This window comes from Hyperolius riggenbachi, chromosome 5 (genome assembly GCF_040937935.1).
Source record: "Hyperolius riggenbachi isolate aHypRig1 chromosome 5, aHypRig1.pri, whole genome shotgun sequence".
Lineage (NCBI taxonomy): Eukaryota > Metazoa > Chordata > Amphibia > Anura > Hyperoliidae > Hyperolius > Hyperolius riggenbachi.
Window position 1 is genome coordinate 112,543,696 of NC_090650.1, and position 144,179 is coordinate 112,687,874.

At 44.7% G+C, this 144,179-nt stretch overlaps 1 long non-coding RNA gene across 1 annotated transcript; it reads left to right on the forward strand.

The window, feature by feature from the left end:
* The first annotated feature begins 3,424 nt into the window (after nt 1-3,424).
* Nucleotides 3,425-47,693, forward strand: LOC137519713 (uncharacterized). The gene is made up of 3 exons (XR_011021090.1): nt 3,425-3,514; nt 26,021-26,194; nt 47,239-47,693. It is a non-coding gene; the product is annotated as an uncharacterized lncRNA (long non-coding RNA).
* Nucleotides 47,694-144,179: the final 96,486 nt, after the last annotated feature.

Below are 144,179 nucleotides of genomic sequence, written 5' to 3' on the forward strand. Positions count from 1 at the left end.
GTAAGCCAACACGATCCTTTAAGGTGTCGAAGGAATAAAGTTTTCCAGTAAATGGGTCTAGTAGTAGGTCCCTAATAAACTTGATGTTTTTAATGTTCTATATAGATGATTTTGGAATGTTCATCCCTGGCTGAATGCTGGATTGCCAAAAATAGGCAAAAAGCTCGAGGCAGATGAGAACAGGGCCGGGCCGAGGCATAGGCTGGAGAGGCTCCAGCCTCAGGGCGCAGTGTAAGAGGGGGCGCAGAATTCATTCAGCTGTCATTCCTAATTGTGTTTGAAGCAGAAATAAATAAGAAAAGGGGATATATGGCAGTGACTGCAAGCCAGATAACTAGATGTTAAGGTGTTGGGGAGGTTGTGGGCCCTGTGGCGCCTCTTAGTCTAATAGCAATCAGTGTGTGATGGCTGGGGTGGCAGGGATGGAGGGGCGCACTTTGGTGTCTCAGCCTTGGGTGCTGGAGGACCTTGTCCCGGCTCTGGATGAGAACATTGTGAAACGTTTAGACAGAGACTTCCATAAACAGAGATTTGAAGTAATGGAAGACAGTACACCTAAATCAGGTCGTTTTCCTTCCCTCGTACTACCCGAACCCCATAGTAAAGCACTTGGGTGATATGATTTAATCATATGAAATTCTATTTGGGCCCATCTTGCATGAGGTCCCAGCTCCCACCAGGTCACCAATTGCCTGACCTGGCTGGCTATATAGTAATTAATTATATATATTTGGCACTGACAGTCCCCCCTTATGCCTCTGTAATGTTAAGATTGATCTGGCAACTTGTGGAGAATGACCATGCCAAATAAAGTGGAACATTGCCCTCTGTATTGATAACAAATAGGATTTTGGGATCCAGAATGGGATGACTGAAAATACATAGATCAATTTAGGAAGAGAATTCATTTTATAGGCTGCCATTCTGCCAAACCATGAAATATGGTAGATTTCCCATTTTTTTTAATCAGATATTATGCGAGCTATAATAGGTGCCATGATAGATGGTATATATCCCTAAATATTTTAATTTTTGGGTCTGCCATCTATATGAAAAAGATGACTTTAAGCTTATCATCATGGATTCTGGTAAATGAAATGGCAAAATTTCTGACTTGGAGTCGTTGATCTTATATCCCAAAACCTTTCCATATCTAGAGAGCATGCAAATTTGGAATAGAAATGACAGGATTTGTCATAGATATTAGTACATCATCCGCAAAGAGCGATATTTTGAAGGTTGAGTTACCAATAGTAAGTCCCAAGATATCCAGGTTGTCCCTTATTCTTGAAGCCAGAAGCTCAATAGATAAAGCAAATAAAAGTGGAGATAAGGGACAACCCTGTCTGGTACCGTTAGAAATTGAATAATAATCATGTGGATTTGTGTAGGAGATTTTTAGAGCTACTTTTGGGTTTGTATAGAGTTTTTGAATAACTGAAAGGTAGGTTCCAGTAATACCCATTGCTTCAAGAGTTTGCAACATAAAAGACCAGTTAAGCCTATTGAAAGCTTTTTCAGCATCTAAACTTAAAAGCAATGAGGGAATTTTTTTTGCGTTTATATAGTCAACCAAATCTATTGCTTTCTTATGTTATCCCCTGCATATCTTTCTGTTATGAATCCCACCTGATCTGCATTAGTTAAGTATGGCATCATGGGCGACAATCTGTTAGCTAAGACTTTTGTAAATATTTTCAGATCCGTATTTAAAAGTGAAATGGGTCTGTAATTAGTTACTTCCAATGGATCTTTTTCTGGTTTCGGAATCAAGACCATATTTGATTGTAGCATTGTGGGGGTAAAATAGAGTTGTCATTTTAGGAACTAGCCTGCTTCTAAATTTCTTATAATAAGCTATGGTATACCAATCCGGTCCTGGTGCCTTGTGTGATTTTAGAGATTTAAGTATTTCAAATATTTCTATCTTCACTACTTACATCTTGGTTTAAGATTTCCAGCTGGGATGGGGATACCCTAGATAGTTTAGTGGCCTGTAGGTAGGAATATGGAAGATATATCTTGTCGTTTAGGTATCTTATGTGGCGTGTCTTTATTTAGATTATAAATTGAGGAAAAATAATCCTTAAATATGCTAGCTATATGTCTTAGATCATATTGTACAGAACCTCTCTTATCTTTTAAGGCAAATACTGCATTCCGGGATTTCATGTCACAAAGTTTTTTTAGCTAAAATTGTATGTGCTTTATTTCCTTTTTCATAAAATAACTGCTTAGTGAACAGGAGGGATTTCTCTACCCAAGCATATTGTAGGTCTGATAGATCTTTACGGGTGGATTCCAATTCCAGGAGCACCTGCTTGGTAGGATGTTTTTTGTGCTGTTCTTCTAGCTTAGTTTGAAATCGACTTTTTAAGTTATTACTGTTGCATTGTCTCTGCTCAATGACACATTCATTTAAGTATCCCAGAGCTAAAATGTATTAACTATTGACCCTTTTTTTCTCTTTCCTGCTATTAGAAGCTATTTACTGACAGGAAAAAGTTGTATTGCTGTAATTCCTTAAGCAATAGTCTGCCCCGTCAGAAACTGTCACTTGTATACCTCATGTTTAACTCTTTCAGACAAAGAAAAAAAAAAAAAGAAACACAGCATAGTTATTTGTGTGTTTGGCACTGTACATATACTTGTCTATCTCATCATTTCACATGTCCCCTCGGATGTCCTTTAAAGGGATACTGTAGGGGGGTCAGGGGAAAATGAGTTGAACTTACCCGGGGCTTCTAACGGTCCCCCGCAGACATCCTGTGTTGGCGCAGCCACTTACCGATGCTCCGGCCCCGCCTCCGGTTCAGTTCTGGAATTTCAGACTTTAAAGTCTGAAAACCACTGCGCCTGCGTTGCCGTGTCCTCGATCCCGCTGATGTCATCAAGAACGCACAGCGCAGGCCCAGTATGGTCTGTGTCTGTGCAGTACACTCCTGGTGACATCAGCGGGAGCGAGGACACGGGCGTGCAAGCGCAGTGGTTTTCTGACTTTAAAGTCAGAAATTCCAGAAGTGAACTGGAGGCGGGGCCGGAGCATCGGTGAGTGGCTGCGCCAACACAGGATGTCTTCGGGGGACCATTAGAAGCCCCGGGTAAGTTCAGCTCATTTTCCCCCGACCCCCCCTACAGTATCCCTTTAAGGTCAGTGTTGGCACACATGGATCTTGGGATTTTCAAGTACAAACATTTTATATGAGTATTGTATTATTATTATTATTATTATTATTATTATTATGCAGCACTGCTTTAATTACTGTCCTAGCCCAGCTTAAAGCAAACCTGAACTGAAAAAAAAAACAACTACAGCAATTACATAATTGATTTTATGTGTACTACTAATGGTAAACAGAATATTAGTAACATAGAACAGGGTCTCATATTTTATTTTATTTAATTATTTATTTTTTCAGTTTTAGATCTGAATTTTGAAGACCAAATTCTAAACAGCAGCCACCTATGACAGTCTGATGTAAATCTGCTTCCTTCTGCTGCAAAACAAACAAAAGTAATTACCTGGAAACTTTTCAGCACTAAAACCTTATCACCATTGTTTCCTTTGCCAGATACAAATATTTTACCTATTGTTTACTTTTTAGGACCTTTGGCTAAATTACATTTTCTGTCTGACTGCCTCTTTTGTATAGATAACAGAACGATTTTTTAACACTTGCTGTAAAGGTGGAAAACAGAACAATTTCTTAGTAGAACTGATACTATATGTACCTATGTTTATCTCATCATTTCACATGTATCTTAAGGTATCCTTTAACCTCCTTAGCGGTAACCCGCTGAGCTCTGGGTAAGCCGCCGTGGAGTACTGCTCAGGCTCCGCAGGGCCGATTTGCATTTTTTTTTATACACACAGCTAGCACTTTGCTAGCTGCGTGTAACCTCCGATCGCCGCCGCTCTGCGCCGATTTGCCGCTACACGCTGCATTAGAGGGTGCCCCCCCCCCCCAGACCCCGTGCGCTGCCTGGCCAATCAGTGCCAGGCAGCGCTGAGGGGTGGTTGGGGATTCCCTCTGACGTCACGATGGCGACAGGGGAAGCCCTAAAGGAAATCTCGTTCAGAACGAGATTTCCTGATGGGCCTGATAGCTGGAGGCGATCGGAGGTCGTCGGGGATGCCGCTGCTCAGCCGCTATCATGTAGCACTAGACTAGCAACATAATTAAAAAAAAATGTAAAAAACAGTGCTGCGCTGCCTCCCTGGCGGATTTAATTGATCGCCAGGGAGGTTAAAGACAAACACTTATATTGCGCTTTTCTCAAAGCGCCAGAGCTGCAGCAGTAGCAGTAGTAGGGAGACTTGCCTAAGGTCTCCTGCTGAATAGATGCTGGCTTACTGAACAGGCAGAGCCGAGATTCGAACCCAGGTCTCCCGTGTCAAAGGCAAATCCCTTAACCATTACACTATCCAGGCACTGCACACTATCCAGCCACTGCTTAAGTCCCCTGGCTAGGGAAGTTTCATTTGTGCATAAGTATTCATTTGAACACTGCTCTCTTTTACCACTGTGTAATAACAGCCCTTTTTTATATATATAATGTAAATTTAAATTAATGTGGTATCAGTTACTAGCATTTATGAAAAAAAGCATAAATGTATAATTTAACTATATATATATAATGGCAGACCGCACTCCAGCAGCTCTGGATGTATGTTTTGTTTTTCAGGAACATAAAGAAATTATTTGCATATCTACCCACTGGTCAGTGTCTGAGATGGAAAATCATTTGATGGTCAGTGTCATGATCTAACATTGGATTATTTTTTTCTTATATTCCAGTCACTTCCAGCCAATGTATCCAACCGGGCGGGGAATGCTGCAAATGGTTTCTGTGTGTTAAACCCAATCAATGTGTATATATTCTTTCTGTGCTCTCCTACCTACCAATCAGCATTTGTCTGGAATAAAACACACAATTGTGCATTACCACTATTCACTTGTTGGCATCTTCAGACCCAAACCATGCCTGTAATGATAAGTTTTGCACATGTTTCCACTCTATTTACCCTAACTCCATTTCCCTAGTGAAATGTTTACATCTTGTCAGGAAAATGCCTTTTAAGCTACTGGTAAGAGTAATACTTTTTATCTTATAATTTTGACAGTACTTAACCTCCCTGCCGTTATAAAAAATTGCTGCACACGGCAGGGAGGGTGTTTTTTGGCATTATTTTTTTTTTTTTAGCATGTAGCTAGCCTAGCGCTAGCTACATGCTTCCCCCCTCCCTGCGGCGTTCCCCCGATCGCCGCCGGCGCATATACCCATCCGGAAATCCCGTTCTGAACGGGATTTCCAGGAGGATGTCACCGACGTCATCGACGTTGTGACGTCAGAGGGAGTCCCGAACCACCCCTCGACGCTGCCTGGCACTGATTGGCCAGGCAGCGCACGGGTCTCGGGGGGGGCACCCTCTGATGCGGCGGGTTGCGGCGAATCGGCGCGGAGCAGCGGCGATCGTAAGTTACACGCAGCTAGCAAAGTGCTAGCTGCGTGTAACAAAAAAAAATTATGCAAATCGGCCCAGCAGGGCCTGAGGAATCCTCCGCGGCAGGTTACCCCGAGCTGAGCTCGGGATAACCGGCAGGGAGGTTAAAGAGACAATGAATTGAAAAATGACATAATGAATGGTATGTGTAGTATGGATAATTACTAGAACATTAGTAGCAGAGAAAATATTATCACATTTTTATTTTCAGTTATATAGTTTTGTTGTTTTTTTTTTTGCTTGTTTTTTTGTTTTTTGTATAACATTGCATCATTCTCTAATATTTGCAGTTTACACACTACTCAGCATTCTAAATGATTTTACAGAGCAGGCCAGTGAACTTTTAAACTGTCCTCTGTAGAGATAATAAGCTTCAGAAGACAAAGTTCTCTGCAACTTTGAAAGTCGTGGAGCTCAATGGCTCTTTTGCATAGATAACAACTAGAGTTTCTTAACTCCTCCTGTACTGGAAACAATATCAGACTTATGTCTCTGCTCCTAATGTTTTATTACTTAGCTGTACTACACATACAAATCAGTATGTCATAATTTATTTTTGCTTCAGTGTCTCTTTAACTAATTATTGGTACTTTTTTCGATTACAGAGTGATGAAAAGTTATTTTAATCAGAAGATGAAAAATTATCTCTTAGGAGATAATGGCTTTAATTCATCCAAATCTGTTAGATTAAAAATAAACAAAAAAAATAAACAAAGAGGTTGGGAAAATACCGCATTTGGTATTTTTAGACCTTTTTTGCTAATTCATCAATATTTTTATAGGTGCGGTAGAAGTTCGGTATTTTACTAAAGGCCATAGATAAAGCCTGTTCAGTTACAGGCAGCAGAAAAGTCTCTGTTGTTACATGTTGTTCTCCATGCAGAGACAGCATTACAATAGTAAGAGGCATCCCGACATCCCTTTAGATGTGCATGTTTGTTATACTGTTTGTTTCACTGCCTCTGCTCACTCTGAATATGTCTATTAGTCTTTCTTAACATTTTATTTAATTTCCACAGCTTCAACTAACTTCCAGCAGACTTTAAACATGCCCTGCTTAGGTGATGTCCCCACTAATTCCTCTGCATCTTCAAACAGGAACCTAATGTGTTAAACTACCGAAGGGCTTCAGGGGAAAAAAAAAACCTGTTTTATTCTGTGTTCTCTCTACTCGCTGCCTGGGAGGTAGAAAAGTTTGTCCTTCCTGAGAAGCCTGCGGGTCCTATAAATAGGACTTGCAGGAGATAGGGGCTGTTTCTATTGGCTCCTGTCAATCATTGGGATATCCACACAGAAGGCATTGGAAGCTGGTTTCTGACAGAGGAGAGCCCCCACCTCTGTGGCCACCCCAGCTCGGTTGCCATTGCCCACCCCCTAATAGGGGACCATTGGGCGGCAGGAACACAGCTGTGGGTGGCCACAGAGCTGAGTGGTGGTCATATACCAATGAGATTAGGGTCAATTAACATGAGACTGAACTCGTAAATATCTCTTGTTCTTCCCTATCAATGTAATGACTGTATGCCATTGATTGAGTGCCAGATTTTTTCCAAACCAGTAGTAGAAGTAAATGTATGACTGTTCTCAAGGTCTTTCAGCCATGCTTTTTTAATATCTATTGATTTGTTTATTTAGCCTTTTGTTGATGTGTTTGTGTGTGTGTGATGCAGCGTTATTAGACATACTGCACATGTAAATGATGTGAGAACATGGGCAACACAAGTTATAGGAGAAGTAAGGCAATTGTCTTCCCCTAAAATTGGCCCTAAACTAATGTGCACACACTACACCATAAATACATAATAATAATATAAGCCAGCATGCCACATATTTATTTTCTACTTTTACTGTACCTTAAAAATGAGTGTGCACTACTTATAGAGACATGTATTGTTACTGGACACACCTGCTTCAGCATTGGTACAGGACCAATGTATGGAGCCTTCTGCCATACTATAAAAACACAGAGGGTGATAGTTAAACAGATTCTAGCTATGTTTGTATTCTAACTATCCTCTCTTTCAGTATGTGCCTACATTATGCTGTATTGTTCTAAGTGCTTTTACAGCGACTGTTACATTTTACAGCCAGAACTCATAAAATTAAATGTAAAAAAAAGTAACTTTTTAAATATTGTTGGAAATTTTGCTTCAAAATGTATTTTACATGATGCTTTCAGTAAACCCTTTCTGCTGTGTTAATTTCATGGTCGGGCTATGAATTTCATGGTCACGCTATGAATATTAAAAGAAGTTTTGCAAAACGGCAGTTTGCATTGCTAAGATATCATGCAGAAAGTGCCTGCACTGGTTTTTCTGCCAGTTTCTGCACCTGTCTTGTGGCTTTTATGTCACTGCTGCAATGCTGATCATGTACTATAATTTAATTGTAAATCCTCCTATAGTCAGGTCTGATGGCTAGAAGGCCATAACAAGTTAATGTTTACTATGGTCAATAACAGATCTGTGTTTCTTGTGACTGGTGTATGATGACTTTGTCAGCAGCAATTTATGTTCCCGAATGAAGGCATTTCGGCAGCATGCTGTTAGATTGCTTTTTCCATGATTATAATGTATTCCTGGCAGCTGAACATTAGAGACTCTACATGTTTTTTCTTAATAGGGTTTCAAAATCGTCCACTGGTATATCCGATAACAGTTTACTTTATATAAGAAGCAAGCAGATGAAATTAAGAGATACGGTAAACTAGCAGAGACAGGGTTCTGCTGTCTAACAATATTTACACAAAGCTTCCATTGTTGCCATATGAAAATAATCGTAGATTGCACCAAGACAAAAAGAGTAAACATTTTTAAGAGAGCATGGGGAAAAGTCACCTACAGACATGATACGCTGATGTTTTTGTTCAGCGGGAGGGAGAAGGAGTGGCCATAATTGCCGATATTGGAAGCTTGGGATGGACATCTGCTGAACAAAAGTTTTTGCAGACATTGCATCGGCAAGTTGGGGGGGGGGGGATTACTGATGATGCTCTGAATCCCCCCTCAGACCAGGGCCGGTGCAGTGTCTGGGGACAGGCACAAGTTGAGATGCCAGAATAGGTGCAGGCATCCTGCAGCTCACAGCATCGTGCTGCTGATGGTGCCCCATCCTCTTTCTTTCCCTACTGCAGTTCAATTTGGATGTGGCAGCAGCATGTGTACAGAGCATGGTGCAGCTCTGGGGAAATGACAGGGCACAGAGCCAGATATGAGCATAGCCCTGTGACCCTACTGTGTGCTAGTAAAGGATGTGGGACCTAACAAAATAATTCCTCTTCATTACCGATGTTGACTGTTCTTTTTGTTATCTGTATCCAAATTGCTCCCGATCGATCCCTTGTCGATCGGGAGCAGATTGGACATGTTGGAAATAATAGCATAGCTCCTCAGTTATTTTGTTGTCCATTCTGATTTAATCTGCGGTTGACTAGAACCACTTTAAGGAAGATTTTTGATGATAAACACCCTAAGCTGTGAAACAATGCACATTGATCTAAGAGCATAGGCAAATGCATTGCTAATACATTCTTATTACAATGTCAACCCGAAAAAACAAGATATGGCCCTTTAAAAAAAACCGGAAGGTTTAGAGGATAAAAACCAAGGGAAAAAATATATACTAAACCTGGTGCATCCATGGTGAAGCAGCATCTTGTGAATTATGCCTCCTTTGAACCTCATGCCTCCTTGCTCCTCTTGCATCGCCTGTGTCCTCCTCTGTCGCCTTGTGTTCTCCTGTGTCCCCTATGCATCCGCCTCTGTCCTCCTTGTGTCCTCCTCTATGCCCCGTTGTGTCTCCCTTGTGTCCTCCTCTATGTCCATTTTTGTCCTCCATTTGTCCCCGTGTCCTCCACTGCATGGGCACAGTACAAGGAGTCCCCAACATTGCAGCAGGTTGGAGGTTCGTATTGGCAGGTGTTCACAAGCCATGATCTCCCTGCATTTGGACTATAAGACGCAGTGACTTTTTCCCCACTACTGGGGGAGAAAAAGTGAGTCTTATAGTCCAAAAAATACAGTATATGGGGGATGCCATCTTAATTACCTTTAAAAACTTGCTACTTGCATGTTGTTGTGCTGACCCTGCCACTAATTATTTTTAAATATTGACTAAGCATGCTAATTAGTTGTAGTCACAATATTTTGCCCCTCTCTGGCTGCATGCTTGTTGCTGCTGTGTGACATGGTCAGCAGGTTTGCTAGCCAACTAAAATATAAAAATGATAAAATTGGTAGCCGCTGTATCCTAGACAATATTAGGAAAAACACATAAAATTTTCAAAAATATTTTCAAAATAATAATTAGTACTGTATTACAAATACCACATGTACGTTATCATACTTACACAGGGAGTCAACAAGTTCACTGCTTGCAGAGTATAATTCCTGTAAAGTGAATCAATCATTGTTCACAGGACAAAACTCAACAAAGCGGATCAGTTGAAAGCTATAGTGAACCATAATCTGTGTCACTCCATTCTGAACAAAATGACCAGCTGTCAAAAATACCCCAAACTAAGTAAGTACATAGATCGTTACCGTCAATTATGAGAGACATCAAAATAGAGTGCTTAGCAAAGAGTTCTGACACTGACATATGTCACCTAAAGAATAGAAAAATACATTTCAAATAAATGGTAGTATAAATAAATGTGCAGTAAGACAAGACACAGAACATTTCTATTGCGTTTTTTTCTTGGTGGGCTCAAAGCACTTCAGGGCTGCAGCCACTTAAGTCATGCTTCATGGGTGACCAGAATCATCAGGGAGCCTTGCCCAAAGACTCCTTTCTGTTTTAGATACCGGCTTGAGCTAGGATTCCAGCTGTGGTCAAAGGCTCAAACCCCACATCAAAGGCAACTGCTTCAGGGCCATTTTACACTTAATGTGTTATGCGTTAGTTCGCATTTTTATATGTTTCTTCCATAGCAGTACATTGAGAAAAAAACTTTCAGTTAAAACGTGTATAGTGGAAAACGAGCCATAGGGAAACATGGGCATTACTTTGAAAATCAGTTTTCTTACAGCTATAACTGAGAGCAACTGATTGAAGGACCACAATCGCGAAAAAAAGTAGGCAGTTAAAATCTGACAGAACCAGCCAGTTTTGGTCCAGTCCATCTCCTCATGGGGGATTCTCAGAGTATTCTTTGTTTTCAACAGCATTTCCTGAACAGCAGTTGTAAAATCTAACTGAAATAGTTAAAAAAAATAGTGTGCAAGTGAGTAGGGAGGCTGGCATCTTACTATTTTGGCAGTTAAACTGCTTCTCAGGAAATGGTGTTGAAAACACAGAAAACCCTGAGAGTCCCCCATGAGGAGATGGACTAGCCCAAAACCAGTCGGTGCTGTCAGATTTTAACTGCCTATTTTTTGTGATAGTCGTCTTTTACGTCGAAAAGGGCAAACAGGGCCCTTTTACACTTAATGCGTTGAAATGCATTAGAACAAGTTGGTATGCTTTTTTTTTTCTCCATAGCAGTGAATTGTGAAAAAAACCTTTTAGTTAAAACACTTATAGTGGGAACTGTGCCATAGGAAGATATGGACATTACTTTGAAAATCAGTTGTCCTTCAGTTATAACTGAGAGCAAATGATTAAGTCTAAAAGGACCCTTACCAGTAAGCTGTCCAGCTGACCCTCGCTATCCATCTGATAAAAGCAGAACTGTTGTTAAATGAGATATCAAGAAAGTAACAGTAGTTATAAAATAATAATTATAAGTGAACTCTATACAACAACAACTGCTCCTGGAAATTATTTTCCATGCTACACCAGCATCTCCAGAATAATTCTAACATCAAGAAGTTGTGCTGAATCAAATTTATTGAAGAGGGTTATCTCCAGAAAAGTTTGTATAGAATGGCATTGAGGGTCGATACACAGTGTGGAAAAATGTCCAACATTATGAAGCTTCACATCTTTCTCAAAGTTGCCTGGTTGTCCCAGTTTTCTGCCATCTGGCACCCAGTATATTTGTGCAAGAGTGTACAGGATGTACAATTTTACCATGAAAATAGCTACTTTAGTGCATTGACTCAAAGTGCCAGCCAGACAGTTGTGCTGAAATATGTAAAGAGTGAATAATGTACAACGCTATGGCGTAACTCTGTTTTTTTTTTTAAATTGGAAATCTTTGTACAATATTGCCGTATGTTTAATTTGAGCAACAAATGAAAATTTTGGGAAAAAATTATAATTTTGCAATGGATACAGATTATAATAATTAGCCGATCTCAACAACACATTTTAGAGCATTTAATGCATCTGTTCTTATATAATAACGTAAATAAGTCTAATCATCCACATATGGGTAATGGAGTAGGGGTGATAGCCAACAACCCATTATGCAACAATTATTTATTTAAAAGAAAAAAAATAACTCTATTCCTCCATGTCAGAAATTGCAAACTGTACTCCAAATTTAGAAAATTGCTGTAAATACTTTATTAGAATAGTAAATTGCAGGACAATTAAAACCAAACAAGGTAGAGAATCAAACAATGTGCTCAAGGTGCTCAATAGATATATGCATATATTTAGCATTATAAAGTCTTAGAACACAGCTTAATGCAGTATGCGACACCCCCACCTCCACCTACAAAATTAGCATGTGGATGCTCTATGGATCCAAACCTCTAAATCCCCCATGTGGCTGGTAAAACACCCACTTTCACCAATACCATCTCAATACTCAGAGTAGCGCAGCAAAGCAAAGTAATATGTACCTGCTCCAGCAATGCAGTATCTCTTCTGGTCTTCCTGGAAATCACACACTCTAAGCTGCATACCTCCTTTTCCTGATCATGTGATATGCCATAGGAGCCTGAAGTATGCAGCATAGCGCGTGTGGCTGTCAGAAAGACCAGAGGAGACCTGAAGCAGTGCTGGAGCAGGAAATATTAAACTGCTCCACTGAGCTGCTCTGCAGAATGGGGAAGAAAAGCTGCCCCCACAGTCACTATTGTTACGCCACTTAGTTTGTCACTGTTCAATAGTTGTTGAATTCTGATAAAAAAAATTTCTCACTTAGACTATGTTTAAGTTTTTGGCCCCTTACTTCATTAAGTTTGATACCCCTGGTCTAGACTATCTCTGATAAAAAGCCAGAGTTCTCTGCAAATGATAACTGTGTTACTGGAAGCTTCTAAAACTCCTGTTGTAAACATGATATATCAGAATCTTCTCAGGTCACATAGAATAACATAATTCCATAAAACAAAATAGTACAACGGTTACAGTCACTATTAACCAGTGTTTAAAGTAATTTTATTTAATCATCAACACATGGTAGAAACAATGATGTCAGTTGTGCTTAAAGAGAACCTGAACTGAAAATAAAAAAGTCAAAATAACCATACACAGGTCATACCTACCTCCTGTGTAGTCTACTCCTCAATCTCTTTCTTCTCTCCTGTGTCCCATTTGTCCCCTGTGATTAATGGATTTCTCCGTCCTCCATTTTAAAAATGGCCATTACCCCCTAACAGCTTCCTGGTCAGCACCCTGTTAAACTGTAATTTCGCCCACTTGAGCCATATAACTGACAGCAACTGGTATATTTCAGTTCTGACAAAATATTGTCAGAACTGGAAGGGATCACTGTAAGAAGAAAATGGTGAGCTTCTGAGAGGAACTGACGGTGAGGTTAGTATGTAATATTCATTTGCAGCTACGTCATGTGATTATTTTAAATAATTTTACTCGTTTCAGGTTCCCTTTAAATAAACAACCCACTCTTGGAACATGCAAGAAAATGATTATTTTCTCCAGGGTTACATTGAATGCATTAAGGACAATTTCACCTCCTGTTAATATGTGTGTTTTAGATTTGGTGGCTTTCAGATAGAATCCAGAATGACCAGTGTTTGCAGGCCTGGATCGGATATGTTTATTTTGGAGGCTAACACGTCAGTACATTATGCCACAGCATGCTAGAGGAACATTAGCTGCAACCTCCTCTGACTGATCTGGGTCATTGGCCCCAATCGTGAACTGTAAATAGTTTAGCGGCCAAGAAGTGCAATACAAAAGCAAAAAGATCCCAATGGTGGACTTGGAAGAACATATAAAATAATAACAGTTAAAAAAATCTTAATTTGTTCCTCTGTCACACCTCCTCTGCAATAAATCAACCAATGTAACAGAATTGCAATAATTAGGAGAGGCGTTAACCAGCCAAATGTCTTCATAAAATATGGAATAAATGTATCTCAAAGTATAACTCCACATTTGTTTAAACAAAATCACATCAATACCCCCAAAGCTTTTCAAAATTGTTATTGCTGAAAAATACCTTTTTATTTCACTCTGCAGATGCAGCTCTAAAGCTGACAGAAATTAAGATTTCTTAGTAGCTATGGTAATAGTACACTGGTGATAACTTCCTGGCATGGATATAGCCACCTGAAATATGTTTTTTTGGTATGCATCATTGCTGCACAAAGCAGGAATTAACATTTTTACACCTGCAAGTACCATCCTTGGATTTCTCTTGCCAACATATGATGTATCTTTTGTTCTAAGAGAATAGCATTATGCCTTCCTATCTTTTGTACAACTGGAAATCATTGACTCCTTACATCAGACTCCCAATTTCTGTGCTCTTGGCTGATGGTGTAATGGTTAAGGGCTCTGCCTCTGACACAGGAGACCAGGGTTCGAATCTCGGCTCTGCCTGTTCAGTAAGCCAGCACTAATTCAGTAGGAGACTTTTGGCAAGTCTCCCTTACACTGCTACTGCCAATAGAGCGCGCCCTAGTGGCTGCTGCTCTGCTCTGGCGCTTTGAGTCCGCAAGGAGAAAAGCTCAATATAAATGTTATTTGTCTTGTCTTGTGCTCTTAAGCCACATACACACACTCAACAGCGGTCTTTTATGTTGGGCATACATTGATACAATTATGCGCTGGATCGAGCCAGCGGCTCGATGCCGGCGCATCCCCGCTCGTCCCCGCCGGCGCTCCTCATTAGCCGCTCGATTCCCCGCTATTGTCCGCCGGTGGGGATCGAGCAGGAAATCTATCCGGCAGGTCATCGGACCTTATCAATCGAGCCATCAGGCTCGATTGATAAGGCTGCAGAACTCCCTTGTATGCCCAGCATAAGGCTCTCACAACTTATCTTGTTAAACACCTAAAAAAAATCTCTTGCTATTGTTCAAGCAGCTGATAAGACCGATAAGAGGCCAATCCAAATGTTGAATTGACTTCTTATCAGCCTTATCAGCTGCTTGAACAATAGCAAGAGATTTTTTTAGGTGTTTCACAAGAAAAGTTGTGAGAGCCTAAAAGACCGCTGTTGAGTGTGTGTATGGGGTTTCACAGGGACAGAAGCAAGGCCGCGCAAACATATTCGGCAGGCCGAATATGTTCAGTGGGTCCCAGTGCTGGATTGATGGGGATGAGAAGGATTGGGGAAGCCTCTGGATTATCATCAGAGTACTATCAGCTTTTCTTCCTACAAATTCCTTGTCCATTATGACAGACAGACAGACACAGAAAACTTATGTTGTGCTCTTCTCCTGACAGTCTCAAAGCACTAGAGCAGTGTTAGGGAGTCTTGCTCCAGGTCTCCTACTGAATAGGTGCAGCCTACTGAGCAGGAAGAGCCAAGATTCAAACCCTGGTCTCCTGTGACAGAGGCAGAAACCTTAACCAGTACCCTATCCAACCATTATGAGACCATCACTAAGCAAATAGAGGTGCATTCATCAGATATAAGAGGTACAATGGAAAGCATTTTATTAGTACAGATCATTTTATTGAAAAATAGAATAGTTAACATGGATCCATGTTGTCTGCCCGAGCAAGAAGTTGGGTGTTGTTTTATTGACTGCAATACTGGTTTAAAAGATGAATTCCACAGAGGCATAGCCCCGATACCTGCATGGAACAAAGGCAGCAGGACTTAGATTTATTAGTGGTTTGCCTGCAAGAAAACAAAGCATCTGTCAGGCTGGCAAAACTATATCATGATAAGATATATCAGGCTAGCAAAATAAATAGAATTGTTTCTATAGCCTGAAGAATATATCCAGGTTAGTAGTTTATACAAAACTGAAAAAATAAAAATTTTCCCATATAGAATTTGATAGATAACTACTGGGTTGAATTATCACAATGGTAAATGAGAGCTAGATCAGTTTCCCCTGGCTAATTGGGGGAATTCACTGAAATCGGCATTCTCTAAGTAAATATTGACTTGTAAAGGGAAAATACATGAATGCATGTAGAATCCAGGAATTAGTTCACTTACTTACCTTACCCAAGAAGACATTGTCAATTCAATTAATTAAGTTAATTACCTTGAGAATTGCCTTAAAGTCTAACATGTACATCCAAAATTAAACCAAATTACAATGTACTTATTGTTCTCATTGACTGCAAAGCGTTCCTTAGGGCTTCAAATATAGCAGAGCACCACCCTGCAGCATATAACGGTTATGGGTGGAGGTCAATGCTTGTACTGATCTCTACACAATGTGCGTTGTGCTGTTGTAAAACATCTGTACACAAAATTGCTAGTTTCTGGGGCTTGGATATCTTCTAGGCACTTCTGCCACTCTTTTCATTTTTCTTCTAGTCTGATGGTGTAGCCAAAAGTTCAGTGGTCTTTTTCTTCATTTCTACGGCAACATTATTGTGTTTGATCTATTCTAGAAAGTAAACTTCCCTATTACCCTTTTCCTGCATGCCTTATTTTTTACGCATGGTGGTAAGTAACATTTTTTGGATGTTCTGGGAAAATTCCAAGGTTTTCTGCTTTCAGGCCTCATTCACACCTAAAAACGCAAACACAAGAGTTCCGCGTTTTTGTGCGCTGTTTTTTCACCCTTTTTTCTAAGCGCTTTGCCAGAGCGGTTTTGAGATTCACTCCCTGACGCAAGTCAGGAAGTGAGCTCTTTGACCCGGAAAAGAATAAATACATTGTATTTATTCTAAAAACCACGAACGCAATTGCCGCATAAAGCGGTTTTGTGAGCTTTTAGCGCTCTTCCTATACCTTCTATTATACGAAAATCGCCCCAAAAATGGTACAGGCACCGCTTTGCTGACCGCACAGCACACGAACCGCACTGATTTGAACCTTCTCATAGAGATTGATTGCACAAGCATTTTGTGGGTGATTTTAAAAATCGCCTGTGCTTGAAAAAAGGCTGAAAACTCCCCTAGTGTCAACGAGCCCTCAGTGTCATATTTATGTGAAAAAGCATTTTTTACCAGGTTCTGTCTAGTCACCTGTTACTAGAAGTGAATTACTAAGAGTCAGAACTGACACCTTGCAGTGAAATTTGCGATGAAATTTGCTTAAAGCATACCTGAACTGAGAGAACAAAATGATGCAACGCATTTCACAGTTATAGTCCTGCTATACCTGTGAAATGCGTTGTGACATTTTGTGGAGTACACCAATAAATGTATGTCTGTTATAATTGTCAGTTTTTGTGTCTGTTTATAGGAGGTAAGTCCACCACTGCCTTCCAAGCATTTTTAACTATTTTAGCCTATTTTATTCTTCTGAAGCCTCTGTTTACAACATAATACATTTGGAGGTATACATAGAGATGGGCATAGCAGTGTACATTGGGGGGTATATGGGATCATCCGTTGAGAGGGTTAAGTTTAAATAAATATATATAATTTGGTAGTTGATTGTTAAGTAGTAGATTAAAGTTATAAGTGGGTTATACATTTAATATATTTTTGGATCTAAGCATTCTAGAAAGCTTAAGCGCTACTTTTTTTTCCTTCTTGTTACAGATTCTACAGATAAATTCTTGGTGGTTTTGCTAGCAATCCATCTCCTGTGAACAAAAGTTATTAGATAGATTATTTAGCTGAATTGTGATTAATAAAACTTTAATAGGGTATACTGGATTCGTCTGAGTAGAAACAAAGGTATTGCCGTGGGCATGTACTGGCAACATATACACATTCTTTATCTACACTTATGCATGTGATTAGAGGCAAGTCAAGTGGAAAAAGTATTAGAAATGTTTATAGATTTGAGGATTTTAATTAGTTTTTCCTTTCTGCATATAACAAAGAATTTAATCAAAACCAAGTGGGTAAGAAGAGTATAGCGTGCCTCCATTTTTTTTCAAAGTTCTTTTAGCAATATAACTTTAGCATCACCAGTATAATTAGTAATGAGCGGAGATATGCAATATGACTCCTTTTCTAGTGTTGATTTGACCTGATACATGATTGAATGTGTTTGTAACGGAATACGCTTGTCTACCCAGGAGATATATATATATATATATATATATATATATATATATATATATATATATATACATATATATATATTGCCCATAATTATTCATACCCCTGGCAAATTTTCACTTAACGTATTCAACCAGCAAGTAATTTTTTGATGGGACATGAGATAGGTGTCTTCCAAAAGATAATAAGACAATGTAAGAGAGGCATTATTGTGGGGGAAAAAAATTCTCAGCTTTTATTTACATTTGAGCAAAAAGTGTTCAGTCCAAAATTATTCATGCCCTTCACAAACTGTCAGTCTGTGGGAAAATCCAAAGTTCTATACCATTCCTAATAGTCCAAACTGTTCTAAAGCATCCTAATTACCCTGATTAATTAAGATCAGTCAGAGACAGGCAGCTGCTGAGAACTTTCTCACACATAGGGTTAACAGATGTACAGTGAGTGAATTCCCCCCGCCCCTCATGGTTCACTCCGCTGTCAGATTTCAACAGAATCACCATCAGATAAGAGTGAAAGTACTTTTAAACAATAAACAAAAGAGATAAGCAAGTGAAATGTATACATTATTATTCACCAGCACTTCAGGAACTCTCTCAATCCCATGTTATGAAAACATGCTAATCGATAGTGTTCCTTTAATGTGATCACATTTGTCCAAAGCTTGTGTTTTGGTTTAAACTATATTAGGTCCCATTTAGGTCCCACAGCGGTCACTCTTTGTATATTTCCATTAACAATATTAACACATGCAATATCAACCCTTGTATGAGTGTCTAGTGATTCAATTAGAGTCAGGCCCCTTTTACACTTGCAAGTTAAACCTGCATTTTGCTACCCTATTTTACTGCAAGGGGCCACAAAAGCAATGAATGTCTATGGAGACATTTACACCTATTACAGGCCGTTGCCTTCTGCCTGAAGTATCTGATATGACACGAAGGCTGCAGCCCCGCTTAGTGCCCTTTGCTTAGGGTATTCGAAGTCTATGGGCATCACCGGAGTGCCACGGCATGCATGCGTGGACCGACAGGAATCTCAGTGATGTACTTCCTTCCCAGCAGGGAGGACGTCACTGAACGAGGGCGGCGCTATGCATATGACACTGTACTGTAGGGGTGTGTATGAAAAAAAGGGCGCCAGGAAAAATAGAGATAGCGAATATGGATAGCAAATTGGCGCCAGTGGATAACATAATCTCAGTAACGATAAATATTGTTAACAATATTGGTTAATGATGAATACCGTTTTAAAACAGACAGGAGTTGACAACGAAAATATATTAACGTTAAAAATCGTAACATAATTCAACAATACATCTTAACCCAACTCTACCCTCACACAGAACCCTCCCCTGGTGGTGCCTAAAACTAACCACTCCCCTGGTGGTGCCTAACCCTAACCACCCCCCCAGTTGCGCTTTTCCCTAACCAACCCCCCTGGTGGTGCCTAACACTAATCCCCCCGGTGTTGCCTAACCCTAACCACCCCTTGGGTGGTGCCTAACCCTAACCACTCCCCTTGCAGAAACACCCTTTTACACATGAAAACGATAATATATTTGATAACTTAAAATGTGTACATACAGTACAAATGAAATAATATGACAAAACTATAACGTTGCAAGCTTGTAAAACAATAACATACTTAAAAAATGTAAAGGTTCTAATGTTGTTACCGATATTTATCGGACGCCCTTTTTTCTGCTTTTTTCGCCGTATTAACGATAATTGGATTAGAGTCTATGGCGGCGCCCTTTTCATCCACTAGCCGATGGTGCCTTTTTTTTCCTGCTTCTGCGATAAAGTCATATGATTGTCATTTTTTTGTGTTGCAGTGGGATGCGGCAGGAGCATAGCATCACAACACAACACAAAAATCAAGTGTAAAACTGGACTAAATGTTATTAAAATAAATGTATAATACGATTTAAAATATAAATATGTTTATAATAAATATAAAAATAATTCATAGCAAGTTGTCATTTGGTCTTTTTGTTAGGGTTTAAGTCAGAGTTACCTACTGAGTCTGGTAGGCATGTTTTGGGGAGGCATTGACAACTAAACTTTATACTAAATCATAGCAAAAAGTATCTTTTTATTTTTTAAACATTTTTTATAAATGTTTTTGTGAACTGGGAGAGATATATCCAACAGTAAACTACAGAGGTATTTTAAGTCTCTTGTAGTGTTATACATAATCCCAAATATCAGAATTTGCTAGACAGCTTTCTTGCGGCAGGTTTTTATGTCTTTATGTCACATCATTTCAAACATTACTGAAATTTTCTTTTTAAAGTAGGTGATATATATATATATATATATATATATATATATATATATAATTTTTTTTTTATTTTGCTGGGTGTAGAAATCCAGTAGACCTGTGGCTCTGGTTAAATGTACTATCCTACAGAGAGTATCCCACTGACTTTCATAAAGTGTTTATATTAACCACTTTGTCCTCCTTGACGTATAAAAACGTCAAGGAGGACGGGCGCGCTTCCGCGGCCGATCGCGCGCGTGCACGCGCACTCCTGGTCGCGGATTTGGTAGCCCAGGAATCAATGTATCGGTCTATGGTACCCGATCACTGATTCCTCTCCCCCGCTCCCCCGCTGAAAAAGTGACAGCTTCTCTCGGAAGCTACGCTTTTTCTGAAGCTATGTCCCTCTAAGCGTTAGGTAAACAAAATCAAGATTGCCATCTTGTGGCCAAAAAGTAAAACTACAAGTAAAAGTAAAAAAAACATTACAATACACAAATATTTCCCCAAATAAAACACTATTTTTATCCCACCCTCAAAAATGCCCACATAAAATGTTTAATTAAAAAAAAACAAAAAAAAATTACTATAAAAAAAAAACACATAAATATTTACCTAAGGGTCTAAACTTTTTAAATATCTATGTAAAGATGAAATATTTCTCTCTATTTTTTTTTATAAGCTTGTAAATAGTGATAGATGCAAAACGGAAAAAATGCTCTTTTATTTCCAAATAAAATATTGTCGCGATACATTGTGATAGGGACATAATTTAAATGGTGAAATAACCGTGACAAATGGGCAAATACAATACGTGGGTTTTAATTATGGAGGCATGTATTATTTTAAAACGATAATGGCTGAAAAACGGACAAATAATGAATTTTCTCATTTTTTTTCTTATTCTTACTGTTAAAATGCATTTACAGTAAGGTAGCTCTTAGCAAAATGTACCCCCCAAAGAAAGCCTAATTGGTGGCGGAAAAAACAAGATATAGATCAGTTCATTGTGATAAGTAGTAATAAAGTTATAGGCGCATGAATGGGAGGTGAACATTGCTCGGATGCATAAAGTGAAAACGACTGAGAGCTTAAAGAGACTCCGTAACAAAAATTACATCCTGTTTTTTATCATCCTACAAGTTCCAAAAGCTATTCTAATGTGCCCTGGCTTACTGCAGCACGTTTTACTATCACCATCTCTGTAATAAATCAACTTATCTCTCTCTTGTCAGACTTGTCAGCCTGTGTCTGGAAGGCTGCCAAGTTCTTCAGTGTTGTGGTTCTGTGATGCATCTCCCTATCCAGGCCCCTCTCTGCACACTGCCTGTGTATTATTTAGATTAGGACAGCTTCTCTCTTCTCTCTTATCTTTTACAAGCTGGATAAATCCTCCTCTGAGCTGGCTGGGCTTTCACATACAGAGGAATTACATACAGGCAGAGCTGTCTGCACTCTGCAGGAAGAAACAGCCTGACACTTCAGTGGAAGATAGCTGCAGGGGGAAAGAAACACACAAATGATCTCTTGAGATTCAAAAGGAAGGCTGTATACAGCCTGCTTGTGTATGGATTTTCTATGTGTGGACATACTGTACATCAACCTACTTCCTGTTTTGGTGGCCATTTTGTTTGTTTATAAACAAACTTTTTAAAACTGTTTTTAACCACTTTTAATGCGGCGGGGAGCGGCGAAATTGTGACAGAGGGTAATAGGAGATGTCCCCTAACGCACTGGTATGTTTACTTTTGTGCGATTTTAACAATACAGAAGTGGTTAAATAACACACTGGAGAAACTGGGGAAGCTGTTCAGTTAGCGAGAAACACTGACTAGTCCGATACCCCAAACCACGTAGACCAGGGGTCCCCAACCTTTTTTGGCCCGGGGAGCGCTTTCCTGTCCATATACTTGTCCACGGACCGTGGGGTTTTGGGGGGGAAGGGATGTGGTGTTCAAAAACAACCTCCCACAGGCATAGATGTTCCACCAGTATTAGGTAGCCCCCTCCCCAGTTTAGATGGTTAGATTTGCCCCCAGTGTTATGTAGTAACCTCCCAAGTATTGATAGCTAAATGTAGCCCGAGTGTTCTGTAGCCCCCCTCCCCAGTTAGCTAGATGTATCCCCAGTGTTCTGTGTCCTCCCTCCCAGGTTAGGTAGCTAGATGTGCCCCCAGTTATCTGTAGCCCCCCACCCAGGTTAGACAGCTAGATGTGCCCCCAGTGTTCTGTAGCCCCCCCCCCCCCCCCCAGGTTAGGCAGCTAGATGTGCTCCAAGTGTTATGTATCCCCCCTCCCAGGTTAGGCAGCTAGATGTGCCCCCAGCGTTATGTATCCCCCCTCTCATGTTAGGCAGCTAGATGTGCCCCTCGCGTTCTGGAGCCCCCCACCCAGGTTAGGCAGCTAGATGTGCCCCCCCCAAAGTCAGCCTTACCACTGCGGGTCTGGCATCTTCTATTTCCTTTCAGTTGAGCAGCATGCAGCAGAGAGTTTTAAAGCATAGACCTGTTCAGAGGAAGCACAACTGATGTTGTAATGAGAACAGCGCCACTAACTGACAGTCTTATGCATGCTGCTGTGCTGGAAGAAAAAAAAAGAGAGAGAAGAGGCTAGACCCGCGGCCTAGCACAAAACAGCTCACGGACCAGCAGTGGGCCGCAGACCAGGGGTTGGGGACCCCTGATGTAGACAGTTCTAGGGCATCATTTTCACTAGATGATTGTATGAATTTTTCTGTATGCAAAACATAAAAACATAAGATCTGACAAACAACTGTAAAAGCAAAAAAAAAAAGCTTAACTTGACTTCACTATTACTTATCTTGACCAATTTTTGTTTTTTGATTTGTGTGCTGTTTGTCTCAGTAGAAGTTGTTTTTCTGTAAAGGTTATTTTGCTTATTTTTTGGAACAACATTTGGCCTTAAAGTGAACCTTAAGTCTAAAAAAAAATGAGTTTTACTCACCTGGGACTTCCCTCAGCCCCCTGCAGCTGATCGGTGCCCTCGCCGTGTCTCTCCGATCCTCCCGTCCCCGCCGGCGGCTACTTCCGGTTTCGCCGTCAGAACCCGACAGGCTGGGAATGCGAGTGATTCTTCGTGTTCCCAGCCACAACATCGCCCCCTATACTGCTATTGCGGCAAGGAAGGCCGCATTAGCAGCATAGGGGGAGATATTGTGGCTGGGAACGCGAAGAATCACTCGTGTTTCCAACCTGTCGGGTCCTAACAGCGAAACCGGAAGTAGCCGCCGGCGGGGAAGGGAGGATCGGAGAGACACGGCGAGGGCTCCGATCAGCTGTAGGGGGCTGAGGGAAGCCCCAGGTGAGTAAAACTCATTTTTTTTGTTGCCTTAAGTGCCTCTTTAAAGGGATACTGTAGGGGGGTCAGAGGAAAATGAGTTGAAGTTAACCGGGACTTCTAATGGTCCCCCGCAGGCATCCTGTGTCTGTGCAGCCAATCACCGATGCTCCGGCTCCGCCTGCGGTTCACTTCTGGAATTTCAGACTTTAAAGTCTGAAAACCACTGCGCCTGCGTTGCCGTGTCCTTGCTTCCCCTGGTGTCACCAGGAGCACACGGCACAGGCACAGACCATACTGTGCCTTCGCAGTACGCTCCTGGTGCCATCAGCGGGAGTGAGGACACGGCAACGCAGGCGCAGTGGTTTTCAGACTTTAACTTGTTTACATCCCGCATACAGTATAATCACGTCATTGCAAGTGGCTCGTGAAAGCCACATGACGTGATTATAAGTTGCTGTCATTTAATGAGCACAGCGGGCGTGCTAGCACGCTCCTGGGCTCATTAACCCCCCTCCCCCTAACTACACTACACTGGCATCCCTTCCCGGGTCTCCGATCCTCCCACCCCCCGCCTGATCCTCTGTGATAACCCCCTTCCCCCTCCATGCTGCGATCGGGCAGCATGGAGGATTACAATGTATCAATCTTTACCTGACCTTGTTCCAGCGCCGATCGCGATCCTCTCCCTGTAGTCCCGCTGTCAGCCTCACTATGCTGAGTGAACCGGGTCCCGGCTTGATGATGTCATCAAGCCGGGACCCGATCCGGTCAGCATAGTGAAGCTGCCAGCGGTACTGCAGGGAGGAGATCGTGATCGCTAGTGGAACAAGGTCAGGTGAGAGATTCTTACTTGTAATGCTTCCCTGCGCCTAGCTCTGCAGAGGGGGTGGAGGGGGCACCTGGCATTTGGGGAAATAAAATATCTTAAAGGGCCAACACCTGGCTATCCATGGGGGGGGGGATACAAATTAAAAGGGGCACAGCTGACTATAAATGGGGGAGGGGGAAGCATAAAGGGCACACACCTGGCTATGAAAGGGGGGAGGGGGGTAATAATAAACACACATCTGGCTAACTATGGGGGGGGGAGATAAACAGGCACGTCTGGTTTACTGAAGGGGGGGGGGTTTACAGAGGCACATCTGGGGCTGGGGAAGGGTAACGGGGCACATCTGGCCAAGTATGGGGGAGGGGGGGTATAAAGGAGCACATCTTGCTAACTAGGGTGCGGGGAGAATTAAAAAGTGTCACAACAATTAAAGAAAAATACAAAGCCGCAAAATGGAAAAAAATGCACCTTTATTTCCAAATAATATATTGTCGCCGTTCATTGTACTAGGATCATACTTTAAACCCTGTAATAACCAGGACAGACGGGCAGATCAAATTTGTAGGTTTAATCTATAGTACCACTTATTATTTTCAAATTATAATTGCTGAAAACTGAGAAATAATTCCTTTTTTCATTTTTTCCCTATTATTACCATTAAAATCTGTTCAAAATTAAATAATTCTAAGCAAAATGTACCACCCAAAAAAAGCCTAATTGGTGGCGAAAAAAACAAGGTATAGATCATATATGTGTGATAAGTAGTGATAAAGTTATTGGCTAATGAATGGGAAGAGTGTGAAATGTAGAAAACTGTTCTGGTTTTTTAGGGGGAAAACCCCAGGGACGCGAAGTGGTTAAAGTCTGAAATTCCAGAAGTGAACCAGAGGCGGGGCCAGAGCATTAGGGAGTGGCTGCGCAGGCACAGGATACCTGTGGGGGACCATTAGAAGCCTCGGGTAACTTCAACTCATTTTGCCCCGGCCCCCTACATTGTCCCTTTTAAGGATCATATGAGCAAGATCATAGTGGAGCGTGACTTAAAGTTTTTAAAGACACATGATACTTTTTTCGATTGTATTGATATATATATACTTTTATGTGCATTTCAATTATTCAGGCCAATCTTATTTATTATTATACACACTAATAGAGTTTTTGCAGCCAGGGATCACAGAATGATTTAGTATGTAAGGAGTCTGACTATCAAATTTTACCTTTATATAAGTTATTATTAATCATGTTTATATTTGGAAAAAAAATGTATGTATAATTAGCATGTGATTGTGAGCACTCTTTATATGCTTATTTATAGACTATGTTTCATTAACCAGAAGAAGCGAGTGAATCCCAAGAAACACATTGTTTGTTTTGGTGTCCAATAAATTAATTCTTGAACCTCCATATTGAGATAAGATTTTTCTTTTCTATTACCATTGCTACTGTCAGCTGACACTCACACTGGAGCACCTCCTCCCACCCTTTTAGAGCGAGGATGCCACTAGTGTTAGTTTAGGGGTACGGTAGTGGTGTTGGGTTGAGGGCAGTTCCAAAATAGTCTTAAAGAGGAACTTTACTGAGTATAACTAAATGAATGAAATTATTTTTTTAGCCTAGACTAAGCATCACTAGGAGGGTGGGGATACACACCACTACACAGCAATATAAAGATATAGAAAGTGTTTTTGATGCTTAAACCAGGATCAATAACATATAAATGGATCTCCTGAATAATGTATTACATGTTACTATATGTTGGTACAGCTCCTGTTTAAATATTTTCATTTATTGCTTTAAGAAATTTAACATCACTAGAAATGCAGTACCAGTAGACGACAGACTGATATGTGCAGTATTTTAATTGCCAAATAATATTCCATTTTTATCCAGGCAACAAAATGATTTAGACAGCCCAAACATACAGTGCAGCCAGCCTAAGCACTTCTGTGGTCTCATGTGCCACCCTTTGGAGCAACACACAGAAGATGTTCTCATCTTGGAAAACCACAACTGCTGGAGGGGCCCAAAAATGTATTAAACAATTCAAAACTATTTAAAAAGAAGGTAAGTGATACATTACCTATCAAAGCAGGTAACTTCGGCGCTCTGCGCCATCATAGCAGCAATACTATGATGCGCGCCCCAAGCAAGAATAATTATTGGATCCAACAATCACCAGACCTCAAATTACACCTTCCTCTAAATTGTCCACAACTTGGAGAGAGATTAGTATTTACCACCGCTGGGGAATTTAGCAGCAGCAGATAGAGCCATCATTCTGCTCACCCTGTACCCAGCTACCGTCGGCCGTACCATATGTGCGCATACAGACTGTATGTTGGCTCACTGCAATATACAGTACATTTTTTATGAATTTTAATATGATTTTGCTTAATACCATATCGCATGTGGCCTATTATATTATTCTGCGATACAATATGGACAGTATGCTTTAAAATTAGTATGTTATCCGAGCTTTACTTTTTACTTTTAAAGGCACTTTACTAACCCAAGAAAGAGGCCCAGAGCTGTGAAAAACTGTCTTTTTTGCAACAATTGAAAAAAGTCTGAATAACTGACCAATTGATTCATGTGAAAATAAGCCAACACCAGCCCTGGCGGGCGAGGCAAGTGTCTACCTGGGGTCCAGTATAGGGGGGGCACACTGCAGGGGGGGGCAAGGACCCTATTGCAGAGCTTCAGCACAGCGGCGGGTGCAGGTTACACTGAGAACTCACCTCTTCCAGGCTCTGTCTCCAGCACCGCTGATTCGTACCCCTTAGTAAACAATTTTTTACAAATAGTTACATTTAAAGCACACACATGCACATGCTGTGACAAATTCGTTTAATAAAAAAATGTCACATGGAAGAAATAATTTCTGTGTATTTGTCTTAAAGCCACGTGGCCAGGCTAAGAACAGTTTTTATCTCAACACCATTACAGTACATTGTTATTAATGATGTGAGAGGCCACTGCTCTTTCAAAAATAATTGGCTAGGTGCATGATGCGTTGAGACGTTCTCTTTATAAAAGTTCCAGAATTCTAATTTGCTCTCAGATAAGGTTCACGGGTCTGACCAGCTTGAGGAGCTCCTTTGCTCCAGACAGCTAACAGTCAAGACAGTTAAAGCCAAGCCCATGAAATGCATCGTCCTGTTTAGTATCCAATAAAAATTGTCTTTCATACCATATGCCCTTAGCTGAGCTTTTCACAATCTTGACACATTTTGAACATACAATTTCTTTATTTTTATTTTTTTTTGGGGGGGGGGGGGGCACTTATGTTTGCAAGGGTTTGCACGTAAAAAAAAATACAATGATAGGTTCATTGGCAAACTGACTCCAGACTTTGGTAATAGGAAATAGTGGATGAACAGTGTGGTCACTCTGAGGTGAGTCCGGGTAACCAGCTTCATGGTGCGTATCACTCTGGTTTATGGGATCAGCATGAGCTACTTCTGTACAAGTCATGCTGACCTGCTTAACAACTCTGTGATATGGTGAACGACTACCAACAGAAAACCATACAGTGCTAATGCCGCCAGGAACAAGCTTTCAGCACGCTACAAAATTAAATTGCATCAAAGATCAAAAAAACTTTTCTGACTGCTTTCCCCGAGTCATCACTTGAGTTTCTTGATCTCCGATGCTTTTGTCAAAAATGGATAGCTCATGCAATGGAATATAAGTAGCCTGCCATCTGCCATCTTCCTAGGTCCTTAAAGTGAACCAGAGACGAAGCACCCTTGTGTATTTTACCATAGAAATCAGTGGGAACATTAGAGAAAACATTTACCATGCTCTCTGTTCCATCCTCACTGCTAAAAGTGTCTGTTATCTAGCTGAGATAAGAATCCCGGACTGAGCATTGAGTCTGGCTTTGCTATAATGACTCAGCTATAATGATTCCTGAGCAAAGCCAGCAGGGGGCAGGCTTGGACTTGAAGACAGCAAAGAACACAGTCTTAGCTATAATTATTCTGTAGCAAAGCCAGACCGACTGCTTAGTCGGGATTCTTATCTTAGAGGTGATAACAGGCAAATTAAACAGAGAACAATGTAACAAAGAGCAGATTAGGTGTTTACTGTCATGTTCCCACTGATTTATAAGGTAAAATACATGAGGTTGCTTCATCTCTGGTTCTCTTTAAGCTCAAAGAACAAGATTGGTCTGCATTTATTAAAGATTCAATATAGCCCATGGTGTCATTTCAATCTTTAAATTGCCATGGAAAAAGGACACAGAGTGCTGATGATATTGAAGTAGCAATGTTATAACTACGACTATAAAAATTAACATAGCCATTGCCTTTTTCCTCTCTTCCTCTTTTTTTCTAGAAGCAAAATGATCTCATTTTTGTAGACTGTAAAATGTAATAAAAAGTTTGCTGCTCTTCTTTTTTCTAAGGGCAAGGGAAGAAAAAAAACAGCCAACTAGTTCACTTTAATTTGTAACTTTTGTAACAGTTAATATATACTTTGTTCCATATCGGCACAAAGTCACGCTCTTTTAATGCTGTACATGCACAGGTACATTTACAGATCTAATTGTCTATTTCCACTGCATTGTATTTCAAAACAGTTTTCAAATAAGTTTTCTTTTTCCATTCTCACAGTGTCAAAGGCTAACCAGTAACGTAGTGTATAAGGATTGGAAATTGAGTTATTTTTCAGACTGGTGGTATATATATCTGCTTATCTCAGAGTAAAGAAAAAAGATAAAACATAACAAATCTTATGGAGTATAAATATATCTCTGATCTCATACATACAAATTTACTTTGCTTAGCTTTACACACCATTCTGAAACCAATATAAATGGTCACATTTGTAAAGGTCTTTACTCTGTAATGACATTTTCATTTGGCAGCAAAAGAAATAGAAAGATTATTTTCAATACTGGCTCTGAAAATTAGCAGTTTGGTGGTGTTTTGTACAGAGAAACAGAGTACTATGTGTATGGTGAAACTAGCTATCTGGGTCATTTGTTATGCCTACATCTATTTAACAAGGACTGAGAAGAACATATATTGAATTATTGTTCAAAGTAGTCATGTAGTTCCCTACCCCTATCCCCAAAAACATAATAGCAAACTATAGGGTTGATGTTTTTTGCTGATATCATCACTTTCTCAAGACAAGCTGACCACATGATTTGCCTGAGCTTGAAAATCCATAGGACCTACTTGTATGTGGGTCCTCAATGCCTGTTTCAGAAAATCAGCAGTTTTCTGACAGATGAACAAAGGGCTGTGTGTATGGTAAACCTGGCTATCCAGGTATCAATTTGCTCTGTATTATGCACTTGTAGTTTAGCCTATACTTATTGACCAGGTGCTGAAAATATTATTGATGTAGAAACTTTACATTTTTGTTCAAAGTAGTCGTTCCCAAATGCAACAAAAGAAATGTGAGAAGACAGTGACATGTGTGCTGAACATTGTGCAATTTTTTTCATGGGGGGCTGGGGGGAGCATTTAATGCAGTTTTTAAGCCAACATTGTGGGACCAATCTTACTGACACTGGTTCATTTTTCAATCTACCAAGCACAGAGGCATAGGTAGGGTTTTCAGCACCCGGGGACAAAGACAGTTTTTGTGCCCTCCCCCTTCAAAAAAATGAGTGTGAACACGCAGAATGTGGACATGGTCATGGGTGGAGCCAAATATACAAATGCTGTTTATATAGCTGGATGTGCCTCCCTTCTCCAGTTTAGATAGCCAGATGAACCCCCATCTACATAGCCAGATGCAACAGCAGAAGACTCACTGGCTCCAACATTTTAGTGATGCCATCATCTGTCCTCTGCAGCGTGCACAGCATCCTCTCCTTGGTAACAGAAAAGAGATGATGTCATCTCCGGAACGTCAGAGCCAGTCAGTCTTAATGTTTACTCACTCCACTGCAGAGGTAGGGAGAGAAGCAGTGGCACTTCAGGTGGCCAGCAAGCCGCCTCTCACACATGTGGGGCAGCCGCGCTGAGTGCCATCACAGTGCTGTGTCTGGAGACATATGTCCCCCCTTGCCCACCCTTAGCTACACCCCTGCCCAAGCAGCAAAATTGAAAGTTCATACCACTAATTTGCTCTGTCTGGCTAATACCCCCATTTTGCTCCATAAAATGCACCTGACCATAAGATGCATCTAAGTTTAGAGTAACAAAGACAGGAAAAACATTTTACACCAGGTGCGTGTTGCTTTTTCTGAAGCGTTAGGGTCGGCGTCATGCTTCTCCCTCAACACATTTATAGTGATCCCACAGTGGGCCCAGCAGAGTGTAATGTCTGCAGAGCAAAGTAACTTGTCTGGCTGACGCACTCCTTCCTGTCTGTGACTTCTCTCTTCATCCTTGCTGGCACCAGTTCAATAACCCGTCAGAATGTTCGTGAGTATGCACATGCTGCTGGGTCACAGAACAAATGGGGAGGGGAGGAGACAGCTTGGGGAAAGGTAAAAGACCCTTGAAGCAGCCTTCCTGAAAAATTACTTACCATGTCATGTATTTAAAATGCATACAAGCTTCAGAGAAGAGATATAAGGAATATAATGGGACTCCAAAACCCACAGAGCATGAGGAGAGGGGATTTGAAACGGTACTCATTGTTTAATAATAATTATCATCATATTCAATTTTGTAGAGCACAAAGCAGACGCAGAAGGTACAGGGAGGGACTCTCAGCGCTGTAAGATTCTAAGAGATGACAGCCAGTAAGTGTAAACAGTAGCAGGCATGACTGGCCACTTTACATTCCTTACTCTTGCCCTCATGACCACCACAGCTGCCCTTTCCTACTTTGTTATTTTTATTTATTTATTTTGCTGTTGATCCAAGAAATTTAGCTTGCAATGCAACAGTTAGTGTATATATTAACTAGAGAAGATCAATTTTCTTTTAACAGTTATCATACTAATATTAACCACCTGAGCGGTCTGGACGAGCTCAGCTCGTCCAACACCGCCGGAGGCTGCCGCTCAGGCCCTGCTGGGCCGATTTACATCAAATAAAAAGCAGCACACGCAGCCGGCACTTTGCCAGCCGCGTGTGCTGCCTGATCGCCGCCGCTCTGCGGCGATCCGCCGCGAGCAGCGGCGAAAGAGGGTCCCCCCAGCCGCCTGAGCCCAGCGTAGCCGGAACAAAAAGTTCCGGCCAGCGCTAAGGGCTGGATCGGAGGCGGCTGACGTCAGGACGTCGGCTGACGTCGATGACGTCACTCCGCTCGTCGCTATGGCGACGATATAAGCAAAACAAGGAAGGCCGCTCATTGCGGCCTTCCTTGTTTATTCTGGGCGCCGGAGGCGATCGGAAGATCGCCTCCGGAGCGCCCTCTAGTGGGCTTTCATGCAGCCAACTTTCAGTTGGCTGCATGAAATAGTTTTTTTTTTATTTAAAAAAAACCCTCCCGCAGCCACCCTGGCGATTTAATCAGAACGCCAGGGTGGTTAAAACCTTCATTAAAAACCTGTTCACCTCATCGAGCACGAGTATCTATGCCCCTGTATTTACACAAATATAAACAAATACAAACACTTGGTTCTGTTTCTATTTTTAGAACACACTAACTCTGTATCTCCATCTTGTGGCCAAAAAGTAAAACCACCTCCAAATACCCTATTATACACCTTCCCATAGAAAAATCAAATACATTTTCCTTATTTTTAAAAACCCTTTGAGGTGAAGTGGTTAAAGGGATCCTGAGCTGTGAATAAAAATAAAATTTTGACTTACCTGGGGCTTCCTCCAGCCCCCATAGCCTGCAAGGTTCGCTGGCATCCTCCTGGTCCCTCCTGTGGTCCTGGTCCCGGCTCTGGTAATCCGGCGACTTTGGCTGAAGTTGCAAAAGTGCACATCCGCTGCACATCATCACGCCGGCCAGCATAAGACTCCTGCGCATGCACCATTCTTTAAGACTGAACCACGCATGCGCAGGACTCTTATGCCGGCTGGTGTGATGATGTGCAATGTGCGTGGCGGGGATGCGCACGGGTGATTTCAGCTGAAGTTGTCGGATTACCGGAGTCAGAACCAGCACCACGGAAGGAACCAGGAAGACGCCGGGGGACCTCGCAGGCTATGGGGGGCTGGAGGAAGCCCCAGGTAAGTCCAAATTTAGTTTTTATTCACAGCTCAGGGTCCCTTTAATAGACTCATCTTGTGTTTGCAAAATATTATTGGACTTATTTTCACTTGAAAGCACACATTTTTAGGTATTTTTTTTAAGTGGGGTTATATTCTCAAAACTAAAATTGAAGTTAGTTACATAAAAGAACATTTGAAAGCAATTCCACACCTTCCAGGTGTAAACAAATGTATACTTTCACTGCAGAGAGCTGTTTAAGATAGCTTATCTCTGGCTAATGGCAACAGGCAGAGAGTGTATTTTGCCTTTGAGACAGAAATAAGCTATCTTGAACTTCTGTCTGCAGTGAAAGTATACATGTTTACACACAGAGAATGTCTGGGATTGCTTTCAATTGTTCTGTTACATAACTAAGAGTACTTACTGAAATTTTGGTTTTGGGAGTATAATACCACTTTAAAGCGGAGCTGAAAATAGTAAAAAAAAGAGAGTCTCACTTACCTGGGGCTTCTGACAGCCCCTTGCAGCTGTCCTGTCCCGTGCCAGCGCTCCACGATCCTCCGTTCTCCCTCTGCCAGCTAGTTTCACTTCGGTCAAGTCGATGGGCTACGGCGCCTGCGCAGCCCAGCCACACGTAGCCTTGTTCGCGTTCCTGTCCGCAATTGCATCCTGCGCATGTCGATATTGTGGACGGGAACACTAATGAAGCTACGCGTGGCCAGGGCTGTGCAGGTGCAGTGGCCCGTCGGAGAAACGGAAACTAGCTGCAGATGGCTGAACGGAGGATTGTGGACGACCGGCATGGCACAGGACGGCTGCAAGGGGTTGGCAGAAGCCCAAGGTAAGTGAAACTCTTTGTTGTGTTTTGCTTTTTACTTCAGTTCAGCTTCAAGGATTTAAAATGTATTTTTAGATGAAGCATAATCATCTCTTTGAAAACGTTTATTGTATCAGAGTCTGAATATCATGGTCCCACCCTATATTAAATAATTGAACCATGGAAGACTGTAAAACAGGTTTGGACATTACTATCCTTTGAGCAGCATAGTTTTAACAGAAAATAATAATACTAATACAACAAGCAGCATTAGCCAGGTTCCATTCTCTGTTATATAATCATTTTCTGAACACTATAGGGTAATCTACTGAAAACAACAACTTTGCTTTTCGTTTTGTGCTGAAACAATTGCTCATTCAATAAGATGGGAAGACAATTCATATTCTGCTCTAATCTTTTGTATTGGCTCATTCTCCTGACTGATCAATAACTAATACTATTTACTTATATTGTGGTGTGGGTTTTCTCCACACGGATAGCTTTGCTAATAATAACACCGTTCCTTGATAATAGGCATCCTCATTTATCAGTGTCAGCAAGAAGAGGAGTCTGCTTTTCTCATAACGAATTCTCTATTACATGTTCAGACCAGCAATGCTCAAAAGAAATATGTTGTTGCACATGCAGTTCCATTCTATGGTGTGCTGGGGTAGCTGGAATTCGGAGGATTTTAAGGATATACTTACAGAACCCTGTAATAAAATAAAGAAGTATCGTAGTTGGGAAAATGCACATTGGGGTGGGGAGAATGCAGAGAGAGCACAAAAGAGCAAACAGTATGTAACTCACTATCTGTGACTGGAAGAGACATGCCATTTGGCTTCCTCTTTAGCATCCTGGTTTCCATAACTGCATCACGTGACCTGCTGCAATGGCAGGTTTAAAGCGGTATCGTCACCATAAAAATAAAATTTCAACAGCAACTGGTCGGAGTGTATTAAGTGATAAAGATGCTAAGCCTGCATTCAAAACTTTCAAAACGTTTTCTGCTGTTATGATTTGGAGTTATCACATACTTAAGGAACACTGGCCCTTTAGTAGTCGTTGCCAAAGAATTGCATGCTGGGGGTTCTTTTTATCTATAATCTATTCCTCCTCTTCCCTTTATTTCCCTGCCAGCTGCTTATCTGAAACCTAATCCCCTACTCACTTGTGTTTACAAGCAAGGCTGAGGTGACTCAGCGATTGGAGGAGAAAAGAAAAAAAGTAAAGGGCAGAGATGACATCACGAGTTAGCCTTAACTGTGGGCAAAAGACATGGCCCCCACCAGGAACAGAATTCTCGTCATTTACTATATAACATTCACTGAAATCAAAACATGGACAGTATAATACATGTGTTATGTAAGTAGATCAAGTATTTATCTACTTATGTATTTGTTTTTTTCCCTGGCATAGTATGGCTGATCCTACTGCTTTAAAGGACATATGAGATGAAAATAAACTGATGAGAAAAACAATTGTATCTATCCTCTTTCTCCTAATAATGACTTTTTTAGATATCCCACAGTTTTAATTTATATTTCAATCTAGTTTTTAAGGTTTTACTGTTTCATTGTCTCTGCTCAATGACACCTTCATTGAAGTATGTCAGAGCTCAAATCTATGAATAATTGACCCTTTTTATCGCTTTCCTGCTCCAGGAAGCCATTTACAGGAAAGTATTCTATGGCTGTAATTACTTATCAGTGAGAGTTATGCTATAGTCTGACCCAGTCTGACCTGGTCCCGACCCAGACAGAAACTGTCACTTGCATACCTAATGTTTAACTCTTTCAGGCAGAGAAAGAAAAAAAGAAAGAAACACAGCCTAGTTATTTGTGTGCTCGGCACTCTACATATATATGTGTATCTTATGATGTCACATGTCTCCTTGGTTGTCCTTTAAGTAATGACTGACACCACAGCTATTGGTGTCCAGGAAGAGGAACACAGATCACGTGTGTCTCTGCTGGCTACAGTTACTTATGTACCGATGCAATCACCATAATGGGTGGCTTTGGCTGCCTCCACTCGGGACACCTATGGCTACCTATACTGCAGGGGTAATCTGGCTACATATACTTGGGTGGGGGGGGGGTTATCAGGGTACCTGTACTAGAGGGACTACTTCTGGTTACCTATACTGTGGGCATCACCTGGCTACCTATACTGGGGGGAAATCTAACTACCTGTACTGGGGGGAAATCAGGCTAACTATACTGGGGCTACATCTGGCTTCTATACTGGGGGGCTACAGTTAGCCACCTATACTACATGGGTCATCTGACTACCTATACTGGGAGGATACCTCTGGCTACCTATACTGTGGGGGCTACAGCTGGCTACCTATACTGCATGGGTCATATGACTACCACTACTGGGGGTACATCTAGCTACGTATACTGTGAGGATTTATGGATACCTATCCTAAGGGGGTTGCACTGGCTATCTAATATGGGGGCTATTCTGTCTATCTATACTGGGTGCAGATTGCATCATGCTACTTAATTCTGGAGGCTCCTCTGGTTACCTATACTAAGCAAGGCTGCATCTGGCTACCTAGTGCTGGGGGCTCCTCTGGCTACTGATGCGGTGGGTTCTGTCTGGCTACCTATATAGGGGTGATAAATATAGCTACCTACTATGGGGGTGGTCCTCTGGCTCCCTACACAGGGTGTCCCATCTGGTTACTCATACTGAGGGATACCTCTGGCTACCAAATACTGGGTGCTACATCTGGCTAACTTATACTGGAGTCTACCTCTTGCTACTCATACTCTCGGTTACCTAATGCTGGAAGGCACCTCTAACTACTGCATTCCAACAGTGTGCCCAAGTCTACTGGGGGGGGGGGGAGTTACACCCTCACCCTGGGTGCTATTTATGAAGCAGGTTATTTTGGCACTCGACACTCAGTGTTGAACGCCAAAGATAGGTGCCACTATGCGCATCCCAAGCAAGGATAATGCCGGTGTCCAGCGATATTATTTAACACCACCAGCAGCAGGGTGAAATCAAACGCACATGCTATTAAAACTAGAAACTGCCCTGCGATTCAGTAACATGAAAGGAACAGTGGATGTGATGAAACCATGAACAGTTTCCAGAGGGAAGGATTGTATGTTTATTTTCACGTTGGACCACAAACTCTCCAACTAAAACCCGTATCTGTCTTTCACCTTTGGAACAAATGGACTAATCTGCCATTTTTTAAAGAACCAATCTATAGTTGAAAAACTGACATTATCAGAATAAGTCAGTATATAATAAGTTGATAGCCAAAATGAAAGGACAGCAGTCTATAAAATAACTAATGTTTAGCCTTGGACACACAAAAGGCCGAACGTTGTAACCAGGGTAGCTGATGGAGGATTCCAATTCCTGAATATCCGAATACTGAATGGAGTGAAACAAATCTCACCACGCTAAGTTCTAGAAGGATAATTTACAATTTCATATGTTGAAGCAGTTCCAGGTCATTTCCTGCCTAATGAGAAATGTAAGCCTTCTTGAAAACAAGAGATAACTATTAAAAACTAAATCTAGTTGATGCCGTTTAAAGAATGGTATAAACGTCTCTAAAGACAAAGCCTCTGAAACTGAAACAAATTACCAATAAGTATAAGGGCTCTTTCACATCAGAGCTTGCGTTGGAGAACGCTCAAAGCATACGTTTTGTTGTATGCGTTTTAATGCGTTTTGATATGCGTTGCACTGCAGTGAGTGTGCGTTTTTAATCCGTTTTCAATCCGTTACTGCACATAGAAAAACGCAGGTAATTTTTTTTTCTTTTAGTTTTCAACTTTCTACATTGTTCCTCTGTTGCATTCTGGGACTGATTGCCTGCGTTAACGGATTAAAAACGAAAAACTGCGCCTGGGTGCAGTGTAACGCAACGCACAAAAAGGCTGCGTTATATGTGAAAGCTAAAATGAAAGTCTATGGACTTTCATTTCACCTTGGGTAACGCAAACTTTACCCTTTGCGTTGAAACGCAGAAAATCTGCCCTAATGTGAAAGAGCCCTTAGTGTTTCCTACACCAGTGGACATGGCTACTATTCCAGCCATTATCCATGCAATCAGAAAGGTTGGCGAACAGTTAACTTTTTCACCTGAGTTTTCTTAGGTGATATTTCCGCAACTTGTCGAAAAATGCATTTTGAACCAACAGCAAGCAAAATAATTTTGATAGTTCTTTTCGCCTACTTTTTGGTACTTCATTTGTAAAGTGCTTATTTTAATAACAAGATGAAAAACTATCTCTTAGAAGAAAACTCAGGAAAAAAAATGAATTGTATATGGCCCCAAAAGAGATAGCTGAATAAGGCAGAATTTTGTACTGTCTCATATCATACCTAAAAGTAAGTAAGGAGATTCCCTAAAGGACCATACTAGCATACACATGACTCCTGCAGGGACAAGCAGAATACAGAATAGTCAGTTTAGACCCTACATATTCCGGCTTGCAGATGCAATATGCATCTGCTATGCCGTTAAATTTGTCGAGAGACACTTATGCAACCAGTTATGAGTCAGATGATACCTGGTTTGGGAGCACACACACTCTTTGTTTCTCTTGTACAACATGCTTGATTAAACTTGTCTGAGGTGTGGCAACCAATAAAGACCACCTCTGTCGATAATCCAGCACGCAAAAAGCAGCCCCTGACTGCACCTGGCCAGCGATCCCCCTGGTGTATAGGCCGATAGCTTTGAGCTCCCCACTCACCATTGGCACTTCCCCCTGCATTGCTACAGACCACGTTGTTTGCCTGTAAGCTAACTATGCATCTGTACAGTCTCGACCCAGTGATGTCGCCCAAGGGATCGGGTCCGGATCCCTATTGAGAGATAACCATCTAGCCTGCGCACGGATCTATAGCAATAGTGCTTTGGATTTTTTAGACTGAGGCGCCAGATGTAATCCGGACACTTTGCTGTTGTGTACTCCTGTCATTTATTGCCTGATGAAGCGGGCTTGGGCCTGCGAAACGCGTTGCGATTAACCCCTGGAGTGTACCAATAAATTTACCTTGTCTTGAATGCACAGCTTGTTGTGTCTGCTTGAAGAAGGTAAGTCCACCACTTCCTCCTAAGCCATTTTAAACATTTTAAGTACTGTTTTTATCCTTTTGAAGCCTCTGTTCTCCTTTGCAATACGTTTAATATCCACCCCTGGTGGAGGGGGATACCCCTTTCTTTTTCACGTCTACAGAGAGCGACTTCTTATTCCTGAGTGAGGACAGGACAATCTCCTCACCTGCTTATACAGTGGTTGCCTGGAGGTAACCCTGGATTGTGAGTATTATTCAATACTAATACACCTAATACTAGTAAACTCATAAGATCTCTTTCCATCTGATATGCCAAATCTCCTGTGACTGGTAAACTGTTAGAGACAAGTGTCATACCAGTTCAACTCTAGATAAATAGCTAGATAGATAGCTAGATAGATACTGTAGATAGCTAGATAGATACTGTAGATAGATAGATAGATAGATAGATAGATAGATAGATAGATAGATAGATAGATAGATAGATAGATAGATAGATAGATAGATAGATAGATTTATCAGTTATGTCATATCCAAAAAGGCTTATTTAGAAACTTTTATGCTGTTAAAATCCTAAACCAAGTAGAGTTAATAATGTACAGCTTTGGTCTTATTAACTTGTTTATTAGTTTATATGAAAGGTAGAAATATTTCTCAAAAAGAGAAAATTCTATTTCTATCTGAAACACATTGCAGCTCTTAAATGAAAGGAAATTGGAAAGAGGAAGAAATAAACCATTTTTATTACTCAGAGAATCAATCTGTTTGAACAAATGATCCTCCAATTGGGGAAATGAGATGTAATTAATATGGATAGGCTTGAAGCATAATCATATGAAACGTGCAATATACTGCTAGAAGTAATGAGACATAGGGGAGAAAGGGGATTCGCCAGTAAAACCTGTTTCCAAAGAAATAAGGATGTCTGTTCTTGACTGTTTGTAATCGTATAGCTATGACGCAAATTTTACTGCATTGGCTTCAATTCACAACAGCTGATTGAACCTTTAGTTAAATGTCAATTCATAAAGACTATTACCGCATAGCGAGCTAAAATTACTGAGTAGTGAAGTAAACTACCGACTTGTGAGGTAAATACCGCTACACATGTCAGTAAATGTCACTTCATAAAGATTAGAGCATGTGGTAAAGCCCAGTAACATGTTCAGTATTTACCTACAGCTTTGATGTGTCGGAAACTAGCTTTAGCATGCGATAGCACATGACTGACTGCAGCAGAGAGCCAATAGGAACAGTCTCCCCCCCTGCAAGTCCCTCTAAAAGGATCCAATATGTTCTCAGGAGGGATGAGTTTCTCTACACCCACAGACAGTAGATGAGTGACTGGCACAAAGGAGATTTCCCCTGCAGCTCTTTAGACAAGTAACCCTTTAGGTTCTTGTTTCAAGATGCCCAGGTGCTGAAATCATCTAAACATGGTCGTGTCTTATGGTTCTTGGAAGTTTACCTAAACACAGGCTATTAAATTAGATATTATCAAACTGCCCAAACTGCTGGCCAAGTTTGCAGATGTGAGCTAGCTGAAAGCAAAAGTATCTGTCTAGTCTCCAGAGGAAATGGTATCCCAGATAATGGCCTCAAATTGACACAGCTCAAAAAACATGTCCGATTCAGCAGACTCATTAAGTAAAGCAGTCAATGTTAGTAGCAATTGAAGCAGCAGAAGACAAGCAACAGATATGCAGGTGTTTGGCAATTGGCAAAGTCAGTCTCACTATAGTTCAGCAGCAAACATTATTTGCAAATGTGTTGCAGATGTCTGTAATAGTGGCACAAATAAGTCTCACCAGAGTCCAGCAGACTGCAAGATGGATTGCAGGATTAGCGCTGCATCAGCCGAAGTGGATATGCAGAGCACCTGTAGGAACGATCCAAATTAGGCAGCAGCGATGGTGCAGATGGTTCAAAGTCCATGCACTGAGCCGGGGACACGGGGAAATGCAGTTGTGGCCCAGGTAGACAACAAGCGCTGCATGCCAGGCTGTATGGTGCAAGCCCTTTTACATTCCCGTGCCATGCTGGTGTAGTAGGGCGGCGTGGCGTCCCTTGACAAAGCGGCTCCCAGCAGTTTCACCGGCTTCTTCAGCAATTAAAGTCGCCTTCTTCATTGACTACATTGCTTTGCATGTTATTAGTACTTTTCAACAGCATATTGGGAAATTCCAGGAGAGTATAATTGGATGATCCCTCTCATCCATAGTTACAATTAATATATAACTTCAATGGTTTTTTTTCTCAACCTCCACCCCCCTTTCAGTTGGGGTCCCCCAAGACTCTGTTCTGCGCCCCCTGCAGTTCTCAATTTATACCACCTCCATCGGCAAACTTACCGTATCTCCTATCTGGGCTTCAACTGTCACCTATATGCAGATGACACTCAGATTTACCTCCATACCAGGGACCTCTCCACCACCACCATGGAGAAGGTATCCCCCTGCCTCTCGTCTATCTCATCCTGGATGTCTTCCAGGTTCCGAAAGTTAAACCTGGATAAGACTGAACTCCTAATCTCCCCGCCCTGTGCAGTCTCACCCCCCTCAGACATCTATGTCACTGTCAACAGCACAATCATCTGCCCAACCACAGAAACCCGCTGCCTGGGCATCACCCTGGATTCAGCCCTCTCCTTCACCCCACACATCCAAACTATTGCTAGGGCCTGCAATTTCCATTTACACAACATCTCTAAGATCCGGCCTTTCCTGACCCTAGACACTGCCAAACGTCTTGTCCATGCCCTCATCATCTCCCGCCTAGACTACTGCAACACCTTCCCGTCAGGCCTTCCTCAAAACCACATTGCCCCCTCCAATTCATCGTGAATGCAGCAGCCAGACTAAGCTACTTCTCCCACCGCTCTTTCTCCACGACTCCCCTATGCAAATCCCTTCACTGGCTTTCAATTCGCTTCAGAATTCAAAGTCCTATGCTTAGCCTACAAATCTATACACAAGTCCTGCCCAACCTACATCTCTGACCTGGTCAGTAGATGCACACCTGACCGCCCACTTTGCTCCTCCAACAACTTTCTCCTAACCACCGCATGCATCTCGCACTCCCATGCATGACTACAGAACTTCACTAGAGCTGGCCCCATCCTGTGGAACTCTCTCCCACTGCCCATCAGGCTTGCCACCGCCTTCAACACCTTCAAAAAAACACTCAAAGCTCACTTCTTCAAGGAGGCCTACCTCACCACGACGCTGCCCTTACTCTCTCTGCCGAGAACTTCTTGATGCAGCCCCCCTCTTTTTGCGTTACTACTCCTCCCTCTAAATTGTAAGACTTTGTCAGGGCCCTCTCCCCTTGTGCATCATACTTGATTGTATGTCCTACCCAGAATATGTGAACCTGTATTATTAGCACTACCACTCCAGTGTATGATCTGGCATTGTATTACTACCAGTATTGTGTTGTGCATCTTACTGCTTATCACCTGCATTGTTGTATCTATTGTCTATTACCTGTATTGTGTAGAGATGGCTCGAATCTCTGATTTTAGGTGCGCAAACCTCGAACGCGAACTTCCACAAAAGTTTTGGTTTGAGCGCAATAGACTTCAATGGGGAGACGGACTTTGAAAATAACAAACATTTATGCTGGCCACAAAAGTGATGGAAAAGATGTTTCAAGGGGTCTAACACCTGGAGGGGGGCATGGCGAAGTGGGATGCACGCCAAAAGTCCCGGGGAAAAATCTGGATTTGACACACAGCAGCGTTTTAAGGGCAGAAATCACTATGCATGCTAAATTGGAGGCCTAAAGTGCTTTAAAACATCTTGCATGTGTATACATCAATCAGGGAGTGTAATTAGAGTACTGCTTCACACTGATAGACCAAACTCACTGTGTAACACACCGCAAGCAGCTGTTTGTGTAGTGGCGGCCGCGCTGGACTGGTGCACACCATGGAGAGAGAGCAGGCGATGGCGATTTTCAAGCCCGTATGGTTGCCGGGCTGTGGTAGCTCAATGATAGAACAACAGTGAACAGATACAATTTGGTCTGTCCACAATGAAGCAACAACCTTATTATCTTGGGTGTGCCACCCCCCAAGACACTCATATAGCCGGCGGTCATTGCTTCATTGTGATACACAAGCCCTTCACCGCGGCAAGGTAACGATCACGAAGGGGAATGACACATGTACATGCCTTTTGTTTTGTTGTTGCAGCTGCAGTGCAGCCACAAAAATTAGGCAGGCATGTACACGCTCCAGAAAAAAATTGTTATTGGTTTTGTTAGCGGCCGCTTCTAGCAGCGGCCTTAACAATTTAGGAATCTGCCTGGAGTCCTGGACCCTGTTGGTGGTGGCGGAGAAGGCAGTCAAGAGGCCTGCAGGCAGAGATGCTGTGTGGGGACCGACTTAGTCTTGGGGCAGGCAGTCACACAGCGTGCAGGCAGAGATGCTGTGTGTGTGAGGACTGACTTAGTCTTTGGGCAGGCAATAGCCTCATTCATTCGGGATCCATGCCTCATTCATTTTAATAAAGGTGAGGTACTGAATACTTTTTTTCTCACTTCTCTTCTCACTGACAATGCCTCCAGCTGTGCTGAACGTCCTTTCTGACAGGACACTTGAGGCAGGGCAAGACAGAAGTTGGATGGCAAATTGTGACAGCTCTGGCCACGGGTCAAGCCTGTGCACCCAGTAGTCTAGGGGTTTATAACTGCTCAGATTGTCGATGGTTCTTTCTCTTCCTTGTTAAAGAAAGGGTACGGCGGGGGAATAAGGGTTCGATTTCGGTCCGGAGTGGGAGCCTGAGAAACGGCTACCACCACACATCCAAGGAAGGCAGCAGGCACGGCACGCAAGTCCCGACTTGGGGAGGTAGTGACGAAAAATAACAATACAGGACTCTTTCGAGGCCCTATATAATGATGAGTACACTTAAAATACTTTAACGGGAATCTGTTATGGAGGGCAAGTCTGCCATTAATTCAACTGTGTGGTGAACTCTCTTTGGTACTTTCTGCATCATGGTGACCATGGGTAATGGCCGGGGAATCAGGGTTCGATTCCGGTCCGGAGTGGGAGCCTGAGAAACGGCTGCCACCACACATCCAAGCCAAGGAAGGACCCAATGTGCTGTATAAGTAATGTACCTGCCCTGACCATGCTTTGCAGACCAGGCATCTGTTGTCAGATGGACCCTCGACCCAACGCTGTGCGCCAGAGATGGAACCACTTTCCTTTAACGCGAATATGTTATGGAGGGCAGATCTGCCATCCATTGAAGTGAAAGGCATGCACTGACTCCCAGGTATAATACATTGTGCAGTGACCGATGCAGTGAAAGGTATTCAGTGACTGCTGGTATAACAATGTGCACATTATCACACAGGTGCAGTGAACAGGTATGCAGTGACTGGTATATAAAACTGCATGCTGTCACGCAGGGGCAGTTAACAGGTATGCAGTGACTGGTATCAATACAATGTGCAGCTGTCCCACACACAGGTACCGTGAACAGGTATGCAGTGACTGGTATATAATATAACATTGCGTGCTGTCACGCAGGTGCAGTGAACAGGTATGCAGTGACTGGTATCAATACAATGTGCAGCTGTCACACACACAGGTACCATGAACAGGTATGCAGTGACTGGTATATAATACTGCTTGCTGTCACGCAGGTGCAGTGAACATGAACAGGTATGCAGTGACTGGTATTACAAATGTGCAGCTGTCACACACACAGGTACCGTGAACAGGTGCAGTGACTGGTATATAACACTGCATGCTGCTGTCACGCAGGTGCAGTAAACATGAACAGGTATGCAGTGACTGGTATTGGTAGTGGCTGGATAGTGTAATGGTTAAGGGCTCTGCCTCTGACACAGGCGACCTGGGTTCGAATCTCGGCTCTGCCTGTTCAGTAAGCCAACACCTATTCAGTAGGAGACCTTGGGCAAGACACTGCTACTGCCTATAGAGCGCGTGCTAGTGGCTGCTGCTCTGGCGCTTTGAGTCCGCCAGGAGAAAAGCGCGATATAAATGTTCTGTGTTTGTTTGTATTACAAATGTGCAGCTGTCACACACACAGGTACCATGAACAGGTGCAGTGACTGGTATATAACACTGCATGCTGCTGTCACGCAGGTGCAGTAAACATGAACAGGTATGCAGTGACTGGTATTACAAATATGCAGCTGTCCCACACAGGTGCAGTGAAAAGGTAGTCACTGAATGTGCTGGGCCTTGCACAGTAGAGCAGTTAGCAAGGGCCAGCTGCCTGCGACTGACAGGGCTGTATATGCAAGTGTCAGTGGGCCACACAAGAAAAAAAACACATCAAGAGAACATTAGCTCTCAAAAGAGCTGTTTTGGGGTGCTTTTTAGCAATAAGTATCAGCAAGGAGCAAGCTAACAAGCCTAACGAGAGCCTAACTAAGCTTTCTCTATGTATACAGCAGGTTCCTCTCCCTTCTCTAATTACTGTAGCCACACCAAGTGAGATAATGGCTGACGCAGCTGCCTTATATAAGGGGGGGGGGCTCCAGGAGGGAGTGTAGCCTGATTCGCTGCCCTGTGTATGCTGACTGTGATGTAGTGGGTCAAAGTTGAGCCTAATGATGCAGTATAGGGGGCAGGTTGAACTCGCATATAGTTCGCAGTTCACCGCGAACAAGAACCAGCGATGTTCGCTCAAATCGGTTTGCGGTTGAATCGTTCGAGCCATCTCTAGTATTGTGCTGTGGGTCACCCCTGTTATCATTGTCTGTAATCCTATGCATTGTACAGCACTGCAAAATATGTTGGCTCTATATAAATTAAATATATAATAATAACTTGATGGTCACTGCTTGGTTTAAAGTGAATGTTTACCGGTAAAAAAAAGAAAAAGTCAGATACTCACCTAAGGAGAGGGAAGGCTCGGTCCTAATGAGCCTTCCCTCTCCTCTCCCGGTGCCCGGTCCCACGCAGGATCCCCCGTGGCAGTATTCGACCAGTTCGGTCAAATACTGCCACTTCCACATGCCGAAGGGAGCTTTCGGAAGCCTTCGGGAGCACTCGGGCTCCCGATGACGCGGCCGCTCCATACTACGCATGCGCGAGCGCCCTCTATGACGCGCTCGCGCGTACGTAGTATGGAGCGGCCCGTCTTCGGAAGCCCGAGTGCTCCCGAAGACCTCCGAAGTCCCTGCGGCGGCGGACGCGAACGGGGGAGCCAGCGCAGCACCGAGGGCACCGGGAGAGGAGAGGGAAGGCTCATTAGGACCGAGCTTCCCTCTCCTTAGCTGAGTATCTGGCTTTTTCTTTTTTTTACCGGTACCCATTGGCTTTAAGTGGCATTCTCTTAGGTCATACATATAGAGAACATATCCATCATGAAGATTTACGTTTAAATGATCCTGGAATACAGAATTGTTTTGATATATCAGATACATTTGAGGTTAGGTACACTGAATAATTATTTTACAAGAACCTGCATAAAGCTATGGAAAAATAGCAATACTCGCTGAATACAGATACATTTCTAATGCAGCCTCACTGTATACACTCCAATGCTTCTAATTGTATAGTGCACCATAAGCAGTGTCCAGATGGAGAACAATGTGGCAATGAATGAACCTAATTATTTCTGTTCCCAAGATACTGCTGAGTTTGCCATCCAGAAAATGTTAAAAATCTTACAGCCCCTCTTATATGCATGTATGGTCACTCAGCATGTCAATGTTCAGACAGTACGTAATATTAAAAGTAAGTAAAATAAATCAGCTTAATCATTGGTTATACGTTAGTTTCTTATACATGGTAAAACTTGATCAATGACTGTACTGCATCTGCCTATAAACAATAAAACTATCTGTAAAGGCTTAAAGCCGATCCGAGATGAAAAACTAACTATAACAAGTAACTTGTCTTTATATCTTATCTAAAGTTTAGATAGTTTACACAGCAAATCTAGCTGCAAACAGCTTCAACAGAATATGATTATTTCTTCCTGTGATACAATGACAGCAGCCATGTTGTTTGTAAACGTTACACATAGGCAAGCTGATCTGCCTCTCCAGCAATCAGCCTGTGAAAACCTAATTCCCCCTCCTCCTCCCTCCTCCCCTCTGCCTCTGAAATCTCTGGCTAGTAACACCTCCCCCTCCTCCTGCACTGCCTGAGCTCCCATAAGCCCTCGCTACTGTCTCAAAATGCCAAGGCACTCTGAAAAGCTGTGGGCGAGGCTTCATTCGTTTATAGGGAATTAGAGTATAAAAACAAAAAAGTATTTGGCTTGAGGAATGCCCTATAAACAATATGAAAGGAACACAATTATGCAATGAGTAAAAGTTTACCTCGGATCCACTTTAAAGGACAACTGTAGTGAGAAGAATATGGAGGCTGTCATATTTATTTCCTTTTGTCTGGACAAGTTTGTTTTTTTATGGTTATTTTTTATTCTAATTTTTTTTTTTGGGGGGGGCGGGGGGACTAATATCATCTACTTTCTTTTCTCCTGTATATCTCCTGTTCAGATTCAATTTTTTTATCATTTTTGGAGACTGTTGGGTCTTCACTATTCATACTTCATCTATGGTCAAGATGTGGGTCTTGACTATAGATGACATTTGTAGAGCATATTGGGGTATCGGACATGAAGATAGACTGCTGTTCATCTGGGGATCCTTGCAGGTTAATTTTGAGTTTAGTTGAGCTTTAATTAGACATATAGAACATGGCAGAAATAGGTTTGGGTCAAAGCATTATGTTACAGAACAAATAATTACATATCTTTCACAGAGGCTGCAAAGAAATGTGAGCCTCCTACAGTATATGCATACGTTTAATTAACTTTTAATTTGAATAATAAAAGTTTCTCAATCAATGACCCTAACCCTCAGCACCTGCAAATTGTTGTCTGAACCAGAGGCTCTGCCTCTGCCACATCTCAGAAACCTGTATTATCCAGTGCGTTAGATAAATAACTAGGATATAGATCAGGGTATTTGTTATTGCTGAGTGATCTGTCAATATTATAGCGTTTCCTCCCCTTTACTTCAGCAAGCACCTAATGTTTTCAATTTCAAAATACTCCCATGGAAAGCCAATTAGCCTAGCGATGTTTGCTTCAACCTTTGATATTTTGCTGTGAACAATTGATTACAATGTGTGTTTTTTTTTCCTCCCCAGTGAAAAATGGATTGGGATTTACCTCTCAGAGAAAATCGGAATAGAATTAGAAAAGTGCTTTTCATTGCCTCATTGCTTCCTACCCCAAGGGCGAAAACTATTACTAGGCAAGCAAGATGCAATAAATCTGTCCTCGTTAAAAGGAACGTGAAAGATATTCTGGAACATCATATAATATCAGCACTCTGATTGCCCCACAACACGAAGTCTACAGAGCAAATGTGACAAATCAAGCTTGCTACTTTGCTTTGAAATCCAATCAATCCAGCAGCATTTTATGGCTAAATTAGTAAAATACAATAAGACCTTAGCATGATCATCCCCGTGGAACGCACCATTCCTGTTTAATTTAGTTTTACTTGGGGCCAGCTACTCTACACATCTTTACTGTATTTGACAATCCCATTAGATGATGTATTTACATTATTCATCCACATGAGGTTTGTGATCTTAACCAAATGAACCGTGTTTAGTAAAATCCACTGTGCCTGGAAATCAAAGCGGAATTTGTGTTTAATTATTTCATTGCTAAAGGTGTGCGCAGTGCAGTCAATTCTCCAAAGGAGATGTTAAGGCTTGAAAGAATATTCGGATTTTTAACATATGTAAATAGAAAAAGCCCCCAGCAGGTTTGTGAATTTTTGAACTGTCATGTTTATATACCTGTAATCACTCCTCATATTAAATTTCCATCATCTGCTGCACAGCTGGTAATATTCAGAATGATGTTATGGGAGCAGTCTGTGTAAGATCAGCGTACCTGAGGCTCTATAGAGAGAGAGATGGCGAGGCCCCATGCTACACTGGTGCTGCGAATAACACGCCACTGCAAAAAGACAGCGTAAAGTTTATTGTCATGCCGAATGCCTTAAAGAGAGACTGAAGCCTCTTTAAAGGACAACTGAAGAGAGAGGTATATGGAGGCTGCCATGTTTATTTCCTTTTAAGCAATACCAGTTGCCTGGCAGCCCTGCTGATCCTCTGCTTCCAATACTATTAGCCATAGCCCCTGAACAAGCATGCAGCAGATCAGGTGTTTCTGACTTTAAAGTCAGATCTGACAAGACTAGCTGCATGCTTGTTTCTGGTGTTATTCAGATACTACTGAAGAGAAATAGACCAGCAGGGCTGCCAGGCAACTGGTATTGATTAAACGGACATAAATATGGCAGCCTCTGTATACCTTTTACTTCATTTCCCCTTTAAAAATCAGTTTTTACCTCTTATTGATGTTAAGGATCTATGCCAGACCTAAAACGCCGCTATCCTGCGGTCGAACGAGGGTTTTATCACCCTCAAATCCCCGGGGCAAAAAAATGGGGAGCATTTCCTGGTAAAGGCAGAGCTTTCTGCAGTAGCTCTGCCTCTCCTTGCATCAATCGCCGCCTCTCCCCGCCCCTCTCAGTCTTCCTTCAATGAGAGGGGCGGGGGAGAGGTGGAGATCCGCGGCAGATTGACGAAAATTGAGGCAGAGCTACAGCGGCATAGATCCTTAACATCAATAAGAGGTAAAAATTGATTTTTAAAGAGGCTTCAGAGTCTCTTTAAATCAGACAGCCCTCCCCAGCATATCAAAGAAATGATGTAATTATCAGAATGTATGCAAGCTTAACCTCCAGTATGTGAATCACCAGATCCTCTCACTCAAAGGTCAGTATCCGCTTGTGGAATGCTTGCCAGGCCCTCGCCTCTCTGGCCAGACTGGTTCCCCCTACTGGGAATCCTCCTCTAGTTGTCATCACATCCGTTGCTGCAGTCAGTAACAAGGATTGAGAGCACACTACTGGTTGTTATTGGTTATGTCTTATTTTATGCAAACATATTGGTGGTTCATTATCTTATTGTTGATTAATTATCCATATTATAGTTTGAGCACCTAATAACTTACAAATACAGAATTACATTTCAAAACTTTAATTTTTTGAAATGTAAAAATCTATAGTTTGGGGCTTTTAAGTGAACGCTGTCATCAGGCAGACTCTGTGTACACAGCTGCAGCATCTCTGTCTTCTTACTTCCTCCTCCATAGAGAGAAAGCACTGGCAATATCATGCATCACATGGGGACATGGCCAGCTTCGATCTCCACTGGACACACCTACCTAGTAACCACTGAAAGGCAATAGAAAGGTGGTCAGTTAATTGGAGGAGGGGCTTTGGCAGGCAATTGATCCTGCCCCATCATTATGTCACATGTGTCATTTCCAAGGTGGGCCAATGGACTTCAGGAAATCAAGAGGTGAGGACACCAGTGTTAAGGAGCAGCAAACTGCTTGTGGTGCAGACACTGTGGCCACTGTCCATTTGCAGCATAAAGTTTAGATTTTTACCCCCCAAAAAACAGTGTCTTTTATTTTAAATGCTTTCTATTACTAACTGCATTTCTAGGATATACTGTACAAGTATTATTATAAAGTACATGTACTAGGGCTATAAGGGATGGCATGGGTTTATCTTCACTGGTGCCTGTAGTACTTCAATGTTAAATAATATGTATTTATCAATTAGAAACTAGTCTTAAAGAGAAGCTGTGCCCAAGAACTGAACTAGCTGATACCCCCTTTTCATGAGAAATCTATTCCTTTTCACAACCGTATCATCAGGGGGAACTATATGGCTGATATTGTGGTGAAAACCCTCCCACAGGAAACTGTGAGGACCATGGTCCTGGTAGTTTCCTGTCTGTGAACCTTGTTGCATTGTGGGAAATCATTGTTTACAGCTGTTTCCAACTGCCACAAAAGCAAGCAGCAGCTACTTCCACTGACATCACCTGCCAGCAGTAAAAATGTCACCATGTGATAAATGTCAGAATGTAAATCAGGGAGTGGAAAGATTTTACAATGGGCAAACACTGACTAAATCATTTATACATAATTATTGTAAAAATTAAGTACTTTTTTATTACATTTTTACTGGAGTTCCTCTTTAAGTCATCAAAGGGAGGGATAAGGAGTAATAATCACATGAGAGATCGCAACAGTCAAGCTGAACTGAGCTACATTAGACTTTTTGCTGTTTGCTATAGTTAAATTTAACTGCACTAATGAAGTGGTTGTAGTTCATTAAACACTTATGTTGCAAGATATAACTGTGGATTCCCATTTATGGATTCACTACTGGATCACATTAAGTAATTTGTGTTAGAAAAATGTCCACAATTACAGACTTTGCCATGCTAAAGGTCCCCACCTTTCACTTGGTCCTCTGCAGTTTATTACAAGCCTGAATAAGAGTTTGCACAAAATAGTCTTGCTATGAAGCCCCTAAAAGGTCCTGGTGCATGCGATTACCTTCAAAAGTCACATAATTACCTTCAAAAGTCCACCTGGGTGCAATGTAAGTGTCACATGATCTGCGATCGGTATAAACGCAATTTTTCAGAAATGTCCGCAAGGCTTTTATATTGCTAAGCAAGACGCATCACATCATGAAGACCAAGGTGCTCTCCAAACAATTTAGGGATAAAGTTGCTGTAAAATACAAGTCTGGGTTGGGTTATAAAAAAATATCCAAAAGTTTTGAATATTTCCCAGAGCGCCATCAAATCCATCATCTTCAAATGGAAAGGACATGGTATCACAACAAACCTGCCAAGAGAGAGGCGCCCACCAAAACTCACAGACCAGACAGGGAGGGCGTTAATCAGACTGGCAGCATAGAGGTCAAAGGTAATTCTGCAGGAGTTGCAGAGTTCCAAACCAGAGACTGGAGTATCTGTCTAAAGGACCATTATAAACTATACACTCTATAGAGCTGAGCTTTATGGAAGAGTGGTCAGAAGAAGCCATTGCTTGGCATTAGAGATGGCCCGAACGGTTCGCCTGCAAACGGTTCCCGGCGAACTTCCGGGGTTCGCGATCGCGGAGAACCGCAAACTTTACCGGAAGTTCGATTCGCCCCCATAGCACACCATTAGGGTCAACTTTGACCCTCTACATCACAGTCAGCAGGCACATTGTAGCCAATCAGGCTACACTCCCTCCTGGAGCCACTCCCCCCTTATAAAAGGCAGGCAGCGTCAGGCTTTTCGCTCACTCATGTGCCTGCATTAATTAGAGAAGGGAAAGCTGGCGCTGCTGTAGACTCTCATAGGAAAAGCTTAGTTAGGCTCTTGTAGGCTTCTTAGCTTGTTCCTTGCTGAGGCTCTTGTAGGCTTCTTAGCTTGCTCCTTGCTGATTCTTATTGCTAAAAAAGCCCCCCTCAACAGCTCTTTTGAGAGCTAATCTTGTTCTTGTGATCTATTTTTTGTGTGTGTGTCCCACTGGCACTTGTGTTGCATAGACAGCCTTGGTAATTCCTACTGTGTGTGTCACTGCCAGCCAGGCCCAGCACATTCAGTGACTATCTGTGTGTGTGACAGGTGCACTTTGTAATACCCATCACTGCATATACCTACCTAACTGTTGTTCACAGTGCACCCACCTACCGGCGTGAGTGCACACAGTGTCACTGTGGCTGTCCGGTACCTGTCTGTGTGTGACAGGTGCACATTGTAATACCCATCACTGCATATACCTACCTGCTGTTGTTCACTTCAGTGCACCCACATACCTACATGAGCTGAGCGCACGCAGTGTCACTGTGCCTGTCGGTACCTGTCTGTGTGTGACAGGTGCACATTGTAATACCCATCACTGCATATACCTACTTGCTGTTGTTCTCTTCAGTGCACCCACCTACCTATGTGAGCTGAGCGCACGCAGTGTCACTGTGCCTGTCCGGTACCTGTCTGTGTGTGAGAGCCACCTACCTACTTGAGTGCACGCAGTGTGATATACCACTCCGTGCATACCTGTTAACTGCACCTGTGTGACTGCACATTGTATTAGTCAAGTCAGTGCATACCTTTCACTTCATCCCCACCCGGCAGGTCTATGCGAGGTCGTGTTGGTGTCTGAGGCAAGCGAAGCTGGGCAGGATGATTATAATGATGACGATGATACGGATACCATGTGGGATCCTAAGAGACAAGATGACCAAGGGTACAGTTCAGAGGGGGAGCCAGAGAGGAGTAGGAGGGGACGAGTTGCTGAAAGAAGCAGGGGGAGCTCGTCATCAGAAACAGCTGGTGCCAGTGTTTGGCGCCAGCCAACATGCCCTTCAACGTCAGCTGCTGATGCCACCATAGTGCCATCACCTCAGGGGAGCTCAACGGTATGGAAATGTTTTAGTGTGTCTGCTGTAGATCAGAGCAATGCCATCTGTTCTCTCTGCCTCCAAAAATTGAGCCGTGGAAAGGCCAATACCCACATAGGGACAACTGCCTTACGAAGGCACCTGCATATAAGGCACAAACTGCAATGGGAAGAGCACCTGAGCAAAAGCAGCACACAAAAGAAAAGCCACTCTCCTTCTCCTCTTCCTCCTTCAGGTGCAGTATCTTCAGCCACTTTCTCCCTTGCACCTTCACAGCCACCCTCCTCCACTCCGCCTCTGACCTTGAGCGGTTCCTGCTCCTCTGCCCACAGCAGCCAGGTGCCCGTGAAGGAAATCTTTGAGCGGAAGAAGCCAATTTCTGCCAGTCACCCCCTTGCCCGGCATCTGACAGCTGGCTTGGCGGAACTGTTAGCTCGCCAGCTGTTACCATACCAGCTGGTGGACTCTGAGGCCTTTTTAAATTTGTGGCCATTGGGACACCGCAGTGGAAGATTCCAGGCCGCAATTATTTCTCTTACACAGTCCATTGGGTCAACCTGGTGACCGATGGCAAGCAGTGAGTACGTGGCTGTGCAGTGGACCAACTTGTGACACTCCACAGCTTGCAGGCAGGCCTCCTGCCACCTCCTCTCCTTCTCCTCCTACTCCTCCTGCTACATCCTCTTCACTGTCATCCTCCTCCTCCTTGGCTGAGTGGCAGTTCAACTCTACTGGCGCTGCGATCTCCTCTCCAGCTACACAGCCCCAGCTCACCAGGGCCTATGCTGCATTCCAGGTACGACGGTGTCATGCCAACTTAGACATGTCTTGCCTCAAAGCGGAGAGTCACACTGGAGCAGCACTGGACACTGATGCAAAATGCATGCAGGCTCATGCGGCCGTTTGAGGAGGTGACCAACCTGGTGAGTCACAGTGAAGGCACCATCAGCGACTTGATCCCGTATGCTTACTTCCTGGAGCGTGCCATGCGTAGAGTGGTGGATCAAGCTGTGGAGGCGCGTGAACAGGAACAGTTACGGCAGGAACAGTTGTGGGATCAATTTGCATCAAAACCAGATGTTTCCTCAACACCTGCGGCAGCACAGAGGGGGGAGGAGGAAGAGTCGTGTGGGGAAGAGGAGTCAGACTTGGATGATCAGGAAGTTGTTTCTTTTTTAGGACGAGAAAGCAGCGGCTGAAGAACAAACGCAGGAGGCATCGCAGGGGGCTTGTGCTGCTTGATGTTCCCGTGGTATTGTTCGTGGCTGGGCGCAGGAGGAGGACTTACCTGACGTCACTGACAAAGAGCAAGAGGAGATGGCTAGTATGTTTGGATTCAACATTGTGCAGATGGCGTCTTTCATGCTGTCCAGCCTGTTGAGGGACCCCCGTATAAAAAAACTCAAGGGGAATGATCTGTACTGGGTGGCCACGCTACTAGACCCTCGGTACAGGCACAAAGTGGCGGACATGTTACCAACTCACCTGAAGGCAGAAAGCACATGCAGAACAAGCTGGCAACTATGCTTTACAATGCTTTTAAGGGTGATGTCACAGCGCAACGCAATAAAGGTACCACTGCCAGTAATCCTCCTCCCATGTCCACGCAGGCAAGGACAGGAATCCAGCAATCTCATGGTGATGTCGGCCATGCGGACATTCTTTAGTCCAACACCTCGCATTAGCCCTTCTGGATCCACCCTCCACCAATGCCTGGACCGGCAGGTAGCCGACTACCTGGCCTTAAGTGTGGATGTAGACACGTTGAGCAGCGATGAACCCTTGGACTACTGGGTGCGCAGGCTTGACCTGTGGCCAGAGCTGTACCAATTTGCCATTCAACTTCTGTCTTGCCCTGCCTCAAGCGTCCTGTCAGAAAGGAACTTAAAATGAATGAGGCATGGATCCCGGAGGGCTACTGCCCGCCCAAAGACCAAGTCAGTCCCCACACAGCACCTCTGCCCACAGGCCACTTGACTGCCTTCTCCGCCGCCATCAACAGGGTCCAGGACTCCAGGCGGGTTCCTGAATTTTTAAGGCCGCTGCTAGCAGCAGCCACTATAATAATTTTTCTGAAGCGTGTACATGCCTGCCTAATTTTTCTGGCTGCACTGCAGCTGCAACAACAAAACAAAAGGCATGTACATTTGCCCATTCCCCTTCATGATCATTACCTTGCCAAGGGGCTTGCATATCACAATGAAGCAATGACTGCCGGCTATATGAGTGCCTTGGGGGGTGGCACACCAAAGATAATAAGGCCGTTGCTTCATTGTGGACAGACTAAATTTGATCAGCTGGACAGTCACTGTTCTGTCATTCAGCTACCTCAGCCCGGCAACCATATGGTGCGCACCAGTCCAGCATGGCCGTCACTACACTAGCAGCTGTCACTGCATACCTTTCACTGCATACCTTTCACTGCATCTTTGACTGCACATTGTATTATACCTGGCAGTCAGTGCATACCTTTCACTTGAATGGATGGCAGACTTGCCCTCCATAACAGATTCTCGTTAAAGGTAGTACAGTCTATCAGTGTCATATACAGCAGGGCCTCGAAAGTCCTCCTGTATTGTTATTTTTGGTCACTACCTCGGGACGTGCATGCCATGCATGCTGCCTTCCTTGGATGTGTGGTAGCCGTTCCTGCCCCTTTGCCCACAGCGTGCCTGCTGCCTTCCTTGGATGTGTGGTGGTGGTAGCCGTTTCTTAGGCTCCCACTCCGAACCGGAATTGAATCAGCATTCCCCGCCCATTACCCATGGTCACTCACAATGGCAGACTTGCCCTCCGTAATAGATTCTCATTGCAGGAACTGAACAGCAAGCAGAACAAGTATTTAAAAAAATAGATGTAAGCTTTAACAATGGTAGAGAAAGAACCATCGAAAGTTGATAAGGCAGTCAGACATTACCTGACATCACTGAGTGAGGAAGAGCAATCTCCAGCACGGCCGTCACTACGCAAACTGCTGTTTGCTGTGTGTTACACAGTGAGTTTGGTGTGTCAGTGTGAAGCAGTACTCTAATTACACTCCCTGATTGATGTATACACATGCAAGATGTTTTAAAGCACTTTAGGCCTCCAATTTAGCATTCAATGTGATTTCTGCCCTTAAAACGCTGCTTTGCGTCAAATCCAGATTTTTCCCCGGGACTTTTGGCGTGTATCCCACTCCGCCATGCCCCCCTCCAGGTGTTAGACCCCTTGAAACATCTTTTCCATCACTTTTGTGGCCAGCATAAGTGTTTCTAGTTTTCAAAGTTCGCCTCCCCATTGAAGTCTATTGCGGTTCACGAAAGTTCGCAAAAATCGAACGTTTGGCGAAGGTTCGCAAACCTAAAATTGGAGGTTCGGGCCATCTCTACTTAGCATTAATAATAAGAAGGTACATTTGGAGTTTGCCAAAAGGCATGTGGGCAACTAGCTAATGTTTAAAGGAATGTGCTCTGGTCACATGAGACTACAAATAAACGTTTTGGCCACCAAGGAAAATTCTATGTCTGGTGCAAACCCAACACATCCCTTCACTCCAAAAACACTATCGCCACAATGAAACATGGTGGTGGTGGCAGCATCATTCTATGGGGCTGTTTTTTTAGCGAGGGACTGGGAAACTGGTCTGAGTCAAGGGAAAGATGAGTGTTGCTAAATATAGGGATATTCTTGAGTAAAACCCCTGTCAGATTGCCAGTGACTCAGGGGGTCGTCACTGCTTACTGGTGGGTCCCAGGAGGAGGGCACAGACACAGGATGACTGCAGGGGGCTGCTAGAAGCTCCAGGTACATTAAATGATTTTTTTTTCAGGCTTAAGATTTTCTTTAAGGATCCTCTGCCCAGCCCTGATTTCAACTATCCTTTGCCTAGCTGAATGAGGCAAATTGTCGACACAAGAAATTCTAAAGAGCTCTCTACACTCTAAATATCATTTTTTATGACTCATGTTTGTGACTTACAATGACCTTAGAACCATTACAACCATCACTGTATCTGTATACACTTAAATTTCAAGACTGGAAAATTGTCAATGAAAGCATACAAATAACGGTTTAATAAACAAAGGTCATACAGTGATCAGCTGCAGCTTGGAGCTTGGTGCAGGTCTTTTTCGGATGAGCTGAATTATAGCAGAACTGACAGATTTGTGTCTATAGTCGTAACTGTAAATCTGTCTCCCAACAAGAATGAAAATGGATATCTCTTGAAGCTTTTACTCTCTTCTGACAGTACATTCTTCCTTCAATAAAAGATGTACATCTATCTCGTCTTCTGATTTATATTTAGTAAGTTCTTTACTAAAACTGCCTATTGCCAAACCCGTGAAAATGATGTTGCGGTAACAGCAAGCTCAATAAAACGTAGAACAATGTGACAATGCTCTTCTGTCCATCCCGTAAGTCGTGGTCTATGGTGTTAGTAAATTGTCCCATTCAAGTAAAAAATGTCTACATTTTTCATTGCAAAGGAGAAAAAAAAAGAAAAGGCAAAAAAGAAAACTTAAAAGTCCAAGCTCCACCCTCGCCTCCCCAGGGCCAAATGTAGGACAAGGCCACCTAGGCAATGGCCTAGGGCAGCACAAGAGCAAGGACACGAAAGCAGCAGGCCAAACTGGTGCAGCATTTGCAAGCTTGCAAATGTTGCAATGCAGGGAGATCAGGTGAGCGCCTGACCACGGTACCCTGCTGCTAGCTTCCTGTGCAGTGGCCACCTTGCTTTCTGTGCACGCTTGCATTGTGGCTTGTCTAATTTTGAATGTCTAATTTAGTTTCGACATATACACTGCTCATACCCCTTCACCTAATACCCTTTCCTCACGTAATCTGTTTTCCCCCAGAGTCCTCCGCAGCCCTGCCTATAAACATCAATGATACACCCCCTTGCTTAGAAACTTTTGTTGTTTATTTCCCCAGCACCTCTTACTCTTTCAAACATTACACTATCCACCAGACAGGAGATTTGCTCACAGTAGTGATACCAACTTTTTTCACATCCTGGTATGTTTTATATACGGTCATAGAAACCACTGACCACTACTATAGGATATGCAACTGTCACCATATTGTAGGTCTCATGTTTCATGATTTGGTCTGATTAATGCTGCTACACACCATATGCGGTTTATTATATTATTATATTATCTACAATGATAACTTGTGCAGAACTCTGATGTGCCTGTTTTATCTCTGTCATTGTTTAGTGTTATACTCCTACTGTTGAATGCCTGATGAAGCGGGATCGTGCCCGTGAAACGCGTTGCGATATTGTTCATTGGAGTATGTGAATAAATTGTATGTTCCTTAACTGACGCATCAAGTCCATTTTTGAGTGGCTGGTCCACCGCCGCCACCCAAATGTTTTAAACTTTTTAAATATCTTTTATCCTATTGGCGCCTCTGTACATCGTTCAGTCATGACGTCAACAACTCAACATGACGCAAAATGGGGGCGGAACAGAAAGCTGCTTTCAATGTTTTGAAGGCCTTAATTGCCTCCGGTGGCCAGTTAGATGCATCATTCATCACACCCAAATCCCAGAGCAATGTGTGCAGGAATTTGAATAGCAGGAGGTGTACCGAGATCATCTGGACAAGTGACCAAGTGACCAAGTGACAAAATGACCAAGTGACAAAGTGACAAGTGACAAAGTGACAAGTTACAAAGTGACAAAGTGACAAAATGACAAAGTGACAAAGTGATAAAGTGACCAGTGACAAAGTGACAAGTGAGAGGTTGTTCTGGGGAGCTCTACTCCACTGCACACAGTCACATATGAGGAGAGGTCTCGTCGGGACTGCTGATCCTCCTCAGCTTGCTTAAAGCCTTGAGGGTTCCTGAAGATCCTCTGCTTGGAGTTCGCCGGGGTTCAGCTTGGTGTCGGGGTCGGCGGCCTCCTCCTCACTCCAACGTGGCAGATCTTCTGTTGAAGGAAAAAAAAAACATTTTTTTAAAGTCCAGTACCGCTTCTGAAGGACTCACCAAGAGATGCAGGAGCGCTTCAATCTAGCGCACCATCGCTCGCTGGGTGATGTCCCTCCCTACGCGCTGGAATTCTACGCTGCACATGCTAGCACGCTTTTGCGCAGTGCCGAGGCGCATTCCAGCAGTTAGCTACCAAGCTTCTGTGGATCTGATTGGGCCACCATGTTGGATCTCTGCCAAGTCCTCCAAAATTTTGAGCAATCCACGTTGCTTGTGACTGAGCAGTGACAACTCTACAGTCAGCATTACAATACCACTGCTGTGTTTACTGAAGAAATCAATGTTGAAGATGGAAATCGCTGTGGGGGAATCTGAAGATGAAACCGATCAGCGTGATGATACCAACATCAGGCAACCTGCCTCAGGAAACGCTGGTGCCAGCTATGACAAAGAACAGGACGAGGAACAGCTGGAGTTGGAGCAGGAATTGGATGCCCCCACTGCCGAAGGACAGAGCGGTGCACGTTGGACTTCCACAATTTAGCGGGAATGGACAGCAGAAGAGGAAGAAAGTGATGCTGGTGACGAATATGGTGCATCACAACAATCACAACGCTCACAAGAACATGAAGACAGAGGAGTCTGGCAGGATTCTCTGGCACACATGGCTCAATTCATGCTAGACTGCATTGAACGCGGCCCAAGCATCATTTACTATTCATTATTATTCATTATTCTGGACAACACCAATTACTGGGTTTATACCCAGTTTATACAAACACAATGTTAAAAAACTGATTGAAGAAAGAGTCAGACAGGTCAAAAATGGAACAATTCCAGCAGGCCCTTGAGGATGGAGACTTTAGAGAGGAGATTGACATCCTCCTCCTTCTCTAGCCAGTTGTACGCCGACAGACTGACTTCAGCAAACCCAGGAGGACCAGGAGGGCAGCAAAGAACACAAGCTGCTGCTAGTGCCCAAAAGGGAATGGTATTGGCAGTATCCTTGGAGTGGGAACATTTTCTGACACCCATGCAGCAGCCCACAGAACAGCAATCGGGCAGTTCCACGTCCTCCAACACCAATCGCCTGGAGAAGATGGTCAAGGACTACATGTCAGATGGCGTAGCTGTGTTGAACAATCCATCTGCAGACAGACGGTGAGTGTGACAGCACAGAAGGACCATGGCAACTCAATCATAGTACCACAGTTTGATAGTGCTGCCCAAAAAATTATATGGATCCGTGGACCCGGGCAGTACTGGGAAGTGGGAACGCAGATTTTAGTACCTAAACACACGATACAACATGTTTTCCGGGGTCGGACTCTGAGGCACATACAGATGGTCCCGATCATCATCCTCATCATACAACTCTTCTCCTGAGTCTGACCCACCCACCACCTCTGCCACCCCAACATCCCCAGACACAGACCCCTCATCGTCCTCAACATTAACTTGGGATGCTGGCCTGAGCCCGACCTCCTCCTCCACATCAGGCCCCATCATCTCCTCAATGGCAGCCCTCAATAATCGCTCTGGCGCCGGACCGATGGACACAACGTTCTCCTCCGGGGAGGGCTGCTGCTGACCACTGGCTGCTGGGGTGGATGTTATAGCTTGCGTGGGGCGTTGGCTGTTGCTGTTGTTGGGAGTGCTGCTCACAGCGGAGGTTTCTGAGGAACTCATGGTGAGCTCATATAGTGGTTGACGTTGAGTGGAGTATTACTGATCCCAGCAATATACAGACTGACTGGCAGAGTACGCAATGCTATATAGTGGTTGACGGTGAGTGAAGTACTACAGATCCCAGCAATATACACAGTGACTGGCAGTACAATGGTATGGGTGGGTGAGCAGAGTACTACAGATCCCAGCAATGCTATATAGTAATGGGGTGACTGAGTGAGCGGCAGTGTACTACTGTTCCCAGCAGACACAGAGTGGCAGTAAACACAATGCTATATAGTGTGGCTGAGCAAGCGGTGTACTACTGTTCCCAGCAGACACAGAGTGGCAGTAAACACAATGCTATATAGGGTGGCTGAGCAAGGTACACAGAGTGGCAGTAAACACAATGCTATATAGTGTGGCTGAGCGAGCGGTGTACTACTGTTCCCAGCAGACACAGAGTGGCAGTAAACACAATGCTATATAGTGTGGCTGAGCAAGGTACACAGAGTGGCAGTAAACACAATGCTATATAGTGTGGCTGAGCGAGCGGTGTAGTACTGTTCCCAGCAGACACAGAGTGGCAGTAAACAGAATGCTATATAGTGTGGCTGAGCGAGCGGTGTAGTACTGTTCCCAGCAGACACAGAGTGGCAGTAAACACAATGCTATATAGTGTGGCTGAGCGAGGTACACAGAGTGGCAGTAAACACAATGCTATATAGTGTGGCTGAGCGAGCGGTGAACTACTATTCCCAGCAGACACAAAGTGGCAGTAAACACAATGCTATATAGTGTGGCTGAGCGAGCGGTGTAGTACTGTTCCCAGCAGACACAGAGTGGCAGTAAACAGAATGCTATATAGTGTGGCTGAGCGAGGTACACAGAGTGGCAGTAAACACAATGCTATATAGTGTGGCTGAGCGAGCGGTGTACTACTATTCCCAGCAGACACAAAGTGGCAGTAAACACAATGCTATATAGTGTGGCTGAGCGAGGTACACAGAGTGGCAGTAAACAGAATGCTATATAGTGTGGCTGAGCGAGCGGTGTACTACTATTCCCAGCAGACACAGAGTGGCAGTAAACAGAATGCTATATAGTGTGGCTGAGCGAGGTACACAGAGTGGCAGTAAACACAATGCTATATAGTGATCAATTAGTGTTGCGCCTTACCTGGTGTGCTGCAAGTTCTGTTTAAAGGGATCCCACTTCCTTAAATAATTCAAACTAAATATACAATTAACAGACTGCGCTGATTAGGTACTAGTAGCTTTTAATAAGTAAAATGCTGGTGTTAATCAGGGATATTTCCCTCAAATGATTAAAAAGTCCATAAAAACAAAATTAAATAAAATATTGATAGCTTGAAAACAAAGTGCTATTGCTTGTTGGAGTAGGGGTGGGTTTCCTCCTATAAAATGGTGGTGCCCCACAGTGGGTATTTCACAAAGATATGTTGCTGATACTGTTGAATGGTGGCTTTGCACCCTGCTACTGATGTCATGCAGGCACCCTTGAGAGTAAACTGTGTAGTGCCTTTAAATTGCAGTAGTGTGGCAAATGGTCAGTGAGGAGACAGTTCTTATTTAATAGTTCCAAGTGGATACTTCTCACCCGTCCTAGTCTGCTTGATATCGATTGAACGCTGCGGTGGGGAGCACCATCGGGGAACACGGAAGTAACATCTCCGCTTAGGTGCTTCAGCTAACAACATCTCCGGAATCCCCGGGAGCCGGGCTAACCAGCCCGACAGCAGCGTCTGTCCAGTCTCTCTCACCTCGCCACCGGCCGGGGCGGGTGAGATAGAGCGGCTCCCCACCGCAGCGTTCAATCGATATCAAGCAGACCAGGACGGGTGAGAAGTATCCACTTGGAACTATTAAATAAGAACTGTCTCCTCACTGACCATTTGCCACACTACTGCAATTTAAAGGCACTAGACACTTTACTCTCAAGGGTGCCTGCATGACATCAGTAGCAGGGTGCAAAGCCACCATTCAACAGTATCAGCAACATATCTTTGTGAAATACCCACTGTGGGGCACCACCATTTTATAGGAGGAAACCCACCCCTACTCCAACAAGCAATAGCACTTTGTTTTCAAGCTATCAATATTTTATTTCATTTTGTTTTTATGGACTTTTTAATCATTTGAGGGAAATATCTCTGATTAACAACAGCATTTTATTTATTAAAAGCTACTAGTACCTAATCAGCGCAGTCTGTTAATTGTATATACAATGCTATATAGTGTGGCTGAGCGAGCGGTGTACTACTATTCCCAGCAGACACAGAGTGGCAGTAAACAGAATGCTATATAGTGTGGCTGAGCGAGGTACACAGAGTGGAAGTAAACACAATGCTATATAGTGTGGCTGAGCGAGCGGTGTACTACTATTCCCAGCAGCGACACAATGACTGGGGGGACCCTGGCTAGCGTGGCTGGAGCGCGAACTACCCTGCCTGCCTACCCAAAGCTAAACCCACAGACAAATGGAGGAGATATGACGTGGTTCGGGTATTTATTTACCCGAACCACGTGATAGTTCGGCCAATCAGAGCGCTTTCGGGTCCGAACCACGTGACCGTTCAGCCAATCACAGCGCTAGCTGAACGTTCGGGGAACGTTCGGCCATGCGCTCTTAGTTCGGCCATGTGGCCGAACAGTTTGGCCGAACACCATCAGGTGTTCGGCCGAACTCGAACATCACCCGAACAGGGCGATGTTCTGCAGAACCCGAACAGTGGCGAACACTGTTCGCCCAACACTAACCTATACTAGAGGGAAGGTTGGAGGGGTCGTCTCGCTACCTATACTAAAGAAGGGCAGCTAGTGACAGTGGCCTAGGGCGGAAAAGATTACAAATCCGGTCTTGTGCCTCCCCCTTTTCCATTGCAAAAATGTACATCTCAAGATAGGCCGCTTGAATGCTCAGCACTAGCGTTTGGAATACATATGCTTGTACTTGTGTAGAATTTGTAACGCTCGGTGAAGCACAGAGAGGTCTGATTACCGGTGATCTGCAGTATCACGGGAAATACAGACGTATATCAGATTATATGTGATCTGCAGTATCACCGATAATCCAATATACTAGCTAACCTCTGGTCACCTGGGTAGAGTGTTGTGATTGGTGCAACAGTAATACAGAGGACAAGCCTCAGTGCAGCAAGGAGGACTGCACAGATTCCTTCCGCAGGTCTGAGCTCTCCAAGACGGGAGGAGTCAGACTGACAGTGGGGAGGAAAGCCCGAAAGTGACACTCAGGCGGAAGTGTCACTAACAGGACGGGGAACCGCCTCCAATCGTGAGGTCGGTTCTCGAGGTCGGACAAGCCAGGTCGTAAACAGACGGACAGATAAGTACAATATCAGTAGGCAGAGTCGGAGTCAAAGTACAGGCAGGGTTCGGCAACGGGGTGTCAGAAATATCGGGGTACAAATTCAGGAGGCAGAGGCGGAGTCAAAGTACAGGCAGGGTTCAGCAACGGGGTATCAGATATAACGAGGTACAAGGTCAGAGTTCAGGAGGATAGTCGAGGCAGGCAAAGGTCATAACAGATAATCACAATCAAACTAGTACTTTAAGCTATCAATAGAATCTAGCTTAGTGTAGGATTACAGCTCCAGCTGGTCCCGGCACACTAACGGATCTGACTAACGGATCTGGGTGCTCCCACGTATGTGAACGCAACGCCAGACAAGGAGCAAGTGAACAGCCAGCAATATATATACCTGTGTGCCTCTCCAGCACCTCCCTAAGTGTTGGACCAATGGGGAGAGGTGCTAGAGTCAGCTGACCAGCCTGGTCAGCTGCCTGGTCAGCTGACTCCCTTCAGGATGTCATAAATTGTTGTCTGAGTGCGCGCGCGCGCGTCACTCTAAATCCTGAGGGACTACGAGTCCCAGCCACAGCAGCCCCGCTCTGCGGTGACTCCGCAGCGGGGGCATGCGGACCAACCGCCGCGTCCGACGCGGCGGTTTCCGCACTCTCCATGCGTCCCTGCCCGGAGACAGCCGCCTCATGCTGAGGAGAGGCGGCTGCCTCTCCGTGTGAGGGACGCGTCTGTGCGCGGAAAGAGCCGCCTGCCGCTGGATCATGGCGGCGGCTCTTCCGCGTTCTCACAGTACCCCCCCCCCGAGGAGTGGACTCCGGACAGCTCCTTCCAGGTTTTTCTGGATGTAAAGCATGAAACTCCCTCACTAAGTCTTCTGCATGCATACGGGTCTTAGGTACCCATTGCCTCTCCTCAATACCGTACCCTTTCCAATGTACGAGGTACTGTACAGAGTTCTGTACCAGGCGTGAATCTAAAACTTTTCCCACTTCATATTCAGGTTGGGCATCCACCAACACGGGAGGAGGAGGAGCAGGACCCACCTGGACTGCGGGTTTGAGAAGGGACACATGGAAGGACCTTACCCCCCGCATGCAGGTGGGAAGGTCAACGGTATAGGTAACTTTGTTAATCTTCCTAATTACCGGGAATGGACCCACAAACCTGGGACCAAGCTTGTCAGAAGGTTGTTTCAATGTCAGGTGGCGAGTTGAAACCCAAACCAAATCTCCTGGTTGAAAATTCCACTCTAATGAGCGTCTTTTGTCAGCCTGACTTTTCTGACTCTGAAATGCTCTCACAAGGTTGTCTTTTATGGTCCACCACATGTCCCTAAATGTCCTCTGCCAGGCCTCCAAGGCTGGGAACGGACTGGACGCAACCGGCAACGGAGAAAACTTAGGTAACTTCCCGGTCACTATCTGGAATGGACAGAAACCCGAGGAAGAACTCTTTAAGTTATTGTGTGCAAACTCTGCGTAGGGCAAAAACTTGACCCAATCGCTCTGCGCTTCAGCCACGTAACAACGTAAAAATTGCTCTAACGATTGGTTAACCCTCTCAGTTTGGCCATTTGTCTGTGGGTGATAGCCCGATGAAAATGACAGCCCCATGCCCATCTGGTGACAGAATGCCCTCCAAAATTTTGAGACAAACTGGACTCCCCGATCGGATACTATGTCTTCCGGAATGCCATGCAACCGAAAAGACATGGATGATGAATAGGTCGGCCAATTCCTGGGCCGAGGGGAGTCCTTTCAAGGGCACGAAATGGGCCATTTTACTAAAGCGGTCGACTACCACCCATATGACCGACTTGCCCTCTGACCTAGGAAGCTCCCCCACAAAATCCATGGACAAATGGGTCCATGGCTCACTCGGGGTGGGCAAAGGCTGCAGAGTACCAACAGATGCCAGCCGGGAGGGTTTGCTTTTTGCGCACACCGCACATTCCCTAACAAATTCTTTGCAGTCAGCTGCCAGAGAGGGCCACCACGCACACCTGGCCAGGAGATCCTGCGTTCTAGACGCCCCAGGATGTCCCGCATTCTTGTGTGAGTGGACCATCTCCAAAATCTGGAGACGGAAGGGCAATGGGATAAATAAAACTCCCTCGGGCTTCCCTTCTGGGACATCCTGTTGGAAAGGACCCAAAATTTCTCTCCAGTTCTCCCAAGTTTCGGTAGCGGCTAACACCAACTTTTGTGGAATAATGGATTCAGGACTCGAGGGCTGTGCTGTCTCTGGCTCGAAACACCTAGAGAGTGCATCCGCCTTGGTATTCTTGCTACCTGGAGTGTACGTAATCAAGAATGTGAACCTCGAAAAAAATAACGACCATCGAGCCTGCCGAGGGCTTAACCTTTTAGCCCCCTCGATGTACTCGAGATTCTTGTGGTCGGTATAAACCGTAATCGTGTGCTCCGCACCTTCCAACCAATGACACCACTCTTCGAAAGCTAGCTTGATAGCTAGAAGCTCCCTATTGCCTATATCGTAGTTTCTCTCTGCCGGAGAGAATCTCCGGGAAAAATAGGCACATGGGTGTAATCTCCCCTGAAGACCTGAACGTTGAGACAGCACAGCCCCTACCCCAACCTCTGAGGCGTCTACCTCGACGATAAATGGATACGAAGTATCCACGTGCCTTAATATGGGCGCCGAGCAGAATAACCCCTTCAAAGTAGCGAATGCCTGTAAAGCCTCGGGAGGCCAATGAGTGGTGTCTGCCCCTTTTTTAGTAAGGTTGGTGAGGGGTGCCACAACTGTGGAGTACCCCCTAATAAACCTTCTGTAGTAGTTTGCAAACCCTAGGAACCGTTGTAGGGACTTCAACCCCACCGGCTGCGGCCACTCCAGTACCGCGGAGACCTTAGCAGGGTCCATAGAGAGGCCCGAGGTGGAGATTATATATCCCAAAAAGGCCACGGACGTGACTTCGAAAATGCACTTTTCTAGTTTTGCATATAACAAATCTTGTCTCAATTTGTTCAGTACCCATCTAACATGAGCTCTGTGATCCGAGAGATTGTTAGAAAAGATAAGAATATCATCGAGATAAACTAACACGAACTTCCCCAACACCTCCCTAAAGACCTCATTGATGAGTTCCTGAAAAACGGCCGGGGCATTACATAACCCGAAGGGCATCACCAGGTACTCGTAATGCCCGTCCGGAGTGTTGAAGGCCGTTTTCCATTCGTCACCCTTTCTAATCCGCACAAGGTTGTATGCCCCCCGTAAATCCAGTTTTGAGAATATTCTAGCCTCCGTGACCTGTGTGAAAAGGTCATCTATTAACGGCAACGGGTAGCGATTCTTCACTGTGATCTTATTAAGCCCCCGGTAGTCGATACATGGCCGTAAGCCCCCATCTTTTTTCTTAACAAAAAAGAACCCTGCCCCGGCGGGTGACCGAGATGGCCGAATGAAGCCCTTGGCCAGGTTCTCACGGATATATTCCTGCATGGCCACTTTTTCGGGCCCTGACAAATTATACAGATGGCCCCGGGGAGGTACACAACCTGAACGGAGATCGATGGGACAGTCGAATGGCCGATGTGGGGGCAGTTTGTCAGCTGCCTTGGGACAAAATACGTCGGCATATTCAGCATACTGGTCTGGCACACCTCCCACCTGGACTCTGGTTTGCCCCAATGTCAACTTCCCCAAACACCGTTGGAAACAATGAGGTGACCATGTGGTTAACTGACCCGTGGCCCAGTCTATTTGAGGTGAATGGGTTTGCAACCATGGCATGCCTAGGATAATAGTGGAGGTGGACATGTGTACCACAAAAAATCGTAACTGTTCCCCATGCAGTACCCCTATGGTGACCTTCACCTCCGGAGTCTGTGACAGTGGGCGTTCCCGTTGCAGAGGGGAATCGTCCACTGCCGTGACCTGAATGGGGGGACTCACAGGAGTGAGAGGAATACCCAACTCCTGAGCAAATTCAATGTTCATAAAATTAGCCGCTGAGCCGGAATCAACAAATGCTTCAGTGGCTACGGACTTGTTCTCCCATGTAATGGTACAGGGGAGAAGCAATTTTTTCTCTTTAAGGGGTGAGAGCTGTGTGCCTAGGGTGTCACCCCCCACTACACCTAGGCAGACCCGTTTCCCGCCCTGTTGGGGCAGTTTCGCACCCTATGCCCTGCCTTTGCACAGTATAGGCACAGTTGTTCCGCCATTCTTCGCCTTCGCTCCACCTGGGTTAGTTTTGATCGGCCAATTTGCATCGGTTCTGGTGGAGGTAAGGCCGGAAAGGGTGAGACAGGCGGGGATGCTGTTATTGAGGATGCAGCAACCGGTGCCTCGTATGAAGTCACCCTGACACGGTGACTGCCCCTAGCCTGCCTCTGATGGCGTAGCCTGCGATCTACTCGAATGGCTGATGATATGGCCTCATCAACTGTCTTGGGCTCGGGTATCGTTAACATTAAGTCGGAGACCTCCTCCAACAATCCAGACAAAAAGTAGTCCATTAGGGCAAAATTGTCAAACCTAGAGGTGACTGACCACCTACGGAACTCTGCCGCATAATCCTCGACCGAACCTCTGCCTTGCCGCAAAAGTTTGAGCTTCCGCTCTGAGGACGCAGCAAGGTCAGGGTCGTCGTAGATTATGGCCATGGCCTTAAAGAATTCCTCTACCGAGGTCAGAGCGGTATCGGTAGGAGGCAGGTTATATGCCCAGGACTGGGAGTCCCCAGTCAACAACGTCTTAATAAAGATGACCCGTTGGGTCTCAGTCCCCGAGGATCGGGGTCTCAATTCGAAATATGACAACACTCTACTCCTGAAATTCCGGAAGTCAGACTTGTGGCCGGAAAACTTCTCAGGTACAGGCATACGTATGTCATCGCTATGAGGGGATCGTACGGAATCAACTGACGTCTGGAGGGTTTTCACAGAGCCTGATAAGGCATCGATTAAGGCTTTGTGCTGGCCCAGTGCTTGATGAATGTTATCCACCGAAGTGGCAAGCACAGTCAGAGGATCCGCACGTGATTCCATCTGTTTGGTGGTCTGGCGTTCTGTAACGCTCGGTGAAGCACAAAGAGGTCTGATTACCGGTGATCTGCAGTATCACGGGAAATACAGACGTATATCAGATTATATGTGATCTGCAGTATCACCGATAATCCAATATACTAGCTAACCTCTGGTCACCTGGGTAGAGTGTTGTGATTGGTGCAACAGTAATACAGAGGACAAGCCTTAGTGCAGCAAGGAGGACTGCACAGATTCCTTCCGCAGGTCTGAGCTCTCCAAGACGGGAGGAGTCAGACTGACAGTGGGGAGGAAAGCCCGAAAGTGACACTCAGGCGGAAGTGTCACTAACAGGACGGGGAACCGCCTCCAATCGTGAGGTCGGTTCTCGAGGTCGGACAAGCCAGGTCGTAAACAGACGGACAGATAAGTACAATATCAGTAGGCAGAGTCGGAGTCAAAGTACAGGCAGGGTTCGGCAACGGGGTGTCAGAAATATCGGGGTACAAATTCAGGAGGCAGAGGCGGAGTCAAAGTACAGGCAGGGTTCAGCAACGGGGTATCAGATATAACGAGGTACAAGGTCAGAGTTCAGGAGGATAGTCGAGGCAGGCAAAGGTCATAACAGATAATCACAATCAAACTAGTACTTTAAGCTATCAATAGAATCTAGCTTAGTGTAGGATTACAGCTCCAGCTGGTCCCGGCACACTAACGGATCTGACTAACGGATCTGGGTGCTCCCACGTATGTGAACGCAACGCCAGACAAGGAGCAAGTGAACAGCCAGCAATATATATACCTGTGTGCCTCTCCAGCACCTCCCTAAGTGTTGGACCAATGGGGAGAGGTGCTAGAGTCAGCTGACCAGCCTGGTCAGCTGACTCCCTTCAGGATGTCATAAATTGTTGTCTGAGTGCGCGCGCGCGCACGTCACTCTAAATCCTGAGGGACTACGAGTCCCAGCCACAGCAGCCCCGCTCTGCGGTGACTCCGCAGCGGGGGCATGCGGACCAACCGCCGCGTCCGACGCGGCGGTTTCCGCACTCTCCATGCGTCCCTGCCCGGAGACAGCCGCCTCATGCTGAGGAGAGGCGGCTGCCTCTCCGTGTGAGGGACGCGTCTGTGCGCGGAAAGAGCCGCCTGCCGCTGGATCATGGCGGCGGCTCTTCCGCGTTCTCACAGAATTATTGTGTAAATTAACATAAAGCAGTTGTATTGGCATAGAGGTCCATTCTAGCTAAGGTATGCGATACATATGGACAACATTAGTCTTATAGATAGATATTGCCTCAAAGTTCTAATATAATATAAGATTATGTAATGCTCACAGGAATTTAAAAATAATACAAAGCAATACCTTGTGGTCGGTTAGACTGCAGATCCTCGCTGAGAAAGCTGCTGATGGCCAGCAATCTAACAACTTTAAGAGGGAATTGCATGCCTTTCCTATTAGTAATGGTATTCTAGCTATAACTATTAGAATGGCTGACCCAGGAAATTAATCTGACTGTCACTAGAGGGGCCAAGGTAATTTGCTTTCAGAAATCGGTGGTAGACCTCTAAGCATGTTTTGTTTTGGCTTCTTCTGGATACACAATAATAGTGTTTATACGACTACAGTATTTGGACTTGATTGAATTCCTTTCTTTATTCTTCTCTGTATTTACCTTTTTCATGCATTTATGTGTTTTGTAATATACTGAATTTTAGCACATGTATTTACTGTATTTATTTAGATGGTGATGTAGCCTCAGCAGGATAATTTAACCTTTGCATACGGTAGTATATTACTTGCATCAGCAAAATAAAGCTTCCATATTTTTATGTGACCTTATTTGTTGCTAAATAAAAGATTCATTGGATAATGCGTTTCACAAAGAGCTAATTGCAGAGCAGACCTTCAAGAGAATAGAGAATAAAATACTTGTAAACCTTTTATGAGAGCAGGCTTAGAGCCAATTTCACAAGCCGCAGAGACAAATCTGTGTGATTCAATGCTACTAAACTGACACTAAGCTCAGGGCAAGTTTCAAAGATGCTGAATGCATCACATTTTCTTATCTGAGAAATGGCAGATGTCTAATATTTTAAGGATCAAGCCCTCACTTAGGTAGAGACATATTGTGACCTCTGCTGAGAGTTTAAATGCACAGAGAGCAAGTGCTGATCATAAGCATTCCATAACAGATACTAGCATAACTGACTCTCTGTTTTATACAGGACTCCAGGATAATAGAAAAAGAGCAATCTCTCCTACAGCTCTGGAAGCAATCATTACGCTGTAAATACTGGGCCAAAAGTTCTATGTCATGTACAGTGCAGTGGTCACAGAATCCAGATGGATAAACTATAACATAAAAAAGCAAGGTTCAGGTAAAAGGCCTTAAAGGAGAACTGTAGTGAGAGGTATATGGAGGCTGCCATATTGATTTCCTTTTAAGCAATACTAGTTGCCTGGCAGCCCTGCTAAGCTATCTGTCTGCAGTGAGTACATTTGAAATCGGCGCCGGTAGACTTGGGTGCAGGATACAGCGGTATATAGCTGATCCTGCTTCTGCACAAGTCCGGGCCAATATAATTACTATTCCCCCTCCAGGCCGCCATGGATAGTGGGAGAATGAAATAATTCGGCTTCCAGCGATTGCTGGAGGCCGAATTATTATGTTTTTAAGCAACCTCGGCTCCGTCTTCTGACGGAGACGACGTTACTCACTGAGCGCTTCAATAGGAGTGATTCCTATTGAAGTCTATGGAGGCGCCGGCTGCGCCCAAATCTAGCAGTGCTGAAAAGCACTGCTCCGGTCTGCAGTAGAGTGAATCACACCAGAAACAAGCATGCTGCTAATCTTGTCAGATCTGACAAAAATGTCAGAAACACTTGATCTGCTGTGTGCTTGTTCAGGGTCTAGGGCTAAAAGTATTAGAGGCAGAGGATCAGCAGGCTAGCCAGGCAGGCAACTGGTATTGCTTAAAAAGAAATCAATATGGCGCCCTCCATATACCTCTCACTACAGTTCTCCTTTAAAGACATCAAAATACAGCTTGAACTTTTCGGCTAGTCGATAATGCTAAGGCTTCCCCCAGACATCAGAGGGTGAGCCGGCCTCCAAGGCAGCACAACATGGTGTACTGCACTCCCCTGTCCCCCTTCCCCAAAGGCTTCTTGTCAGAGTCATTTTCACATTGAAATGTATGTTTTTGCCTGGGGCTAAATTATCATGATTATATTTTGGATTTTCATAAGTTACACATTTCCACCAAAATAAGAATGTTCACAGACGTGTTTTCTCATGCCCATGAACTCCAAGAGAGACAGGAAGCAAGCCAAGAAAGAGCAAGGACCTTAAAGGACAACTGACCTAAAAGGGAGATGGAGGTTGCCTTATTTATTGCCTTTTAAACAATGCAAATTGCCTGGCTGTACCGCTGATGCTCTGCCTCTAATACGTTTAGCCATTGCCCCTGAACAAGCCTGCAGATCAGATGTTTGACTTAGAGCGGACCTGAACTCTTGCACAGGATAGTAGGAGAAAACAAAGAAATCCACCCTGTATCTGTGTACGTATTGTACGGCCGTTGGTGAATTGGGAGCCGGGAGTGCCAAATGACGGCTCTCCCTGCTGCCGCAAAACTCCCTGGCAGCGTTAAATACTATTCCCCATCCAAGTGGTCCCAACTCAGAGGGAGATGTAATTCAGGGTCCGGCAACTGCCGCAGCCCCGAATTACCAGTACATGCCCCACACATGGGGCACCTGGTTTTGGTGCCCGGCAGTGAGCTCCATACGCCGAAACCACCTGCTTCGCCTGTGTCCAACCTACATGTTTTTATAGAGAACAGCCTGCCTAATTCTCCCTTCTCAGCACTAAGCAATGTTATTTTAATTTCATATGATAGCTTGCAAATCAAAATATAGGCTGGCAGTGAGGATGTCATCAAAGTGAGCCAATTATTTTATATTCCCTCTGGAGACTGTGTCTGCAGGTATTTTCTCCCTGTGGTGCTAAACTTCGGCATCACTGGTCCCAGAAACTCTATGTAGGCAAACAGGGCCGGATTTGTACTTTCCAGCGCCCTAGGCCGGCTGTCACCAACCGCCCCCCCCCCCCATTCTGTCCAACTCTGACAAGTTTGGACGCCCCCCCCCCCCCCCCCTCTGTTTTGCTGCTTTGCCCTGTTCACAGAGGCGGGACAAGGTCCTCCAGCACCCAAGGCTGAGACACCAAAGTGCGCCCCTCCATCCCTCCCACCCCAGCCGTCACACACTGATTGCTATTAGAGTAAGAGGCACCCCAGGGCCCCCAACACCTTAATCTCTAGTTATCTGGCTTGTTGTCACTTCTATGTATCTCCTTTTCTTATTTCTTTCTGCTTCAAACACAATTAGGAATGACAGCTGAATGAATTGTGCGCCCCCTCCTACACTGCGCCCTGAGGTTGGAGCCTCTCCAGCCTGTGCCTCGGCCCGGCCCTGCCCGTTCAACAAAGAAGCAGTGCATGCTCTGTCCACTCCATGTAATTTTGCGCTCCTGTCTGCATGCACAGCAGGCGATAGTGTTCTGGGCTTGCATACTTCAGAAATGATGCTCATGTATGAGCACTCAGCAGCACTTGTCAAGTACACATACCCATAACACTCCCTCGGCTCCTGTGCACATGCATACAGGAGTGCAAAATCACAAGGAGCCCCAGTGGACATCGCTGCTTCTTTGTGCTCTGTGCGACTAGCTGTAGTCAGAGCCACAAACTGGACAGAGCAGTGCAATGGAGAGAAGCCCATCCAAAACAGAGACCAGGTAAGTAGAAGGTTCTGACACTACACACACTGGCATAGATGTAGTGTAATGCTACACATGATGCAATTTTCTGACAGATTTACTGTCAGGTCGATTATTTCCATCATGTCTGATCTAATTTCAATTTTTCGATCAATTTGCTGTTCACTTCTATGAAAAAACATTCAGAAAATTGATTGGAAAGCAGATCGGACATGTTGGAAATAATCGATCTGACAGTAAATCTGTCAGAAAATTGCATTGTGTGTACCCAGCATAAGCTCAGGTGTACTTTACACAGTGACAATTTAGCACTTAAGACAGATCTTAAAATCAGTCAGCAGGAAGTTTTGTAACAGAATAACACTTTTTATTGGCTAACCAAAAGAAAAACAGTGAGAGCCGTCTTCAGACTTGTGTACAAGATGTTAGGCACACAGCTATATATACAGTCAGCAGGAGATCCATTGATTGTTTTGTAAATGTAAATAAATGTAACACAGTTGTCATTCTGTTTCAAATCATCCTGCTTTCACTGATGGCTAACACTACTATGCTGGCAAAAAATGCCAGGAAAGAGTTAAACTGTAGGACAAAGAATGTTGTTGTCATTCTCTAGGAGGAAAAAAAAAAAGCCATAAATTTGACAAGTCTGAGGTCTTTAACAGCATTGACCTACTAGTAATAAAATAACATCAGTCAGCGAGGGGGAGAGCTGCTAATTCCTTCCCGTGAGTGAATGCGTGCCTCATGAAAAAAACTTATCGGAACTCAAGAGTACTGCTACTTGAGCCGATATATTTTTCTTCTCACAGCAGATTGTTTGTCCCCTCTCATCATACAGGTGACAGCAGATGCTGACTGCCATAACACACACTTTGCACAAGTAAGAGAGATGCAGGGATCTCTGGAATTCAGGCAGACCAGAGCAAAGCAGGAGAGGTGATTTACTTTGACATGTGACCTCTTATCTCTCCAAGTCCTGCGCCCTGCTAATTTTTATCGGCCTTGGCCTCTGTGACCTTCCCAGAAATCCGGCCCTGTAGGCAAATCAGGTGTCCATGCACTCAGATTTCATCACTGTGTATTTCATCAATAGGAATTACATTCCACTATATACTCAAATGTTCTCAGTAAAACATACCTTTTGCTGCATCCTGCAGAGGTCCACAATGTGACCTATTACGGTGACTAGCAACTTGGGGCTATTTTTAGTTCCCATTTCCAATGTGAAAAAAATGCTGCTGTTTTACAATGGACCTGACACAAACCTGGACACTATGCGCTTGATTCACTAAGACAAATAACATGCCTTATCAGAGTTAACATGCCTTATCAAAGTCAACATGCCTTATCAGAGTAGCATAGAGAGCGCTACGAACTTAACAGTATGCCTGCTAATAGGCAATGATTGACGAGAGCTCCTCTCGTCCTGCCCTGAGCCCATGCGAGTCCAAACACTTTAAAGGACAATATCCCCGCACTTTGATTGGCCCAATAGCCTGCCTTTCACTTGACAGGAAACTTGACAGGCAGCCTATTGGGCCAATCAAAGTGCGGGGATAATGTCCTTTAAAGTGATTGGACTCGCAGGGGCTCAGGGCAGGACAAGTTCGTAGTGCTTGCTATGCTACTCTGATAAGGCATGTTAACTCTGATAAGGCACATTAACTTTGATAAGGTGTGTTATCTTTGATAAAGCGTGTTAAAGGGGAACTTCAGCCTAAACAAACATACTGTCATAAAGTTACATTAGTTATGTTAATTAGAATAGATAGGTAATATAATCTCTTACCCACCCTGTTTTAAAAGAACAGGCAAATGTTTGTGATGCATGGGGGCTGCCATCTTTGTCATGGGGGCAGCCATCTTTTTGGTTGAAAGGAGGTGACAAGGAGCAGGAGACACAGTTCCAACTATCCTGTGTCCTGATTACCCCTCCCAGCTGCACACGCTAAGCTTCAAATGTCAAATTCAAAATGCAAAAAAAAACAAAAAAACGAGAGAACGAGAACAACAAAATCAGAAATCCCATCATGCTTTGCACAGCATCAGGGGGAAAAAGCCCGGGCAGTTTTCTTCTGTGCAGCTAAAAATGAGGCTTGTATAAGAGAAACAAAGTTCTGATGCTCTGAAACTGTTAAAGAAGCACAAAGCCTTTTCAGAGCTGCTGAGTCGATTTTTAGTCCGGAGGTTCACTTTAACTTTGATAAGGTGTGTTAACTCTGATAAGGCATGCTATTTGTCTTAGTGAATCAAGCCCTATAAGTAGAAGGTTACCTTCATTGTCCACCTGTTGCTTGACAAGCATAGTGCAGCCCATGCACCCCCTGTCAGATCGTACTAGAGAATAGAATGTTTGCAGCACAGATCTAAATTGCTCTTAACTACTACAAGTACTTCTAAGTTATTCTTAGCTATGTAGCAAAGTGCTTGAACAGTATGAAAGCTTGTGCCTAAAATGAGTTGCTTTATTTTTTTCTGTGTGCCATATTCAACACGGGTTCATCTTGAGACATAACTCACTCATGAAAGAAACAGACATTTTACTGAGAATCCAGCTGAATAGATTGTAGAGAGAATAATCAAACAATACATTTTAAACTTAATGTTTTTGCACATTCACACTTTTCAATTATGCCTTATATTCCCAAGCCTTATTAAAACAGCTTCTTCCACAAGGAAACAAAATGGTTTTGGTTATTTTCTTGAAAGCAGTTGTCCACAGTCCGTGTAAGTGCATTATATCCATTTGTCACTAGTTTGAAACAGAGCAGGATCATCCACCGTGCAACCTAGGCAGGGGCTTTGGGCCTAGTGGGTGTCAAGGGGGGCACCAGCTACCGTCTCTGACCTCTCTCCGCTTCAGCTTTTTAAAAAGACTACAAGGGGGCCCCAAATTTGCAATGTCACACACCTGCAATTTGGCGGCCACCATGTGGGGCACCTGTGAGGTAGAAGAGTGCAGACACAGCAGCAGGAATTCTAAGGACAGCGTGACACAGGTAAATTATTGTTGCACATGCACAGGGGGTCCATCTAACATTTGGGGGCGTGGCCAGGGGCTTCAGACACGTTAGCCGGTTCGATCATCGCACCCAATCGAGTACATTGGTCTGAGATTTTCCAGCATGTTTGATCAATGCATGCGACCAATTTAGGCCCGAAATTGGCAGAATCATTGATTAATAATATCAAATTGGATGGTCAAGTCGAGAGATGTATGGCCAGTCGCCTTAGGGTATTTTTTTTACCTTAAATCCAACCTTAAAGGTGCCCATACACTCGTCAGATTGGCAACAGATAGATAAGAAATGCATCTGATGATCTATCTGATGCGTTTTTAGAACATTTTTTACCAGGATAGAATTCCAATAGATTTCAGTTTGAAATCTATTGAAATTCGATCTGATGGCATTTTTTTGCCATCAGATTTCCATTAAGGCCAATGCAAACTGATAAGCAATCTCATCAGATCGACCTAAATTTTCCACCCTGCAAGTTCGATGGAAATCCATCGAAATCGATCGAAATCGGCCGTCGATCGGTCGATTGGCCAACCGATTTGCAATCGATTGATCAATCGATCGATCGGGATCGATCGGTCGGCCAGAAAATCGGCTGAGTGTATGGGCTGCTTAATTCTAATTTACCTGCATTGTCATCATATCCCCAAGGCCTGTCAAACATGTTTTAGTCAAGCTGCAGTCCATTAAAGGTATAAAGCTGATTAGCCTTTGTCTATCAACAGGATTCAGATAAGACAACCACAGGCAACTGACTGAATTCTAAGCACATAAATCAATGTACGTGGTGAATTTAAAGATAGAGCATTTGCATATAGCTGACTTCTTGAATCTGTGATGTGCTTACTGAGTTATGTATATGATGTGGTAAGCTCACTAGACATGTGCTGTATATGTAGATGCTAACACACACACACACGCACGCACGCACGCACGCACGCACGCACGCACACACACACACACACACACACACACACACACACACACACACACACACACACACACACACACTAGGCTGTGAGGGGTAGACTGCCATAGGTGGCCTAAATACTAAAGCAGTCGTTTGTAATGATGTTGCTTGTGACATAAATTAGCAGTGATTTGTTTCCTTGAGAGGAGGTGGGCCGCTGTTGATTTGGATGCTGCTGGGTGCCACCATAGAGCTAAGCAACATTAGAGCCTATATATCTTGATTTTTAATTCTATTTCTTGTGCTCAACTTTGCAGCAATGAAATGTTGATTACCCATTCATGTGCTGCAGCCAATAACAAAGCAAATATGCCCAAATAAAACATTCGGAAAGGAATAAGAATATTGTCAAAGGAAGAGTGGTGGCTGACACTGTTTCTGGAAATGTTATTTATGTGTAATAAACAGTAAAGCATACATTATACATATGATAACAGTTCAATCTGACTGGTACATACCAGAGCGGGTGGATGGTGGGTGGGTACAGGTAGCCTGATGGCCGTTTCACATGTCTTGCTTCATCAGAGGCTGGTTCCAGCCACTAGTACAGAGCCGCCTGTCTTTGGAAGTACTCCGAGACTCGAGTACTTTCGTGGTCTTCTGAGGAGACCCAACAGTCTCTTTGACATTTAAGTAGTATTCCTTCATTTTAACATTTGAAAAAAAGAAATAAATCAATCTAAATGATGGGTATAAAGTTAAGTTAAACGCATTTTCAGCAGAAAAATACAAGTATTTACATAAATCTGTATATAAGTCCTAAAAGATGGACACATGAGGGAGTAGAGAGTAGTGTTGGGCGAACATCTAGATGTTCGGGTTCGGGCCGAACAGGCCGAACATGGCCGCGATGTTCGGGTGTTCGACCCGAACTCCGAACATATTGGAAGTCAATGGGGACCCGAACTTTTGTGCTTTGTAAAGCCTCCTTACATGCTACATACCCCAAATTTACAGGGTATGTGCACCTTGGGAGTGGGTACAAGAGGAAAACATTTTTTAGCAAAAAGAGGTTATAGTTTTTGAGAAAATCGATTTTAAAGTTTCAAAGGGAAAACTGTCTTTTAAATGCGGGAAATGTCTGTTTTCTTTGCACAGGTAACATGCTTTTTGTCGGCATGCAGTCATAAATGTAATACATATAAGAGGTTCCAGGAAAAAGGACCGGTACCGCTAACCCAGCAGCAGCACACGTGATGGAACAGGAGGAGGGTGGCGCAGGAGGAGAAGGCCACGCTTTGTGAGACACAACAACCCAGGCCTTGCATGAGGACAAGAAGCGTGCGGATAGCATGCTTTGTACCGCCATGCAGTCATAAATGTAATAAAGATAAGTGGTTCAATAAACAGGGACCACGCGGCAACGCTAACCCAGCAGCAGCAGACGTGATGGAACAGGAGGAGGCGCAGGAGGAGAAGGCCACGCTTTGTGAGACACAACAACCCAGGCCTTGCATGAGGACAAGAAGCGTGCGGATAGCATGCTTTGTACCGCCATGCAGTCATAAATGTAATAAAGATAAGAGGTTCCATAAACAGGGACCGGCAACGCTAACCCAGCAGCAGCAGCAGCACACGTGATGGAACAGGAGCAGGCGCAGGAGGAGAAGGCCACGCTTTGTGAGACACAACAACCCAGGCCTTGCATGAGGTACCGCCATGCAGTCATAAATGTAATAAAGATAAGTGGTTCAATAAACAGGGACCACGCGGCAACGCTAACCCAGCAGCAGCAGACGTGATGGAACAGGAGGAGGCGCAGGAGGAGAAGGCCACGCTTTGTGAGACACAACAACCCAGGCCTTGCATGAGGTACCGCCATGCAGTCATAAATGTAATAAAGATAAGTGGTTCAATAAACAGGGACCACGCGGCAACGCTAACCCAGCAGCAGCAGACGTGATGGAACAGGAGGAGGCGCAGGAGGAGAAGGCCACGCTTTGTGAGACACAACAACCCAGGCCTTGCATGAGGACAAGAAGGGTGCGGATAGCATGCTTTGTACCGCCATGCAGTCATAAATGTAATAAAGATAAGTGGTTCAATAAACAGGGACCACGCGGCAACGCTAACCCAGCAGCAGCAGACGTGATGGAACAGGAGGAGGCGCAGGAGGAGAAGGCCACGCTTTGTGAGACACAACAACCCAGGTCTTGCATGAGGACAAGAAGGGTGCGGATAGCATGCTTTGTACCGCCATGCAGTCATAAATGTAATAAAGATAAGTGGTTCAATAAACAGGGACCACGCGGCAACGCTAACCCAGCAGCAGCAGACGTGATGGAACAGGAGGAGGCGCAGGAGGAGAAGGCCACGCTTTGTGAGACACAACAACCCAGGTCTTGCATGAGGACAAGAAGCGTGCGGATAGCATGCTTTGTACCGCCATGCAGTCATAAATGTAATAAAGATAAGTGGTTCAATAAACAGGGACCACGCGGCAACGCTAACCCAGCAGCAGCAGACGTGATGGAACAGGAGGAGGCGCAGGAGGAGAAGGCCACGCTTTGTGAGACACAACAACCCAGGCCTTGCATGAGGACAAGAAGCGTGCGGATAGCATGCTTTGTACCGCCATGCAGTCATAAATGTAATAAAGATAAGTGGTTCAATAAACAGGGACCGGCAACGCTAACCCAGCAGCAGCAGCAGCACACGTGATGGAACAGGAGCAGGCGCAGGAGGAGAAGGCCATGCTTTTTGAGACACAACAACCCAGGCCTTGCATGAGGACAAAAAGCGTGCGGATATAGCAGCAATGCTTTTTGCCGCCATGCAGTCATAAATGTAATACAGATGAGAGGTTCAATAAACAGGGACCGGTAACGCTACACCATCCCAGATGTTCATTGGTCATGTTACTTGGTTGGGGTCCTGGAGTGTTGCGTAGTCGTTTCCAATCCAGGATTGATTCATTTTAATTTGAGTCAGACGGTCTGCATTTTCTGTGGAGAGGCGGATACGCCGATCTGTGACGATGCCTCCGGCAGCACTGAAACAGTGTTCCGACATAACGCTGGCTGCCGGGCAAGCCAGCACCTCTATTGCGTACATTGCCAGTTCGTGCCAGGTGTCTAGCTTCGATACCCAATAGTTGAAGGGTGCAGATGGATTGTTCGACACAGCTACGTCATCTGACATGTAGTCCTTGACCATCTTCTCCAGGCGATCGGTGTTGGAGGTGGATCTGCACGCTTCCTGTTCAGTGGGCTGCTGCTGCATGGGTGTCAGAAAATGTTCCCACTCCAAGGACACTGCCGATACCGTTCCCTTTTGGGCACTAGCTGCGGCTTGCGTTGTTTGCTGCCCTCCTGGTCGTCCTGGGTTTGCGGAAGTCAGTCTGTCGGCGTACAACTGGCTAGAGGAGGGGGAGGATGTCAATCTCCTCTCTAAAGTCTCCACAAGGGCCTGCTGGTATTCTTCCATTTTGACCTGTCTGACTCTTTCTTCAAGCAGTTTTGGAACATTGTGTTTGTACCGTGGATCCAGAAGGGTATAAACCCAGTAATTGGTGTTGTCCAGAATGCGCACAATGCGTGGGTCGCGTTCAATGCAGTCTAGCATGAATTGAGCCATGTGTGCAAGAGTCCTACCAGAATCCTCATCATCCTCTTGTGAGCGTTGTGATAGTTGTTGTGATGCATCATAGTCGTCACCTTCCTCCTGGTCTGCTTCTGCTGACCATTCGCGCTGAATTGTGGAAGTCCAACGTGCACCGCTCTGGCCCTCGTCAGTGGTGGCATGAAATTCCTGCTCCAACTCCAGCTGTTCCTCCTCCTCTTCTTCGTCATAGCTGCTGGGGCCAGCGTTCCCTGAGGCGGATGGCCTGATGTTGGTACCATCACGCTGATCGTTTTCTCCTTCAGATTCCCCCAGTTGCATCATGACAGCTGTTTCCTTGATTTTCAACATTGACCTCTTCAGTAAACACAGCAGTGGTATGGTAATGCTGACTGAAGAGTTGTCACTGCTCACAAGCAACGTGGATTGCTCAAAATTTTGGAGGACTTGGCAGAGGTCCAACATGTTGGCCCAATCGGATCCACAGAAGCTTGGCAGCTGTCCGGATGCGCCTCGGTACTGCGCCGTCATGTACTGGACCACTGCACTCTTCTGCTCACAAAAGCGTGCTAGCATGTGCAGCGTAGAATTCCAGCGCGTAGGGACATCACACAGCAAGCGATGGTGGGGGAGATTGAAGCGCTCCTGCATCTTGGCGAGTGCCCCCGAAGCAGTACTGGAATTTCTACAATGTTTGGCCACTCGACGCACCTTCAACAGAAGATCGGCCACGCCTGGGTATGTCCTCAGGAACCGCTGAACTACTAGGTTCATCACGTGCGCCAGGCAAGGGATGTGTGTCAGCTTAGCCAACCTTAAAGCGCGAATGAGATTACTCCCATTATCACACACAACCATGCCCGGTTTCAAGTCCAGCGGTGCCAGCCACAAATCCGTCTGTTCCTTTATTCCCTTCCAAATTTCCTCCCCTGTGTGCTGCTTATCCCCAAGGCAGATCAGCTTCAGCAACGCTTGCTGACGCATGCCAACAGCTGTGCTGCACTGCTTCCACGATCCTACTGCTGCTGGGTTAGCGTTTCCGGATGAGGTACAGCTTTGAGATGCGTTGGAGGAGAAGGAGTCAGAGAGGTAGGTGCTGCTGTTGTTATCCAGTGGGAGGGACGGCGGGGCAGCTGTTTGCGGCGTGGGCAACACCCGCGCCGTAGCAGGTGAGGAATCGCTGCCAGGCTCCACAAGGTTCACCCAGTGCGCGGTAAGGGAGATGTATCGACCCTGGCCGAACGCACTCGTCCAAGTGTCAGTGGTGAGGTGAACCTTGCAGGCAACGGCATTCTTCAAGCTTCGGGTTATTTTGCTGACCACGTGCTCATGCAACTCAGGCACTGCAGAGCGCGCAAAGTGGTAGCGGCTGGGAACCACGTAACGTGGGATGGCCACTGACATCATGCCCTTGAAGCTGTTTGTCTCCACCACTCGATATGGCAGCATTTCGCAGGCCAGAAGCTTGGCTATGCTGGCTGTTACTGCCACGGCCCGGGGGTCATTTGCTGGCAATTTCCTCTTGCGCTCAAACATCTCCGACACAGACAACTGAACCGTAGCGCTGCACACGGAAGGGCTGTTGGTTGTTGGTGTTTGATGAACACTGGGAGACCTCAAGAGCACTACTCCGGAAAGTGACAGTGTCAGCGTCGTCTGATGTTTGTGAATGTTGTGAACCACGCAATGGCTGGGCTACTGCTGCTGCTGAGACGGGTCTGGTGGTGAGTCTGGTGAACCCAAGGGAGGCAGTGTTGCTGGTACCCTGTCCTGCCGCGTTTGCCCACAGAGTGGGATGTTTGGATAGCATGTGGCGGCTCATGCTGGTGGTGGAGAGGTTGTTAATACTTTTCCCCCTGCTCAGGCGAGTCTTGCACACCTTGCAAATCGCCATGGTAACATCCTCAGTGCAGTCTTCAAAGAAAGCCCAGCCTTTGGAGCACCTGCCTCCTTGCTGGCGATTTCTGTTTCCTCCTCTTTTGCCTCTCACTCTAACTTCCACGCTTGTGGTGCCTGAAATTGCGCGCCGCCTACCTTGTGGCACAAGGCGAACTCGTGCAGCAGTGGGTTCTTCAACAGACTCATCTGTGCTGCTGCTACGACGGCGATGTTCTCGTTCACAAATAAAATCTGGGTCTCTGTCCACATTGTCCATACCCTCCTCTTCCATCTCCTCAAACTCGTCATATGTCATTGTGGGGGGCCGCCGCCGTGGAGTAGAGCTCCCCAGAACAACCTCTGCGCAGCTCACTCCAACGTCGTCTTCCAGATCTTGTCGGCCGACCTCCTGCAATTGCAACCCCTCCTGCCCAACTTGCTCTGGGATTTGGGTTTCCGAGTCCTCCTCGGACTCGCCTTGTATTTCAGTGCGCGGTGCATTTCCCACAGTTAATGGTTGTGAATCCGGGCACAACATTTCTGGCTGTTCCTCCATTGACCTTTCATAGGTGGAAGTTTGTTGGGCTGGGAATAGCTCCTGCGAATACCCCATTGTGTCCTGAGGTAATTCATAGGACTGGTTATCTGGCAGTTGTGTGCGTGGTGTCGCTGCCGGTTGTGTCAGCTTTGTGCCCACTGGCTCCTTGTAACTGGCTGAGGACTCGGACCTCGTGCGTGATGTGCTGGTGCTGCTTAACCCACTGCTGGACGCTTGAGAGGTCATCCAAGTAATTATCTGGTCCTGTTCTTTTGGATTTGTGAGGGTTGTTGTCCTGGACAACATGGGCGGTATTGAGTGGGTTTTCTTGGGTGCTCCCCTGTGGCCTGTACGTGAACCGTCAGGGGAAACACCTCTTCCCTTGCCCCTTCCTCTTTCACCGGATTTCTTCCTCATTTCACTTATCCTTACAGTACACGCTGACTGGCAGCAGTACAGTGGCAGTACAGAAATGCTATACAGTACCACTATTCCCAGCAGCGACACAGAGCACAATGCTATACAGTGGCGGGTGAGCGGTGTACTACTGTTCCCAGGCCCAGCAGACACAGAGTGGAAGTAAACACAATGCTATATAGTCTGGCTGAGCGGTGTACACAGAGTGGCAGTACACACAATGCTATATAGTCTGGCTAAGCCGTGTACACAGAGTGTCAGAAAACACAATGCTATATATAGCGTGGCTGAGCGAGGTGCACAGTGGCAGTACACACAATGCTATATTAGTCAGGCTAAGCCGTGTACACAGAGTGTCAGAAAGCACAATGCTATATATAGCGTGGCTGAGCGAGGTGCACAGTGGCAGTACACACAATGCTATATAGTCAGGCTGAGCCGTGTACACAGAGTGTCAGTAAACAATGGTATATAGTCTGGCTGAGCGGTGTACACAGAGTGTCAGTAAACAACGGTGTATAGTCTGGCTGAGCGGTGTACACAGAGTGGCAGTAAACACAATGCTATATATAGCGTGGCTGAGCGAGGTGCACAGTGGCAGTACACACAATGCTATATATAGCGTGGCTGAGCGAGGTGCACAGTGGCAGTACACACAATGCTATATTAGTCAGGCTAAGCCGTGTACACAGAGTGTCAGAAAACACAATGCTATATATATAGCGTGGCTGAGCGAGGTGCACAGTGGCAGTACACACAATGCTATATATAGCGTGGCTGAGCGAGGTGCACAGTGGCAGTACACACAATGCTATATATAGTGTGGCTGAGCGAGGTGCACAGTGGCAGTACACACAATGCTATATTAGTCAGGCTAAGCCGTGTACACAGAGTGTCAGAAAACACAATGCTATATATATAGCGTGGCTGAGCGAGGTGCACAGTGGCAGTACACACAATGCTATACATAGCGTGGCTGAGCGAGGTGCACAGTGGCAGTACACACAATGCTATATATAGCGTGGCTGAGCGAGGTGCACAGTGGCAGTACACACAATGCTATATATAGCGTGGCTGAGCGAGGTGCACAGTGGCAGTACACACAATGCTATATTAGTCAGGCTAAGCCGTGTACACAGAGTGTCAGAAAACACAATGCTATATATATAGCGTGGCTGAGCGAGGTGCACAGTGGCAGTACACACAATGCTATATATAGCGTGGCTGAGCGAGGTGCACAGTGGCAGTACACACAATGCTATATATAGCGTGGCTGAGCGAGGTGCACAGTGGCAGTACACACAATGCTATATTAGTCAGGCTAAGCCGTGTACACAGAGTGTCAGAAAACACAATGCTATATATATAGCGTGGCTGAGCGAGGTACACAGTGGCAGTAAACAATGCTATATATAGTGTGGCTGAGCGAGCGGTGTACTACTGACAAATGGCGGAGATATGACGTGGTTCGGGTATTTATTTACCCGAACCACGTGACCGTTCGGCCAATCAGAGCGCGTTCGGGCCCGAACCACGTGACCCGTTCGGCCAATCACAGCGCTAGCCGAACGTTCGGGGAACGTTCGGCCATGCGCTCTTAGTTCGGCCATGTGGCCGAACGGTTTGGCCGAGCACCGTCAGGTGTTCGGCCGAACTCGAACATCACCCGAACAGGGTGATGTTCTGCAGAACCCGAACAGTGGCGAACACTGTTCGCCCAACACTAGTAGAGGGACAGAGGAATTTAGTTCCCAAAGAGGGACTGTCCCTCCTAAAGAGCTATGCATTTGCCTAGTGGTAAATGTGGCTCTGGTTCCATAGACATTGTACTCATGATAGTATAAGTTCAGCTTTTTTGCTGGGGGTAAGGGGGGGGGGGGGTAACTTATCAGCATGTTTTTGTGATGAGGGAGAAAACGGGGGGAATTGCCTAAAGGAAACCCACCCAAACATAGGGTCATTATGAAAACTCGATGTAGTCCAGCAAGACGAGGGAACTATCCACTATGCCGGCATTCTGTAATTTAATAATATTGAATAATGAAATGACTTGCTGAGCTGTGATGTTTAGTATAATCATTAACAAAACTGGCACTTTCCTTTAATTGTAATGTATACTTGTTAAATATGAGAACAAAATACTCTCATAGATGATTGGTGAAACATAAATGGCGACTCTATATAAAGAAATATATTAATGTGTCTGATTACATGCGGAAACCCTATATTTTACCTAATCTGGGCCCTTTGCAAAGAGAATCCCACAAACTCCTGCTAGGGAAGAGATGGCTGGCAGAGGTACATAGAGCCAGATGGCTCATTGCTGTGGATAGCTCCGCTCTGCAGTTATTCACAGCATGAACATAAGAGGTAAAGCCACGCATATTGCTTTCTATTTGTTTGTGTGAGATAATTCATATCCCTGCTAGTAATAGCCAAGAGTTCACATTGATTCTAGCACAAAAGAAACAAATGTCATATTATTTGCTGTCATTGTCATTATTCTGCTGAATAATTTTAAGGGACTGGCAGTGACGGTTTATAGCCCCAATGCATTTACTTAAACATCAGTTTTATTCTCCAGTGGTCTTTTTTCTCTTTGTTTTTGTGTCATGTTCTTAGCACTGAACCAAGGCTGCAATTGGCATCCACACAACATTACAACCTTTGTAATAAGGACAGGTTGCTATTTTTATCACACTTTTGGGTTGTTTATTTTTATCATTCTGTATCCGTGAGCACAATAAATCACAGCACATAAGGTCAGGGCAAATATTCAGCAAACCAGATGGAATTAAGATGGGAAGTAGGATATATGTTGTAGCATATCAGTATTTTGATGTTGTCTGAAAACTGCAACAGAAATGTTTACGTAGCTTTACTACTACTTGACCCTTTCACTGCCTAGTTTTTTCTTATGTGTGCTTCAGCGCTACACACTTGCCTGCCTCTCCCAGCCTGCCAGTGAGCCTTCCCCAGCCTGCTATCCTAATGCAGAGTAGTGCAGGGAGCACTTTGATATTTACCTGATCTGGAACCAGAAGCAGTCCAAAGGATTAGTTCACACACCAGCTTCGCAATGAGCAAAAATGTAATTTATTTTTTCCATAACGTGTCAGACACTACGCATGACAATTGTTTCGGGGCTACATAGGGTCCCCTTCTTCAGATAAGTGCATGTTTGTCTGCACTTATCTGAAGAAGGGGACGCTATGTGGTCCTGAAACATTTGTCATGCATAGTGTCTGACATGTCATGGAAAAATAAATTACATCTTTGCTCATTGAGAAGCTGGTGTGCAAACCAATCCTTTGGACTGCTTGGACTTTGGCAAGGTGTGCCGCTCCTCACCTCCTTTCTTGCTGACCTGGAACAATATTTTTTTAATATTTCATGTGCTCCACACAGAAAGGAAAGCAAACATAAAACATCAGTAATAAAAATATTACATAAACAACAAAAAAATAATGTTCCAGGGTTGTTGTTTTTTGGGAGCTGTAGGTGCTGGGTTCATTCAATTCTTTATTCTATAAAAATAGCTGTATCGCTATAGTAAACAATGACATAATATGACATATTTAAATCCTCAAACAAACATCTCTTTCATTCAAGGCAATTACTTCTGACCGTAGCAGTTGACAGGTGGCAGGAGGCCCTACTGAACAGCTAGCCAGTCTCAGAATGTTTTTGTAAGGCTTGGTGGTGTATTCTCCACAGTCAGCATGCAACGCATGAGCTGGCGTGGAGGAGGTACACACACCAGCACAAGGAAACAGGCTATCCCTAGTATAGTGGAGGGGAGGACTGACTCCAGAAGGAGATTGTGGCGCACAGAGCCGGTGCAGATCTGACAGCCACAAACAATGCTTTCGTTATAACGTCTCAGCGCAAAGTAGCGCTGAGCGCATAAACCAGAACTGAGGAGATCAGGACAGGTAGACAGAATGAACGCTTGCTAGCTAGCGGCTACTTAGCGACAGCAAGCGTCCAAAACCAGACAGACTGGAATGAGGCAGCCAATGCGATGCGGCGATGGCGTGCCTCACAAAGACAGGACAGGATAGTCAGAAAATAGCAGGATTAAGATAGATGAACGTAACACAGATAAATATACAATAAGTATGTTTTCCTAGCGTATTACAATTACAGCTATCAATGAAACTATTTGTAACGTCTGACTAACATATGTATATATCGGCAATGAACCGATATATGACATAAGCAGGAACACTGACTAGCACTGGAGCAATACAGGGAACAGGACTCAGAAGGATTCGCTATCTCTTCGCAGAGATGAACGCAATCCACAAACGGTAACAGGACAGGATTCAGAAGGATTCGTTATCTCCTCGCAGAGATGAACGCAATCCACAAACGGTAACAGGACAGGATTCAGAAGGATTCGTTATCTCCTCGCAGAGATGAACGCAATCCACGAACAGGACCAGGAGCAAGATACTAGCTCAGCACGGGTGCTCACGATACGCGCAAACTACCAAAACGTGCTGGAAAGCGGACTAACTGCACACAGGATATAAACAGTTCGTGTACGTATACATCAGCGACACTGATGTATCAACGTAACACGAATACAAGGAAAATAATAAACATGCTGGTATGCATATATATTGGCAATGAACCAATATATGATGCAAAGACCAGCAAAGTATCTTTAGAACAAGAAACACGATCGGGGGCTGAAGCGACAGCAAGACAGGCTTAAACTGAAGCTATGAAAACCCAAGGAAACCCTGCAGGAAGCAGATCTTTATACTGAGGTCATCCAATGGGAGCAGACATGCAGATTCCCACACAGGTGAATGATAATCAGTCACAAGCTGACAGCAGGGAAAGGCCGACAAAGCTATGCAGCTTGCATGAAAAGAGATCAGAACTACCTGAGCTGCAGCACTACTACTTCCAGCAATGCCTGCTGCAGCAGCGATCATTACAGTACCCCCGCCCTTAAAAGCGGATTCCAGACGCTTTTCAAAACTGAAATTCCCAACAAAACAGTCTGACTGATAATTCATGATGACCGGGACAGCCCGGCAAGACCGAATTCCAGAATCAGTCCCCACAAGACTGGACCCATCAGAACCAGAACCTACAGAACCATGCCCATCAGTACTACAAGCCCCAGTGTGACACCCATCAGAACCATGATTTCCAGAAGAAAGCCCTCCGAAACTCCCTGAGTGATACCCACCGCCTTCCAGGAACTGTTCAAAAACCCCAAAGCCTTTGCAATGCCCACCGGGACTGTCTTTACCAACACAAAACCCACTGTTGAACCAGTCCAAGGCACCAGGACAAGTTTTCTCAGAGACCTCCCAGAACACCTTGAAGCTCCAAAGAGATCCCCATAGGTCAGAACGCCCCTTAGGCTCACATGGAGAACTATCAAGAACCCCTATGGAACCTAGGGCAATTCCCGAGTCAGGGCCACAAGGACAAACATCAAGATCAGGGCTTTCAGGGACCAGAACCATCTCTGGGCATGCAGGCAGACTGGCAACATCAGAACATGTTCCCACTAAGGAAGCATCAGAGCACGCTAACACCTTAGAAACACTTGGGCATTCTGGCACACAAAGAACATCTGGGCACACTGGCACAAGAGAAACCTCTGGGCATGTCAAGGAACTGTGAGCCTCAGGGTCAGCCAAGACAGGACCAAAACCAGGACTGGCCAAAAAAAAATCATCATGACTAGACTTCGCAACTACTGGACTTTTACACGAGAATGCAGGATCAGACTTAGATGTCGCTGATTCCAGCAAAGTCAGTAACAAATCAGATTCAGGGGCACTAACAAGACAGGACAAATCTTCTGATGTATGCACTGAACCAGATAGGGACTCCACAACTACCTCTGGACTGGACAGAGACTCATCTAATACACTGGATTGGAGCTCATGAGGTGCTGCAGAACAAGTCAGTATTGCAGCAGCCCCCACTGGACTAGGCAAAACTGAGGAATTCCCTGGACAGGAAGGGGACTCTGGAACCTCTGCCACAGCGGCCAGAGAACCAGAATCTTTCAGGATACAGGGCTGGGTTTCAGGAACACTCATCAGACCGGACTGAAATTCTGAGATTTCTATTATTTTGACCAGAGAATCAGAATTATCCATGTTACAGGGCAAGACTTCTGAAACATTCAGAGGACAGGGCTGGAGTTCCTCGGCTGTTACAACACTGGAGAGGGACTCAACAACATTGGTTAAATCAGAATGTGTACAGGGCAAGGTATCTAACACACTTGCTGACGAGGACAATATTTCAATGGCTTCTGCTTTGCTGGGCAGAAATTCATCAAGTTTTATTAGAGCAGACTGTAATTCCAAAACAGCTGCTAGACAAGTGAATATTACTGCAACACCAACTGAGGTAAGCAGTGCCTCAGACTCCTCTGCTAGAGGGTTTGAAGTATCCAAAGTACTGGGTGAAGCATAAGACTCTGCGACCACAGCTTCACTGGACAGGATCACTGAACAGTCCATATTGCAGGGCAAAACCATGGAAGCACCTGCTGGACAGCATAATGATTCTGTGACCTGAGTTTCATTGGAGAGATCTACTGCACAATTCATGGTACAGAGCAAATTTACTGGAACATTTTCTGAACAAGGTAATAATTCTACGATTTCAGGTTCACATAGCAGATGCTCTGAGCTATTCACGAAACTAGAGCGAGGTCTAGAAACAGGAAGATCAAGACACAATGTTTGCGCATCTGAATCACCATTCATTTGTAAAATTGGAAAATTCAGATGCTGGGGTTCTGAGGTTTCTAGACAGGATTGCTGGGACTCGGAAACTGATGTAGTGCATCTATTGGCATCTGCTGGATCAGACAGGAGTTGAACTTTATTAACACAGGTAATTTCTGCAGAAGTGTTTGCAGAGGCAGGCAAGATTTTTCTGGTGTCTGTTTCACTGAACAAAGAGTCATGAATACTGGCTAGGCTGGACTCGGAAGTCAGCAGGACCTCTGGATTCTCTGCTGAGAAATTTGCGCAGGGCAAGGTTAAGAATGTATCAGTGGCTTCTGTTTTACTGGTAAGTAACACTGAGTTATCCATGGTACAGGGTGGAATTGCAGGAACTTCAATTTCACACAAAAAGAGCTCCGAATCACCTGCTGAATCAGCCAAAGGTGCTGAAGCAGGCGGGTCAGAACGCCAAATTTGCGAATTCGGAGTCACATAAAAATCATCCAAAATCAGTTCCCACACATCAATCAATGGAGCCACAAAGTCATATCCACACACACCAGTCTTTATTAGGTTATAGGCAGACTTAATGCATGCATTCAATACTAATTCACTTTTTGCACTGTAAAATTGACAAAATGAACTTGAATCATTCTTCCATTCATTGACCAGAACTTCCATCTCTCCTTTCTCAAATGGAGGATTCCAAGCATACTTAACAGGCAGATCATGGTTTGCAGATATGATTGTAGCAGGGACATATATTGGGTTAATTAGCAGGTGATTGGCAGATTCCTTATTCCTAAGAATCTCCAATACCTGTAGCAAGTGCTGAACTGTAGTGTATGCAAACTTTCCTTGCTTCACAAATAAGTTGATTTGTTCAATACTCTGTAATATCTCCTCATAATCATACTCAGATAATTCTTTTAAACAAAAATCTTTATTTTCCCTAGCCAGGGAGGAAAGTTCATTAGTAGTTTCATAAGTCCATTTAACTCCCCTGAAAGACAATTGCATTTCATTATCTGTTAATGGCAGAATCTCATTATAGGTCTCAGTCGCTAAGGATAACGACTCTGCAGATCGGACACGTTTCTTAGAACGTTTGCGTTTTGCCTTAGACCCTGCCGTTTTTGGTGATTTATTCAAGGCTGCAGGAAAATTATCAGTAACACTTTCTGCTTGCTGAACATTTTTGCAAGCAATTGAAGGAGAAGCTGATTGGCCTGCTGCCAGGAGTTCATTAAGAGGAAAAGGCAATGGATCTATGCACAACCAGTTATGGATCACAAACGCTAGAAATTCCAGCGGTCTCTCTTTCAAATCGGAATGATTGAGAACATCAAATGCCCACTGGAATAATTCCCCTTCAAACAAAATATAACTTAGTTGGAGTGCCCAGGTTGAAACAGGAGTCGCTTGGAGATCGGGATTGGCCAGGAACCTGGCACATTCAGAGAAAAACTCATTTTCTGTTTCAGAGTTAAGTTCTTCAAATTTCTTAAAGGAACAGGAACCATAATTAACAGTGTCATACTTTCTGGGAATCCCCCCCACAATGGGGATTGGTAATGGGGTTTTCATAATGTAAGGCTTGGTGGTGTATTCTCCACAGTCAGCATGCAACGCATGAGCTGGCGTGGAGGAGGTACACACACCAGCACAAGGAAACAGGCTATCCCTAGTATAGTGGAGGGGAGGACTGACTCCAATAGGAGATTGTGGCGCACAGAGCCGGTGCAGATCTGACAGCCACAAACAATGCTTTCGTTATAACGTCTCAGCGCAAAGTAGCGCTGAGTGCATAAACCAGAACTGAGGAGATCAGGACAGGTAGACAGAATGAACGCTTGCTAGCTAGCGGCTACTTAGCGACAGCAAGCGTCCAAAACAAGACAAACTGGAATGAGGCAGCCAATGCGATTGCAGCGATGGCGTGCCTCACAAAGACAGGACAGGATAGTCAGGAAATAGCAGGATCAAGATAGATGAACGTAACACAGATAAATATACAATAAGTATGTTTTCCTAGCGTATTACAATTACAGCTATCAATGAAACTATTTGTAACGTCTGACTAACATATGTATATATCGGCAATGAACCGATATATGACATAAGCAGGAACGCTGACTTAGACTGGAGCAATACAGGGAACAGGACTCAGAAGGATTCGCTATCTCTTCGCAGAGATGAACGCAATCCACAAACGGTAACAGGACAGGATTCAGAAGGATTCGTTATCTCCTCGCAGAGATGAACGCAATCCACAAACGGTAACAGGACAGGATTCAGAAGGATTCGTTATCTCCTCGCAGAGATGAACGCAATCCACGAACAGGACCAGGAGCAGGATACTAGCTCAGCACGGGTGCTCACGATACGCGCAAACTACCAAAACGTGCTGGAAAGCGGACTAACTGCACACAGGATATAAACAGTTCGTGTATGTATACATCAGCGACACTGATGTATCAACGTAACACGAATACAAGGAAAATAATAAACGTGCTGGTATGCATATATATTGGCAATGCACCAATATATGATGCAAAGACCAGCAAAGTATCTTTAGAACAAGAAACACGATCGGGGGCTGAAGCGACAGCAAGACAGGCTTAAACTGAAGCTATGAAAACCCAAGGAAACCCTGCAGGAAGCAGATCTTTATACTGAGGTCATCCAATGGGAGCAGACATGCAGATTCCCACACAGGTGAATGATAATCAGTCACAAGCTGACAGCAGGGAAAGGCCGACAAAGCTATGCAGCTTGCATGAAAAGAGATCAGAACTACCTGAGCTGCAGCACTACTACTTCCAGCAATGCCTGCTGCAGCAGCGATCATTACAGTACCCCCGCCCTTAAAAGCGGATCATTACAGTTTTCAGTCCCATTTTTACTCTCTATATACAGCTTAAAGAGACTCTGTAACAAAAATGTCATCCTGTTTTCTACCATCCTACAAGTTCCTAAACCTATTCTAATGTGCTCTGGCTTACTGCAGCACTTTCTACTATCACCGTCTCTGTAATAAATCAATGTATCTTTCCCCTGTCGGACTTGTCGCCCTGTGTCTGGAAGGCTGCCAAGTTCTTCAGTGTTGATCTGCTATGCACGCCCCCCTCCAGGCCCCTCTATGCACACTCCCGTGTGTGTGTGTGTGCCATTTACATTAGCCAGCTTTTCTCTGCTCTCTTATCTTTTACAAGCTGGATAAATCCTCTGTTGTGAAAGGAGTCACATGCTGAGGAATTACAGACAGGGGCAGAGCTGTCTGCAGGAAGAAACAATGAGCTTGTAACTCTTCAGTGGGTGAGAGCTGCAGGGGGAAAGAAACACACAAATGATCTCTTGAGATTCAAAAGGAAAGCTGTATACAGCCTGCTTGAGTATGGATGTATTTTCTATGTGTGGACATACTGTACATCAACCTACTTCCTGTTTTGGTGGCCATTTTGTTTGTTTATAAACAAACTTTGTAAAACAGTTTTTGACTACTTTTAATGTGGCGGAGAGCAGCAAAATTGTGACAGAGGGGAATAGGAGATGTCCCCTAACGCACTGGTATGTTTACTTTTGTGCGATTTTAACAATACAGATTCTCTTTAAAGGCTCATACACGTGCTCAACAAAGGTCTTTTACATGTACAATTATCAAACAACTTGAAGAAGTTGGACAACTTTTGTCAAGTAAAAGACGTGCAAACGACAAGGCGTTATCACTGATTAGAGATGACCCGAAGCTCCGATTTCTGGTTCACAAACCCGGGTTTGCGAACTTCCGCAAAAGTTCGGTTCGCACAAACTTTCACGAACCGCAATAGACTTCAATGGGGAGGCGGACTTTGAAATCTAGAAACACTTATGCTGGCCAGAAAAGTGATTGAAAAGATGTTTCAAGAGGTCTAACACCTGGAGGGGGCATGGCGGAGTGGGATAGATGCCAAAAGTCCCTGTGAAATATCTGGATTTGACGCAAAGCAGCGTTTTAAGGCAGAAATCACATTGCATGCAAAATTGCAGGTTGTACAGGACTCAAGGGACAAGTCCTGAATGGAAGGTATGTTTCCATTTATTTTCTGGAAACAGGTATGGACTGGGGAAAGAGCTCAGGGTAGTTTTGGCGACCATCGGTTGCCATTGTTTTGTTGGTTACAGGGTCCTGATGCTCTGGAACAGGAGGGAAGGAATTGGGTGGGCCTTCCTGCTCCACCCCCAGTCCATTCCTGGTTTTGGGAAGCAGCCTTGTCAGGAGATAAGAGTGCTCTGGGAAGGGGGGCGTTGTGCTAGAGTATGCAGCAGGTGAGCTGCTAGCTGGATGGATGTTTGGTTAACACCAGGACTGCTATTGTTTGGACTTTACCAAAAGAGATGATTTACAAAGTGGATTTTCTATGGACTATGGACTGTGCCAACAGGCTGAAGTAAGCCAAGTGTATTTTATGTTCTGTTTGCTGAGGAGAAAGCGCTGTTTTGTTTGTTTGTTTGTGGCTGAGTCCCTAATAAATTGGACTTTCATATAACTTCCTGTCTCCTGCGTGCTCGCTGCAATCCCAGAGCTAACCCCCAACGTCACAAGGCCTAAAAAGCTTTAAAACATCTTGCATGTGTATTCATCAATCAGGGAGTGTAATTAGAGTACTGCTTCACACTGACACACCAAACTCACTGTGTAACGCACCGCAAACAGCTGTTTGTGTAGTGACAGCTGTGCTGGACTGGTGCGCACCATCGCCAGAGTGCAGGCCGTGGCGGTTTTCAAGCCCAGTGCTTTAAAACATCTTGCATGTGTATACATCAATCAGGGAGTGTAATTAGAGTACTGCTTCACAAAGACACACCAAACTCATTGTGTAGCGCACCGCAAACAACTGTTTGTGTAGTGACAGCCTTGCTGGACTGGGCACCATGGCCAGAGTGCAGGCCGTGGCGGTTTTCAAGCCCATATGGTCGCCGGGCTGTGGTAGCTCAATGATTTAACTACAGTGGCTGTCAGGTAGGTATATGCAGTGGTGGGTATTATAATGTGCACCTGTCACACACAGACAGGTACCGAACAGGCACAGTGACACTGTGTGCGCTCACGTAGGTAGGTGGGTGCACTGAAGTGAACAACAGGTAGTAGGTATATGCAGTGATGAGTATTACAATGTGCACCTGTCACACACAGACAGGTACCGGACAGGCACAGTGACACTGCATACTCTCACGTAGGTAGGTGGGTGCACTGAAGTTAACAACAGGTAGTAGGTATATGCAGTGATGGGTATTACAATGTGCACCTGTCACACACACAGGTAGTCACTGAATGTGCTGGGCTTGGCAGTGGTACACACAGTAGGAATTACCAAGGCTGTCTATGCAACACAAGTGTCAGTGGGACACACACACACACACACACAAAAAAAAATAGATCACAAGAACAAGATTAGCTCTCAAAAGAGCTGTTGAGGGGTGCTTTTTTTTATCAATAACTATCAGCCAGGAGCATGCTAACAAGCCTACAAGAGCCTAAATAATCTTTCCCTATGAGAGTCTGCAGCAGCTATCCCTTCTCTAATTACTGCAGGCATACGAGTGAGTCCAATGCCTGACGCTGCCTGCCTTTTATAAGGTGGGGGGGGGCTCCAGGAGGGAGTGTAGCCTAATTGGCTACAATGTGCCTGCTGACTGTGATGTAGAGGGTCAAAGTTGACCCTCATGATGCACTATGGGGGTGAACCGAACTTCCGAGAAAAGTTTGCGATTCTCCGCAATCGCAAACCACGGAACTTTGCCGGGAATCGTTCGCCGGCGAACAGTTCGGGCCATCTTTGTCTGTCACTGATAAGAGGCAACCAACAACTGATAAGATGCAGCTCAAGTTAATCCAACCGTTGGATTGACTTTAGCAGCATCTTATCAGTCGTTAGTCGCCTGTTATCAGTGATAACGACTTGTCGTTTGCACGTCTTTTACTTTACAAAAGTTGTCCAACTTCTTCAAGTTGTTTGATAATTGTGCATGTAAAAAACTTTTGTTGAGCGTGTGCATGAGACTTAAGTCCCAGTGTTTACTCCTGACTGATCATATCTTTACTACAAATCAGTTACACAATGAAAGTTTTCTAGATACAAAACCTGCCAGTCAGACCTACAAGTGGAAATACAAACACATTAATTTATAATATTTTATTTTAATCTAATGAAAGAATAACAATCTCTATTTATCGTTAAACCTAGTAAATAAATAAGTAAAATCAAAATGAAAAATAAAAAATTGTAGCAGAGAAACAACATTATAAATGACAGTTGAATCCCATCCTATTATTTATTCATTACTTTAGCGATTTAATGAGAAGTACAGTATTACACACTGTATATGCTGTGTATAATAAATGTACCATGCTTTCTATTTAAAGTGTACCTGTGGGGAAAAAAGTGCCCTAAATTAGTACTTATCTGATACTGCTGTAAATGATTCTGTAATAAATGATTGACTTTATAATGCTGATTACCTGTATATGCACTATGCTGTACTGTTCCTTTTCTTAAAAAATCAATACATTTTAACTGTTAAAAAAAAATGAGTACTAATCAAAGTAGAGGGCAGCACGGTAGATTAGTGGTTAGCACTCTTGCTTTGCAGCGCTGGGTCCCCGGTTCGAATCTCAGCCAGGTCAACATCTGCAAGGAGTTTGTATGTTCTCCTCATGTCTGTGTGGGTTTCCTCTGGGCACTCTGGTTTCCTTTTACTTTCGAAAAACATACAGATACGTTAATTGGCTTCCCCCTAAAATTTGCCCTAGACTACGATACATACACTACACAATACATACATAGACATATGACTATGGGAGGGATTAGATTGTGAGCCTCTCTGAGGGACAGTTGGGTGACAAGATAATATATTCTGTAAAGAGGGAAGCCTCATAATAATAATAATAATAATACAGTAGAGGGAAGCCTCAGGATAATAATAATAATACAGTAGAGGGAAGCCTCAGGCTAATAATAAAGTAGATGAAAGCCTCAGGATAATAATAATAAAGTAGAGGGAAGCCTAAGGATAATAATAATAATAAAGTAGAGGGAAGCTTAAGGATAATATTATTATTATTATCCTGAGGCTTCCCTCTACTTTATTATTATTTTTATTATTATTATTAATAATAATAAAGTAGAGGGAAGCGTCAGGATAATAATAATAATAATAAAGTAGAGGGAAGCCGAAGAAGAAGAAGAAGAAGAAGAAGAAGAAGAAGGTAGATGGAAAGCTCAGTGTAATAATAATAAAGTAGAAGGAAGCCTCAGGATAATAATAAAAATAATAAAGTAGAGGTTAGCCCAAGGATAATAATAATAATAATGTAAAGTGGAGGGAAGCCTCAGGATAATCCAGAGGCCTCCTCCATCCCCCTCAACCTCACCATTCCAGCACTGGGACTTCCCGAACCTCTTCAACAAGGGCTTGTCAAAGAGGTACGTGCATACTGCTGTCCATGAACGAGTGTGCCCACACCCGAGTGGCTCCATACTACTGTGCAAGTAGGAGGCGTCCTGTGCCTGTGCAGTGCAGCCACGCTCATTCACATACGGGAGAGCAGCCGGGAACTTTCAGAGGAAGAAGCTGTGGTCTGGAAGAGGACATCGGAAGCCTCTGCAGGATCCACAGGCTTTCCTCTACAGAGGTAAGTATCTCATTCCTCTCCATTTAACCTCCTTGCCGGTTCAATTCACGCCGGCAAGGAGGCAGCGCAGAACTTTTTTTTTTAAATCATGTAGTGAGCCCAGGGCTCGCTACATGATAGCCACTGAGTGGCGGCATCCCTTCACCCACTCCAATCGCCTTTGGCGATCAGGGTAAGCAGGAAATCCCGTTCAGAACGGGATTTCCTGCAGGGCTTCCCCGGTATGATATGTGCCATGTAATTTGTCCATATTGTTTGATCCACAAGGAGCCAGCACATAATTATCTTTACTACTGGCAGATATGAAAAAGACAGACAGCACCAACTGCCATTATTTACAACCCACACCTATTAACAATGCAATAGGCTAAAAGGTTGTTTTTTTTATAGATGTACATATGCACAGAGGGAGATAGGGCCCATTTCCACTAGGAGCGGTACGATGCGGCTACATAGCCGCATCGCACCGCAGGTGTCCTGAAACACATGCACAGCAATGGAAGAGTTTCCACTGCATGCATGTTGTGCGGAGCGGTGTGGAGCGATCCGAGAATCCGCAGCATGCTGCAGATTCTCGCACGGCCGCATCGGCCCGCAGCCACGTCCCATCTCTTCAATTCACTTCCGCATCGGTAGATGCGGAAGTGATGCGGGCGGCGAAGTGATGCGATGCGGCTATGCTGCTGCATTCACATCACTTTAGTAATGGAAACCGGCCCATGCTGGTTGCTTGCCAGTTGGAAACAGCCATTAATTTCCATAACGCAAAGAGGTTCACAGACTGCAAACTCACATCACACTGTGGAAGGGGTTTCACCCCAATATTGGCCATAGAGACCCCCTTTACTCTTTTGTTTTCTAACTTGCAATAATAACAGCATTTACTTTTAAAACAGACTCACAAAAGACAAAAACTTACTAAATAGTAACAGTACAGTTATTGTACAGTATTAACAAATGTTACAGTATGAAAAATGATTCCATCTGCAGCATTTTTATTCTAAGCTACTTATGGGATTAACCCTGTCAAAAATGCATATACAACTATCACGCCTAAATATAAAACAGACAGCCGCACAGAAATCCACATTTCACAGTCATATTTTTAAATCAATATTTTAGAAGTATCCCAGTCCCTCATACCAACCACAGGCATAATGTTATGATAATCTGTGTTTTCTGAGATCTGTTCATTTGTCATCTTCTTTTGAAAAGAAAAGACAAGTACACTTATCACCAATGCATATATTGAAGAAATCAACATACCAACTTTCCTCTGTGTCTCTCTGCCAAGTCTGGAAATGCTCAGCGTGATTTGTGTTGGTGTGTTGCAAAATTTAGAATTTGTTCTGAATTAATATGTTTATTTATATGACACATCTCAGGTTACTGTACTGTATGCTTATAAAAAAGAATGGTATAGACATAGTGAGCTCCCCTAGGTGCTGCTAAGGGAGTATTTGGGGGTTAGAAGTCCACCCTCGGCAGCATGCTGTGCATGAGCGGCAGGTGCTTGACTCAGGTGTAGGGACACGGCAGAAGCAGCGACAGGGAAATTATTATTAAGGATTTTACTCTGGGACAAAAGTAAATCTTAAATATGCATTTACAATTTTATGCTATTTGTGATAGTGGTCTTTTAAAAAAAAAGGTGTTAGTCACCTTGTGGGGCTTGTTGTGTATCTTTGGAGCCCAGCTTAACCACTTGAGGACCCACCCTTTACCCCCCCCCCCCCTTAAGGACCAGCGTTATTTTTTGTGATCTGTGCTGGGTTGGCTCTGCAGCCCCCAGCACAGATCAGGTTTCATGCAGAGCGATCAGATCACCCCCCTTTTTTCCCCCCTATGGGGATGGTGTGCAGGGGGGGTCTGATCGCTCTGGTGGGCAGGCTAGTTGCGGAGGGGGCACCTCAAAGCCCCCCTCCGCGGCGAAATTCCCCCCTCCCTCTCCTACCTGCTCATCCCTGGTGATCGGGGCTGCACAGGACGCTATCCGTCCTGTGCAGCCAGTGACAGGACGTCCCCTGTCACATGGCGGCGATCCCCGGCCGCTGATTGGCCGGGGATCGCCGATCTGCCTTACGGCGCTGCTGCGCAGCAGCGCCGTACAATGTAAACAAAGCGGATTATTTCCGCTTGTGTTTACATTTAGCCTGCGAGCCGCCATCGGCAGCCCGCAGGCTATTCACGGAGCCCCCCGCCGTGAATTGACAGGAAGCAGCCGCTCGCGCGAACGGCTGCTTCCTGATTAATTAGCCTGCAGCTGGCGACGCAGTACTGCGTCGCTGGTCCTGCAGCTGCCACTTTGCCGACGCACGGTATAAGCGTGCGGTCGGCAAGTGGTTAAAGAGAACCCGAGGTGGGGTTCTGACAATGCTATCTGCATACAGAGGCTGGGTCTGCCTATACAGCCCAGCCTCTGTTGCTATCCCAAACCCCACTAAGGTCCCCCTGCACTCTGCTATCCCCCATAAATCACAGCCGCGCTGTGCGGGCTGTGTTTACATCTGTACTGTCAGTCTGCTGCTCCCCCCGCCTCCTGCATAGCTCCGGTCCCCGCCCGCATCTCTTCACTCCAATCAGCAGGGAGGGAAAGGACGTGGGCGGGGACAGGAGCTATGCAGGAGATGGGGGAGAAGCAGACTGACAGTACAGAGGTAAACACAGCCTGCTGCGACACGCTGCGTGTCAACAGCACAGCTGTGATTTATGGGGGATAGCAGAGCGCAGGGGGGGTTTAGGGTGGGATCTGGATAGCAACAGAGGCTGGGAAGTATATGCAGACCCAGCCTCTGTATACGAATAGCATTGTCAGAACCCCACCTCAGGTTCTCTTTAAGGAATCAATGCAAAAATGGCTCCCTGATTTACATTCTGACATTTATCACTTGGTGACCATTCAATTATTTGATCAAATCTGCTAGTAATCTGTGCCACAAAGGAAACCTGATCAATCTTTGGTTAAATTTGATCAATTTAGTAGAATGCACCCGACAGAAGACTTTGCTTGATCGGTGGTGGGTCAGAAATGCATCGCTAGTGGCTTTCAATCCTGAGATGGAATGGTCCGCCTACTCTCTCTCCTGTGTTTTCTCTCCACTTCCGGGCACTACTCCCTGCGTCTTCTATTTTGGGGTACCTGTGTCATGTGATAAACACTAGAAGATGAAAATACTAGATGCCTCTAGTGATCATGTAAGGTATGTGCTATGGTGGCTCTAGTGTTTAGCCACGGGACACACAGTTCCCCAGGAGAGAAGAGACAGAGAGAAGCACCAGCGGTGGAGAGAAGACACACGCCAGTGGACAGGTGAGTGTAAGCTCTCCACAGTTGGGGGGGCATAGATGGGGAGACCTGACAGCACATATTTGCAGTCATTTCATGCTGAGATCTATCAATAATCAGTATGTACAGTGTGTAGAGGGAATTGACCATCTAGATCCCTCTCTGGTCAGATAACGATCTTAGAAGGATCTATCTGATGGCCACACCAACCAGTGTATGACAGCTGTGTGAAATTATCAAGTACTGTGTAGTTGTTGTGGCAGTTCCATAATGTCATTTGCCCATTTGACTACAGTATTTGTTGAATAATCAGCTCAAAACTAACAAGTACGCACACAGGTGCGTTTGCTTTATACAGGTGCCACTTGAACAGAACAAGAATGAGACAAATAAGCAAATTTTATTGGCAAAAGGAAGTATACTAAAGGCAAAACAGTGGTGGTGCCCGTATAGAGCAAAATCGCCTGTTATTATTAGTATTATCTTTCATTTATAAAGCAGCAGCAACATTTTCAGCACTAAACAGTAAATAGGGGTTGCAAATGTCAAATCAGCATACATAGCACAAACTATGACACAGAAGGATGAAAGGACTCTGCCTAATGGGGCTTACAACCTGAGCTTAGACCTATTTACATCATTTTGTTGTGGCTCATGCTAATAGAACTCTCAATATCTAATGTCTGTGTATCCAGCATAAAAACTAACCTCCAAAAAGGATAATTCAACAAATACATTTCCATACAAAATTATTAAAATAAAACTGAGACCGGGGAACAAGTTCTACTTTACTAACCAGGGGCTTTTTTCCAACCCCACCCCGCCCAACTTTTAGAAAAAAAAACTGCACTGTAAAAAATGTAATCTCACCAGGGCATGCAACCAGTACACTGCACCATCAGCTGGAGAAAATGTGTCCACCACCAGCTTCAACCTTTGCCGGTTCCTGGACTCTAACTGATTGCTCCCTGCCTCAATTTCAACCCGATTTGTATCCTTGCCAGATTGACATTTGCCTCAGCTTGTGCCTAAACTTTGACCTTGCCTGTTAGCCACCCCCTTGACCTATTCTTAAAGAGGACATTGCCTGTTTATTGTCTATCTCTACGTATTACAAATTATCCCACTGTGTCCTTACTTTTTCACTGGTGGTGACTTTAATCATCTGTGGGGCAATGGGTGGACAAAGATATTAAGTAAAAAATATGGACTGTCTCAATGGGAACAATGGGAATGTATGATAGAACAGTATACAAACTGCAGTGTCTAAAATGAAGGGAAGGGCCACTACAACCACCATACACATACCCGTTCAACCGGAAGCAGGGAATAAGGGTGTCCCAAACAGTAAATGTAGAAAGGAGATCCCACTGCACCGATGCATACTTTTGAAATCGGTGCCGGTAGACTTGGGCGCAGGATACAGCCAGTATATGCTGATCCTGCTTCTGCACAAGTCCGGGCCGTATTAATTACTATACCCCCTCCAGGCCGCCATGGATAGTGGGGGAATGATATAATTCGGCTTCCAGCGATTGCTGGAGGCCAAATTATTGTGTTTTTTAAGCAACCTTGGCTCCGTCTTCTGACGGCGCTAACGTTACTCATTGAGCGCCGCTCAGTTGTGATTCCTATTGTAGCCTATGGTGGCGCCGCCTGCGCCCAAATCTAGCAGCGCCGAAAAGCACTGCTGCGGCACCGATGGCTTGGTTAAAAGTACAATCTTTATTGGGATATCTATGGACACACAGGGTAAAAGCTCACGCGTATCGGAGCAGACATGGCTCCTTAACCACTTTGTCCTCCTTGACGTATAAAAACGTCAAGGAGGACAGGCGCCCTCCCGCGCGCTCCCGCGGCCGATCGCGCACGTGCACACGCACTCCCGGCCGCGGATTCGGTAGCCACGGAATCAATGTATCGGGCTATGGAGCCCGATCACTGATTCCTCTCCCCCGCTGAAAAAGCGACAGCTTCTCTCGGAAGCTTCGCTTTTTCTGAAGCCATGTCCCTCTAAGCGTACATTGTACGCTTAGAGTGACGTCATGTAAACAAAATCGAGATTGCCATCTTGTGGCCAAAAAGTAAAACTACAAGTAAAAGTAAAAAAACATTACCATACACAAATATTTCCCCAAATAAAACACTTTTATATCCCACCCTCCCAAAAATGCCCACATAAAATGTTTAATAAAAAAAAACAAAAAACATTACTATAAAAAAAACAAAACATAAATATCTACCTAAGGGTCTAAAGTTTTTAAATATCTATGTAAAGATGAAATATTTCTCTCTCTTTTTTTTAATAAGCTTGTAAATAGTGATGAATGCAAAACGGAAAAAATGCTCTTTTATTTCCAAATAAAATATTGTCGCGATACATTGTGATAGGGACATAATTTAAACTGTGAAATAACCGTGACAAATAGGCAATTACAATACGTGGGTTTTAATTATGGAGGCATGTATTATTTTAAAACTATAATGGCCGAAAACTGACAAATAATGAATTATTTCATTTTTTTCTTATTCTTACTGTTAAAATGCATTTACAGTAAGGTAGCTCTTAGCAAAATTTACCACCCAAAGAAAGCCTAATTGGTGGCGGAAAAAACAAGATATAGATCAGTTCATTGTGATAAGTAGTGATAAAGTTATAGGCTAATGAATGGGAGGTGAACATTGCTCGGATGCATAAAGTGAAAACGACTGAGAGCTTAAAGGGATACTGTAGGGGGGTCGGGGGAAAATGAGTTGAAGTTACCCGGAGCTTCTAATGGACCCCCGCAGACATCCTGTGCCCGTGCAGCCACTCCCCAATGCTCCGGCCCCGCCTCCGGTTCACTTCTGGAATTTCAGACTTTAAAGTCTGAAAACCACTGTGCCTGCGTTGCCGTGTCCTCGCTCCATCTGATGTCACCAGGAGTGTACTGCACAGACACAGACCATACTGGGCCTGCGCAGTACGCTCCTGGTGACATCAGCGGGAGCAAGGACACGGCAACGCAGGCGCAGTGGTTTTCAGACTTTAAAGTCTGAAATTCCAGAAGTGAACCAGAGGCGGGGCTGGAGCGTCGGTGAGTGGCTGCGCGGGCACAGGATGTCTGTGGGGGACCATTAGAAGCCCCGAGTAACTTCAACTCATTTTCCCCTGACCCCCCTACAGTGTCCCTTTAAGTGGTTAATCACACAGGGTAAAAAGCCCATGCATACCGGAGCAGACATAGCTCCTTAACCATAGCTATGATTCGGGAGCCATGTCTGCTCCGATACGCGAGAGCTTTTACCCTGTGTGTCCATAGATGTCACAAGGGCTGATCAGAATGAGCAAATTCCGTTCCGCTGGAATTGCGGAATTCCGTCAGCGCTAAATTCCGTTGCCATTACATTTCCGCGGAATTCCGCATTCCGGCGGAAAAATTAAAGTAATCACAAATGAAACCTCGTTTATGCTAAATGGTAGTCCATGAGACCTAGTGGCTGTTCTCCCGGTCTTTTTTTTTTTTTTTTTTTTTGCAGCAGGAGGGGTCACTTAAGCCATGGGACCTAGTGGTGGCCCCATGGCGGTCATTTTGGCGCCGCAGGAGGTGTCACTTAAGCCATGGGACCTAGGGGTGGTCCCATGGCGGTTGTCTTGGTACCGCAGAAGGTGTCGCTTACACCATGGGACCTAGCGGTGGTCCCATGGCGTTCATTTTGGCACTGCAGGAGGTGTCGCTTAAGCCATGGGACCTAGCGGTGGTCCCATGGTGGTAGTTTTGGCACCGCAGGAGGTGTTGCTTACGCCATGGGACCTAGCGGTGGTCCCATGGCGGTCATTTTGGCGCCAAAGGAGGTGTTGCGTAAGCTTTGGGACCTGGCTGTGGTCCCATGGCATTGGTTTTTGCGCCGCAGGAGGTGTCGCGTAAGCTATGGGACCTATACAAAATGGTTGGGATAGGTGAGATAGCTAGGGAGCTGGTTGCTAACATAGGATTGATTGATTTTTGTTAACACTGTAATTGGTGCTGAAATAATTCCGATTTGCATGCAGAATTCCGTTTGGGTGGTTTGTGTAAGCCTCTGATTGGTGCAGAAATTCCTATTTTCATGAATAAATCCTGTTGTTTTCACTTTAAACTTCTTCTAGGGGCTTCCTTGGGATTGGCTTACAAAATTCCGCATTCCGCTGAAATTACGTATCGTTCCGCGGAATTTCCGCTATAGCGCTATGGCAATTCCGTTCCAATGCGACGGAACGGAACCACGAAATTCCGTCCGGAATCGCGGAAAAATGAATTCCACGGGACGCGGTGAGCATCCCTAGATGTCACAATAAAGATTGGACTTTTACCGCTTTGAGTCCGCAAGGAGAAAAGCGCAATATAAATGTTATTTGTCTTGTCATCGGTGAAGCAGAATATCCTTTCTACATTTACAAATTGAAGTGTCTGTTGCATTTTTCCATCTTCTGTAGTCTTCTGACATCTTTCCAGCATTCTTACCATTGCATCTAAGCAGGGAGCCTCCATACAAGCACAATGCTCTTATGTATTAGTTGAATAACGCTGTACAATGTCATTGTGAGACTACATCAATATGTTTCATTTCTTCCCATCTTTTTTTAGCAAAGTTTAACTTTAACAGCTTGGAGCGCTTGTCCTTTCAAAAGTTTTCATTCCCTCTGCTGATAGAATTAACTGCATGTTGTAGTGTTGTCGCTGCATAGACAGTTAAGTATACATTAAACAGATTGTGGTCTATAAAATCAGCATAGACAAGAGGCAAAACAGCAGAATGGCTCATCAAGAGGCATCTCTACATTACAGCTGTAATGATCCTCAGTGGGGTCCTGAATTCTGCTCCACCAACATGGCCAGCTGAAAACGGAAAGACAATGCTGCAGTGTCAGCCAGCATAGAGAATGGAAAACTATTTCAGTAACATGAACCGTTGGTTTGATTCTTTCCCAGAGTTTAAATAATACAGTACTACATATCTTGGGTGTGATTTACAAACATCAGGCTCATCCCACCAACAATGATTTGCAGCATTATTTGATGCTCACTTACTTATGTTCCTCTATCTGCTTGCACATTAGCTGTAGGTGACATCTTTTCTTCAACCTAGAGCTACTGAATAATTGTATTTATTTATATACCTCCCAACTTTTTGAGATGAGAAAGAGGGACACTTAAGCCACGCCCCTGCCACACCCCTGATCATGCCCCCGTCACATCCCTAGTCACGCATACAATAATGCTTTCATAAGAAAAATATGTTGTTTTATAATTCAAACCACACTGGTCCTTTCTATCCTGGTTCATTTGTCTTCATTTTAACATTTTAACCACTTGAGGACTCAGCCTTTACCCCCCCTTAAGGACCAGAGCTGTTTTTTCCATTCAGACCACTGCAGCTTTAACGGTTTATTGCTCGGTCATACAACCTACCACCTAAATGAATTTTGGCTCCTTTTCTTCTCACTAATACAGCTTTCTTTTGATGCTATTTGATTGCTGCTGCGAGTTTTACTTTTTATTATATTCATCAAAAAAGACATGAATTTTGGCAAAAAAATGATTTTTTTAAATTTCTGTGCTGACATTTTTCAAATAAAGTAAAATTTCTGTATACATGCAGCGCGAAAAATGTGGACAAACATGTTTTTGATTAAAAAAAACCCATTCAGCCTATATTTATTGGTTTGGGTAAAAGTTATAGCGTTTACAAACTATGGTGCAAAAAGTGAATTTTCCCATTTTTAAGCATCTCTGACTTTCCTGACTACCTGTCATGTTTCATGAGGTGCTAAAATTACAGGATAGTATAAATACCCCACAAATAACCCCATTTTGGAAAGAAGACATCCCAAAGTATTCACTGAGAGGCATAGTGAGTTCATAGAAGATTTTATTTTTTGTCACAAGTTAGCGGAAAATGACAGTTTGTCACAAAAAAAAAAAAAAAAGGTTTCCATTTCTGCTAACTTGTAACAAAAAAAAATGAAATCTGCCATGGACTCAACATGCCCCTCAATGAATACCTTGAAGTGTCTATTTTTCAAAATGGGGTCATTTATGGGGTGTGTTTACTGTCCTGGCATTTTGGGGGGTGCGGAATTGTAAGCACCCCTGTAAAGCCTAAAAGTAGTCATTGCACTGTGGGCCCCTTAGCGCAGTTTGGCTGCAAAAAAGTGTCACACATATGGTATCGCCATACTCGGGAGAAGTAGTACAATGTGTTTTGGGGTGTATTTTTACACATACCCATGCTGGGTGGGAGAAATATCTCTGTAAATGACAATTTTTTGATTTTTTTTTTTACACACAATTGTCCATTTACAGAGTTATTTCTCCCACTCAGCATGGGTATGTATAAAAATACACCCCAAAACACATTGTACTACTTCTCCTGAGTACGGCGATACCACATGTGTGGCACTTTTTTGCACCCTAACTGCGCTAAGGGGCCCAAAGTCCAATGAGTACCTTTAGGATTTCACAGGTCATTTTGAGAAATTTGGTTTCAAGACTACTCCTCACGGTTTAGGACCCCTAAAATGCCAGGGCAGTATAGGAACCCCACAAATGACCCCATTTTACAAAGAAGACACCCCAAGGTACTCAAGTAGGAGTATGGTGAGTTCATAGAAGATTTTACTTTTTGTCACAAGTTAGCGGAAAATGATTTTTATTGGGTTTTTTTACCAAGTGTCATTTTCCGCTAACTTGTGACAAAAAAAAAATCTTCTATGAACTCACCATACTCCTAACAGAATACCTTGGGATGTCCTCTTTGTAAAATGGGGTCATTTGTGGGGTTCCTATACAGCTCTGGCATTTTAGGGGCCCTAAACCGTGAGGAGTAGTCTTGCAACCAAATGTTTCAAAATGACCTGTGAAATGCTAAAGGTACTCATTGGACTCTGGGCCCCTTAGCGCAGTTAGGGTGCAAAAAAGTGCCACACATGTGGTATCGCCGTACTCGGGAGAAGTAGTACAATGTGTTTTGGGGTGTATTTTTACACATACCCATATTGGGTGGGAGAAATATCTCTGTAAATGACAATTTTTTGATTTCTTTACACACAATTGTCAATTTACAGAGATATTTCTCCCACCCAATATGGGTATGTGTAAAAATACACCCCAAAACACATAATACTACTTCTCCTGAGTACGGCGGTACCACATGTGTGGCACTTTTTTGCACCCTAACTGCGCTAAGGGGCCCAGAGTCCAATGAGTACCGTTAGCAATTCACAGGTCATTTTGAGAAATTTGTTTCAAGACTACTCCTCACGGTTTAGGGCCCCTAAAATGCCAGGACAGTATAGGAACCCCACAAATGACCCCATTTTACAAAGAGGACATCCCAAGGTATTCCGTTAGGAGTATGGTGAGTTCATAGAAGTTTTATTTTTTGTCACAAGTTAGTGGAAAATGACACTTGGTAAAAAAAACCCAATAAAAATCATTTTCCGCTAACTTGTGACAAAAAGCTAAATCTTCTATGAACTCACCATACTCCTAATTGAGTACCTTGGGGTGTCTTCTTTCTAAAATGGGGTCATTTGTGGGGTTCCTATACTGCTCTGGCATTTTAGGGGCCCTAAACCGTGAGGAGTAGTCTTGAAACCAAATGTTTCAAAATGACCTGTGAAATGCTAAAGGTACTCATTGGACTCTGGGCCCCTTAGCGCAGTTACGGTGTAAAAAAGGGCCACACATGTGGTATCGCCGTACTCGGGAGAAGTAGTACAATGTGTTTTGGGGTGTATTTTTACACATACCCATATTGGGTGGGAGAAATATCTCTGTAAATGACAATTTTTTGATTTCTTTACACACAATTGTCCATTTACAGAGATATTTCTCCCACCCAATATGGGTATGTGTAAAAATACACCCCAAAACACATTGTACTACTTCTCCCGAGTACGGCTATACCACATATGTGGCACTTTTTTGCACCCTAACTGCGCTAAGGGGCCCAGAGTCCAATGAGTACCGTTACCATTTCACAGGTCATTTTGAGAAATTTGGTTTCAAGACTACTCCTCACGGTTTAGGGCCCCTAAAATGCCAGAGCAGTATAGGAACCCCACAAATGACCCCATTTTACAAAGAGGACATCCCAAGGTATTCCGTTAGGAGTATGGTGAGTTCATAGAAGATTTTTTTTTTGTCACAAGTTAGCGGAAAATGACACTTGGTAAAAAAAAACCAATAAAAATCATTTTCCGCTAACTTGTGACAAAAAGTAAAATCTTCTATGAACTCACCATACTCCTAATTGAGTACCTTGGGGTGTCTTCTTTCTAAAATGGGGTCATTTGTGGGGTTCCTATACTGCTCTGGCATTTTAGGGGCCCTAAACCGTGAGGAGTAGTCTTGAAACCAAATTTTTCAAAATGACCTGTGAAATGCTAACCGTACTCATTGGACTCTGGGCCCCTTAGCGCAGTTAGGGTGCAAAAAAGTGCCACACATGTGGTATTGCCGTACTCGGGAGAAGTAGTACAATGTGTTTTGGGGTGTATTTTTACACATACCCATATTGGGTGGGAGAAATATCTCTGTAAATGGACAAATGTGTGTAAAAAAAATAAAAAAATTGTCATTTACAGAGTGATTTCTTCTACCCATCATGGGTATGTGTAAAAATACACCCTAAAACACATTGGTCTACTTCTCCCGGGTACGGCGATAGCACGTGTGGCACTTTTTTGCAGCCTAACTGCGCTAAGGGGCCCAACGTGCAATGACTACCTTTGGGCTTTACAGGGGTGCTCACAATTTAGCCCCCCCCCCACATGACAGGACAGTTAACAAACCCCACAAATGACCCAATTTTAAAAATAAGACACCACAAAGTATTCCATGAGGGGCATGGTGAGTTTATAAAAAAAAATATTTTTTGTCACAAGTTAGCAGAAAAGGATACTTTGTGAAAAAAAACATAAAAAAAACAATTTATGCTAACTTGTGACAAAAAACAAAATCTTCTATGAACTCACCATGCACCTCACGGAATACTTTGGGGTGTCCTCTTTCCAAAATGGGGTCATTTGTGGGGTCTGTCCTGGCATTTTAGGGCCTCTGCAATCATTACATGTATGGCCAGTATTTCTGCTATACTCCTTATATTGGGCATACAGGTAGTGCATTCTGGGCTGAAAGGAAAAATAAACGGCAAACATCCCTTCATTCGCATTGATCAATGTGGATGAACAAATATCTGCCAAAAAATGTGAAACAAAAAGAAAAGAAAGAGGGACATAGGAGCTGCCACCCCAAAAATCCAAACCCACCAGCTCGTATGCCCAGGCAAACCTGATTTATTCATCCACATCGATCGATGTGAATGGAGAAATCATTGCTTGAGTTCTTTTTTGATACAAAGTGCTTGCCAAAGCATATGAACCCCAACACCGCTCCTCGGCCCATATGCCTCGGCAAACGTATCTTTTTTACTGTGGAGGAGAAATCTCGTCCTACAGCGCTGCATGCACCGATTTTGTGTAACCTGACAGAAACGCAATGCTTCTGTCAGGATGCACCATCAGTGCTGCAGCTGATTGGTCGGTCGGTCGGTCCGTCTGGATAGAAAAAAGAGAGAAGAAAAACGAAAAAAACAAAACAAAAAGGAGGGGAAGGCGTCCGCCTGGACATAGGAGCTGCCACCCCAAAAATCCAAACCCACCAGCTCGTATGCCCAGGCAATCCTGATTTATTCATCCACATTGATCGATGTGAATGGAGAAATCATTGCTTGAGTTCTTTTTTGATACAAAGTGCTTGCCAAAGCATATGAATCCCCAACACCACACCTTGGCCCATATGCCTCGGCAAACGTATCTTTTTTACTGTGGAGGAGAAATCTCGTCCTACAGCGCTGCATGCACCGATTTTGTGTAACCTGACAGAAGCGCAATGCTTCTGTCAGGATGCATCATCAGTGCTGCAGCTGATTGGTCGGTTGGAAAAAAAGAGAGAAGAAGAAAAAAAAAAAAAAAAGCAAGCAAGCAGCAAAGCACTTCAATAACATTAACTTTTTAAACTTTATTAAATATGTTCAAACCAAACAATAACATTGGTAACCAAATATTAACTTTTTTGCTTACCTGTTTTTTTTGTTTTGTTTTTTTTTTTACCTGCGAGCTGAGGATAAACTTCTCCTCCCCCATGGGTCAATGTGCAAAGTGCAAATCGCACAGATATGTGGCGAAGTACATTATGCATTCTGTCCCAAGTGAAAGGAGAGGTTTCTGGCAGGCCAGTGTATTTGGATCTCTCAAAACCTGATGTTTGGGTTCACACTGCATACTGGCCTATCCGGTCGGTCGAGCCCGCCGCACCGTCTCGCCCAAAATAGATCTTCAGGGAATACCACAAGAGTAGCATTCGGCCTAGTAATTAACTGCGTCGCCGTAGACTAACATGACTTCCGGGCCGACCCAAATTGCCGCAGAAGCCACGCAGTAACGTAGGCATGCACTAGCGTTAAGTCAAGCACTTCCGGCGTAGGGGGGGACCGCAAAGTGTGACTTTTGCTAGGCAATTTGCCCTAACGCATCGCGCCAGTGTGAAATAGCACTGAGAGACCCTTGTGTGCCTACTGCTGTGTCTGTAGTTCCCTAGGTTCTAAAAGTGTGACTTCTCGTGGTACCTCTCATAACACTCCCCTAGGCATAGGCCAGGCTGGTCAGGACAGCGGGGACAGTAAACGGGGGTGTCACGCCTTATTCCAGCCTTGCTGCAGACACGACATCTTTTTCTGGGGTTGCGTTGAGTTTGGGTACTGGGAATCGGGTAGGCGTAATGCCTTCCATGCAGCCTGCTAGTTGCATTTGGGGGTTGGGCTCTGGCACCTTCTGGATAGAGGAGTGCCGAAACAATGTCTTCCTGGAATTGAAGGAAAGATCCAGTTCTCCCAGCCTTACTGTAGAGAACAAAGCTGTTGTACATCGCCAATTGAATTAAATACACAGACACTTTCTTATACCAGCGTCTGGTTTTCCGGGAAATTAAATAGGGCCCTAACATCTGGTCATTGAAGTCCACCCCTCCCATGTTGGCATTATAGCTGTGGACGGCGAGGGGCTTTTCAATGACCTCTGTTGCCCATGTAATTTGTACTGTCGTGTCTGTGTGAATGGTAGACAGAAGGTAAACGTCCCTCTTGTCCTTCCATTTCACCGAGAGCAAGTCATCGGTACACAAGGCGGTCCTCTCCCCCCGTTGAAGTCTGATGTTAACGAGCTGTTGGGGGAAGCCCCGGCGACTAGGCCGCACGGTGCCACAGCATCGGATTCCTTCTACTTTTAAGTGCTGAAAGAGGGCCACACTTGTGTAAAAGTTGTCCACATAAAGATGGTACCCCTTCTGGAACAAGGGTGACACCAAGTCCCACACAATCTTTCCACTGCTCCCCAGGTAGTCAGGACATCCGACCGGCTCCAATTTTGAGTCTTTTCCCTCATAGACCCTAAAACGAGATGTATAGCCTGTGGCTCTATCACAGAGCTTATACAGTTTCACCCCATACCGGGCGCGCTTGCTTGGGATGTACTGTTTGATGCCAAGGCGCCCGGTAAAATGTACGAGGGACTCATCTACACAGATGTTCTGTTCAGGGGTATAAGCATCTGCAAATGTGGATGACAGGTGGTCTATGAGGGGCCGAATTTTGTGGAGCCGGTCATAAGCTGGGTGGTCTCTTTCATGACAGGTGTCGTTGTCATTGAAATGCAGGAAGCGCAGGATGATCTCAAATCGCGCCCTGGACATGGCAGCAGAGAACACGGGCATGTTATGTATTTGGCGTGTAGACCAATAAGAGCGCAATACATTTTTTTTAGTAATACCCATGTTGAGAAGAAGGCCCAAAAAAATTTTAAGTTCGGAAACTTGGAGTGGTTTCCACCGAAAAGGCTGGGCGTGGCAGCTTTTCGGATGGGCGGTTATAAATTGTGTGGCATATAGGTTGGTCTCAGCCACAATTAAGTCAAGGAGATCCTGGGTGAGGAACAGTTCGGAACTATCGGTCAGAGAGCCACTGCTGTCTACAGGATCGTACTCTGAACCCGAAGATTCGTCGAATAAGTCGACCCAATCATCCTCATCCGACTGGTCCATGTACCTGTAGATGTCTTCATTGGAAAACCTCTTTTTTGCCATGGTGGCCTGCTAAATTTAGGAGGTATTCCTCTGAGACTACCCAGGAAAAGAGCACCTACCTAGCGAAAGGGAGTACTTGAGAGGTAGAAAGCTGTGGTCACTGAGTTTAGATAAAAAAAATCAAAACTGATGTTTACAGTGCCACAGCTTGTGTACAGTGTTTTTTGCAGTGATCAGAAAAAAGAAATTTCTGTCACTGCGGTGGGGCGGGCTGAACGCAGTGCAGGCGAATGATCAGGTCTGATCGGGCAAACACTGCGTTTTTTTGTGGATCCTAGAGACCCTAATATAGATCTGACTGTGATCACTAATAATCACTTACAGATACTATATATTACCAATGCTGATTAGCGACAGTGATGACGCTAATTAGTGACTGTGGTGCAGTGGGCTGAGCACTAACTGACACTAACAACCCTTTTGCTTAGCTAACTGGCCTAACTGTTTGTTACCACTAGTGCCTGCGCAGTAAGCCGCGTACAACGTGGGCTTGATTGACAGCGGCGGTTCGTGCATGCGCAGTGCGGGTGACCTCGGGTTCGGCTTCCGCACCAAGCACAGAGACCGGGTGAGTGGAGGTGTCAGCGTAAAACAGTCGGCTGCTGGGGGCTGGAAAAAGCCCCAGGTGAGTAAAGCTTTTTTTTTAATATTTGCCTGATAACTACTTTAAGGCATGCAGCATAATTCTGGCCACATGTGTTTATAGGTGTAGAATGAATGATATACTATATCCACAAACTCATTCTGCACCTATATACACAGGTGACAGACACTATGCTGCAGGCAGATCTTAGCAAACAACTAAACAGTTACCAGACAGTCAGTCAGAAATCTATTAGGATACTATTCCTCACTCACTATCTATGTGACACTGAAGCTGACTGTCTATATTGCACTGACTGACTAACTTACTTGATTATTATGACTGCGGGTGCCAGTCCATTGCCCACTACGCAGCCAGCCCAGAGTCAGAGAAGACGCCTGCGAGGGACGTTCCTGACGTCACGTGACGTGATGACTGAGGAAGGGGGGCGGACTCAGATAGCACACACGACATCAAGTGACGGGGCGGGCCGCGGGCGGGACCAAGCGTCAGACAGCCACAGACAGTAAGCATGGGCTTACGAGTGAGCTGCGCCTGCACGCTGGCTTGACAACAACATGCCTGGCATCGGCTCTTGAGAGCGAGCCCAGCAGGGGGCGGTGCAGCCTTATTGAAGCCATGGCAACTGTACACTCTCTCAGAGAGAGAGAGTGTACAGAGACAAATTCTCGCCACTGCCACCCGTGGCTAGTAAATTGCAGGGCGGGCGCCGGTGGGCAGAAGTGCGCTCATGATTTATTGGACTGACAAGCGCCCAGAGGCCGTAGCCTCATGAGCCTATGTGTCGGCCCGGCTCTGACTCCACTGCACATTGTCTCAGACATACTACAGTATTGTGGGTTCTCACTCTCTTTCTTTATATCTTACATGTTTTTTTGTTTTTGTTTTTTTATGTTTAAGCTAACATTTGGTTAAAGAGAATAGATTTTCTGCATTCTACAGGTATATAATTTCTCAATACTTCTACGAATGAGATACCATCTATAAAATTAATGTCTGCAAAAACAGCATTGTGCTAGGAAAGACCTCTGGGATGTAGCTCGTTATGGCTAATGTCTGAAGAATTCTCAGTACAAGGTAAAACATAAACAGACATAACAGGAAAATGTTCAAAGATGACAGCAACATAACAAGTAAACAGCAAACAAATTTAGTGAATAAATTCAATTCTTTCATAAATTAATTGACAACAATAGCCCATCTGCCTCTGAATTTCTGTCATTCACCTCCTCCTTTGAACTATCTCAATGGTTCCCCACACAGGAAGAGCGCAAAACTGTTGGCCTCTTCTTTACCTGACTTTGCTCTGTTATAACTAGGGATACTAATCATTGCAAAGTTGAAAATTGTAGGCTAAATTTATGTAAATACATGCAGCCTGATAATAAACCAACTGAATACAGCTGCTGTGGTTATTTGACAGATCTATTGGCATGCTGCATAAATGTATGTAAAATTAGCAAAAAATGTGCATCAGCTTGGAATTATTAGCAGCTTATTGACCATCCCTGGTAACAAACTTTTGCTAACTTACTTAGAGAAGATAAACAATTGTTCAAAATGGAGGCCCAAGATAAGGATAAAATAGTTAAAAATCACATAAAAAAGGGGGCGGCAGTGGTGGACTTACCTCCCACAAGTAGACACACGATCAGTTATTTACTGAAAAATATGTTTATTCAAATAGACTGCAAAGTAATAGCAACGTGTTTCATGGGCAACATCCTGCTTCATCAGGCAGTATATGGAGCTTGTAAAGATCCAGCCAGGTATAAGAGCCTCCGACTGATTTTTTTTCAGTGAAAAATTGAGCATGCGTCTACTTGTGGGAGGTAAGTCCACCACTACCTCCCCTTTTTTAAATGTGTTTTAACTATTTTATCCTTATCTGGCGCCTCCGTTTTGAACTATTGTTTATCCTGAGTGTCCACCCTCGGTGGAGGGGTTTTACCCCGTTTTTGTATTTCTACGGAGGGTGACATTTTTAGCCTGAGTGGGGTCGGGTTTAATCTCCCCACCTGCCTACTGATTGATTACTAGAGGTAACCCACCTTTGTGATTATATTCTCTTATATTTACTCTATTGACCAATTGGTTTGACATACTGCACTATTGGGGCACTCAATCTGCTTTGTTTTACTTAGAGAAGAGTAGTCTTAAACTCTGGAAGGACTACAGTATTGCTGTTTTGTGGTCTTCTGAATCTTTAAAGAGTAAACAAATTAGCCCAATTTTTTGACATATTGCTGTATTCTTTCCTGGGCCAAGAGGAGGATCTCTTCCATTTGGGATATTCTATCTACTGTGGCCAAGCATTAGGAGACAGACAGGGGTCCAGCTGCTCTCACAGGTAGGCAATCAAGACCCTCATCGCATTTACTAGATGCACCAGGATTGTTTTCTTGTAAACTTTCATAGAAACTTTATGGAGGACATTTTTTCCATCCACGTGTGTACAGATTTCCAGAAGTCTTTCAGTTTTGGGCAATGCCAAAAGACATTCAATGAGCCACCTCCAACAGCTGTCTGTATCCCCCATTCGAAAAAACCAACTCAGGATAGCCAGTGTCCTCCTGTACCAGTGTGTGAGGACCTTGAATCCCTGTTCATGAACGGACACATTCAAAGAACTCTTATTATTCAAAGCCAGTATGACCTGCCACTGGTTGTCTGTAAGGGAATTCCCAAGCTAGGACTCCTACTTGGTTTGGTACGGCAAAAGGGAAAGGACATTCATGGTAATCAGCCCGTTGTATAACCTAGATATGTGGTCCCTTTTTCAAAAGGTATCGTTCTAAGGCTTTCAACTACCTGGAATACTGAGATATATCCATTGTTAGAGTTTCTTGCATGCATATCTGCGCTACTCCTACACCAGCTGTCAAACAACATTCTCATCCGGCAACACCATCACCACACCCAGTGTTTGCACCAAACTTTCCACTAGATTGAAAGCTTGCAAGGAAAGCATCATTCTTATCAATAGTTCTACCTAAGGATGTAACTCTACTGTTAGATTCCAGTTTTATACTTTTATTATATTATTATTTATTATTATTTATGTATGGATTTATCCACCTGCATCAATGGGTGTTCTTATTGTATAGGTATGAACTGTTAATGTATTGCTATCCATACTTGTCTATATTGTATTCTGTGCTGAAGATGATGATTCTATATAATCTAAAATATTATAAAATAATAATAATAATTTAATCATTCAAAAAAAATAACTTCAGCCAAAATGTTTATTTTTTAATTGGGTAATGTGAAGAAGGACTGGAACCCCTGTCAGATTTTTATTCTTTCAACATCCCCATTGAAGAAATACTTTAGCTTTCTGCTATGCCCCTGCCCCCTAGTAGATGGATGAATATGCTTTGGTTAGTTCTCCACATTACATAAAAATAATTTTAAAAATTTAGTAAAAATTTAGTATATATAGTAGTTTAAGCGAACAATAAAATCACCGTAAAATAATGCAGTACAGGAAACCAGAGGTGGTACGAGGTAGCAGAGGAAGTAGTGATCGAAATAACCCAAAGTGATAAGTGCAATCTAAATATTGCTGAACTCATTTAACACATATAACATACATAATTAAACTTTGGCAACTGTAATCACCTGTCATCTTTCATTATACTGAATTTCCTGCATTGCTTTCACTGTAGCTAAAATTTACAGTGAGAATTACAATGGGAATACTTGTTTTGACTGCACAAAGAGCAGGCAGAGGGCAGGAGTGAGAGAGTCCCAGGAGGAAAGGTTGTGTCACCTAGAGAAATAGCAGCCAAGATATGATGCCTCAGATTTCAGTGTTAAGTACTTACAATATATAGAATACATCTTCAGAAAAAGGAATATTTTTATTATTGTATTGGATATAAGAATAACACATTTTTTTTAATTGGCATTATGCTTAAAACTTAAAGGGAACCAGAGATAAAACAAAGACAAGCATTTATACTTACCTGGGGTTTCCTCCAGTCCCCTGTGGGCCGTGGGCTCCCTTGCCATCCTCCCAGACTGCTCTGTTGCCCCGCAGTCAGCACCAGCCACACGGCCCCCGATTGCATGCACCCCCCGATTAGTCTCCTGTTGCCCGAAGCCTTCTGCACATGTTCGTTAAGACTATAACTGTGCAGGTGCAGAATATTCCCAGCAACGGGAGCGCAATTCATGGAGCACAACTAAGTGCGACTGGGGAATTTACCAGAGCTGACTGCGAGACAACGGAGAAACCTGGGAGGATGGCGAGTAGGGATGCTCATTCGGATTTTGCAGAATTGGAATTTCCGAATTTCAGATCGGAAATTATTATTATTTTTATCATTATTATTGATTTATAAAGTGCCAACATATTCCATGGCGCTGTACAAAGTAAGAAACAAACATGGGGTACATAATAATACAGACAAATGGAATACACCAATATACAAGATACATAATTAGTGACAAAATACAAAAATGATACAGAATACAAAATACAGAATTGGTAATGACAGTGATAAAAGTAACATAATAAATAAAATGTATACTGATTTCCAAGACACAAAAGGGGAGAGAGCCTTGCCCTTGCAAGCTTACAATCTAAAGGGAAGGGGAGGGAAACAAGAGGACTCGGAGGGGTAGTATGCAACAAATATATAGAGGGAGTGTGTTTTAGGATACCTAGTAGGAGTGCAATTTGGCCTTAGGACAAAGGGAAGTGGCCTAAGGAAGCGCATATGCTTGTCGGAACAAATACGTTTTTAGAGAGTGTTTAAAGGTAACAAATGTTGCCGAGTGATGGATGTGTTGTGGGAAGGCATTCCAGAGAAGGGGTGAAGCGTGTGCGAAGTCTTGTAAACGTGAATGTGAGGAGGAAATTCTAGAGGAGGACAACAGAAGATCATGTGCAGATCTGAGATTGCAACTGGGTTTATATCTGGAATTAGTGAGGATATGTACCAGGGAGAGAGATTGTGGAGAGCTTTGTAGGTTAGGGTTAGGAGTTTGAAGTGGATCCTCCGGTTAATTGGCAGCCAGTGAAGAGTTTGACAGAGAGGGGCAGTAGAGGAAGATCGAGAAGAAGGATGAATGAGACGAACAGCTGAGTTCAGTACCGACTGGAGCGGGGCCAGTCTGTTAGAAGGTAGTCCACAAAGTAGTATGTTGCAGTAGTCCAGACGAGACATTATAAGAGCATGTATTACATTTTAGTTGTGTCTTGAGTGAGAAAAGGTCGGATGCGAGATATGTTTTTAAATTGGAGATGGCAGGAGCTGGTTATGGAGTGAACATGAGGAATAAAAGAGAGAGATCTGATCGGAACTCGGAAAACAGAACTCGGAAATTGTAATTCTGCAGAAATACGTCATTACTGCTATTCGGTAATTTTAGCCCAATCACAGAACTCGGAAGTAATGGACAATCAGAGAATGCAGAGTCAACTCAGAAGTATTTGGCCATTGAGAAAATGCAAAAAATGACCAAAAACGCACTACTCTGAAGTCCGAACTCGGAAATCGGACTTCTGTGAAAATACTGTTATAATTTAAGTAGGCCTCAGTTATTTGGACTGAGTTAGTCAAAAAGGCTTGGGGAGCAGACCTGCCCTTTAAGGGGATTTTCTCTTAGAGAGAAAATCTTCAGCTCTGTCAGAACTGAACATACAATACAATATACAATACAATAACATTTGTAAAGCGCTTTTCTCCCATAGGACTCAAAGCGCAATAACATACCAAGAAGCTGTTCTATAGACAAGGCCACAGGTCTCCCTGACCTGTGCATGTACACCACTAGAACAATAAACATCAGCCATATTTACTAAACACCACATTCTTGTATGTATGTCAAAAGCCGCAGTGAATATTAATCGAGTAGGTGTGTATGATAACACCACGAGTGGGTCCACCAATAGTCTGATTTAGGGGATGGCGAAGATGATGTCATATTTAACTCTTTTCTAGTCGGTATTAAAGCCCGAGTGAGCGATGGGAGCTCACTCTGCTTCTTACTTTCACACTAGCTCTCAATGCTGACTGGAACCTCTAAGTATTTTTCATTCTATATGTAATCTGATATAATGTATGCTGTACATAGATAGTCTAGTGTAACGTAGGTTAGAAAGAAGGTACCTGATTGACTTCAGCAGGAAGTTTAATCAAGAAGCTTGTAACGCAACATGAAGATTGGCGTGGCTAGGATATGATGAACTGTATCTATCTGTATTTCTGTTTCCTGAATAAATAACGTGAATGTTGAAGAAGCCTGAGAAAGTCTATCTCCTGCTTGCTGTGTTGAGAGTCACGTTATCTCACAGTCCGTGAGACGCAACTATAAGAAGTTGCTGGTGCCGGAAAAAGGTGATTAGAACAGTTTATAACAATGGTGCTGAAACCCTTTGCTGTCTAGCAAAACAGGCAGACAGGGGCCAGGGGCCAAAGTTTTCAAGATATTCCACAGCTAAACAAGCAGAATAGACGCGGACTGTAAAGTTTATCAAGCTGATAAGCTGGTGTGGGGAGTGTGCGTGAGCCAAGCACACAGGCTGCAATTCGAGGATATCAGCGGCGAAACTCTTGGACGTTACACTGTAACTAAATGTGCACAACAGTTACAAGCCTAAACCTGGGTCGGAAGGAACCCTCCGAGGCTACGGCTGCTCGCAACTGCCGCTGGAGATCGATCCGCTGTGGGGGAAGGTGGGAGGCCCCCCCAGAAGTTCCAGAGTCCAATCTGAGTTTCGCGGAGGGAAAGTTGCGAGAGCTGGTGAATTGCGAAGAGTCCGCAGATCAGGCATGTATGATTTACGTTGTTATATGGCGTTATCTGTGTTGTATTTGGTGTTATAACAATGGAGTTGTTAATGTGTACATTCTGTGTTAATTGCAGCTTGGAGGCTGCGTGCTTCATTTTTTTTTTCTTTCGTTCTTTCCTCCTTCTCTGTTTTTGTTTTTCTCTCTCCCTGTCCAGAGACTGGGAAGGATGCCAGATGTGGGGGGGGGGGGGGGGGGGGCCGCGGCAGAGAGAAGCCAGCAGTGATTCAGACTGTTAGTATTGGATGAGGGGGAGAGGGAAGGGAGAGAGGAGAGGAAAACGAGTGAGAGACAGTGGTAAGCTGGGTTTTTTTTTCTCTTTTTTTCGGTGAGCTGTGTAGACAGGAAGGCACAGCCCTTGTCTCTGGGTCGCTGTGAAAGTAAGTTTGTAGCTACAGCTGAGATAATGGGTGAGTTGTTTTTTTGTTTGTCTTTCCTCGGTGCGTTTCCAGTCAGTGCTGCTAAAATGTTTCTAAATGTCTGCATATGTGTAATGTTGTTTGGTCAGCTCTGGCTGATAAATGTTCATCTCAGAAGAAGTTTCTAGCTGGGATGGTAACAGTTAAAGTGGTTTGGAGTTGTATAGCGCGCTCGGGCAGTTCTGAGTTATGTCTGCGATGTAGTGAGAGAGATTTCCACGTCCCTGGGTGATACTAAGATGTATAGGTTTTAGAATTGCAGCTGGGACAGGGTTTTTTTTAGGTTTTTGCGAGCATCCAAGAGGGGATGTAGCGGAATGCTGACTATCTGCAATATGTATCGATGCTGTGTGTAACTATGCATAAAATGTTTGTTCTGTTTGAGTTTGTTTTTTCTCCTAATGTTTATAGGATTGAGAGGTTGCTATGGGAGCAGCCATCTTAGCTGGCAGTCCAGGACTCAAAATGGCGGCAGTGAGGAGGGCCCGCCCCCAAGAGTCATGGCTCCCACACGTCATGGCAGGGGGGAGGAGGGGCTGGTGGAATCCACGTCACGTCAGGCTGTGCTCGCGGCTCCGGGCAGAGCAGCTGAAAGGAAGGGGGTAGAAATAATGAGACATTCTACTGAGTATCTCGGATCCCGAATATTTCCCCATAGCCTGGGTCCAGGGATAGGAATGCCAGAATACGTGCACCAAGCTATTACTGTAAGACTAGCATGGTCACGGATAGGAATTGTTTCCCAGCTAGGTGCAGGGAGACACGGAGCAGCGCAGATCAGGAAAGGGTCTGTACTGAGTTGCTTACGGGATTATTCCTGTAAGTGGGGCACCTTAATGGGTGGTGCAGCATGAGTTCCCAATAGAGTGAAGGGGGGACAGTGCATCAAGGGGGTGCCGGAGTTGGAAAAAAAGGGAGTTGACCAATCCAGGTATCTGTCGCCGCGGCTGCAGAGCGGTGATGTTTTTTTTCCGGTTTTTGTCGTGGACAGGGCCAGAGTTTGGCTAAGAGGTCTATGCTGGGCTGGGGCTGTTTTTTGTGCGTTTTTTTCCGTCCACTGATTGGTCAAATATGTTTTTTTCCAGCTCCTATCAAGTGTAGCACAAAGAAAAAGAACTGACAGCAGTTCATGGGGCAATTATACAGATGATAGAATTGCCATTTACAGAGTGACAGTGTATCAGGACAGGTTTGCCATACGACTACCTACCAAGTGGGCATTCAGGGATCTGCATACAGGCATTTGATGCTGGAATGCTTAGCCCTGCACCCTGTGTAGTTTAAGTGCAAAGTGCTCCTTCCTACAGGGAGGTAGCCATTTTTTTTGTAGTCTGAGGGTAGTGGCACGGCAAACATTGATCAGAGGGTACAACACACAGAACTTCTAGCAGAGCTGGTATCGCAATGAGGTTCTAGGTAAGTAAATGCGATCATGAGTAAGAGCATTGCAGGCTCACCTGCAAAGCAGCAACAAGTGTGGCATCCGTAATCTGTGCATGCGATGGCCGCACATGGACAGATAGGGGGGATGTGGAGGGAGCTTGCAATGAGGTGAAAGCTTCCAAAGGTGAAGTCCGCGGGAGCATATTTTACACAGGTAAGTACTTCGGATAGTACTTAGGTAGGGGAGAGAGGTTTAACTCCAATCTACCAAAAAGAGTAAACAGAGTTCATGAGAACCATAAAGCAACAAGATCAATTACGGTATATATTGATCAATTTAAAGTGTACAGAGTACAAGCCGCAGGGCGAATCCCAAATCATTAATAAGAATTGATTTGTTGGTATTTCGATTTTAGGAGTTTGGCAATATGGACTTGAGACAGCTGCAGTGCTGGCAGCAAAGATGGAGATGTCAGTCGGATAAGCGAAAGGTTCCAGATGCCAATCTGAGGTTGGAGAACAGCGAGATTCCTGAAATTGGAAAGAGACTAAAACATGAGATTCCTGAAATTGGAAAGAGACTAAAACACGAGATTCCTGAGATCGGAAAACGACTAAAAAAACTGACTGAGCAAAGCATAGTGCAAATTGCTAATGTTTTTCTTTCCCAAGGTGGTGCTTTTATAATGAAGAGTATCGTGCTGATGGTGATCCTAGGTTGCCATTTCTTCCTAGGAGAATGAAGAGAGGACATTCTCATGTATAATAAGGGGTTAATGAGAATGCAAGGCCCAAGCATGTTAATGTTTGGTGACAAAGGTACTAATCCTTTCACACCTCCCTCCGCTTGGCACAGATGGACCAAGCAGGGATGGAGGAAACGAGCACTTGTGCCAAGTGAAAACAAATTTCAGGGCACAAGGTGGGTGACAGGTCTGAAGGGTCAGGTGTGCGGGCAGTATGAATTGAATGGCAGGGTAAATCTGCTATTGAATGTCACACTCCCAGAATCGATGCACCGATCCAAAGTTTTGTTAAAAGGTACATTGCATTACAATGGGTACATGCAAAAGGTGGAGTGTGTGATTCAGGGGTACCTTGTCTTGGTTATGCAGAGTGAGATGGTTCCAGATTGGAGAGGAACGAGCAGGAGGCGTCAATTCTCCTACCAGAGAGACGCAGGGGACAACATCACACTCTGGAACTACCAACAGAGAGTGCCTCTGAAACAACTATACACATGTAAAGGCTGGAAAGCCGAGGGTTGGTGGTTCTCGAAACAAGAAGTAAAAATCGAGATCCAGCCACAGTCTCAGGGGACCAAGACGGTGGGGAGAGCAATCCCGAGCAGGGGAGGGTCCACACAGGTAACATCCTCACTACAGGGGTCACAACATGAGACAATACCACACAGTCCATATTCAAGCACTTATCCTCATGCTAGATGGGTAAGTGAGGAGCAGGGGCGCCGCGAGGCATAAAGCGAACCAAGCGGTCGCTTGGAGCCTCAAGATCGTAGGGGCCTCGGCGGCTCAGTGACGTCGGCGTGACAGAGCAGAGTAGGGCAGGGCTACGGAAAGATGGCCGCCGCCAAAGCCCTGCTCTGGAGACTATGCCTCCAGTACAGGGCTTCGGGTGGCCATCTTCCCGTAGCCCTGATTCAATCAGCGCGGGAGATTGGAGGAGGGAGGGAGCTCCGTGGGAACTGCGCGCCTGAGGAGCCGGCCAGGAGAGGAGACGGGGAGAGAAGACTTCTGCCAGTGCCAGGTGAGTAAATTCTTTCCTTTTTGCAGCTCTGAAAATGTGCCCTAATTGCGTTTGATATCTGCTGAACTGTGCCCTAATTGTGTTTGATTTCTGCTGAACTGTGCCCTAATTGTGTTTGATTTCTGCTGAACTGTGCCCTAATTGTGTTTGATTTCTGCTGAACTGTGCCCTAATTGTGTTTGATTTCCGCTGAACTGTGCCCTAATTGTGTTTGATTTCTGCTGAACTGTGCCCTAATTGTGTTTGATTTCTGCTGAACTGTGCCCTAATTGTGTTTGATTTCTGCTGAACTGTTCCCTAGTTGTGTTTGATTTCTGCTGAAAATGTGCCCTAATTGCGTTTGATATCTGCTGAAAATGTGCCCTAATTGCGTTTGATTTCTGCTGAACTGTTCCCTAATTGCATTTGATTTCTGCTGAAAATGTGCCCTAATTGCGTTTGATTTCTGCTGAAAATGTGCCCAAATTGCGTTTGATTTCTGCTGAAATGTGGCCGTAATTGCGTTTGATTTCTGCTGAAAATGTGCCATAATTGCGTTTGATTTCTGCTGAAAATGTGCCCAAATTGCGTTTGATTTCTGCTGAAATGTGGCCGTAATTGCGTTTGATTTCTGCTGAAAATGTGCCCTAATTTCGTTTGATTTCTGCTGAAAATGTGCCCAAATTGCGTTTGATTTCTGCTGAAATGTGGCCCTAATTGCGTTTGATTTCTGCTGAAAATGTGCCATAATTGCGTTTGATTTCTGCTGAAAATGTGCCCAAATTGCGTTTGATTTCTGCTGAAATGTGGCCCAAATTGCGTTTGATTTCTGCTGAAAATGTGCCCAAATTACGTTTGATTTCTGCTGAAAATGTGCCCTAATTTCGTTTGATTTCTGCTGAAAATGTGCCCAAATTGCGTTTGATTTCTGCTGAAAATGTGCCATAATTGCGTTTGATTTCTGCTGAAAATGTGCCATAATTGTGTTTGATTTCTGCTGAAATGTGGCCCTAATTGTGTTTGATTTCTGCTGAAAATGTGCCATAATTGTGTTTGATTTCTGCTGAAAATATGCCCAAATTGCGTTTGATTTCTGCTGAAATGTGGCCCAAATTGCGTTTATTTTCTGCTGAAAATGTGCCCAAATTGCGTTTGATTTCTGCTGAAAATGTGCCCAAATTGCGTTTGATTTCTGCTGAAAATGTGCCCAAATTGCGTTTGATTTCTGCTGAAAATGTGCCCAAATTGCGTTTGATTTCTGCTGAAATGTGGCCCAAATTGCGTTTCATTTCTGCTGAAATGTGGCCCAAATTGCGTTTGATTTCTGCTGAAATGTGGCCCAAATTCTGTTTGTTTTCTGTTGAAATGTTGCACAAATTGCGTTTTTATTTTCTGGTGTCTGGGGTAACTGTTGCTGCATTTATTATTTAATGGTCATAGTTGGCTATATTTGCTGTGCTACGGTTAAGCTCCGCCCATACAATGGCTATCATTCATGAACAGGCTGTCGGTAAAGAGAATCAGTGCGGGAAAACAGTGCTGAAATGTGGCCGTAATTGCGTTTGATTTCTGCTGAAAATGTGCCCAAATTACGTTTGATTTCTGCTGAAAATGTGCCCTAATTTCGTTTGATTTCTGCTGAAAATGTGCCCAAATTGCGTTTGATTTCTGCTGAAATGTGGCCCTAATTGCGTTTGATTTCTGCTGAAAATGTGCCATAATTGCGTTTGATTTCTGCTGAAAATGTGCCCAAATTGCGTTTGATTTCTGCTGAAATGTGGCCCAAATTGCGTTTGATTTCTGCTGAAAATGTGCCCAAATTGCGTTTGATTTCTGCTGAAAATGTGCCCAAATTTCGTTTGATTTCTGCTGAAAATGTGCCCAAATTGCGTTTGATTTCTGCTGAAATGTGGCCCTAATTGCGTTTGATTTCTGCTGAAAATGTGCCATAATTGCGTTTGATTTCTGCTGAAAATGTGCCATAATTGCGTTTGATTTCTGCTGAAATGTGGCCCTAATTGCGTTTGATTTCTGCTGAAAATGTGCCATAATTGCGTTTGATTTCTGCTGAAAATGTGCCCAAATTGCGTTTGATTTCTGCTGAAATGTGGCCCAAATTGCGTTTGATTTCTGCTGAAAATGTGCCCAAATTGCGTTTTATTTCTGCTGAAAATATGCCCAAATTGCGTTTGATTTCTGCTGAAAATGTGCCCAAATTGCGTTTGATTTCTGCTGAAAATGTGCCCAAATTGCGTTTGATTTCTGCTGAAATGTGGCCCAAATTGCGTTTCATTTCTGCTGAAATGTGGCCCAAATTGCGTTTGATTTCTGCTGAAATGTGGCCCAAATTCTGTTTGTTTTCTGCTGAAATGTTGCACAAATTGCGTTTTTATTTTCTGGTGTCTGGGGTAACTGTTGCTGCATTTATTATTTAATGGTCATAGTTGGCTATATTTGCTGTGCTACGGTTAAGCTCCGCCCATACAATGGCTATCATTCATGAACAGGCTGTCGGTAAAGAGAATCAGTGCGGGAAAACACCGCTGGCGGATTTTTAGACTTCTGGGTTGGCATTCATAAAGATGTATCCGTGTGCGGAAGCAGTGCGGAGATTCCCCGAGCTAAGCTGGCGGTAGACAGGCGGTAGGCTTGCGGAGACACGGAAGCTGCCGAGTTGATACATTTCTCCGTGTTCCGCTCTGCTGCAGCTGCCTGGGAGGTCTGTGTGTCTCCATTCATTTACATTGATATCGCCACATCAGAGGGAGCGGAACTTCCCGACCTCACACCGCTTGCGGTGATCTTTATGAATGAACATTTTGCTACATTTGTACCGATAATCATCGCACAAGGCGGTGATTTATCACTCTGCTCGGTAGTGTCATTTTTCTAGGCGGAAAGAGGTTTTATGAATGCTGACTTTGCAGAGTGGTCGGTAAAGTCAGCTGTTTTAAGCATTTCCGCATGCGGAAATGCTTTATGAATGATAGCCCAAGTCATGGCCAAATCCATCTTTTCACCCCCACATCCATTTTCCCCGCAAACAGCCCCGCCCCAATCCGCCCTCCAGCTCCACCCACATGTCATGGCCACGCCTACTTATGTGGGATAGCCACGCCCATTTTTGCCGCGGCGCGCAGGATAGGGCCACTTCCTACAGTCCGCTTGGGGCCACAAAAACCTTAGCTGCACCCCTGGCGAGGAGGTACTCTTAATTGAAAGATTGCAGAGAGTACATTCTTCCTGACCTAAGGTACGCATTTTGCCTCAGGACATAAGGGGGGCAAAGGTCCAAGCAGGACAGTTGGGAACAGCGTTTGTCATTGATATGCTAATTAATTTCCCAAAAAGAAAGAGTACCTACCGTATTCTTCTGGGGAGGGCCACAAGGGTTAGCATGGGACATGAGTTGGATGGATCCGGGGACTTTTTGGAGTAGAGAGGTAGAATCCTGGGATACATCAGGTAGCACCCCGGGGACTCTCTATGACGGAAGGGTGATGGGACTAAAAAGGGGGAATTTAAAAATAGCGCCCTTAGTCTGGGAGGATGAAGGACCATGGACATACGGTTTTTGCATCCCACAGTCCCTAGAGTTTAAGGGTCCAAATAGATCTTGCCAGGGGCGTAACTAGAAATCACTGGGCCCCCCTGCGAATATTTGGATGGGGCCCCCCCATAGGTGCCAAATAATCGTAATGGGGCAGCGTTTCACTGTAAATTAATTGTAAAGTGGGCAGCATTTTACCAGACAATCGTAATGTGGGCCAGAAAATCGTAATGTGGGCAGAGTTCACCAGAAAATCGTAATGTGGGCACCAGTCACCAGAAAATAGTAACGTGAGCAGCAGTCACCAGAAAATTGTAACGTGGGCAGCATTCACCAGACAATCGTAATGTGGGCAGCGTTCACCAGAATATCGTAATGTGGGACAGAAAATCGTAATGTGGGCAGAGTTCACCAGAAAATTGTAACATGGACAGCATTCACCAGACAATCGTAACTTGGGCAGTGTTCACCAGAAAATCGTAATGTGGGCCAGAAAATCGTAATGTGGGCAGCGTTCACCAGAAAATCGTAACGTGGACAGCATTCACCAGACAATCGTAACGTGGGCAGTGTTCACCAGAAAATCGTAATGTGGGCCAGAAAATCGCAATGTGGGCAGCAGTCACCAGAAAATCGCCATGTGGGCAGCAGTCACCAGAAAATTGCAATGTGGGCATCAGTCACCAGAAAATCCTAATGTGGGCAGCAGTCACCAGAATATCGTAATGTGGGCAGCAGTCACCAGAAAATCCTAATGTGGGCAGCAGTCACCAGAAAATCCTAATGTGGGCAGCAGTCAGTCACCAGAATGTCGTAATGTGGGCAGCAGACACCAGAAAGTCGTAATGTGGGCAGCAGACACCAGAAAATCCTAATGTGGGCAGCAGTCACCAGAAAATCGCAATGTGGGCAGCAGTCACCAGAAAATCGCAATGTGGGCAGCAGTCACCAGAAAATCGCAATGTGGGCAGCAGTCACCAGAAAATCCTAATGTGGGCAGCATACACCAGAAAATCGTAATGTGGGCAGCAGACACCAGAAAATCGTAATGTGGGCAGCAGACACCTGAAAATCGTAATGTGGGCAGCAGACACCTGAAAATCGTAATGTGGGCAGCAGACACCTGAAAATCGTAATGAGGGCAGCAGACACCTGAAAATCGCAATGTGGGCAGCAGTGACCAGAAAATCGCAATGTGGGCAGCAGTGACCAGAAAATCGTAATGTGGGCAGAAGACACCTGAAAATCGCAATGTGGGCAGCAGACACCTGAAAATCGCAATGTGGGCACCAGACACCTGAAAATCGTAATGTGGGCAGCAGACACCAGAAAATCGCAATGTGGGCAGCAGACACCAGAAAATCATAATGTCGGCAGCAGACACCTGAAAATCGTAATGTGGGCAGCAGACACCTGAAAATCGTAATGTGGGCAGCAGACACCTGAAAATCGTAATGTGGGCAGCAGACACCAGAAAATCATAATGTGGGCAGCAGACACCAGAAAATCGCAATGTGGGCAGCAGTGACCAGAAAATCACAATGTAGGCAGCAGACACTAGAAAAAAAAATGCACCTGTGAAAAAAAAACAATTCACTTACCTGACAGAAGTCTTCTCCTCTCCCGGCATCTGGCTCGCAGCTCCCCGAGTCCTCCTGCAGCACATCTCCCACGCTGACAGGCAGAGTGCAGGGCTACAGCAAGATGGCTGCCGAAGCCCTGTACTAGAGACACAAATAGTCTCCAGTGTAGGGCTTCTTCGGCGGCCATCTTGCCGTAGCCCTGCTCTGCCTGCCGGAGACTATGCAGGCTGCTGAAGCGGGGCTGCGGGAATGAACTGGCGCAGCGTCTATTAGACGCTGCGGCCAGTTGAGCACCTTGCTGGGGGGTCCAGAGCAGCGCTCCCCCCACGGACAGTGAGCGGGCCCCAGAGCAGCCCCGGGCGGCCGGGCCCCCCTGCGGCTGAGAGAGTCGCATCCCCGGTAGGTACGCCGGTGGTGACAGCCTTTCCTCCTCCGGGCCCCTGACTTGCTAGGGGCCCCCCTGCAACTGCAGGGGCTGCAGGGTCTATTCCTACGCCCCTGGATCTTGCATAATGAGAAGGGGAACCGTGACAGTAAAAGTGGGGGTTCCCACAACGCCTAAAGCTCAGGTAGTCACCCTGCCAGGGACTACTCAGGAACCCCACCTACCATCATGTGAGACACATCAGGTTGTAAAAAGTGGCCCTTTCCAGTTAAATCAACTGAGGGCGACTCCAGTTATCATGGAGGCCCAGCTTCAATTGATCACTTGGCAGATTAACCTAGAAGAGTGGGTAATATCTAATATATACCCTAACTGCAGCACTGTCACTGCCACCCTGGTACAGGCTTTTATGTCATGGGCACATTCCACAGGGAATAGCGTAGCCAGAAGAAGGTCCCGAGACTTAACAGATACACTCTTGGGAGGAATGGGCGCTGGAATGGGGGTAGCAAACAGTGTAGACATAGAAGGGATGACAGAGTTCATTCAACAATTAGGCACATTGGGACAACAGAATGTGGCTACCCAACACCATCTGAACTTGGTTTTGGAACAGGTAACGCACAACACCTATAGAGTTCAGGGGTACACTCAAAGGCACCTTCAAATAATTCTTCAGAAGATGATTGAACATGCTAGGGGTACTGCATGGGAGACAGCATGCCTGTCAATGCAGACCAAGTTAACAGCAGATTTTAAGATAATGGCTCAAGCCTTATCAGAAGGTAAAACTCCTTTACAGCTGAGACTTGACAAGGAGCGATTTGTCGATTTTCCGGGGGAAGGATCTTTTGCATGGAGGCACCGAGAGGTGTGGATAAACAAATGGATGGGGTGCGACAATTTTTTATGCACCGCTACTTCATCATTTCCTACCGGTGGAGAAACTCAGGTAGTTTTTCCAGTAGTATCCCTGGGTACACCTGTTTCCTCAACACATGTCTTACACCATGACCTGAGAGGTCAACGGTTTTTGGTGCTAGATGGGGAGATGAAACCAGTAGATTTGTCATCATGCTGGCAATTCTCAGAGAGGTACCTGTGTTTGCCGGGCCAAGTCCGATTTAGTGAGGAAGCCTGCTGGCTCAATAACACAGAGTGCGCAGCTGCCATCCAAAAGAGCCCTCCTAATGCCAAACCAATATCTCCGGTGGCTGAAGGAAAAGTGTGTTTTTTAAACATGAGGTCTAATGACACATTCATTGTACATTTTCATAATTGTTATAGGGTTGGTCTTTTAAGGGGAACATATTGTGTGAGCGGAGATCCCATACGGATCAAGTCATCCAGGTTTGACTACGTGATTCCTCAAATTGTTAGGAGAACTCTAAAGTTCAAAGCTCCACAGGAGGTGCCCATCCTGAGGGATAACACGCCATGGGACAAATGGGTACAGGTTTTGACACAAGATCACACTTTGTTAAAATGGTTAAACAAACAGAACACTAAATTAGAGGTGATATTTCGTCATGATCAAGGTGATCTTAAAGAGGTTGAACACAAATATAATCAGGTGAGTTCCAGTCTGACCTGGTGAAAACGGTTTCTGGCAATATTCCAGGGACACTCGGACTGGGCCTCTGCAATTCAGAATTTCTTCCTACATCCACTGGTCGTAGTGATGGGAGTGGCAATCTTGGGAATCATTATACAGGTGAGTTTGTGTGTAAAATTACACAAACAAATTAACACGGTCGAGAGATTGGTGCCTCATAAACAATCTCATGAACCAATATTTTTAAATTAAGGGATATACAGGGTTACGGGTATAGGTTTAGTAGTACCGGTGATGGAGCTGATTGTATAAAGGCGCTCTTTTAGAAGGCACCTGGCACTGCTCTGTTGTGTAACAACCAAACAAGTTTCACTTTTCTGTGGTCATGCAAGTTTGTGAGTGATACGCAAGTGACGCAAATGCTGAGCATGTGGCATAGAGGGACTTAGAAGTAGGGCCTCCCCAGAGAGCCTGGTTACAGGAAGACCAAGAGGTCTTGCTCTCTCTCTTCCAGGGATAACCGCCTAGAGCAGAGAAGTTGTGTGAGCACGAACATCGAAAAGTGAAACATAAAGAAAAGAAACCAGGTACTGGTGGGTTCAGAAGCTGGGATCTGCGAGTCAAGCCTTTTTAGGGGGGATTGTTATAATTTAAGTAGGCCTCAATTATTTGGACTGAGTTAGTCACAAAGGCTTGGGGAGCAGACCTGCCCTTTAAGGGGATTTTCTCTTAGAGAGAAAATCTTCAGTTCTGTCAGAACTGAACATACCAAGAAGCTGTTCTATGGACAAGGCCACAGGTCTCCCTGCCCTGTGCATATACACCACTAGAACAATAAACATCAGCCATATTTACTAAACACCACATTCTTGTATGTATGTCAAAAGTATGGAGTATACCAATAAATGTTCCTTTTTTGTGAATACACAGTTGTTGTGTCTGCTTGTGGGAGGTGAGTCCACCACTGCCTCCTAGGCAATAATTTTAAAACTTTTAAATATTGTTTTTATCCTTTTTGGCGCCTCTGTTCTCTTTCATAATACTGATTGTATCCACCTTTGGTGGAGGGGGATACCCCTTCTTGTTTTTTCAAGCCTACAGAGAGCGACTTCTTAATCCTGAGTGGGGACAGGCTAATCTCCTCACCTGCCTACACAGTGGTTGCCTGGAGGTAACCCTGGTTTGTGAGTATACAATTCATACTCTTTCTAATTATCCAATTAACTTGACATACTACACCATATCGGGCTCTCGGTTCTTCTCTCTTTTCCATACCAAGAAGCTGTTCTATGGACAACGCCACAGGTCTCCCTGACCTGTGCATGTACACCACTAGAACAATAAACATCAGCCATATTTACTAAACACCACATTCTTGTATGTATGTCAAAAGCCGCAGTGAATATTAATCGAGTAGGTGTGTATGATAACACCACGAGTGGGTCCACCAATAGTCTGATTTAGGGGATGGCGAAGATGTTGTCATATTTAACTCTTTTCTAGTCGGTATTAAAGCCCGAGTGAGCGATGGGAGCTCACTCTGCTTCTTACTTTCACACTAGCTCTCAATGCTGACTGGAACCTCTAAGTATTTTTCATTCTATATGTAATCTGATATAATGTATGCTGTACATAGGTAGTCTAGTGTAACGTAGGTTAGAAAGAAGGTACCTGATTGACTTCAGCAGGAAGTATAATCAAGAAGCTTGTAACGCAACATGAAGATTGGCGTGGCTAGGATATGATGAACTGTATCTATCTGTATTTCTGTTTCCTGAATAAATAACGTGAATATTGAAGAAGCCTGAGAAAGTCTATCTCCTGCTTGCTGTGTTGAGAGTCAAGTTATCTCACAGTCCGTGAGATGCAACTATAAGAAGTTGCTGGTGCCGGAAAAAGGTGATTAGAACAGTTTATAACAAATACCACATTACCACAACTCAATAATTTGAGTTGTGGTAATGCCCCACCTCTTGTTCTTCCCCCACCTCTTGTTTCCACCACATTGCTCTAGATTGTAAGCTCGCAAGGGCAGGGCTCTCACCCTTTTGTGTCATGGAATGTTATTCATTTAATTGCTTGCACTCTGTTTTTAGTCATCATGTTAAATTTGCTAGTGTAATCACCAGTTCTGTATTTTGTACCAGTGTTCATATTTCATGTATATCGTTGTCTGTATCATTATGTATCCCTTGTTTGTTTTCTTACATTGTACAGTGCCACGGAATATGTTGGCGCTTTATAAAAAAATAATAATAATTTCAGACCAATCACAGAACTCGGAAGCATTGGACTAATGAGAAAATGCAGAGTCAACTCGGAAGTATTTGGCCAATCAGAGAGTGCAAAAAAATGACCAAAAATAACACTACTTGGAAATCCGAACTTGGAAATCGGAAACCGATCGGAAATCCACAAAATCGGTAATCGGCATTGACGTAAATCGGAATTTCTGCGAAATCTGCATTTCTGACCAACCCTAATGGCGAGGGAGCCTATGGTCTAATGGGAGCTGGAGGAAGTCTTTGTTTTTTATCTCAGGTACACTTAGCAAATCTAAAGTAATACAAAAAATACTTACATCAGTGGAGGGAAACATCTGTATGCTTCAGAGACTTTCTCAATCTTCCTAGACCCCCTACTTCTTTGCAGCTGTGCTCCCCTTGGTGTGCGAGCATGGCAACACTGCACAGGCGCCAGGGAAGTTGAAACCTCTGTAGTAGCTTGAAGCAGAGCTGGGACAAGGTCCTCGAGCACCCAAACCTGGGACACCAAAGTGTGCACCCTTCCATCCCTTCCACCCTAGCCATCACACACTGATTACTATTAGACTAAAAGGCATCTCAGGGCCCCAAACATCTTAATCTCTAGTTATCTGGCTTGCAGTCACTGCCATGTATACCATTTTCTTATTTCTCTCTGTTTCAAACACAATAGGGGAATAATAGCTGAGTGAGTTGTACACCCCCTCCTACACTGTGCCCTGAGGCTGGAGCCCCTCTCGCCTCTGCCTTCGGCCTGGCCCTGTCTTGGAGCCATTTTTGAATCCGCTCTGCACAGCCTGCGCCTGTGCAGACTCCTTGCTACTGCACAGGCGCAAGCTGTACTTTGCACATGCGCGCTGAGGCAGTGCTTGAACACAGAGTGGAGTGTGAGCCCCATACTTCACAATATTGTTGAATATTTTCAAAAGGTCACAGCACAGGAATGGAGGGTCATAAGAATATTGGACTATCTTGAGGCTTCTCTCTACTAAAGTAAATATCTATTTGAATTATTTTTTTTTGTTGAATGACTTCAAGGATTGCCGTTTTTATCAATCCTTAAAGGCTACCTAGAGTCATAAAAAAAAGATACATTAACATTCGAACCATACTTAGCTTTTCTATCACTGCCAGTTTCCTCATTTGAGAGTATGGATGATCATTGCTATTTTTATGCAAGTTTATGAAGTATGGAAATGGAACTATAAAATGTAGCAGCTGTGGGCCATGCCCAGGGGTGTAACTAGAAATCACTGGGTCCTCCTGCAGCCACATCCCTTGCAGGGTCTATTGTTATGCCCTAGCCATGCCCCCTCTGCTGGGGAAGTGACTCTTGAAACAGAAGTCGTCTCTCCATTTTGGTGTTTCCTCTTCCACACTATTACTATCTACCACTGAACTAGTGTTCAGTGGTAACTTACGGGCTTGTTACTGCAGCCTTACTGAATTCAGTGCATCAGGCACCATAAAGTGACGTGATTTGTAGTTTACAGTAAGTAGGTGTTGACGAGTTGTAGGGCCTCAGTCTTCTAACATGAAATGAACCAGGCAATAGGCCTTTATGGATAGATGCATAGTAGCAGCAATGCATTTTGTTCCAATAGCAGTTCTAATATTACTTCTTCAGGGAGTGTGGTGCTGTGTCCCTCTGTGTGCAGCGTCTGCCTGCTTCTTCAGGGTCTATGGCTAAAAATATTAGAGGCAGAGCATTAGCAGGACAGAAAAGCAATTTGCATTGTTTCAATGAAAATAAATATGTCAGCCTCCATATCCCTCTAACTTCAGGTGTGATCTATGTTTTTTTATGGATCGTATGACACTAAACATCTGTTGCCTTAGAGAATGAAGCCTAGAGAAATAAGGGCCCTTGGATACCTAGCACATCAGCTTCTGCTTGAGTCCGATCATCTGGGCGTCAGCCTGAATTGGGTGCCACCATAGATCGTAATGTTAATTACAGCTATAGCCGAACCCCACATTACAAATCCAGAGGAAGGAATTAGGCAATCAATAGAGATTACCTAGCATAAGGAGAGCCATCCTTCAGCTTCTCCCTGTGCCAAAATAAACAGCCCATGGAACATACAGTATGTACACACTTCTGCTGCCTCCCCACTCCCAGGTTGTATTTCTCTTTCGACCTTTCAGGAAGCACCTGAACCCCTGCTATGTCAGTGTTTCTGGCAAGCAAATTAAAAATTCTGCTTGTATTGTGAAGTTTTTTGTCACTTCTTGATACTGATAACGAAGAATCTGGTTTGTGTCTTCAACCCTGCTCCTCCCTTGTGTCCTTAGCTCACATCTCTCTTCCTTTATTCCTCCAGGTCACAGAAAGGACCATTGAAAGCTATGCCATCTAAAACTCTAAAGCACCTGTTTCCTAGACCAGGGCTTCATAGCCCTGTCCTCAAGTACCACCAAAACTGCATGTTTTGCTAAAAACCACAAATATTCACAGGTGAGCTAATAAGTGTCTCAGCAGAGCTGATTATCTATCTCTGTGGCTTTCCACAAAACATGCACGTTTGGTGGTACTTGAGAACAGGGTTGGGAAGCCCTGTCCTAGACTAGACAACACCCTAGCCCAGCAGATCATGCCACCTGTCTGTTCAAGGCATCCTTTCACCTCAATTCAATTTACCAAATGATTTGGTCTTCAAATCAGGATCAGTGACAAAGAAAACAAATCCTTTGCTCACAAATACCTTATCTGCTCACTAAGTATTCTTAACTTCTGACATAATCCTGTCTTCTCTGATCCCTGATATACTTGGCATCCCCTACTACGGGTCCATGATCCTGTGACTGACTGGTTAACATTAGCAGAAGCTGCTTAGGATTCTAGTGAGTACAACTAGCAGAGGTATGTAAAGGCCCATACACACTGGCAATAAGGATCCCTTGAAATGATAAATTGTTACCATACAAAGAAACTCGTCGGATATCTGCTAAGCATCGTATTCAGCTCTACAAAGGCGGAGGGGTGGGAATGAATGGAATCAGGCCTTGATTGCCTACAGTGGGTAATAATAGAGATCAGGCATGATCTGGGGGGGGGGGGGCACTTCTGTACACAGTTTGAAAAGGCACTCAACATGACCACCCAAGCTGCAGGTGTGCCTTAAGTCTTTTGTGTCATGCATCTGACAAATGATTTATCTAACAACAGTTAAGCCTTGTGCACATGCTAGACTGAACTCCCCTCAGGCAGCCTTTTAGGGCAATCTTAGATGAGAAGCTTGTGGTGTATGTATAGGGGTCCCACAAGGTCACAGAATGAGGCCTGGCAAGCCAGATCTCTGAATGAGACCAATGAATGAACATATTGCTCCCCACCTTACTCCACCCATAGGAGGCAATGCCACTGTGTGCTGCATCATTGTACCTCTTCTACATAGTGCTTGTTTCCCCACAGTGTCATCCTAACGTTTGAGCTCTTTACAGGGGACACTAATAGTTCATATGCATACACCTTTATCAAAAAAGCTAATGCACAAATAAAAATAAACTCTGCCACCTTATGACTACATAGTACCAGAATATGTTTGTGCCTGCCCTGGAGTTGATCTTTAAAGTTCCACACTGAAGACCTGTTAAGAGAGTTAATACAATTAATGATAAGTTCATTTCAGTTACTTGCAATTATTGACTTTGTTGGATAGATATAAATAGCAAAAGGTATAGCACTAAATCGTTGAGACATCTCTGTTGTAGCGACATCTACTTAATGTTTAATTTTCAGAAGTGATGAGAGTGCCAGTAATCAAAGCTGAAAAAAGAAGATCAGCGTATTAAAGTTTGATTAGCTCTTTACTTGATTCATGGAAATGAGATATTAATCAATGCATGAAGCTTAGCAGAACCACAGTATTCCACTTAAACAGAGCACCTGCACAATTTCATTCATGAGTGGATGAGGTAATAATTAAAATCAAACAAGTTACAGCGCCTTGATTAACAACAAATGCATCTTTCCTAATGTAATCAGTACCTTTACGGGTTTTTTTGCTGTTTTTTTGTTTTTGTTTTTTTAAACTGTTATGTGCAGTTTAGTGCATGAATTCTAAAACTGACTCAACTCCCAAACCTTTAGCATTCCTTTCACCTCACCATTAATATTATTGATTTATAAAGCACCATCGTATTCCAACTATTGATACATGTCGCTGTCAGTTAAGTATTACACATCCATAACTACAAAATCAGTTCTAATTTTAAATTTTACGTCCAAAGTAACACATTTCAAAGGAAACCAGAGACAAACGATATTCAAAGTTTTATACATACCTTGGGCTTCCTCCAGCCCCAGCCACATGGATCGCTCCCAAGCCATGGTCCTCAGTCTTCTGTATTGGATCCCGTAAGTTCGGCCAGCCGCGGCCAGTCTGAGCAAACATAGTGCGCTCTCTCTGCCTCTCTATGGTGGAGAATAGTACTGCGAGAGAGACGGAGGGAGCGCACTGCGCTTGCTCAGACTGGCCGCGACTAGCTGAACTTACAGAACCTGGTACAGAAGATGAAGAAGACTGAGGACGGCGGCGTAGGAAATATCCGTGCGGCTGAGACTGGAGGAAGCCCCAGGTATGTATAGAACTTTGAATATAGTTTGTCTCTGGTACACTTAAAGCGTGTTCATACAGGTTTACCAGTAACTGTACAGGTGGAAGTTCCTCAGTAACTGACTTGATTAACTGACACTCAGTTCAGTGTGGTAGCTAGATGACTGTGAGCTCCAACATAGCTATTGAACATGGCCCATTATCACCCAAATACTATTTGAGACCCCTCGGAGTACTGCACACCTCCCCTATACTGCCACACCTTACTCCCCAGTGCTGCCACTCTACCTCAGAAGTATTACTGACTTCACTCCAGTAATTGTATCCCCACCCCATAAAAGTCTTATTTTCCATGATGCAATGAGGTCCACAGACAGCAAACTGTCAGGGCTATGCCCTGACATAAGCCCTGACAGCACACCGTGGGAAGAGTTTTCGCATCAATATCAGCCATACATGTCCCTGATGATCTATTCGAGAAATGGTAAAGAAAGGGAGTATTGGCTACTGATTGTTATGAAGTTCAGTCCTGAGTTAACGTTCCTCTTTAAGATTGGCATCAGGCTGGTATGGACAATATGATCCCACTATGATGTTTCAAAACATTTTGAACACATTTGTGTCCATAAGGGGCACTGTAGCAGTTATTCAACAAGAGCAAGAAAGAGTTGTGGATATAGCAGTGTTCTCACCAGTGGTGCTCAGCAGAGCTCGAATATTCGAGTAGCTCGAATATTCGAGCTCTTTTCCAGCTATTCGAGCTCGGTATTCGAGCTCCGAATAGCTGGAGCTATTCGAATGGGCTATCCGAGTACACTCGAATAGCCCATTCACTATTCGAGCTATTCGAGCAACCCGGCGCTATTCGAGCTCGGTACCGAGCTCGAATAGCGTCATAGCCCAGATTGATGTCCTTAGAGCCAATCAGAGGGCTCCCAGGCCCTCTGACGGCAGCCAATCACAGAGGGGGACCCTGGCCAGCCCCTACCCTATAAATAGCGGCCGCCATGTTCCGTTTCTCCGTGCTTGCCTGAGACTTGTACAGAGAGAGAGTTGCTCCTTTGTGCTTTGGCTTAGCAAGAGCTTTATTGTGGTCATTTACCTAGCGTTTTTGCTCACATACACCTCCTATACACACCTATATTGTTGTTAGTTATTTAGACATTGTATTTTAGTTAGTAGCTTGTGTGTTACATTAGAGACAGGCAGCTGCTGCAAGCTTACAGGTTTAGGCCTCAGGGGGGCCTTGCCTCTGTGGGCAGCTGTCCTCTGTTTATTTCTCTCATCTATACCAGTATTTCTGCTGTCCTTTACTAATAGTATTGTAGTTATACTGTACTAGGAGTAGGACACTCACTGACTGTCACTGTTTATAGGCTACTAGCTAGCTCCTGCGTGTGTGCACTCACTCACTGTCTGTGTGTACACACACTCTATTTCCTTCTGATTACTGATAGATTATTGTTAGTTAGTTGTACTTACTTACTACTTACTCTTACTGTACCCGTAGGGACACTCACTGTCACTGTTCATATAGGCTACTAGCTCCTGCGTGTGCGCACTGCACTCACTGTCTGAGTGTACACACACAACACACACTCTATTTCCTTCTGATCGCTGATTGATTATCGTAATTAGTTAGTTGTACTTACTGTTACTACTTACTCTTACTGTACTAGGAGTCTAGGACACTCAGTCACTGTCCATAGGCTACTAGCTCCTGCGTGCGTGCACTCACTGTCTGAGTGTACACACACCCACACTCCATTTCCTTCTGATCGCTGATTGATTATCGTAATTAGTTAGTTGTACTTACTGTTACTACTTACTCTTACTGTACTAGGAGTCTAGGACACTCAGTCACTGTCCATAGGCTACTAGCTCCTGCGTGTGTGCACTCACTGTCTGAGTGTACACACACCCACACTCCATTTCCTTCTGATCGCTGATTGATTATCGTAATTAGTTAGTTGTACTTACTGTTACTACTTACTCTTACTGTACTAGGAGTCTAGGACACTCAGTCACTGTCCATAGGCTACTAGCTCCTGCGTGCGTGCACTCACTGTCTGAGTGTACACACACCACCCACACTCTATTTCCTTCTGATCGCTGATTGATTATTGTAATTAGTTAGTTCTACTTACTGTTACTACTTACTCTTACTGTACTAGGAGTCTAGGACACTCAGTCACTGTGTTCAAAGGCTACTAGCTCCTGCGTGCGTGCACTCACTGTCTGAGTGTACACACACCCACACTCCATTTCCTTCTGATCGCTGATTGATTATTGTAATTAGTTAGTTCTACTTACTGTTACTACTTACTCTTACTGTACTAGGAGTCTAGGACACTCAGTCACTGTGTTCATAGGCTACTAGCTCCTGCGTGCGTGCACTCACTGTCTGAGTGTACACACACCCACACTCCATTTCCTTCTGATCGCTGATTGATTATTGTAATTAGTTAGTTCTACTTACTGTTACTACTTACTCTTACTGTACTAGGAGTCTAGGACACTCAGTCACTGTGTTCATAGGCTACTAGCTCCTGCGTGCGTGCACTCACTGTCTGAGTGTACACACACAACACACACTCTATTTCCTTCTGATCGCTGATTGATTATCGTAATTAGTTAGTTGTACTTACTGTTACTACTTACTCTTACTGTACTAGGAGTCTAGGACACTCAGTCACTGTGTTCATAGGCTACTAGCTCCTGCGTGCGTGCACTCACTGTCTGAGTGTACACACACCCATACTCCATTTCCTTCTGATCGCTGATTGATTATTGTAATTAGTTAGTTCTACTTACTGTTACTACTTACTCTTACTGTACTAGGAGTCTAGGACACTCAGTCACTGTGTTCATAGGCTACTAGCTCCTGCGTGCGTGCACTCACTGTCTGAGTGTACACACACAACACACACTCTATTTCCTTCTGATCGCTGATTGATTATCGTAATTAGTTAGTTGTACTTACTGTTACTACTTACTCTTACTGTACTAGGAGTCTAGGACACTCAGTCACTGTGTTCATAGGCTACTAGCTCCTGCGTGCGTGCACTCACTGTCTGAGTGTACACACACTAAATTTACTTGTGATTACTACTGATTATTGTAACTGCTAGTTGTACTTCCTGACTGTTACTACTTACTTACTGTACTAGGGGACACTCACTCAGTCACCTCACCAACCAACCCACTCCATTAAAGTACCCCACTTTTCACCCGCCCTTTTAAAAAACTTTTGTCTATACGCCCAAAACATTGAAGATGTCTGGAAGTGGCAGCCAGCGCGGTTTGGGCAAGGGGAAGGGCAGCAAGGGAATCAGGAGGAGAGGGAGCAGCATTGTGGCAAGCCGCGGCCGCGGGCGCGCCACCATGCACAGTTCCGCAGCAGCAGCAGCAGCGTCAGTGGCTAACATTCCTCCCATAGCCACTGGCCGTGGACGCCTTGGGCGCCGCCCAGCAGGAGCATCTGCAACTCACGCTGCAGAGACACAGCAGCAGCAGCGTGTAGCACCTGCTCCCATTTTCCTCCAGCCGGGTCGGAAACGTCCCATTGAGGAAAAGGATGCAGACACTGTGGTGCAACTCATGACGGAGGATGAGCAGCCCGCCATCAGCTCTGCATCCGAGGCCTCCACCCTCACCACCACCACCACCACCACCACCACCCCTGTTCGCAGCAGCCGCCCAGCAGGGCCTGGGGAGGAGGCCAGTTCACCATCAGTCGCCGACCTGTCACTCAGCAGTCTTTTTACCCCAGGCACCATCAGGGTATTGTCTGCTGTTGTTGGCGATTTTGAGGAGGAGATGCTGATGGGCACTTTGGGGGAGGAGGGATTGGACAGCAAGACTGTGGCGACAGTCAAGCGTCCCATCCATGCATCAGGAGAGGAGTTTGGGGGGTCATCATCCCAGCAGGACATGTTTCAGGAGGGGCATGATGATGATTACCCGGTGACAGACAGAGACTGGGTGCCACCACCTCCAGGGGATGTCGTCCTCAGCAGCTCTGAGGAGGAGGAGGAGGATGCGCTTGTGGGCCTTGCAAGGAGGCGCATCATTGCAAGCATTGGCAGCGTCCCACAGCCTGCTGGTGTCTCAGGCTCAGCAGCAGCAGCAGCAGCATCAGCCAGTACCACCACCAGCCGCACCCAAGCCCCCCCCCAACCACCACAGGGAGACAGGCAGCAGCGCTTCCATGCCGTAGGGGGATGTTTCTGTCACCAATCTGGCGGTTTTTCACCATGCCCACTGTGTACAGCAAGTACGCCACTTGCAACCACTGTCAGCGGAAGTTGAGCAGAGGTGCAGACCCCTTAAAGTTCAGCACCAGCTCGCTCATCAACCACCTTGCGGCTAAACATTTCCACCAGCATGAGGAGTTCCAGAGGCTGAAGGCATCTGGTGCTGGCAGTGGCACCACACCCATCACTGCACAGCCTTCAGCAGCAGCAGCAGCAACAGCAGCCACCCGCCCTCCTGCTCCTCCAGCAGCACCAGCAGGAGTGCGGAAACGCACTGCTCCTCCCCCCTCTGCAACTCCTGCCGCCGACACTGAGGCCTGTTCTGGCAGCCAGTCCTCAGTGGCCTCCTCTGCTGTGTCTGCTGATTCCCGTGTCAGCAAAAGGCCACGCCAGAGCCTTTTGAGCGAGTCCTTCCAGGGGGTGGTTAGGGCTCTGCCTCCCAGCAGCCGTCGCGTGCGGCAGCTGAACGGCTTGCTGGCACGGGCCATGTGCTCCCAACTCCTGCCGTACACGCTCGTGCAGGAGGGGAGCGACATTCGTGCGCTGCTTGCTTGCGCAGCCCCAGACTGGCAGCTCCCCAGCAGACACTTCTTTGCCCGCAAGGCCATTCCTGCACTGCACCGCTTTGTGATGGCCAATGTGGAGCGAGGGCTGGAGCACGCGGTTGGTGAAAGGGTCCACGTCACCATGGACTCCTGGAGCAGCCGCTTCGGGACAGGCCGCTACCTGTCCTTCACTGTCCACTGGGTCAGCTTGGTGGAAGGGGGTGAGGATGGGAGAGCAGCAGCGGGCACAGCAGCAGCAGCAACACAGTGGGTGGTGCCACCCCGCAGGGTCAGGGGAACTGCAGCAGGTTCCTCCGATCCTCTGCCATCCTCCGGCACACCTGGCCAAACCCCCCGCCTCAGCAGCAGCGTGAAGGCCCGCCACTGCCAAGCGCTGCTGCACTTGGTCAGCCTTGGGAAGACCAAGCTGACGGCAACCCATGTGTTGGCCAAACTCCAGGAGCAGGAGAGGATTTGGCTGACCCCCAGAGGCCTCAGAGTCGGAGAGGTGGTGGCCGACAATGGGGCCAATCTGGTTGCCGCAATAGACAGGGGAAACCTGACCCACATCCCCTGTCTTGCCCACGTGCTGAACCTGGTGGTGCAGAAGTTCCTGCGCACCTACCAGGGGATGGGCGAACTGCTGGAAACGGCAAGGAATGTTGTGCGTCACTTCCGGCGCTCGGCTGCAGCCTGTGCGAGCCTGGAAGACGTGCAAAAGGAGCTGCATCTGCCACGCCATCGGCTGATCCTTGACGTTCCGACTCGCTGGAACTCCACCCTGGCGATGTTGGAGCGTCTGGTTGAACAGAGGCACGCTATCAAACAGTACCTTGCCCTGGCCACTGTTTCCGCAGCTCAGAGAAGGGACAAGACCAGCAACATCCCGTCCATCGTCCCCGATGATGACTGGAGGCACATGCAGCAGGTGTGCTTTGTGCTGGCTCCCTTCCTGCAGGCCACAAACATGGTGAGCAGGGACCATGCTATGGTCTGCGAGTGGGTGCCCCTGGTTTCTCTGCTGAACAGGGCCCTCGATGCTTTGCTGGAACAGGGAGCGGCAGCCTTGGACCAGCAGGAGCGGCAACCAGCTGCGCAGTCCACCTCTGAGGGGGAGGAGGAGGAGGACTTGGTGGAGGTCCCTGACCTGGCTGCTGATGAGGGGGATCAGCACAGCGCAGCTGAGTTGGTGCGGGGGTGGAGAGAGGA